The sequence below is a fragment of the Schistocerca americana genome, chromosome 3 (assembly GCF_021461395.2).
Source record: "Schistocerca americana isolate TAMUIC-IGC-003095 chromosome 3, iqSchAmer2.1, whole genome shotgun sequence".
In the NCBI taxonomy this organism is placed as follows: Eukaryota; Metazoa; Arthropoda; class Insecta; order Orthoptera; family Acrididae; genus Schistocerca; species Schistocerca americana.
The window spans coordinates 363,049,801-363,193,979 of record NC_060121.1 but is presented as its reverse complement, the minus strand read 5'-3'; positions in this window follow the sequence as shown (position 1 = coordinate 363,193,979).

The following is a 144,179-nucleotide window of genomic DNA, read 5'->3' as shown; positions in this document are numbered from 1 at the left end:
AACCATTTGCTTCTCCTGTAGCCAGGCTATTTGCTCTCCGCGAGCCGGGCTACTTTTTCACCCCTACCTCCACCTCTTAGAGAGGTAGGTGGTTCTAAACCGCATGGTGATTCTTTTTAGACAGAAAGTTCTATGTGTACCAAGTTTGGTTGAAATCGATCCGCTAGTTTAGGTGAAAACATACATATATCCGCTTCTGTAATATGTATGGATTGCAATATTTTTGAAGTTGCGCTAAAGCAATGTACAAAGCACAGATGTACAGGTAAACATAGAATTAATATTAGTGTACCAACTGTATTATACAGGGTGTTACATAAAGGTACGGCCAAACTTTCAGGAAACATTCCTCACACACAAATAAAGAAAAGATGTTATTTGGACATGTATCCGGAAACGCTTAATTTCCACGTTAGAGGTCATTTTAGTTTCGTCAGTATGTACTGTACTTCCTCGATTATCATGATTTCATTCGGGATACTCTACCTGTGCTGCTAGAACATGTGCCTTTACAAGTACGACACAACATGTGGTTCATGCACGATGGAGCTCCTGCACATTTTAGTCGAAGTGTTCGTACGCTTCTCAACAACAGATTCGGTGATCGATGGATTGGTAGAGGCGGACCAATTCCATGGCCTCCACGCTCTCCTGACCTCAACCCTCTTGACTTTCATTTATGGGGGCATTTGAAAGCTCTTGTCTACGCAACCCCGGTACCAAATGTAGAAGCTCTTCGTGCTCGTATTGTGGACGGCTGTGATACAATACGCCATTCTCCAGGGCTGCATCAGCGGATCAGGGATTCCATGCGACGGAGGGTGGATGCATGTATCCTCGCTAACGGAGGACATTTTGAACATTTCCTGTAACAAAGTGTTTGAAGTCACGCTGGTACGTTGTGTTGCTGTGTGTTTTCCATTCCATGATTAATGTGATTTGAAGAGAAGTAATAAAATAAGCTGTAACATGGAAAGTAAGCGTTTCCGGACACATGTCCACGTAACACATTTTCTTTCATTGTGTGTTTGGAATGTTTCCTGAAAGTTTGGCCGTACCTTTTTGTAACACCCTGTATACGTTATTCTAATTAAACAGTATACAATTATTATGTTAAATATTTCGTATTATTATTATTATTATTGTTATAATCAAGGAAGGAAGATTGAGTCTAACGTTCCGTCATATTATTATATCCCTAGGCGTCTTCAGCACCTTAAATGGTGGTGACGGCATGTTTTATTTTTGGCGGTGTTGAGGAGAGAGGACACAGAAACTGTGACCCACCTCCCCCTTCCCAGAACCGAAGTCTGGATCCTCGACTGACGCTCGAACAATTCCTAGTGGCGGATAGCCATCCAAATTGTCTTCTGTTCCCACTTCATGTGACATTGCGTATTTTGCCACATCATCTGGTGAAGGGGTTATGATGTCTGGAGCTTCACCCCACTCTCCTTTACCAGGGAAACTGCCGTCCCTCTTCCCCCTTTCTCACTTACCCCTCACCCCTGTCCCCCACCCCCTACTTTCCCCTTCTCATCTTTCAGAATCTGCTTCGGAATCGAATACATCCGCGCAGAGAGAGTTTTAGCTACGTCGACCAGCAGAGACTGTAACGTTCGCCATTTCCCGTGAATTTGTTTAAGAGCTATGGACGAATAAACAGTAGAAAATGTGCTGTTTATCTTGAAAACACCTACAGCTCCGAAAACGTTTTTGAAAGTACTCTTCGATACTTAGCGCTATCACATCGAAATGATGAAAGAAGTGAGAATGTGCATAGAAGAGGCGCACACTCCGTGGTCAGGAAAAAATTATGTCAAACACAAACATTTCCATAAATTTTATGTTTCAACGACTAGATGTTTATTTTATGAAAGTCGAGAACAATCTCTCGAAATGTAAATATCTATTTCTGCCGTTAGAGACAATATAACCTTTTTGGTAAATACGAAGGCCCAACAGTAGATAAATGGTGACTCAGTAGTATCACTGGACTTGAGTTACATTCCTGTACATTGAGTGAGTACAAATGGGCTGAAGAAAATGTTCCCTATCAATGCCACACAAGCTAACTAACATCAGTAACGACAGTTAATACAGCAAGAATAAGTGATTCATAGTAGTATATTTTCTCAACCCAATTTCTTTATCGTAGGCGTCCATCGAACTTTATTCTCCACTAGGTACCACAATGTAAACAGCCTAGCGAACGTACTTCACATTATGCAATATACTTGGCAGTTGGGTGAACTCTTTAAGTAAATTTTACGATAGCGATTAACGCACAAAACCCATTTTCACCATGATGCTATAATGTTGTAGCGAGAAGATGAGTGTTGCAGCTAGCGAGTGAGGGGGATACTGATAATTGAATATGCACCATTGGAAGCAGTTGTGACATTCATCGTGGTAGAATAGGTATGATTGCATAAAACTGCATTTCTATAGAATTTAAAACAGATTGATCATTACTTCTGCAGCAAAATTTAGTGCAATGTCTTCACTTTTGTGCCATTTTGTTAGTTCCCTGTTCCCATTGTGTAAAGGGAATGATGTAAATTGCTGTTCTAAAGACGTGTCTTCTACGATGTGAAACTTTCGTGTTGTCTTTATTCTACTCAGACGGGGGAACGCTATAGGCCCCAAAAAGTTGAGAAGCTGGGTATGAAGGAGCGACAAGCAAGTGTGCGAAGAACTGTAGCTGATGCGAGCATAAGCTACACTCTTATGTGGTTAGTTCTGCACGAGCAGCTACTTTATCCGTTTCACTTACAACGTATACAAGCGCCCTGATCGTAAGACCACCGTGTCAGGTTACAGTTCCGTCGATGGCTTCTAAGGCTGAACACTGAAGATCCGCTGTTCACATCTTGCATTTTATTTGCAGATGGTGCGGGTTTCAGAGTGGGATAATAAATTATAGCTATAACCACATCTGGAAGGGTACAAATCCTCTAGCGATCATGGAATCGTGGTATGAGGTTCGCTTTAATATCAACGTGCAGGAAGGAATTATGCATGATACTCACAGGGTCGTACACATTACCGGACAAATCCACCTACACTCTTTATCACCAGTTTCTACACGATGTATTTCATGTCCCATTCGAGAACCTTGTCCTTGCAGAAAGACAGCAGATATGAATGATGCACGACGAGGTGCCATTTCGTTTTCTGCGCGTCTTACGACAACACAAACATTTACTGAGCACTCAGTTGGCCAAGGAAGTACAGAAACATGCCTTCTCCATACATTTCACTTTAACCCCATAGATGAATGATTGTGGAGATACTCAAAGGCACTGATGTTCACACACCAATCAACAACGCGCACAAGTTATCATACCAGCATGTGTCCCCCGCTTCTCACATACCGAAGCATAGCTTTATATAACTTCTAGTAAGCATATGGGACGCTTTCTTTTAAGCATCCTGTCGATGGAGGTGCAGATGAGCAAAATTCAGTGATAAAATTGTGATCAGAGCCCCGAAAAAATCAAGCTGCGGTGTCAGTTGTCCAGTACACATACACCCTTCAATACGACACATTTTCCTGATGATCGCTGACATGACGGAGAGCTTGGTCGTAGTAGTTGGCAATCTGGCTGTTCACGAAACGTTCTACCTCGAAAAAAATCTCGTCATCACTCTTGGAATTTCTGCCACTTAAAGCCTTCTTAATCCAGGAAAAGATGACGAAGTCACTGGTTGGGACGTCGGGAAATATAGAGGGGGATGGGGGAAAATTTGATAGCCCAAACAAGCAGTATATGTGTCTAAGTCTTGCGCAGAGTGAGCTGTGTATTTTCGTGGCGCAAAAACCCCTCTTTTGAAAGCTTCCATCCACTTTTCGTCTTGACTGCACCCAGTAACCTCGTCAGTAGATAGCGGTAGCATGCCCTTTTGACGGTTTGTGTCTTATGAGAATATTGCCTGCTCAGTACCATGGCAGTCCAAAAATACTTTGAGTATCAGTTGACATGATGGCTCCGTCCCCGCCTTTTTCGACAGTGGTGAGTCCAAATGGTTCCACTGCTTGCTTTAATCTTTCCAGTCATAGCCGAGACTGAAGACGTCATCTGGATTGGCCTGACACAGCTGCAGCATTACTGCTGCTGCTTCGGTTTGGCGAGCTATTTTAATGGATGTGAGCAGCCGTGGAACCCTGCGGGCGACGACTTTTGTCATGATCGAAATGTCACACAACACGTGAAACATGTTGAAAGCTGATTCGTGTCTGATTTTCTTTTCTTTCCACTGTCTCCTCGATTGCAATACGCCAGTCTTAGAGCACCAGGGCATCCACGTCCTTTGCGGTTCTTTCTCAATCAGACTCCTGGTTTCACCAAACTGGGAGCGTGTGCACCACCTAAAAATGTCTCATATGATGGTTCATTGTTGCCATACATTCTCACCAGATCAGCCTGGATTATATGAGAGCTATCCCCCTTCTAATGGCCGGCCGGAGTGGCCGAGCGGATCTAGGCGCTACAGTCTGGAACCGCGCGACCGGTACGGTCGCACGTTCGAATCCTGCCTCGGGCATGGATGTGTGTGATGTCCTTAGGTTAGTTAAGTTTAAGTAGTTCTAAGTTCTAGGGGACTGATGACCTCAGAAGTTAAGTCTCATAGTGCTCAGAGCCATTTTTGAACCCCTTCAAATGAAGAAAACTAACCACTTTACAGTACTTGACACTATCAATAGGCTGCACCAGTTTGCTCGGGCTCTTCTATGAAGGACATCATTATGTAATGCAATACATTTTGTTTTCCTCAGCCAATTTCGGTTGAAAAAATGCGCAGTTTGTTTTCGGACATCGTGGAAGAGTCCTGCATCAGCCTCTTTAGTTTCATGAAATTCCTACAGATGACGGCGCTATATGTAGCCTTCAAAATGACGTCTGTAACGAAAGTGTGTTCCAAGCAGAGAACTATCATTGAGTTTCTTTTGTCGGAAAGCGACAGCGTCGCAGATATTCATAGGCACTTGCAGAGTGTCTACGGAGACCTGGTATTGAAGAAAACTATGGTGAGTTGTTGGGCGAGGCGTCTATCATCATAAGATTGCACAAACCCATCCGGTTTCCTGTCTGCCAGCTGGCAGCACATAGCTCTGCCCCCTACGCAGTTGGAACGTGCGGACACGCTTATTCGAGGTGATCGACGGACCAAAATCGGACACCCATGCTCAAATGGACGCCTCCGTTCATAGCACTGACACACTTGTCCACCAGCTGGTGTACTTAAAAGCGTGTGCACAAAGGACCATCAACGTGGAATTTCTTGAGCGTTACGAGCCTGATAGTGACAGATTTCTATCGAGCTTCATCAGACGCGATGAAAGGTGTGTTTATCACACTTCGAATCGGAAACAAAATGGAACACCACCTCTCCTTCGAAGGAAAAGTTCAAAGCCGTGCCCTCAGCCTGTAAGCCCATGACAGCGGTCTTTTCAGACTCTGAAAGGACTATTCTGTTTCGTCCTCCCTCATCGTGGAACGATCAAGTTTGGAGTGTATTGTGCTACGTTCAGGAAACTCAAGAAACGACTTCAGCGTTTTGGTCACCACAAAAATGCAAACGAACTTCTCCTTCTCCACGACAACGCAAGCCTCACACATGACTGCGCACCAGAAAGGAGATCACAAAAATTCTTTGGACTGTCCTTCTTCATCCACCTTACATCCCGAATCTTTCACCTTCCACCTTGTTTGGTCCAATGAAGGATGCACTCCGTGGGAAGCAGAACGCTGATGACTGGGGCGGATTATTGAGACAGCAAGACGTTGGATCCAATGCCGAGCAGTGGAGTGGTATTATAAGCGCCATACAGGCCCTCCCAGTTCAGACCTCTTAAGGCCGTCAAATAGGAGTGAGATTATATGGAAATACAGGGTGGGAAATAATATCACGTATTTGAATCCTGAAAAAACTAACTTGCTTTAAGAAAAAATATGTGTTGCAGTACTTTTTGAATGCCCTTGTAGGTGGCGTGCTATGATACTGTCGTGCGGAGATTTCAGTTCCTACCAGGAATGAAGACATGTAATGGCGTTAAATAAATCTTTTAGGAGTTAACGAAAGCTTATAACAAGGCCTGGTAGATAGTGTTGCTGCTGCTGCTGTAGTTTCCCTCCTTCGTAGCTCTCCTAACATCCGACAGCTACGGCAGAGCAAACAACGCGTCCCCTGGCGCCGTGCAGCGCAGTGCAGACCCCCCCCCCCCCCCCCCCCTTAACAAACTACCCAGCGCCTTCCGTCGCGACTTTCTCCGCCACGACGCCTGTGACGTAGCACCGCCGCCCACGCTGCTTCGTGAGCGCGCCGCCGTCTCCGCCTGTCGAGGCATATTAATTACTCGCCCTCCGCTGAACCCGGCGACGGTTTTCATGCTTTTCCGCGACGGCTATCGTTTAATAGCCCGTCTCCGAGAGACGTCGCATTAAGTAACGGCTTCCGGGTAGTTCTCAGGTCGTATCCAGCTTAGCTCTTACCGCAATGGCACGATCAGCATAAATTACGCCATTTTGTTATTAATTTTCAGAATACTGGAAGTCGTTTCTCCTAAAACTGCATCTATGTGAGATTCATAGTTCACCAACCGCAGTTGAATTGATTCCGTTCGGCGCACAGATGGTACCGAAACTCTGACTTGTGTTAAGGCGTTTGGTCGAGTTCTATGGCTCATGGCTGGTCAGTATTCATACATTTAACATCCTTACGCCTCCTTCTGTTCATAAATGGTATTTACTTTGTCATCCAATATTCTGTAAGGCAGCGACTTACTATGTTGTCATCACTTTTTCGGTTTGCAACAGTCTGTCCATTCTTCCACGTACTAATCTTTCACGTTTGCGAACCTACTACATCCAACATAATGAAAAAAATTTCTACGTATTCTGATATTTGTATGTCCCTATAACATTTATCCTCGACTACACATTTGAGTGCCGTATTCAGTACACACTACCTGATCAAAAGCATATGAACTCCAGTAGGTAACACGGTGTAGATCCCTAGATGTTACGAGAGGCGGACCCACCAATATAAAAGGAGGGAGTACTGTATTGACAGTAGAGAAGCAGCAACTGCACAGTGGCCTGTCAGGAGAGCAAACGTGATTTCGAACACGGACCGGACCTTGGTTCAAATGGCTCTGAGCACTATGCGACTTAACTTCTGAGGTCATCAGTCGCCTAGAACTTAGAACTAATTAAACCTAACTAACCTAAGGACATCACACACATCCATGCCCGAGGCAAGATTCGAACCTGCGACTGTAGCGGAACCGGACCTTGGATTACACTTGAATAACCAATACACCAGGGACATTTTAATTCTTCTAAAGTTGCCCAAGTATGCGAAGTCATCTGAAACCGGGAATTGTAATTCCTCATGTTGTTTTATAAAATATTTAGGATCATCAGTAATTCCATTTTACAAAGTTTTCGTGGTTCTTTCGTTTGCTCAAGTTTAGGTAGCTTCATTTTTCCGCTCACGCAGCACATCCGGTGTTACTTCTTTAAATTTTATAACTTTACAACGTGGTGGACAAACTTCGTCCGTTTTCTGAATCGAACGACTTTACACAAGGTGTTATACTGAATCTCTGGTTCGTATGAGAAAGCGATTCGGTGACGTGAAGCTCGATCATTCAGGTATTACAATTAAGTGCGTCTTCGCTGTTGATGTAATTGTTCTTCCCGTTATTGAGACGACTTTGCTGCTCTTCTTCTTCTCGATTCAACTCGTGGAACTTAAGTTCTTTTATCTTTCTGATTTGTCGATTCTTCTGCCCGAAAATGAGAAGTTCGACACTGACACGTTCATATTCGTCTAAACGTCCTTTGCCAGTGCTATTTGATTTCCTTTAGCGTTCTGCGATTGCGCATCGAGAACGGCGCCTATTTTCGAATGTCAGCGAGGCTTTTTTTTTTGATTCATCAGTCTTCTGACTAGCTTGATGCAGCACGCCACGAATTTCTTACCTGCCAACCTCCTCATTTCAGAATAGCAGTTGCAGCCTACGTCCTCAATTATATGCTGGATGTATTCCAATCTCTGTCTTCTTTTACAGTTTTGCCTTCTACAACTCAAAACTAGCACCATGGAAGTCATTCCCTGATGTCTTAACAGATCTGCTATCATCCGGTGCCTTGTCAGTATTTCCCATCTCTTCCATTCCTCTCCAATTCTGCACAGAACCTTCTCATTCCTCAGCTTACAATGCTGTGCTCCAAACGTACGTTGTCAGAAATTTCTTCCTCAAATTAAGGCCAATGTTTGATACTAATAGACTCCTCCCGCCCAGAAATGCCTTTTTTTGCCATTGCTAGCCTGCTTTTGATGTTCTCCTTGCTCCGTCCGTCATTGGTTATTTTTAGGTAGTAGAATTTCTTAACTTCATCTACATTGTGACTATCAGTCCTGATGTTAAGTCTCTAGGTATTCTCATTTCTGCTACTTCTCATTACTTTCGTTTTTCTTCGATTTACTCTCAGACTATGCTCTGTACTCATTAGATCGTTCATTCCATTCAACTAATCATGTAATTCTTCTTCACTTTCACTAATGATAGCAATGTCATCTGCGAATTGTATCACTGATATATTTTCACCTTGAATTTTAATCCCACTCCCAAATCTTTCTTTTCTTTCCATCATTACTTCTTCCAAGTACAGACTGAACACAAGGGGCGAAAGGCTGCACCCCTGTCTTACACCCTTTTTAATCCGAGCACTTCGTTCTTGGTCGTCCACTCTTATTATTCCGTCTAGTCTCTCGTACAGCGAGACTCACAGGTCAATAAAGAATATGGTACTATGACTTAAGACTAAAGGCTGCCATACTATGACTAAGATGATCAGTAGGAGGGGAACGACAAGAATGAAATCGAATTTCGGAAATAGATAAACGAATCGTATTCGGAATAAAAGATGTGAATTTAACTGAAAGCAACAATGGGAATCAAAGTAACTCAGAATTTGATTTCCTAAAACAGGTAATCAAACCAATTCTCATATTTAAAAGCAGGCGCATTTTCAAATGCAGTGTCGCGTCAAAATTTCAGACAAATGGACAGACTACTTTCTGAGACTTGTAAGCACAAACATAAGCAGGATAACTTTATATGTATAAAGATGTGTTTCTGTTATCTCGTTCACTCTCGCTCATATTTTTTAAGTCTCAACCAATACAACGCTGCCTTGTAGGAAAGCACGATACCCAAAGGCCATATGTCCGTCCCCGATAGCTGAGAGGTAGCCGGCACGGTAGCTCAGCGTGTTCGGTCAGAGGGATAGCTGCCCTCTGTAATAAAAAAAACTGAGTTAATAGATCAACAACGAACTTAAACGAATGTCTTACAACGTCTGCTCCGAGCAGATACAACGAACGAAAGCGAACAAAAAGAAAAAAAAAATTGTGGTCAGCGCGACAGAATCTCAATCCTAAGGGTCTGGGCTCGATTTCCGGCTGGGTCGGAGACTTTCTCCGCTCGGGGACTGGATGTTGTGTTGTCGTAATCATCATTATTTCATCCCCATCGACACGCAAGTCGCCGAAGTGGCGTCAAATCGAAAGACTTGTGCACCGGCCGAACGGTCAACCTGACGGGAGGCTTTGGTCACACGACATTAACGTTTTATCGGACATTATATTCTAAGAATCGCCAGTAAACCCACGACAAGTGTAGTGCGAAAGGCACCGGCGGATATCGCAGGATGGTAGGTGTGCCGCTGCTAGACGTTTTGGTGGCCCCGGAAGGGACGGCGTCGCCTGGGCGGCCCTGGCGGAGGTTGTCGGCCTGTTATCAGGTGGTCAGCGCGTGCCTCGCCGTGCTGCGCTGTTCTCGTGGTGGTGGCGGCGGCGCCCACCGCAGATCTCCCACGCCACGCAACCTCTGCCTGGGTGGTCTCCGGCCTCTGCTTGGCATCATTAGGCCACAACGGGTGCGAGCTCGCTCCGCTACGCGAACTGTTCCGCTTCACTGGACGGCCATGTCTCCGTGGAGTTCCCTCAGGGGGACAACGACATCCCAAGTTAGTTTGGGGAGAAAATTAGCCGCTTTTGGCGATCTAGACGAAATATTAACGCGCAAAGTGTTCCACCAAGCGTGAACACTGTGATCTAATTGTGTTGAATTCTCCACTCTTTTCGTAAATAAATGATCGATTACATCCACCGGATCTACGAGCACTATTTTTAAAGCAGGGTCCTATTGGGCGCGAAATGGAAACCACAGTGAAAATGCAATTAAGCTCTGGACTGATGTGTTGGGCAATACCTCCAGTACGCCTGACAATCGTGTCACGTCGCTCTTTTCAGTTCTGAGTGCACAGCGAATACGTAAAGATGTCATGGAACAATAGCGTCTCAGGGCAAGTAAGAGGGCATGGTGGCAGATTTCATGTAGCCCTTCTTCATGACAATTGTCGGCTGCACTGTACAGAGGCAATGAAGATGCTGCTGCAGCGTTCTCGATAGGAAGCGTCTCATCACCAACAACACAGGCGGTAACCGGCTTCCCTAAGTTCCATCTCTGTTCTTGTGAACCGCTGGCTATGAAGACAACATTTTGGCACAGAAATGAGCTGCAGGCCAGCGTAGACAATTGGCGAAAAGCACAGCTGAATGCCTTCTATGATTAAGGTATTGGAAAGTTGGTATAAATCTACGACAAATGTCTGTTGTAGCGGCGACTATGTAGAGAAGTCTTCGTTGATCCATTATGGATCGTGGGACGACGGCTGGCATTAACTTCTTGATGCAATAATTTACCAACAGCCGTATGTATTGTAGAAATTTATTTTATTTTATGAACTTCTATGTGCTACCAGTTTCGGCATTACATTGATGCCATCTTCAGGTCCGACTAGTCATTGTCGTAAAATCGCTATACACGGAAGGAGCCATATAACTGGATGCCAGATGACGGCATCAATGTAATGCCGAAACTGGTAGCACATAGAAGTTTATAAAATAGATTTCCATAGTACACTCTTTGACATAAAACTTGACCGGCGGCCGGCCGCTTCAGAGGCTAAGTCCGCGCCGATCGCGACATGGGACAATAAAACTGGCCACCTCGCTATTTCTCTAAGTCCGGTAAGCTGCGCAATCTGGCAACACTGTAGACTGCGGCACTTCCTGGAGGAAAACTTGTTCCATGATGGAGAAACTATAGGCTGATTGCACCTGTGGTCTAGCGGTAGCGTGCGTTGTTTCTGTTCATAATGTCAGTGGATCGAGAGCAGCTGGCATAAAATATTTTTATAGCCTCTTCTGCCTGAATACTGAACACGTGAATGTAATAGTAGCGCAGATTCAATCTATTTCGCTTTCTGACACACCGATATCAAAATTTTGTCCAGTAACCATTTTGCGGCAGATTTCCTGCAGACTGTCCTCCTCTGGACGCCGTAATCGGCAAAGCTCCGGGATCCACTTGCTGGCTACCGGCAGTGGCCGTGGCGACAGCTGCGGCGTTGCACTCCCCCGTTCTTTATCGAAAGCGCCTGCTACCGTTCATCGCTTCTGATGATTTAAAACGCTTTATTATTAAATGTTGCTCCACAGATAATTTCTACGATTTCCATTCACACTCAAAAGAACGGAGACAGACGCCGTGATTAGTAAACGGGTATTATATTACATTAATCGGTGAGAGCGGAGCATGGCCCGAAATTAAGTTTATAGACTGGGACGAAATTAAACCACGTCATTACATTCGATCAATTAATAACTGCTTCATACCTCGTTTCTTTTCCTTTCAAAGTCAATTATTTGTGCAACTTTTGGCCAATATTCGGATTTTTTCGTCAAGCCAGAGTGAGCGTCTGTGGTGTAAAGTGTATTACAGTCTTGTTTCATTCCTTATGGTAAGTCTATGTGATAAATTGTGTGAATACCTTGCAACGCATGCTCTGTAGCAGTGCAGGAACTCTGCACATTTGGTGTTCCATATATGGTTTCATGAACTATTTAACGTTGATCGGAAGTGATATATGACGAACAAAGCTCAAATTCGTATCGTTGACAGTCAATTTGAATCTTTTCAGGAACCATTTTACAGTGAAGCATCTTGGCATTTGGAAAGCAGACATCCATGATATTAACATAATTTACTAAGTTGAAATTGCACGAAGATTGATGTGTAAAGGCATTGTTCAGATTTCGTATAAGGAATTTTTACTAGCAGTTTGCAACTCCATTAATTAAAATTGAAAAGTTGTACTCAGCAGCTTTCATCGAGATTGGAACTGCAATCTCATATAGCCCAAGCATCACAGCACACAAGGGAACCATTTTTTTTTTTTTTTTTTCCCCCACTGAGCTAACGACACACTGCCGGCAACAAGCCCACGATAGTCATTGCGATATTGCCTGAGCCTCAAAACGCAACCTTAAACCCACAAACAGGTGTTATGTATGTGAAGAACGCCGTTCTTGGAGTCCAGAAATTAAATACACTTTATAGGTGTCTCATCTTACAGTGAATTATATCGTATGAGTCTTCGATGTGGAAAACGAATGTCAAGTGAATTTAGCGAAGTAATGACGGGCTACACCCGGAAGTAAATGCTCTATCACAGTGTTGACAAATACTTGCTACGACGGTGCCAATTCTCGCCTCTCTTACGAGGCAGCTCTTCAGCGAAATGCTTGCCGTGATTCTCCGATACGGTTCTTCAGAGGGGAGACGCGCGTGCACGTTCGGTTTTCCTGCGGCGTTCTTCCCTGACAGTTTCTGACGTCGCCTTGTGGGCTATGTATACATTTGAGGCTTTCAATCATCATTAATCCAGAATGATACACGTTTCACCCTCCGGCGTGGAAGAAGGCTGTTGACGCTGACATATCATTTCAACGTTGGGAAAGCAAAACGGATGGTTCAGTGTTCCTCATTCAGCGTAAAGCATGTGAGATAATTTTCCGTAACGTTCGTAATCACCTCAAAATTCAATCGAAGTAAAAATACATCGGAAGCGTATTTGAACGGAATATAATGTAAGATATTAAACGCTTTGCTCCTCGATGTCGAATGTATCCACGTGCAATCTTTTGCAGCAACGTATAGAATGTCATGATTACCACGACAATGAAGAAATATGTTGGTAGGGATGGAAGCAAGAAGAGACTCAGTCAACAAATATTCGATTCCTCATGGCATTCATTTCATTTGACACTTAAGAAGAGGTAAAACGGGATATTACTTTCGTTAACGCGAAAGATATACCAGACATATGGATAACGAGAAAGTATGCGTCTTCATACGTTTCCTCCTTGAAATCTGTATGCTCTATTATATACTAAGTAGCTTGATTATTGTTTCCGTAATGTTACGCTCTTGTTTGGCCCTTAAAGATGAACAGGTTCCAAATGCGTGTCTCTGCATGAAAGTAGTTGTTTGAACCCTTCCTGTATTGTTTGTGTTTTTTGCTTGGAATTCATGAAGCAGACCACTGTGCCTTCTCCCCTCGAGGGTTAGGTCTCAAAACTAAACCGTTTTTTATCCAATGGCATAATTTATTCAGACAACATCAGCACAAGACTATCAAACAAAGTCATCCATTTACAGTTGCAACACTCTAACCAGCAGCTGACCGAAGGGTAATCCACGGTCATGGTCCGAAATTAGCAGCTCTCTGCTACTGTGGCAAAGTCCGTACTACATTTTCGATTCCGCAGCACCTGTTTATCTGGTAACGCTGTGTTAAAACAACAGGAATAGTTGCAGAGTTGTGCCAGCATATCTGTCCTCCATTGTCAACTTTATGTATCTCTTTTCTCCTGTAGCGTTGATCACGAGAAGTAGAAGTAAATGAGTGTATTCTGCATAACGTAACATTCAGTATTCCCTTCTTTCATAGCCACTCTTCATGTGCATCGATAGCAAATAGGGATGTGAAAACTCTTGCGAGTGAGAGAATGACAATAATAATCGTAACAAGAACAAGCAAATGATGAATGAAGTTTATTGCAATGCAGAACGAGAATGGCTGTCAAAATAAAAATCTATAAAAATAGGTTGATCATTGAGTTGGCACAATGCAAAATCTTCTTAGCATTTTGTTACTGAATTTAGTTCTGGATGTTTGCAGAAAAAAAGGAAAAGTCGATACTTCTCGCTAGTGTAATATAATGTGAACCTTAGAACACGACTCAAGCAGGTCTCCAAGTAGCTACCAAGGCAGTGCTGCAGTCTGTTCCCTGACACTGCTCTGATGACGGTTAATGCAGATAGTTCCGATTATGAAATACAAAACGTATTGCAGGTTACTTGTTAGGATCGTAACATTAAATTTGCGATGTAGATGGCACATGAACGTGACGACTATCCAGATTACTTATCAATACAAAAAGACAATATTATTTGAATGGAGCAGGATTACTCAACATGAATTTTGAAATTGGGTTACTGACCGCACAGGTGCTAAACGTCGTCAAGAGTATACCAAGTCCCAATCGCACTAACAGTATGAAGCTCGCGGCTTTCACATTGCTATCTGCACCCTACTCCAGAGAGCCCTCGGAGGAGCTGCACTAAGTTGCCGATGTAATGGAAGACCTTCAAACCGATAACAGATCACATATTGAAAAATACAAGCGAATTCTCTTGCAGCTTAAGCTTATTGTAACTAATCTAAAATGATTGGAGAGCAACATTGTCCTATTCAAAAAAAGTAAAATGTTACACACTGTTGACGTCAAACGGACATTATATACGTCCCGTCTTGTGTCCTACTCATCTATAATATCCGGTGTACTATCAAAATGATTATATATAATGGATGCTAATGTAATGCATCGATACCAGATGGTGGGTTCACAACACTATTGATGCGAAAATAAAAAAGCAGTTCGCAAATGCGCAGCTGTACTTTTTCGTACGTTTTCACCTCCAGATCTACCACAGATAATGTATACTGACAAACTTAGTCATTGTCCCTGTAGTTTTTTCCCTCTTGTTTCAGACCAAGTTGATTAAAAAAAGTACAAATTCGTGACTCTTACAGATGCTTCGAATCTGTTCAGTAATTTTGTCAGTAATTTTGATGTGACTTAAGATCAGTTAGGTCTACGATCATGGCAACCTCTGCGAACTTGTTAGGACACACTTTAAAATTTACTGAAAGGAATTGATACATCATTTGCAGCAAACCTGGAACAGCTTTCGGAGGCAACTACCATTTTATAAAGTCACTTCAACTACGCTGCCAAGGAATTCCAGCATAAACACTCTCATTGCCACAATCGCGGCTGCAGTATATAACTGATAAACTCGCAAAATGAAAGATGAGACAAGGGGTAGCTTGTGCATGAAATGACCTTGTATTCACAAAATATTCAGAATATTTCATAGAGAAGACAAGAAAACGTCAGGCGAATTTAGCAGAATAAATCTGTCCCACAGCTGCAAATCATTGTTATGCCTACAGGATTGCCAAGTGATGCCTACAACGTTGCAGTCAGGACCACGCTGACAGCAAGAAGAACGTGTTTTCGTAGCCTGAATATTTCATGATAGGATCCAGACATCCAATCTGTCGCGAGAGATTCTGCTCTCCAAATTTTTGGCCATGTGCCTACAATTTAGTAATAACCCTCTGATGGCTATTCCCATTGATGTGATTCGGATGACGAGAAAGCCCTGCTATGGGTTATCTATATGTTTACTGAAAGCAAGCGACATTACATAATAGCAGGAAGCCTGTCATATACTTTCAGATAATGTTTCCTGAACCTCAGACATATCATTTTAGCATCCTTACCCCATCAAAAAGGATTTCTTGTTATTGCATTTGACATACAAGTTACAACTGAAGGCCTCAGGTGTCTTGCTTCCCACATAGCAAACAGTGGTTACCACTCTCTCTGTCGCATGTCATACCCTAATTCCTTCAGCATCATCTAGTTTAGTTTCGACTACAGTTCGTTATCCTTAGAAATATGTCCATATTTCAAAAAGTATAAGTATCATCTCTATGTAATGTTCACTGCGGGGTTACTCAAGAAGCTTTTCGAATAGAAGCGAAAATCGCTTAGCGGATGAGAACTTTACTTCGTGGTACACCTCAGAACGAAAGAAACAAAATAACAGGAAGAGCAGCAGGCTCTTCATACTGAGCGTGGGCACTGTCAACGCAGCGCCCTTAATTTGGCCATATTCCTCCGAATTTACTTCCCGATAACCCAAAGGCGCTGTCACTACAAAAATATCAGCATATTCACACAGGAATTACTATCCACATGTAATTGCTAGAATACCTTGCTACGTCAGGTATCAGGTATGTGTTATCAGACGCTCGATCTGAGCTGTTAATTTTTATTGAATCAACCTGCTGTGTTAAGGAAATTGATCAGAGTAACTGAATGAGTTTATTATTTTGGTATAATGTATGAAAACCCACTTTTCCCACTTATCGTATCCTAAATATACGTCGACTGGGTTGAGAGGACGGCCGGCGAGGCCGTGCGGTTCTAGGCGCTTCAGTCTGGAACCGCGTGACCGCTACGGTCGCAGGTTCGAATCCTGCCTCGGGCATGGATGTGTGTGATGTCCTTAGGTTAGTTAGGTGTAAGTAGTTCTAGGTTCTAGGGGACTGGTGACCTGAGAAGTTACGTCCCATAGTGCTCAGAGCCATTTGAACCATTTGTGAGTGCTCGGAACCATTAGTTTATAAGTAGGAATGTGTTGATTTACCATAATTTTTTAGTAATGGTCAATTTCAATTCATTATTTTGGTTAGTTTGTATCAAAATCTGATCTGGAAGTGCAGGAACATATTAACTCGTGGCTTCAACTAATCGAGCTGCTACGAGAAATTCATGGTAGAAAGTAATGTTCTTAATTTTGATCTGAAAAAATTAATTTTCAAAGAAGCCATTTGTAGCTTGCATGTGTTTCAATTTGTATTTTGACGGGTTTCTGAAATTCATGGATGAAGGAAAGGTTGCTAATTTAATATGAAAGAATAAGAAGTCACGTTTTGTGAAATGAGTCAGTAGAAATTTACGTGGGATCTGATTTTTAGAACAACAGGATTTGAAAGATACGTGGGAATCAGTGAGACCGGTTTCCTGAATTAAATAAAGGGGAACCAGCATAACAGTAATTCGTGTAGCCATGCTATGCAATCTATACACGAACTGTAAGTATTGTGAAAAGTTCTGTGTGTGTATTTATGTATCTTTTGGAAGGGAGGTTTTGGATGGTATATTATTTAATGGTCTCGAGATATTATTAGGAAATCAGTCTAAGTAACTTGTGGAGGTTTTTTTTTCAGTTGGAATAACGTGCCGCGGACGAATATGAGCGGAACGTAAATTTCAGAATCGCGACCGCGCGAACTTTCCAACCACGCGAGACTTAGTTAACATCGAGGCACATCGATAAGTGAGAGGTGTTTTTCGGATGAGACAGTGATTGAAGAAGTTACAGAATTTTTCTAGAACTAGTCCGCGTTGAGATACGGTCATTGCTTTGTCCAATGGTAATAAGAGTGATAGTGTGTGGCTGTGACATTATGAATCAAGCATTGTGGGCTATCCTTCGTTCCTTCCCGTAGGTGAGACAATGGTTATCTTCGTAAGAAACCATAGGAAGTAGAAATATCTTTATATGAGCTGTTACAAGATCATCTGTTAGGGAATTTAATCCTGTATGTTACTGGTAATACCGTTATTATGTTTTGAGAGATGAAAGTAAGACAGAATGAAACGAAATAGATTGTAGAACGGAGGAGGAGTTGTTATGCAGGTCCAGTTACGATTCCGGTTACTTACGCTTTTTCTTTAAACACCGTCAGGTGATTAACAGTATACCAAATTTGGGGTTAATACTACAAAATCAAACATTTATCCGTTGTGCATACATTTGTTTATTTATTTCCTTGAGTAAAGAATTTAATTAGTAGTTGCTATGTGGAAGAATCACGCAGTGACACATTTAATGAGAATACACAGGGACCATTTAGCTTTAGTAGGTTTCCGGAACACTTTAGGACCACGCAACTGGTTTGACCTTTATTTTTCTTTCAGTACCCTACCCATCCTCCCTCGTTTTCTATAATTGCTCGAAGGCGTCTGGGAAGTGATAAGGCTAAATTCCTCGAGAGGTTGAGATGATCGTTGATCTCCCACCATGTATTCTCTATATTTTCCCACAGAGTTTCCGAATTCCTTGACCCAGGTGGTAACGACCTCGTAACCTCCGCCCACATATTTTCAATGGGGTTGAGGTCTGGTGATTTTGGCACGAAAGGAAGAAGTTTTATTCTCTGCTGATCTTGGAACCAGTTCTGGACTGCTAGGCTATTATGAATCGGGCTATGATCCTGTAAAGAAATGATCATCCATTAATTTCGAAATTCAGTACTTCTAATACTATGAATACTTAATTTCCATACTGTGAAAAAATTCGACAACTGCAATGGCTGTGTAGTCTAAGCTACAGGTCTATAAATCATTCGGAGGATTCCACAGTCCAAAATACTTTGCTGATAGCTGTTGACAAAAACCTATGCTGACAAGGGGAGGGTGCTGGGACGGAGATCAGGATACAGAGCGAATGGTAATACAGTTTAAGGCGCCAGTTATAACACACAGGTAGGCCTTCTTTCGGAATATGGTTCAAATGACTCTGAGCACTATGGGACTTAATATCTGAGGTCATCAGTCCCCTAGAACTTAGAACTACTTAAACCTAATGAACCTAAGGACACCACACACATCCATGCCCGAGGCAGGATTCGAACCTGCGACCGTAGCAGTCGCGCGGTTCCAGACTGAAGCGCCTAGAACCGCGAGACCACTCCTATGCTTTGGTAATGATGAGGTCGAGTGTAGGTTGTTCAATACAGTGCAGCAGTCTGTTGAACTGTTAGACTCGTTGCATGGTTGTAAAGCTAATCTGCTTCGCTTACATCCACTGTCAAAGATATATAGAAGAAACAAATCTGTTTTATCACGAGATATTCTCTACGGACTTTACACGTGCTCGTTCGCTCAATGTGTTGCATTTACGGAAGGCGGCCGTGGCCGCTGACGTCACCTGTTCACACCTCGTGCCAACGCGGCCCCGCGCTCGGAGTAAACGCCTGCAGTTGAGGTAAATGGCTGATTTCAGGAATGTTAATAAAATAATCTTCCCTTCATATTAGTGAGAACTAAATATCACTACGAGTACGTATCTTTATGTAATGCTCATTGCTCAAGAACAATTCGTGTATGCAACGTTGCTGTTATGACTAAGATCAAGAAATCTGCAAATCGTAGCCCAATTCATATATTTGCATGCACCTACGGAATATTAAACATGAAAACAGTTTGTTTCTTTGTCATATAATTTTTAATCAAGGCAATGCGGGCAGTTGCCAGCTGATATCAAAACTGAATGTAAAGGATGAATAATGAAAAAGATATACAAGAAACAAATCTCGAACCCATGAACAACTGTGTACTATCCTGGAAACGTGCTGATCCGGCTATCACACAATTTCAAAGGATGAGAAAACCATCCTGTCCACTTTTCGGGGACGATATTTCCTGACAGAAAGCACACTAGGGTGAGCGGCTTTAGGTTGAGACACAAGGAACCTCAAACTACGTCACCAGTACGTTCACTCTCCGATTCCTAGCCCCGTCACCACGCACTTCCAATGTCAAAGTGGCTGGCAGAAACCAGCGCGAACGACCTGGGATTTGGTGATACAGGCCTCGTCTCTCCTGTTTGACAGATGTGTTATCATTTACCCATGCCAGGAGGTGAGGAAATGCACTTACGAAGACGTTGAACACATTTTAATTTTACATGTGGACTTTACTGCGCAGTTATATTCTAAGTTACGAGAAGTGACCTGGAGAAAAAGAGTGTATACCTTGGGGGAAATGTTATAGATCATGACTGTAATGTTAGTAAAGTACTGTAAAGTATATTTTATCTCATGCTTAACTTTAAGAGAAAAATCAGTCAAGGCAGTCAACAGTGAAAAGTACAGCATGCCTCCAAGAAACGTACGAATATCGTACTATTTTAATAAAAGGAAATATAGATCGGTTTATTGGGGCAGGCCAATTCGGGAACAAAGTAAGAACAACCAAATCAGTTACAGGTTCGTATGTGCTGCTAGTTAAAAGAGAAGAAATGAACCGATAAAGAAATAATGCCTTCATTGATTTAGGAATAGTTCGAAATGGAAGGTATAATTTTACTATTATAAAAAACTGGCCTGGATTGAGTTGATTAGCTCAATAATCAATACAAATGGAATAAAATGGGAATATGACGTCTGGAAATGAGTAAGCGAGGACGTCCTTTGTCTACATATCTGCTTCGAATATAGGGTATTAAAAACAAGAAATCCATATTTCGAGAGCTGATAGGATGGACAGAAATAAGACAAACATATTCAGTAAACAAGAGCAATGAGTCTGAAATGATTATCTTAAGAGCAATGAGCACTTCCTCACCTTTACCACTGTGAAAAACATCTGTCTTTCTACTTAAAACACTTTTCTTGTACAGAAGAAGTGCGTGTAGCTCTTACGATATGCAGTTTGTCTTGTTTTAGTCCATACTACCGACTCGCAAAGTATGGAAAACCACTTTCCTTAACACCGTGTATATATATTACAGAAGCAATACAAACAACGGAACAGTTAACATTAAAAGTTAAATTCAATTGTGAAAAGATACGTTGCATCACATTTGTTAACAATTTCCTAATCATTCCAGATTTAGAAACAAAGTGAACAACATTTTGCAGGTATTACCCGAAAATCGAGAAGATAATAACACTGGAATGTAAGAACAACCACCAATGGTAATGGCAATGAGAAAAAGTAATAAACATAGGAACACAGCAATAAAAACTGATGGCATTAAAAGTATAGCACTTCAGCCACGCCAGGACCAGAACGAGAGAGAAATAGATGCTTAACAAAAGTAAAGCGAATAAAAGTGCTAGCAAACCATTTATGTTTACGAATAATATTCTTTCAAGTAAACATACAAGTGATAGAAACATAGAAACACACTGCAAAATGGACGATGTGGAGTACTCTTTTCTTTGGAAGTGAAAGACTGAATCTGAAAAAATAAAGTATAATCCGCCTACAGGTAACAGGATACTGAATGTTGTGGAAAATGACCAAAACAAGGTAGACGGAGATAGAAACGAATCGCAGAGTCGTGTAAGAAGTAACTGTGGAGAGAAGCCTAAGAAGAGAAAAAGTAAGTAGGAAAATTTATGTATATCAGTTTTTTATACACGGCGTCTTCCTTACACATACAATTATCGAACGAGGCACTAAGAAAGAGACTAAGATGATGCCCGGGAAAGCTATATTTCACGGCCATCAATATCAAAGCAAGGTGGAGATATCAAAATTATACGTCGGACAAAGTAGATTAGTCGCTTCGATAAGAAGTAGAGCCTATCAAAGTAATGAATAAATCGTAGGAGAAACCGGAAATACTCTTAATTGTTCCACACGTCCACTGTTCACACCTGCAGAAGATATATTTCACCGTCTGGGTACAGCATTTCAGCACTCGGCTTCATAATGGCATTCAGTATGTTAATGTAGGCCTCTCCGTTGAGAATTCCTTCTATTCTCCAGAGAGGACCTGCCCCATGAGCCGAAATATAGCCCCATACAGCTACAGAGAACCGTCCACTTCTTTGTCTTTCGTTAATATACATTGGCTGGAAGTGTTGTCCTCGTGGGCGGTATACCTAACGCAAAAAACATTTGCGTGTTAATGCAAATATTCACAAATTCAGGGGTTACAATTACTTATCAGATGAGGGATGAACTACTAAAATCATGATATAGGGAACTGTTTATATTTATTATTTTGTGCTTACTACAAATGTAATGTCACTAACAGCATAAACTAATAACTTTATAGAGAAAATTTCGTGTCTCACCTGAACAGGGGCGTCGCTACAGGAAGAAAATATTTTTTCATCCGAAAAGATGACTCTGCTCCAGTCAAAGTCGATATGTTGTGCGGCAAAAGCCATGCGGTCAATCCTCTGATAGTCGGTCAATGACTGCTTTACAGCAGCTCTCCGACAATATAATCCGGCGTCTTTCAGTCTCCTCGCAACAGTCTTTCCGCTGCCGGGAAACTGAGATAGCTCTTTCAGGCCACGGCAACTGAGGAATGGATTAGCACGTATATTCTCCAAAACACGATGATCATCTGCTGCAGTAGACACACGGCGCCGGCCACTTCCTCTTTTCCGCCCTATATAGCCCCTTTCCTGGTAGTCTTTCCACCAGCGTCTAGCTGTTCTTGCCGGTACTCCACACTTTTCTCCAGCTTCTGATGCCGAGTAGTTGCCATGCTCAATCAGTGCAACCACGCGCACCCTACTCTCTCGATTCCACTGCGACTACATTGCGACTGTCGCCCTTGTGACGTTACCATGCGTTTTATAGAGAGAACCATTTACAATTCAGTGGAGAAACAACGACTGACAAAATAAAAGAATATCTTTTTTCACTTATCTGACACACAAAAATATAAACTTCGTTAAAATGCTTTGTCGTTTCTTTCTTAACAGTGATTCTTGACAATCATTAGGCAAAATATTAAACGATGCTGTTGTTCATTTAAGTCAGCCCACAAATAAGCAATGAAAGATAAATTAAGGTTTCTGTCCCACTTATAATATCCATGTAATCTATTTGACTTATTACTTGAGTAACATGTTGAAAAAACACTGCGCCCTCTTGACACTGCCACTCGCAGCATGTGACGTCATGAGCAGTGGGCCCAGACACGTGGTGTTTGTGTTGACGAAACAGGAACGCTGCTGCAGCTACCGTGGTGTGAAAATAGCAGTCGGTCTTGACCATGATCACATCACTCGACTACCCAGAAACTGACTCCCATTCTGAAATCCAAAGAAACTAGTGAAATCTGCGTTACGCGACTTTTCATCATGACAAAAACACCCTTCCCATACGCTACCAGACTCGAAAGCATTCAGTAAATGAATTTTTCGAAATGTATATAAATCACTTCTGTATCTTGTGACGTAAAACATGGGCATTGATACTGCCCACAGTGCTGCTGCCAGCAGGCCCTTCTTCAGAAGTGGTCTTTTGTATTTTCAAATCGCTGCTCAATTTGATGCTCTAAAGCAAGCCAGAGCTTTATGGGTGTCTAACTTACGGTGTGACTAACACACGATATAACGCTTTAGGAATTATCTGAGGCCGGAAACAATGAAAAAATGTGCGTCATCAAGGAATGGGCTGAAATTAAAATCAGTGATGGTCGCAAGCGAAACGTTACCTAACGTGACCAGGTATTCTATCAATTACACGTCGGAAGGAGCTCCCATATGAGTACACTGATGCTTTTGTATCAAGATCACATTTTGTTCTATCAGGAACTAAATTCGATTGAAACTGGTCCAACTTCACGGCACTACATCAAACCCTCCGGACGCTCGCTATGGTCAACTTGCTCCTCTTAATATTATTTTGTTTCACTCGGTCTGGAGTGTGCTGCAAATTGAAAGGCTCGTTCAGCGGTTCTGAGCACTTTTATAAGCACAATTTTTTGATTGCATCACGGTAAACATTGCATGTAGATGTTATTTCTCTTTCCTTGATGTATAGCCTTTAATAAAAGGGTAATGAGCAGCAGTAAAATTACGTAAGGCTATGCAGAATGTATTAGGTCAGGAAATGAGACGGTGGTAGTCGTAGGCGTGGTTTCCCATGTGGGCAGCAAAATAACTGCTGCGCAGAAGTAAGAAGGATATGAAATGTTGTCTGGAAATAGAAACAATAGCTTTATTGAAAAATAAAATCTGCTACATCCAAAAATGAATTTAAATATCAAGGCGTATACTCCGAAAGTATTTCTCTCCGTTTCTGCTGTTATTTGATGATGTAGGTAAGCACGGACAGTGGTAATACATGGGCTTTAACCATGATACGAGTCACAGACGTGGGAATATTACTCAAAGGGTTAACAATTAGGTTTTCTGCTCTTTTTAGACATGTAAGCATACCGCCATACCTGTCATTCGGACTGCAATGCATCCGCATCCGTTCGTGAAGAATTCCTGCTAAGGAAACGGAATCTTCTTGCCACTAACGTAGTCAAGGACTCACAACGTCGTACACCTTTGTTGGCAACTGTGTTAGTATGAGAATGATTTGCGGTTGTGGGGCTACATTGTATCTGCTACATCCATTTAATATTTTCTTGTCATCTCGAACAAATATTGTCAATAATTATCACAGAAGGAGTGGTTTTGAGTTAGGAAACGTATTTCAGTTCAAAATGGTCGCTTCATGCGAAAGGTGGTCGTACTCTTCAAGTTTCACGTTGGGAGCTGTATACGTCAGCTACGATTATGGTAAGGGCAGTATTTACTACTGTGCGAACAAGGCACTGCTGCAGTAAAGTGCTCAAATTGTGTAACCATAGCTGCTTTTTTTTTTCATTAGTTCCAGTTGTTCTGCAGAAGCTTGATCTTATCAATTCCTTCCGCTAGTGCTCTTTTTTAAGTTCTAATGACTAAAGGACCAAACTGCTAGGGTCAACAGTCCCTAGACGTAGAAACTACTTACACTAACTTTAACTTATTCGAAGGACAACACACACATTCATGCCCGGGGGAGGACCCGAACCTCCGGCAGAAGCGGCCGTGAAATCTGTGACACGTCGCACTCGACCGCGCGGCCACACCGCGCGGCAACTACTATTCTAAAGGTCAAAACTGAGAGACTATTCTTAGCCCTCCGTATCGTATGTATTTCGAAAACCTCTCAGGATTTGCGACAGTAGTATTCTTCGCGAATGCCAATCTACAACAACAACCAAACAAGCCTAAGTCCCTGAAGAGACTAGAATTATCTGTCAGGGACCCGAATTTGTGTTGTTTACATCATCTCGGCGTCAAACAAGACGGTAACAGTCACTGAAGCAATACACGAGGTTATTATTGATGTGCCCGCAGCTCGTGGTCGTGCGGTAGCGTTCTCGCTACCCGCGCCCGGGTTCCCGGGTTCGATTCCCGGCGGGGTCAGGGATTTTCTCTGCCTCGTGATGGCTGGGTGTTGTGTGATGTCCTTAGGTTAGTTAGGTTTAAGTAGTTTTAAGTTCTAGGGGACTGATGACCTTAGAAGTTAAGTCCCATAGTGCTTTGAACCATTTGAACTATTTAACACAAAATGACATTAAAAATTTAAGTTATTCACAAGCAGCTAGTTGAGAATATGTATTAACATTAAATGACACGACGAACCGTCTTGTTCTGCATTTGGATTCAAACCCAGCTCATGCAGACTAAGCAAAGATTTCGTGACTGACGGACACTAACAGTCATTCCTGATTAGGCATACAGAGAGTGATATACCTCGATTTTAGACAGTATCAGTTAGCAAATATCAACTTTAAATTGCATAACGCAAACATTTTTAACAGACGCGAATTCCTACCCAGCATCTATTGTCCCTGTTAACGAACGACGAGAGATGTTAAATATTGCTTCTTCACAAGTAACTTACTTGAAATGCCGTGAGGTAAAGCTGTGTGTTGGACACGGATTCGAACCCGGAACCTAATCGGATTGCTATCGAAGCACAGTCAAATGTGACATATCGGAATTTTGCGGCAGTAGCTAGATGTTTTAACTGAAATGACGAGACGAAACATTAATTTTTTCCTTCCCAGGACTCCAACCCGGCACCTATCGCTGTTATATTCTAGAGAAAACGAACGTTAAATATAGGTTTGTTGCACCAGCAGTGACATGTGAGCATGTTTGAATTGAAATAATATGACGAAGAGTTCAGCGCTCACTGGGAATAGAGCCCCACACATATCGTTGTTGACTACACACAAAGATAAGTCAGCTACCGAATTGTTCTCCACCACCTGCTCAGAATAGCATCTTGAACGTACAGTCATCTCGCAAATAGTTCTGTGTCTCACTGGGAGTTAAAAACGTCAGATATCGTTAGTGTTGACAGCGAATGAAAATACATTAAAAATCAAAATTATTATCCACCAGCAGATAGGTGTTCTCATGATAGAGCTTGATAATACATAATTAAATCTTTAGTGCCGGCCAGGATTCGATCCCATTCACACGTAATATGTGAAGGTGTTGAGGAATCTGCAGTTTTGGACAAACAACAAATTGTAGCCGAGCTGTATTGCCACGAAGGGATCAAATTCCGCGTTAAGGGCGGTCTGAGTTGCATTCCCAGTTCAGAACCAATTTTATCGACATACAGAAGCTCAAATAAAAGATGGAATAAGTGTCCTGTGACCATACATAGCGTTTGTGTCGTCACTTGAAATAAATAACTAGTATAAGAAAGGTTACTGGTGATAGAGTTTCTACATGTCGCCACTCCAGACCTTATTGTGGTTCAACCTACCGTCTACTTGGTAAAGAAGGAATATCATCTTTAATGTGAATTTTCAGACCACGCAGCCATTATATCTCCTTCACTTGGTGTAGCCAGGAGAGAATGGAATCTGTCTCTCCCTATCTAAAATCATTGACAGAAGTGGGAATCGAACCCAGACCATAGGTATAACAACCTACCATCCGTCCAACAGACCACGAAATCCCCTTCTCTGCAAGTCATTTTTCTATCGTAACGCAGTTGCGCCACACTGGATGAGAATTCTGACACACAGGCTCCCTGTAGTAATTTGCAGCATGTTCAGTAAATTCATTTACCTGGTTGACCGAATCACCATGAACTAGCTGCCTCGGCTACCCAGTGCATACATTCGACTATTTTGTAATCACAGAAATAAAATCACGTAACTGCCACCTACACACAACTGCCAACAGTGTAGGATGCAGAAGTTTAAATAGGAAGTGTTCCTTTCCACTTGAGCTATTCTATTGCGCTATCTGTTACTAGAAAACGTCGCTCAGTCCAAAAGAAAAGCTGTAACTGTTTGTCTCTCAGAAGTCAAGACCTGGCCATATGCATAATCTCACAGTGCTGTGGAATCCAAAAGTTCTGGAGGAATAGTTGCCAAGCTCTGGAGCTGTTGTAGCTACGTGTCAGCTTGTAGCATAGATAAGATGTCGCGAGTTCGAATACATTCAGTGCCACATTTAATAAAACGCAATTCTGCTCTCTGCTGAAGTTATCAATCTAATGGAACTTTGAACTTAATTCCCTTCACTTCTCAACCCAAAGTAGTCGCATGTGGAAAAAGGACTAACTACTGTGACATTTTGTTCTGTTCAGGTTTAATAGACAGCAGGCAGCAGATGCATCTCGAAGATGTGTAGGGAGAGCGCATCGTGCCATAATATGTCAGAAAAGTATTTTCTACATTAGCTGTCGTGTGGTAGTGATATTTTATTCTTCTTCAAACTTTGACAGCTTTAACTCAGAACAAGTTTTCTACATGCATGTAATCAATAAACTGCATGTGCATTGTCAGACTGTCATAGGTAACATCAGAGAATTCGCATATATCGTTGATGATTAATTTCTCTCTCATGTTTACTATTGTTTTAACAACACTAAAGGAAACCTTACGAAAATTGTGCACTGTATTATAAGAAATGAAATAAAACTAACCATGATAACCTTACGACGAAAGTATCTGTACACAAGCATGCCTCTATCGACACGAATTAGTAAAATACTACTCACTTAGATTTTGATTGGGTCTGTGTTTAATTGGTATGCTGTGTCATACTCAAGAGGTATGCAAATGTGGCATTTCATAAATATAGTTACGTATTCCTAGAAACCCAAAATTCGCTTGTCAGCAGCGGAAAGAGGCGTTACCTGTTGTGCAGCATTGTAAGTTTTTCAACATAGCACTATGAGCTGAAAGCGTTTTCTTGCGATTTCCTTATTGATGTTTGACCTGACTGCTTGTAGCTCTCTCACAGAAGGGATAAAAACGTTACAGTCAGTGAGACTGGAACTGCGAACCGTAACAGACGCTGTTTCACAGGTCAGCACGTTACCACAGAGCTGGCGAGGAGTTACGGGTCTCAGCTTCCTATTTCGAGGGCAATAGTAACTAGAACTCGTAAACCGCTATTTAAAGGTCGAGATCAGTTGCGATTTCCACCTTCAACGACTTTCCTGGGCTGAAAACCGTAAATTTTCAATCTTTTGTTACCCTTCAAGCGATAATAACTCAGATTATTCAATGGAAATGACAGGTAAAATCAAGTGAACTTTGAGGCTTAATTCCGTGCACACCAGGAAGTAACTCGTCGATCACAGAGTTGCCAAACATACGTTGCCTTGTTGCCAAATCTCAGTTACAGTACCAGCAGGAAGAAGACGAACCGATGTGATCCTACAGCGGTCTGGGAAGTGACCATAGCTGGTGTCTCCAAGTCGCGGCTGCTACGGCCTGGAATACGTAATGCGTCTGATTCGCTTTCTGTAACTAGGTTTAGGGCCTGGAGCGTAGTTACTAATAATACTCAGAACTGACTGCAAACTGAGCATCATAAATCAGTAACTCTCATTGTTGTTTTTATATTTCTTTCGTAAGTGTACTCAAAACTAAGAAAGTCATTCACAGGCGTTTTCGTGCCTCGCCGATAGTCGAGCACAACAAACAAATAATAAAAAAAAAAGAATGTGTGTGTGTGTGTGTGTGTGTGTGTGTGTGTGCGTGTGTGTGTGTGTGTGTGTGTGAGAGAGAGAGAGAGAGAGAGAGAGAGAGAGGGGGAAATAAAAAGCAATGAGAGAGAGTGTAAAAGTTGTTGTAAAGAAATTGAATCATGGTATTTAAAGAAATTTTTCATTAAAATGACACGTTCCACATCATTACGAAATGTCGTATTCATGATCTATTGAACAAGAGGTAATCTAATGTAATGTAATCTAATCTAATCTAATCACATCATATTGATGATTAGCCATGAAGTGTCATTAATTACCGAAAGTTTTGCCAATACCAGTAACCAAATCTAAACTTGAAAATAAAAGACGACAATTTTTGTAATAAACCGTGACTCCTATCAAGACCCTTTCGTCCCTGTTATCTAACCACGAAAGATGTCTGATATACCTCCATTCTGAAGTAACAAAGTGTGCATGCATTTAAAGATGAAGTGCATGATGTGAAGTTCTGTGACGGAGATACGAACCCAACACGTAATCCGATTGTTAACTAAGAAAAATCAAATGTTACGTATCGGTTTTTCTTACGAGCCGCTAGGTGTCTGAATCTAAAATAAGGATACAAACTTTTGTGCCTAAGCGACAATCGAACTGCACACCTACCGTGCATCCACGAATATAGCATAAGTATCAGTTGCTTACTCATGAACAGTAAGATGTGTACGTGTTTGACCAGAAATAACGACACCTGTTGCGATTGTTGGCAACACATGAACAGACATTGAAATTGCGCGTTAATTTTCACTAGCAGGTCGGTGTGCACTTGATAAAGCTAGAAATGAATTTATGAATATTTTTGTACTGGATCAGGTTTCAGACCCACATACTTACCTTTGGAGACCTAGAAAAGATTGCAGTCTTGGGAAAAGGAACGAAATGACTGAACTATACTGTTCCGAGAGATTCAGATCCTCGAAAGAGGAGATACGAATTCGAATCACAGTCCAGCACCAAATTTTTAAACGTCTCTAGTTCAATCAAGTACAAGTAAAATAAGAGCCCTATCCCTTTAAATGGCTATCGGTTCATCAAATAAAATAAAATTTGCTAATGTAAGTAAGCTTACTGGCGACTGTATTTCTGTTTACCATGATTTCCGCTGTGTCATTTCCCAACGTAAACCGGCTCTGCCCAGTCGGTAATGAAGGAACGTGATGTTTAATGCGGATTCTGGATTATAACGTCTTTCTCTTGAGGTTACCAGAGGTAAAATAAATATGTTTGTGCCTCTTAAAAGTAAATGCCTGAACCCACGCATTGCACCTGTGATAGCTCGTTCCACCAGACCATTGTGGTCACATTACCCAGCCCCAGGAGTGTGCTGTAACGGATGATGTGCTTAGCTTACAAAATTAGTCACGGTGGAAAAAATGCGAGTCTATTAAATGGTCAAGTAGAAGCAAGCCTCTGACGCAGAGATTATGCTATTCTCATGTCAGCAGGATGTAAAGACTCTTCTAGGCATCATAGGCTGGATGTGAAGCCATTTTGATTTTTCACAAATTCAGCAAATTTCGTAGTTCTAGAAAATCCACTGTGAAGTGTGAAGTTGCCGGATAATTCGATTATTACTGTTATTATTAATATCATTTTATTCATACCGCTGCTGGAACACGACCGTAGTCTTGAGGTAAAACGCGAGACCAGCTAATATGACGTCTGGCGACCGAAAGCACATATCGACAAAATTTTTATCGCCCCTTTCCTCTCGGTGCTGAAGCTATGAGTGTAATACAAGCGAATCTACAATATCATATTAGCTGGTCTCGCGTTTTACCTCACGACTACGGTCGTAGTCAAGAGTAATGTACTAAGACTGGAGTCAAGACTTCCTCTGGGAAGTGCCGCAGTCTACATGTTGCCAGATCGAGCATATTGCCAGACATAGAATTCTGAGAGGAGCATGACTGTATTGTCCACCTTACGTGAACGACTCGGCGGTCAATTTTTTGGTCTGAGACTGTATCTACAACACATATTGTACGCTTAAGACCCAGAAGAATTTAAAACAAAATGTATTTTTTAAGAGAGCAACGTTAACCATACCGTTCGAAGTATTCATAGTATTGTATACGTCTGTGTAAACGCCTTCCAATGACCACTCAAGAAAGACAAGGATACACAGTCTAGCTTCAATATTATAAATACGCCTCAGTTTGTGGATGGACTCAGACTTAGGTTGATAATAATTTTGAAAATTTAGCAGCCCTGTACCCATTGGTGTTAAACTCGTTTTCAACCAATGATTCCCACAGCTACAGGGATACTACTTGTGATACCTCTTAGACAGAATACTTAAGCAGTGTTATCAGACGAAAAGATCAACCTGACACAAACTGTGGGAAGTTTGTTTTACAACTTTCGTACCTGGATATTCAGCTTTTTCCTATTTGAGATATCTGTGAACGTTGCTGCTTAAGACAATTTAAGCAGAAACTAAATTCCCTCAGCTTCGACAATGTTTAAAGAAATCGTCTTATCGGCACTAAATCGTGGTTTGTGAATTGTTTACCGGCCGTACTCTTCCGTATTTTGCCGGTTGGAAGGCGAAAGCTTACTGACAAATTTCACACAGATATTACTGTTACAGTGTAGTTATGGAGCCAAATGAGTGAATTGCGTATTTTCCGGTGAGAAAGAGCACTGGCAAACAGTCTTCGCTACATTAGGTTATTTAAACTGGTGTCACTCTGAGCTAGACTTTATGGTCAGCGACTAAGTGTAAGGTCAACGTTTCGGATGCGAGTTTGCGACTGCGAAATACTTTCCTACATTATAGAAGCGAATATTAAATTTGAACTAATATTGCGAAAATTTTGTACTTGGACAGCTTAGAATGAAAATACTTCTGTTTATTGCAAAGGGAAACAATAGATTTTCTAAAACACTGTCTGTCATACACTACTTGAAACAGGTCATGTCGACCACATCATGTGGAAGAACTAACAGCAACGTATATCGGAAGGCAGTAAGATCACTTGCCTTTTGGTTTGTCAGTACTCGATAGCCATTTCTAGGCGAAAGTAAATGAAGAAAGGCAGTGCGATTTTGTTACCACGTAACGTCTTCGTCAATTACTTTAGTTTTAATGTAATCTACGACTAATTGCTGGTGTTTGATATTAACATGAAAAGGATTCCGTAGACAGGGAAAGAAACTGTTCATGGGAAACTACTTCTATAGTGACCAAAAGGCATTAATTGATGTTCAAGCACTTGAGTTCCAGCAGCGGTATAATTAAAATGATATTAATAATAACAGTAATAATCGAATTATCCGGCAACTTCACACTTCACAGTGGATTTTCGCGAACTAAGAAATTTGCTGAATTTGTGAAAAATCAAAATGGCTTCACATCCTGCCTATGATGCCTAGAAGAGTCTTTACATCCTGCTGACATGAGAATAGCATAATCTCTGCGTCAGAGGCTTGCTTCTACTTGACCATTTAATAGACTCGCATTTTTTCCACCGTGACTAATTTTGTAAGCTAAGCACATCATCCGTTACAGCACACTCCTGGGGCTGGGTAATGTGACCACAATGGTCTGGTGGAACGAGCTATCACAGGTGCAATGCGTGGGTTCAGGCATTTACTTTTAAGAGGCACAAACATATTTATTTTACCTCTGGTAACCTCAAGAGAAAGACGTTATAATCCAGAATCCGCATTAAACATCACGTTCCTTCATTACCGACGGGGCAGAGCCGGTTTACGTTGGGAAATGACACAGCGGAAATCATGGTAAACAGAAATACAGTCGCCAGTAAGCTTACTTACATTAGCAAATTTTATTTTATTTAATGAACCGATAGCCATTTAAAGGGACAGGGCTCTTATTTTACTTGTACTTGATTGAACTAGAGACGTTTAAAAATTTGGTGCTGGACTGTGATTCGAATTCGTATCTCCTCTTTCGAGGATCTGAATCTCTCGGAACAGTATAGTTCAGTCATTTCGTTCCTTTTCCCAAGACTGCAATCTTCTCTAGGTCTCCTCCAAAGGTAAGTATGTGGGTCTGAAACCTGATCCAGTACAAAAATATTCATAAATTCATTTCTAGCTTTATCAAGTGCACACCGACCTGCTAGTGAAAATTAACGCGCAATTTCAATGTCTGTTCATGTGTTGCCAACAATCGCAACAGGTGTCGTTATTTCTGGTCAAACACGCACACATCTTACTGTTCATGAGTAAGCAACTGATACTTATGCTATATTCGTGGATGCACGGTAGGTGTGCAGTTCGATTGTCACTTAGGCACAAAAGTTTGTATCCTTATTTTAGATTCAGACACCTAGCGGCTCGTAAGAAAAACCGATACGTAACATTTGATTTTTCTTAGTTAACAATCGGATTACGTGTTGGGTTCGTATCTCCGTCACAGAACTTCACATCATGCACTTCATCTTTAAATGCATGCACACTTTGTTACTTCAGAATGGAGGTATATCAGACATCTTTCGTGGTTAGATAACAGGGACGAAAGGGTCTTGATAGGAGTCACGGTTTATTACAAAAATTGTCGTCTTTTATTTTCAAGTTTAGATTTGGTTACTGGTATTGGCAAAACTTTCGGTAATTAATGACACTTCATGGCTAATCATCAATATGATGTGATTAGATTAGATTAGATTACATTACATTAGATTACCTCTTGTTCAATAGATCATGAATACGACATTTCGTAATGATGTGGAACGTGTCATTTTAATGAAAAATTTCTTTAAATACCATGATTCAATTTCTTTACAACAACTTTTACACTCTCTCTCATTGCTTTTTATTTCCCCCTCTCTCTCTCTCTCTCTCTCTCTCTCTCTCACACACACACACACACACACACGCACACACACACACACACACACACACACACACACATTCTTTTTTTTTTATTATTTGTTTGTTGTGCTCGACTATCGGCGAGGCACGAAAACGCCTGTGAATGACTTTCTTAGTTTTGAGTACACTTACGAAAGAAATATAAAAACAACAATGAGAGTTACTGATTTATGATGCTCAGTTTGCAGTCAGTTCTGAGTATTATTAGTAACTACGCTCCAGGCCCTAAACCTAGTTACAGAAAGCGAATCAGACGCATTACGTATTCCAGGCCGTAGCAGCCGCGACTTGGAGACACCAGCTATGGTCACTTCCCAGACCGCTGTAGGATCACATCGGTTCGTCTTCTTCCTGCTGGTACTGTAACTGAGATTTGGCAACAAGGCAACGTATGTTTGGCAACTCTGTGATCGACGAGTTACTTCCTGGTGTGCACGGAATTAAGCCTCAAAGTTCACTTGATTTTACCTGTCATTTCCATTGAATAATCTGAGTTATTATCGCTTGAAGGGTAACAAAAGATTGAAAATTTACGGTTTTCAGCCCAGGAAAGTCGTTGAAGGTGGAAATCGCAACTGATCTCGACCTTTAAATAGCGGTTTACGAGTTCTAGTTACTATTGCCCTCGAAATAGGAAGCTGAGACCCGTAACTCCTCGCCAGCTCTGTGGTAACGTGCTGACCTGTGAAACAGCGTCTGTTACGGTTCGCAGTTCCAGTCTCACTGACTGTAACGTTTTTATCCCTTCTGTGAGAGAGCTACAAGCAGTCAGGTCAAACATCAATAAGGAAATCGCAAGAAAACGCTTTCAGCTCATAGTGCTATGTTGAAAAACTTACAATGCTGCACAACAGGTAACGCCTCTTTCCGCTGCTGACAAGCGAATTTTGGGTTTCTAGGAATACGTAACTATATTTATGAAATGCCACATTTGCATACCTCTTGAGTATGACACAGCATACCAATTAAACACAGACCCAATCAAAATCTAAGTGAGTAGTATTTTACTAATTCGTGTCGATAGAGGCATGCTTGTGTACAGATACTTTCGTCGTAAGGTTATCATGGTTAGTTTTATTTCATTTCTTATAATACAGTGCACAATTTTCGTAAGGTTTCCTTTAGTGTTGTTAAAACAATAGTAAACATGAGAGAGAAATTAATCATCAACGATATATGCGAATTCTCTGATGTTACCTATGACAGTCTGACAATGCACATGCAGTTTATTGATTACATGCATGTAGAAAACTTGTTCTGAGTTAAAGCTGTCAAAGTTTGAAGAAGAATAAAATATCACTACCACACGACAGCTAATGTAGAAAATACTTTTCTGACATATTATGGCACGATGCGCTCTCCCTACACATCTTCGAGATGCATCTGCTGCCTGCTGTCTATTAAACCTGAACAGAACAAAATGTCACAGTAGTTAGTCCTTTTTCCACATGCGACTACTTTGGGTTGAGAAGTGAAGGGAATTAAGTTCAAAGTTCCATTAGATTGATAACTTCAGCAGAGAGCAGAATTGCGTTTTATTAAATGTGGCACTGAATGTATTCGAACTCGCGACATCTTATCTATGCTACAAGCTGACACGTAGCTACAACAGCTCCAGAGCTTGGCAACTATTCCTCCAGAACTTTTGGATTCCACAGCACTGTGAGATTATGCATATGGCCAGGTCTTGACTTCTGAGAGACAAACAGTTACAGCTTTTCTTTTGGACTGAGCGACGTTTTCTAGTAACAGATAGCGCAATAGAATAGCTCAAGTGGAAAGGAACACTTCCTATTTAAACTTCTGCATCCTACACTGTTGGCAGTTGTGTGTAGGTGGCAGTTACGTGATTTTATTTCTGTGATTACAAAATAGTCGAATGTATGCACTGGGTAGCCGAGGCAGCTAGTTCATGGTGATTCGGTCAACCAGGTAAATGAATTTACTGAACATGCTGCAAATTACTACAGGGAGCCTGTGTGTCAGAATTCTCATCCAGTGTGGCGCAACTGCGTTACGATAGAAAAATGACTTGCAGAGAAGGGGATTTCGTGGTCTGTTGGACGGATGGTAGGTTGTTATACCTATGGTCTGGGTTCGATTCCCACTTCTGTCAATGATTTTAGATAGGGAGAGACAGATTCCATTCTCTCCTGGCTACACCAAGTGAAGGAGATATAATGGCTGCGTGGTCTGAAAATTCACATTAAAGATGATATTCCTTCTTTACCAAGTAGACGGTAGGTTGAACCACAATAAAGTCTGGAGTGGCGACATGTAGAAACTCTATCACAAGTAACCTTTCTTATACTAGTTATTTATTTCAAGTGACGACACAAACGCTATGTATGGTCACAGGACACTTATTCCATCTTTTATTTGAGCTTCTGTATGTCGATAAAATTGGTTCTGAACTGGGAATGCAACTCAGACCGCCCTTAACGCGGAATTTGATCCCTTCGTGGCAATACAGCTCGGCTACAATTTGTTGTTTGTCCAAAACTGCAGATTCCTCAACACCTTCACATATTACGTGTGAATGGGATCGAATCCTGGCCGGCACTAAAGATTTAATTATGTATTATCAAGCTCTATCATGAGAACACCTATCTGCTGGTGGATAATAATTTTGATTTTTAATGTATTTTCATTCGCTGTCAACACTAACGATATCTGACGTTTTTAACTCCCAGTGAGACACAGAACTATTTGCGAGATGACTGTACGTTCAAGATGCTATTCTGAGCAGGTGGTGGAGAACAATTCGGTAGCTGACTTATCTTTGTGTGTAGTCAACAACGATATGTGTGGGGCTCTATTCCCAGTGAGCGCTGAACTCTTCGTCATATTATTTCAATTCAAACATGCTCACATGTCACTGCTGGTGCAACAAACCTATATTTAACGTTCGTTTTCTCTAGAATATAACAGCGATAGGTGCCGGGTTGGAGTCCTGGGAAGGAAAAAATTAATGTTTCGTCTCGTCATTTCAGTTAAAACATCTAGCTACTGCCGCAAAATTCCGATAAGTCACATTTGACTGTGCTTCGATAGCAATCCGATTAGGTTCCGGGTTCGAATCCGTGTCCAACACACAGCTTTACCTCACGGCATTTCAAGTAAGTTACTTGTGAAGAAGCAATATTTAACATCTCTCGTCGTTCGTTAACAGGGACAATAGATGCTGGGTAGGAATTCGTGTCTGTTAGAAATGTTTGCGTTATGCAATTTAAAGTTGATATTTGCTAAGGAAACGTATGAAGACGCAGACTTCCTCGTTATCAATATGTGCGGCATGTCTTTCGTGTTAACGAAAGTAAATTCCCGCTTTACCTCTTCTTACGTGTCAAATGAAATGTTTGCCATGAGGAATAGAATATTTGTTGACTGCGTCCTTTCTCGCTTCCATCCTTACCAACATATTTCTTCATTCTCGTGGTAATCATGATATTCTATGTGTATGCTGCAAAAGATTGCAAGTGGACAAATTCGACATCGAGGTGCAAAGCGTTTGGTATCTTACATTATATTCAATTCGAATAAGCTTCCGGTGTATTTTTACTTCGTTTGTATTTTTAGATGATTATGAACGTTACGGAAATTTATCTCACATGCTTTATGTTGAATGAGAAACATTGAATGATCCGTTTTGCTTTCCCTACGTTGAAATGATATGATGTCGGCGTCAACAGCCTTCTTCCACGCCGGAAGCTGAAACTGGTATCATTCTGGATTAATGATAATTGAGTGTCTCATATGTATCCATAGCCCACAAGGCGACGTCAGAAACCATCAGGGGAGAACGCCGCATAAAAACCAAACGTGCGCGCGCGTCTCCACTCTGAAGAACCGTATCGGAGAATCACAGCAAGCATTTCGCTGAAGAGCTGCCTCGTCAGAGAGCCGAGAAATGGCAGCATCGTAGCAAGTATTTGTCAACACTCTGATAGTGCATTTACTTCCGGGTGTAGGTCGGCGTTACCTCGCTAAATTCACTTGACATTCGTTTCCCACATCGAAGACTCGTACGATATAATCCACTGCAAGATGACACAATTAGAAAGTATATTTAATTTCTGGGCTCCAAGAACGGCGTTCTTCACATAAGTAACACCTGTTTGTGTGTGCATTCGGGAGGACGACGGTGCAATCCCGCACCCGGCCATCCTGATTTAGGTTTTCAATGATTTCCCTAAATCGCTTCAGGCAAATGCCGGGATGGTTCCTTAGGAAGGGCACGGCCGATTTCCTTCCCCGTCCTTCCCTAATCCGAGCTTGTGCTCCGTCTCTAATGACATAGTTGTCGACGGGACGTTAAAACAGTAATCTACACCTCCTCTGTGTGTTTAAGGTTGCGTTTTGAGGCTCAGGCAACATCGCAGTGACTATAGTCCGCCTCTGGCCGCCAGTGTGTCGTTAGTTCAGAGGTTCCCTTGTGCTTTGCAGTGCTTGTACTATAAGACATAGCAGTTCGAATCACGGTAGAAGCCGCTGACTACAACCTTTTACTTTCCATTTTAATTAATGGAGTTGCAAACTGCTAGTAAAAATTTCTTATGCGAAATCTGAAGAATGCCTTTAAACATGAACCTTCGTCCGATTTCGACTTAGTAAATTAAGTTAAAATCATGGACTTCTGCTTTGCAAATTCCAAGGTGCTTCACTGTAAAATAGGTCCTGAAAAGATTTAAACCGACTTTCAACGATATAAATTTGAGCTTTGTTCGTCATATAGGTCTAACATGTCAGAAGGTTGTTTATGAAGTGCACATGTTCATTAATATAGTTCCCTTCTTCTAAATTTTTGCAATAGCATTTAACTGTAGACGTTTTCTAACACCGGCGTTAGCAATTCCTTTCCGTTCTCTGAAACCTTCAAAACGACAAATTTTTCTGGTTTAAATCTGATGACCTTAACTATCACTTCCGATCAACAATAAATACTTCATGAACCCATACATGGAACTCCAAATGTGCAGTGTTCCTGCACTGCTACAGAGCATGCATTGCAAGGTATTCACACAGTTTATCGCATAGACTTACCATAAGAAATGAAACAAGAACTGTAATACACTTTACACCACAGACGCTCACTCTGGCTTGACGAAAACATCCAAACATTGACCAACAGTTGCACAAATAATTGAGTTTGAAAGGAAAAGAAACGAGGTATGAAGCATTTATAAATTCATCGAATGTAGTGAGGTGGTTTAATTTCGTCCCAGTCCATAAAATTAATTTCGGGCCATACTCAGCTCTTGCCGATTAATGTAATATAATACCCGCCTACTAATCAGGGCGTCTGTCTCCGTTGCTTTTGAGCGTGAATGGAAATCGTAGAAATTTTCTGTGGAGCAACATTTAATAATAAAGCGTTTTAAATCATCAAAAGCGATGAGCGGTAGCAGGCGCTTTCGATAAAGAACGGGGGAGTGCAGCGCCGCTGCTGTCGCCACGGCCGCTGCCAGTAGCCAGCAAATGGATCCCGGAGCTTTGCCGATTACGGCGTCCAGAGGAGGACAGTCTGCAGGAAATCTGCCGCAAAATGGTTACTGGACAAAATTTTGATATCGGTGTGTCAGAAAGCGAAATAGATTGAATCTGCGCTACTATTACATTCACGTGTTCAGTATTCAGGCAGAAGAGGCTATAAAAATATTTTATGCCAGCTGCTCTCGATCCACTGACATTATGAACAGAAACAACGCACGCTACCGCTAGACCACAGGTGCAATCAGCATGTAGTTTCTCCATCATGGGACAAGTTTTCCTCCAGGAAGTGCCGCAGTCTGCAGTGTTGCCAGATTGTGCAGATGACCGGACTTAGAGAATTAGCGAGTTGGCCAGTTTTATTGTCCCATGTCGCGATCGGCGAGGACTTAGCCTCTGAAGCGGCCGGCCGCCGGTCAAGTTTTATGTCAAAGAGTGTACATACGGCTGTTGGTAAATTAGTGCATCAAGATGTAGAGAAGTAGCTGGAAGGTGTAGTAAACTGTTGCAAATAAAACATTTTTGTTTTTCACAGTGGTTTCCATTTCACGTCGGATCGGACTGTACTTTCCGAATAGCTCTAGCATACCTCGCCGACTGCTACAGATGGAAACCTTCATCTAGGTGCGCATAACAGTCGCTTACTGACGCAACGAATACTTGTTTCAAAGTAGTCACGTACTTTCATGAATTTTTTGTTACATATACAGAGTGAAAATGGTATCAGGGCAGACATTTTTATAGTGATTCTTTAATATTTCTACACATCAAAGTGGAGGTTGTTTTTGCTGTGCGTCGAACAGTCTTCCCACAAGCACAGCACATAATTTGATACCTCATATTTTCTCCACGGTCGTAACTGCACAACAAAGTGTAATACGGCTGCAACTATGGATTAACGATTGTGTGTCCACACTTCAACATATGTCCTGGTACCCAGGGAAATACACACTAATGGCTTGCTCTTGTCACATGTTCTTCGAGGTATTACTCAACCTAAAAACGTAAACTTGGAGTAGTTACAGTTCTTTCTCTGCAAATGACATACACTACTGGCCATTAAAATTGCAACACCAAGAAGAAATGCAGATGATAAACGGGTATTCATTGGACAAATATATTATACAAGAACGACATGTGATTACATTTTCACGCAATATAGGTGCATAGATCCTGAGAAATAAGTGCCCAGAACAACCACCTCTGGCCGTAATAACGGCCTTGATACGCCAGGGCATTGAGTCAAACAGAGCTTGGATGGCGTGTACAGCTACAGCTGCCCATGCAGCTTCAAGACGATACCACAGTTCATCAAGAGTGGTGACTGGCGTATTCTGACGAGCCAGTTGCTCGGCCACCATTGACTAGACGTTTTCAGTTGGTGACAGATCTGGAGATCGTGCTGGCCAGGGCAGCAATCGAACATTTTACTGTATCCAGAAAGGCCAGTACAGGAGCTGCAACATGCGGTCGTGCATTATCCAGCTGAAATGTAGGATTTCGCAGGGATCGAATGAAGGGTAGAGGCACGGGTCGTAACACATCTGAAATGTAACGTCCACTGCTCAAAGCGCCGTCAATGCGAACAAGAGGTGACCAAGACGAGTAACCAATGGCACCCCATACCATCACGCCCAGTGGTACGCCTGTATGGCGATGGCGAATACACGCTTCCAATGTGCGTTCACCGCGATGCCTCCAAACACGGAGGCGACCTTCATGATGCTGTAAACAGAACCTGGATTCATCCGAAAAAATGACGTTTTGCCATTCGTGCACCCAGGTTCGTCGTTGAGTATACCATTGCAAGCGCTCCTGTCTGTGATGCAGCGTCAAGGGTAACCTCAGCCATGGTCTCCGAGCTGATAGTCCATGCTGCTGCAAATGTCGTCGAACTGTTCGTGCAGATGGTTGTTGTCTTGCAAACGTCCCCATCTGTTGATTAAGGGATCGAGACGTGGCTGCACGATCCGTTACAGCCATGCGGATAAGATGCCTGTCATCTCGACTGCTAGTGATACGAGGCCGTTGGGATCCAGCACAGCGTTCCGTATTACGCCCCTGAACCCACTGATTCCATATTCTGCTAACAGTCATTGGATCTCGGCCAACGCGAGCAGCAATGTCGCGATACGATAAACCGCAATCGCAATAAGCTACAATCGGACCCTTATCAAAGTCGGAAACGTGATGGTACGCATTTCTTCTCCTTATACGAGGCATCATAACAACGTTTCACCAGGCAACGCCGCTCAACTGCTTTTTGTGTATGAGAAATCGGTTGGAAACTTCCCTCATGTCAGCACGTTGTAGGTGTCGCCACCGGCGCCAGCCTTGTGTGAATGCTCTGAAAAGTTAATCATTTGCGTATCACTGAATCTTCTTCCTGTCGGTTAACTTTCGCCTCTGTAGCACGTCATCTTCGTGGTGTAGCAATAGAATGGACAGTAGTGTAAATACTCATGTAATATTATTCAGTACACTGTCCTCAGTCACAAATAGTAATATCTGCATTTCTATTCACTACACCTTACGTTTACTTTAAAAGTTAGGGAAACTAAAAGGAAACCCCATGCGAAAACGTGATTCACAAGAAGAAACCGGTTAATCAATCGTTTACATTTGATATCCCTTTTAGAATTTATTTACAGTATTACTGAAATTAATTGGAAAGCAGAACCACCTTTTATTCGCAGAGACATAATAGGCTTTATGGGGATAGCGCCTGGGACAAACCACTCCACATTTGCAGAACACCTGAGAGGAAATGACCACAAACCAACTACTAGAGAGGATGACATGAGAATAATTAGAATCAACAATAAAAAGCACCTTCTGACCATGCAAGAAAATTACCACATACATAAAACCAAAGCAGAGGGGAAAATCCTGTTGAATGACCAAGTACACATGCCAAACAATTCATTATTTACACTAATAGATAAAATAATAGAATAATGTTCGCAAAAAGGATAAATATAGAATCAGTGTTCAATGAAGTAATAATAGAACCCAACATCTTTACACTCACTCATCAATGACCCCGCCACAGCATACTGAAACGGAAAGTCAAAACAACTGTCACCAAAGTTTCAGCCACTCGCTAACAGACCCCCCCCCCCCCCCCCCCCCCCACACACACACACAAAAATCGGCTCGATCCCCCCTCTCTCTCTCATTCATACGCACTCAGACGGTATAAACAGCATAAACAAAAGTTACTAACTAACATACACTTCGTTACGTTGGCGACACATAGGTAAACATACCAAAGACGATGAAACACGTAATGGAGTCGCAATATTTACGCTGTGGAAAGAAGTGCACGACGAAATAAATGTATCGAGTGACAGAAGAACGATAGTCCACCACAAAAAAGAGTGACAAACATGCTGAACAGTGTGTAGATGGCGAAAACACGAAGAGGTGAATATAGAACAGTGATAAAAGTGGTATTGCGACCTCCAGACCAGATGTGAGGAAACGCAAATCAACAATTCGTAAGTAGTTACATTTTTTACAAAACAATCGCGAAGTGAACTGTTTGATAACCTGTAACTAACAAAACTGCATCATTATAGATCCCACTGATGATGCCTTAAAACAGTAGAAGGCGAAACGCGTATGGATTAAATAAAATAAATAGCAGCAGGAAAAGGCAGTTTGATTTGCAAAACAAGTATTTATATGCTTCCTGCGGAAGATGGCATCACAAACAAACGAGTGTACATTTCCTTTGGAGTGACCCTCGTAAAGATAGACGAATATGTAGATGCACCTTCGTGACAATACTGCTTGCGTATCTACATCTACATCCATACTCCGCAAGCCACCTGACGGTGTGTGGCGGAGGGTACCTTGAGTACCTGTATCGGTTCTCCCTTCTGTTCCAGTCTCGTATTGTTCGTGGAAAGAAGGATTGTCGGTATGCCTCTATGTGGGGTCTAATCTCTCTGATTTTATCCTCATGGTTTCTTCGCGAGATATACGTAGCAGGGAGCAATATACTGCTTGACTCTTCGGTGAAGGTATGTTCTCGAAACTTCAACAAAAGGCCGTACCGAGCTACTGAGCGTCTCTCCTGCAGAGTCTTCCACTGGAGTTTATCTATCATCTCCGTAACGCTTTCGCGATTTCTAAATGATCCTGTAACGAAGCGTGCTGCTCTCCGTTGGATCTTCACTATCTCTTCTATCAACCCTATCTGGTACGGATCCCACACTGCTGAGCAGTATTCAAGCAGCGGGCGAACAAGCGTACTGTAACCTACGTCCTTTGTTTTCGGATTACATTTCCTTAGGATTCTTCCAATGAATCTCAGTCTGGCATCTGCTTTACCGACTATCAACTTTATATGATCAATCCATTTTAAATCACTCCTAATGCGTACTCCCACATAATTTATGGCATTAACTGCTTCCAGTTGCTGACCTGCTATATTGTAGCTAAATGATAATGGATCTTTCTTTCTATGTATTCGCAGCACATTACACTTGTCTACATTGAGATTCAATTGCCATTCCCTGCACCATGCGTCAATTCGCTGCAGATCCTCCTGCATTTCAGTACAATTTTCCATTGTTCCAACCTCTCGATATACCACAGCATTATCCGCAAAAAAGCCTCAGTGACCTTCCGATGTCATCCACAAGGTCATTTATGTATATTGTGAATAGCAACGGTCCTACAACACTCCCCTACGCCCACTGAAATCACTCTTACTTCGGAAGACTTCTCTCCATTGAGAATGACATGCTGCGTTCTGTTATCTAGGAACTCTTCAATCCAATCACACAATTGGTCTGATAGTCCATATGCTCTTACTTTGTTTATTAAGCGACTGTGGGGAGCAAAATCCGGTTTCATTCTTGAGACTGACACAGGTTACAGGTAGGTGGACAGGTGCGTTGGTGCACCACGAGTCCGAACTACGGTGCTGGCTGGCGAGTGCTGGGGTCCGGCGTCCGACGGCCTCCGTGCGCGGCTTGGAACGGGGCTCACCCTCCTCGGCGTTTCTCCGGAGGAATGCACGCGGCTCCCCGCGCGGCGCGGCTTGCGCCTCCGCGGGCCACTAATTACGGCGCGAGGCGACCGAAATACTAGCCGCGTCATCAACGGACCTCACTCTGCCATCAGCTAAATTACGGCTTCCTCCTCACACACACACACACACACACACATACACAGGCGAAAAGAGAGAGTCGCGGCCTTGAATTACGTTCCGAGTGCGCAGAGTCGCGTGATGTTCATTGTACAGCTTCAACTCAAATCTTTCAGTAGCAGGTGTTGGTCTGCTCGTTTGCAGACTGTATTTTTTTATATCGAAATATGCTGATGGAAAAGAAATCGCAACACCAAGAAAGAGATGTACGACATAAACGAAAGCTGGTAGGCGTGTTTCTACATCTGAAGGACGACGTCTGTTCAGATTTCGCCCTAGTCGCATAAGAGTGGCGTTAGTAGTGCTACTGTGAAGGTGCAGATCAGGTATTCCTTAAACATACGTTGAAGCCGTGGTTAGCGTTAGTGACCTTTGAGTTTGGACGTGGTGTGTTGATTTTACTTAATTTTCTTTAAGGGGGGGGGGGGGGGGGGGGGTAGGACGTCAAACGGGCGGACTTGGAGCAGGAGAGTCACCACAGGACATTTTGATTTCTGCTGTCTATACTTTTACAAATAAATTCATAAAACTTTGTCACCATGACCAGGAAGGATTGAGGACTCACACTCATCGCAGTGGAATTTCAAAAACATAGCAAAATACCTTTTTTTTACATGTGAAGTTTTTTACTTATTACTGGCTGCATTTGTTGCTATAGTTACACTTTTCTTCCTAAGTAAGAGAGATTCTTCGATTAATTTTTCATAGCATAAAAGCAGTAGTTACAGGTGTATGAAACTCTAGAATTTTCCAAATCTATTAAAAAACTGTGGAAAAAATTGAGATAATTAACTATAAAACTTGAATTTTTTCTAAACATGAAGTTTAAAATGTAACAGTTCATTCATTTTTTCATAAATTAAATAACTTCTAGAGTTTCATACACCTGTAACTATGGTTTGTATGCTGTGCAAAAGCCATCGAAGAATCTCTCTTACTTAGGAAGAAAAGTGTACCTATAGCAACAAATGCAGCCAGTAATAAGTAAACAAATGATGAAATTTCACATGTAAAAAAAGTGTTTTGTTACGTTTTTGAGCTTCCACTGCTATGAGTATGAATCCTGAATCCTTCCTGGTCATGCTATTAAAGTTTTATGAATTTATTTGTAAAAGTATAGACAGTGGAAATTAAAATGTCCCGTGGTGCCTCTCCTGCTCCAAGTCGTCCCGTTTGACGTCCTACCCCCCTTAAGGTCACAAAAATAGCATTATCAAGGCCTCAGTGAGTTTGAACGTGGTCGAGTAACAAGGCTACGAGAGGCTGGATGTTTCTTCTGCAATACTCCGCACACACTTGGCAGGAATGTAGCCGCTGTACATGATTGCTAGCAACAATGAACAATGGACACGGTAATGTACGGCCACAAGAAGATCGGACTCCTGACGGACACGTGGCACTACCGACAGGAAAGACCATCGTATTCGACTGTGGTGCATCACACTGCACCTGTAGCAGCAATCTGAGCAGCAGTTGCCACCACAGTGACACAACGAACTGTTACAAATCGGTTGGTTAGGAGAGGCCAGTTGAGGACCTGCAACCAACTCGTCTTCGTGCTAGACACTCTGAACCTACGCCTGAAGTTATGGTCTGGGGTGCCATTTAGTACAACAGGGGCGCTTTAGTGGTTATCCCACGCACTCTGAACGCAAATTTTTGCTTCAATACTCTGATCCGATCTGTTGTGCTGCCATTCATGAAAAGCAGTCCTAGGAGTATTTTCCCACAGTGTAACGCTCACCCACATGCCGCTGTTGTAATTGAACATGCTGTTCGATCACCAGGTCTATCTCCAGCCGAGCACATATGGGATATCATCGTACGACAGCTCCAGTCTCATCCACAACCAGCATTATTCGTCCATGTATTGACCGACCAAGTGAAACTAGCATGGAACTCCATTCCACAAACTGACATCTGGCACCTATACAATACAACAAATGCACCTTCGCATGCTTGTATTCAACATTCTGGCGGTTACATCGATTATCAAAGTATCAGCATTCCAAATTTGCAATGGCTTATCTCGCCCTTACATTAACCTGTAATGTTGCAATGTTAATCAGTTAAATACATTACATACACAAATGTATTTCTGAAATTTCGTTACTCTACATTAATTAAATTTTGATGTTGCTGTTTTTGTTTCAGTCACTGTAACTCGAGCTCCACACTGCTCATTTGCATAGAGACGATCACAAAAAGTTCTGTTGCTACCGTTCAGAAAAAGTTTGTTTTGTATCGGGGGTCAAGATTTCCGGGAAGAATAACGGAAATGGGCGGGGAGGGGGGGGGGAGGGTGCGGCCATGGAAGTCCATAGAAGTCTGCGGCGGCAATGTGGATGGCTAGTCGAGTCACCGGAGCCCGACTCTGGAATAGTATATTAGTGAAATCAAGAACATCTCCAGCTTCATAGGGCAGTTAATGATATATCTACTAAAGCACCAACAATGATTCCCATAGTCACTGTACACTTGCCGGCTACTGTGGCCGAGCGGTTCGAGGCACTTCAGTCCGGAACCGAACTGCTGCTACGGTCGCAGGTTCGAATCCTGCCTCGGGCATGGATGTGTGTGATGTCTTTAGGTTAGTTACGTTTAACTAGTTCTAAGTCTACGGGACTGATGCCCTCAGATGTTAAGTCCCATAGTGCTTAGAGCCATTTGAACCATCTGAACCTGTACACACTCGTTATACGTGTATATTGTTCTTTCCAACCAGATCTCCCACATTTCTCGGTATTCTTAGCTGCAGCAGTATCCTTAAATTTTCTTTCACCAGAACTCACCAAATCGAAAAATATTTATTTTGTACAGGTGTCAATTCTTTTCATATCCACCATTATCATTATTGATATTATTGACATTATTATTATTATTACTGTTACCACTACTAGTGGCAGCAGCAGCAGTAGTACAAGTACTGCCAGCATTAACTTTATTGCTTCCATATTCTTACTAGAAATACTGGTATTATTTCAATAGTTGCGAGTTATTGCGGAAGTTCGTAGAGTTTTCAGTAACTTTAATGAACACAACTTATAAACATAACAGAGGCTTTAGTCATCAATGGTACAAAGTATATTCGCCTTCACTATTTATAACATTCTGTCTCCTCCGGGGAAACTTTTCGATTCCGCAACTGTAGAAATCACGTAGATTTGAGGCGAAGAACTCGTCGAGTAATGTGCGGAGCGCATTGTCATCCGGAAAGGAAGTTTCTCGAAGGTTGTTCACTAAGCGTTCCAAAGGATTGGAAAAGGGTACAGGTTACCCCGTTTTCAAGAAGGGACGTCGAACAGATGTGCAGAACTATAGACCCATATCTCTAACGTCGATCAGTTGTAGAATTTTGGAACACGTATTATGTTCGAGCATAATGACTCTTCTGGAGACTAGAAATCTACTTTCAAGGAATCAGCATGGGTTTCGACAAAGACGGTCGTGTGAAACCCAGCTCGCGCTATTCGTCCACGAGACTCAGAGGGCCATAGACACGGGTTCACAGGTAGATGCCGTGTTTCTTGACTTCCACAAGGCGTTCGACACAGTTCCCCACAGCCGTTTAATGATCAAAGTAAGAGCATATGGACTATCAGACCAATTGTGTGATTGGATTGAAGAGTTCCTAGATAACAGAACGCAGCATGTCATTCTCAATGGAGAGAAGTCTTCCAAAGTAAGAGTGATTTCAGGTGTGCCGCAGGGGAGTGTCGTAGGACCGTTGCTATTCACAATATACATAAATGACCTTGTGGATAACATCGGAAGTTCACTGAGGCTTTTTGCGGATGATGCTGTAGTATATCGAGAGGTTGTAACATTGGAAAATTGTACTGAAATGCAGGAGGATCTGCAGCGAATTGACGCATGGTGCAGGGAATAGCAATTGAATCTCAATGTAGACAAGTGTAATGTGCTGCGAATACATAGAAAGATAGATCCCTTATCATTTAGCTACAAAATAGCAGGTCAGCAACTGGAAGCAGTTACTTCCATAAATTATCTGGGAGTACGCATTAGGAGTGATTTAAAATGGAATGATCATATAATGTTGATCGTCGGTAAAGCAGATGCCAGACTGAGATTCATTGGAAGAATCCTAAGGAAATGCAATCCGAAAACAAAGGAAGTAGGCTACAGTACGCTTGTTCACCCACCTCGGGGAAGCAATTCGCGGTTCACCATACCGTCGCTGTTCAACCAGATGCATAGCATTATCTTTTGTGGGTACGCATAGGTTCAAATGGCTCTGAGCACTATGGGACTTAACATCTATGGTCATCAGTCCCCTAGAACTTAGAACTACTTAACCCTAACTAACCTAAGGACAGCACACAACACCCAGCCATCACGAGGCAGAGAAAATCCCTGACCCCGCCTGGAATCGAAACCGGGAACCCGGGCGCGGGAAGCGAGAACGCTACCGCACGACCACGAGATGCGGGCTACGCATAGGTCTTTCTGCAGGGAGTTGCGGCTTTTTTGGGTCCAACTATTCCTTCCTTTTCCTTTTGTTAACACGAAGACACTATTTCTCGTCAGGAATAACGTTACTGAATAGGAATGGTCGGTGTTGCTCACGAGCCAGTTGATTTAGAGAAAGTAGAGATGCACAAATGGCCACCCGCTGGATTTAGTGATTTTGGCTTAGAGCATGCTATACCCATACATCCGATTTCTGAACCTTCACCACCGCATGAAAATGTCGCACGATAGTGGCATGGCAGTTGATCACATTTACCACATCTCGAGTTCACTGACATGGATCACTGTGGATTAATGCGTTTAAACGACCTTCATGAAACCTCAAAGATCTTCCTGAACTTGGAGAGTCTTTAATATCAAAGTTATCTCCCTTGAAACGAGAAAGCCATTTTCCTGCCGCGCTCTGTCAAATGGAATTATTCCCATACACAGTGCAAATGTTTCTGACTACCTACACAGCCGTCATCCTTCCACTGAATTCAAGCGAATAATATATGGGAAATGTTCCGACCTCACCACTTGGGACTCCATTTTGTAGCGTCCACAGCTCCACTCGTCCGCAGCTCGTGGTCTAGTGGCTACCGTAGCATCCTATGGATCATGGGATCCCGGGTTCGATTCCCGACCGGGTTGGGGATTTTCTCTGTCCGGGGACTGGGTGTTTGTGTTGTTCCCATCATTTCATCATCATTGGTGAAAGTTGCTAGATTGGACTGCGTCAAGTCCGGGACTTCTTACGGGCACTGATGACCGCGCAGTTGAGCGTCCCCCAAACCAAACATCATCATCATCATCATCACAGCTCCGCTCACTATCTCCAGATGACAAAATGACGGTATGCAAACTCAAATAGCAACAGTGAACTACAAATAAAAATTGACAGCCGATAAATAAACCCATAGCAACCGGAATATCAACATACAAAACAAAAACGCTACGAATTTATGCGCTAACCTAATACTTGTAATATTAAAATTATTTCTTGGGTAACATGTTAAAAAGGTTCTGTATGTGTGAAATCTTGGTCCGGTGTAAGAGAGGACCTGATGGCGCTAAGCATATCAGTTTGAGTAAATACATATACAAATAAAAATAAAATAGTTTTATTGTAGGATTTATGCTGCAAACAGCCACAGTTCGTGCATGACTGTAAGGCTATGTCGATAGTGGGTACGTTATGGTTGTTGCTGGACACATACGATGAATCCTGGGCTAGCTGCTGCGTCCTCATTCCTATGACGCGCCAAGCTCATCATCAGAGAAGTTAGTTTGGTCACAAAATGGGCCGCTCAGTGTAGAATATGGCGTGGGATTTGTTTGAGTTTGTGTTGAAAGTAGCTTGTGACAATGACACTTTTCAGGACCGTTCTTTCTTCCGGTTACTCTAGATCGCAAGCAAGCGCAAAAATGTTGTGTACCAAGTGATCGATTGCTGAAAGTATCACAGACTTTGACTATTTGAGGAGGAATATCTGAAGTGAGACACTTTGGAGAGTTGTTGTGATAACCAATAGGAGGTGAGCGTTGGCATGTGTTTCTCAGCGTCCAGGCTGTTTCAAACAGATGGAGCAGCCGAGTCTTGTGTGGTTTTCTGGGTGCTGCCATAGACGATTACCGTGCTAAATAGCTATGAGTTTGCTTTCTGTTTTTCGTTCTCACAACACGAGTTGCAAATGTAAGGTGTGATTCCCGCTAGCAACGCACTGGTTGGCGTATTTATTGTTTTCAGCATTTTCAGATCTTTCATGTGCATTTAATTATGTTTAGATGTAATGTTCGTTGTTCAGTGAGGTCCATAGTTTTGAGATACATTCAAATAACAGGTTTGTTGAATCCATCATACTTCCTTTTAGTTGAATGTTTCCAACATTATCTAATGCATATATATTTCATAGCCGCTCAATTCTTTTTTGCGCCGGTGTAGTATGCCACTCCTTTCACGCCATTGTGTGCAGACATGCATGAATATGTTCAATAGAATGATTGCCAATTACTTTGCCGCTTTTGACATTTATTCATATTCACGTGCCCCTGATAAATTCATATTAAAGGATTCGATTACTTTCGTTCTGCATGTAACAGCAGCATGAAGTATTACACCTTCTATGTCTTCAGCAAGACCACTGGTGGAAGCCAGGAGCTATTGCAGTCAGTAAACACATTTTAAGAGCTGCAGTCAAGAGAACACATTATTCATTTTCCCGGCGGGGTCAGGGATTTTCTCTGCCTCGTGATGGCTGGGTGTTGTGTGATGTCCTTAGGTTAGTTAGGTTTAAGTAGTTCTAAGTTCTAGGGGACTGATGACCATAGATGTTAAGTCCCATAGTGCTCAGAGCCACATTATTCATTCCTTGCACGCCATACACATAAGAAGATAGGTGACGGCGTGTAGATACCGAGAGGAGGAGGAGATTAGTGTTTAACGTCCCGTCGACAACGAGGTCATTAGAGACGGAGCGCAAGCTCGGGTTAAAAAAAAAAAAAAAAAAAAAAAAAAAAAAAAAAAGCAGAACACCTCGAACGACTAGAGACAGGACGTTCACATTCACAGGACAGGTACATTAGTATGCTCTGCAGAGATGTTAGTAATTGAACTACGTCAGGACGCATGTTCAAGCTCAACATCGATATCGCGGTGCTACACTACCTGCCGGCAAAATGTGTCTGCGGCTCTGGTAGTCACTATAAACCGAAGGCAATGGATCAGTGTGACTCGAGCAGACGTCCAGGATGCCTCGCAGACGTATGCCCGAACCGTGCCGTCAGATCAGTGAGTCTGAAACAGAGTGCGTTATTGGCGTGAGAGAATGTGATGCATCTATCCGGGAAATGGCTACTCGTGTGGGACGAAGTGTTTCGGGAGTACAAAGGGTGTGTGCAGAATGGTTCACGGAAGGCCGTAGAACACGAAGAGATGGGTCAGGTCGCACCACCCATACCCTCCTCCCCCTCCCCCCCCCCCCCCCCCCCCCCCCGTCCCCGAGCGACATCGTCCAAATGGAATTGCAGGACAGATCTGCGAACTCTTCGGCTCTGGTGCAGAAGTGGAACAGTGTAACACATCGTACACTATTAGGGGCGACAATCCAACGCTGTTTATTACATGCACATAGTCCACTTCTCCACCTACCTATGACGAATATGCCGAAACATGCTTGACGGCAATGATATATGAAACGACATCACTCGGGCAGGAATGACATCACATAGAGTTTTCCGACGAATCCAGGTCCTGTTTGTTTGAATATGATTGCCGCATTTTGGTTCGCCGCAGACAGGGGAAGCGGCATCACAGTGACTGCATTCGCACAAGACAAGTAGGGCCAGCTCAAAGCCTTATGGTGTGGGGTGCTATTGAGTACAACCACAAATCATAGTTGGTGCGTATCCAGGGCACTGTGAGCAATGTGATTTACGTGAATGACATTCTGCGACCCGTAGTCATACGCTGTCTGCACAACTCATTAGACGCTTCTTTTCAGCAAGACAATCCCAGGACTCCTGAAGACATACGTTGACTGTGATTATTGTATCACAGACCCAGTCCCTTTGACTGTTCAGAGATGTCACTAAACCGCCCCAAAGATGTAAACAACCATGCATGGGCAGCACCTATTAGACGGAGGGGGACCGACAGGCGATCAGTTCCAGTCATTCCATCAGGAAGGAGATATAGGACTCATGTTGTCTATAGTTCAACCATGCCTCGACAGTCAATACCGCGATTAGATCGCGTCCGCATTGTTACTTTGTGCCAGGAAGGGCTCTCAACAAGGGAAGTGTCCAGGTGTCTCGAAGTGAACCAAAGCGATGTTGTTCGGTCATGGACGAGATGCAGATAGACAGGAACTGTCGATGACATGCCTCTCTCAGGCCGCGCTAGGTCTACTACTGCAGTGGATGACCGCTACCTACGGATTACAGCTCGAAGGAATCCTGACAGCCGGCCGGGGTGGCCGAGCGGTTCTAGGCGCTACAGTCTGGAACTCACGCGACTGCTACGGTCATAGGTTCGAATCCTGCCTCGGGCATGGATGTGTGTGATGTCCTTAGGCTAGTTAAGTTTAAGCAGTTCTAAGTTCTAGGGGACTGATGACCTCAGAAGTTCCATAGTGCTCAGAGCCATTTGCACCATTTTTTGAATCCTGACAGCAACGCCACCATGTTGAACAAGTCTTTTCGTGCAGCCACAGGACTTCATGCACTCAAACTGTGCGCAATAGGCTGCATGATGAACTTCACTCCCGATGTCCATGGCGAGGTCCATCTTTGCACCCACGACACCATGCAGCGCCGTACGGATGGGCCCAACAACTTGCCGAATGGACCACTCAGGACTGGCAGCACGTTCTCTTCACCGCATATGCCTTTAGCCAGACAATCGTTGGAGACGTGTTTGGTGGCATCCTGATTAGGCAGAACGATTTAGACACACTGTCCAGCTAGTGCAGCAAGGTGGAGGTTCCCTGCTGTGCCCTAGGGTAGAATAATGTGGGACCACCGTACACCGCTGGTGGTCATGGAAGGCGCCGTCGGTTCTAGGCGCTGCAGTCTGGAACCGCGAGACCGCTACGGTCGCAGGTTCGAATCCTGCCTCAGGCATGGATGTGTGTGATGTCCTTAGGTTTCTTAGGTTTAAGCAGTTCTAAGTTCTAGCGGACTAATGACCCCAGAAGTTGAGCCGCATAGTGCTCAGAGCCATTTGAACCATTTTTGAAGGCGCCGTAATGGCTGTACGACACGTGAATGCCATCCTCCGACCTATAGTGCAACCATACCGGCAGCATATTGGCGAGGCATTCGTCTTCATGGACAATTCGTGCCCCCATCGTGCACATCTTGTGAATGACTTCCTTCAGAATGACGAATAGAGTAGCCAGCATGTTCTCCAGACATGAACCCTATAGAACATGCCTGAGATAGATTGAAAACGGCTGTTTATGGACGACGTGATCCACCAACCACTCTGAGGGATATACGCCGAATCGCCGTTGAGGTGTGACACAGTCTGGACCAACAGTGCCTTCATGAACTTGTGGATAGTATGCCACGACAAATACAGGCATGTATCAATGCAAGAGGACCTGCTACTGGGTATTAGAGGTACCGATGTGTACAGCAGTCTGGACCACGACATCTGAGGGTCTTGCTGCATTGTGGTACAACATGTAATATTTGGTTTCCATGAGCAATAAAAAGGGCGGAAATGATGTTTATGTTGATCTCTATTCCAATTTTATGTACATGTTCGGGAACTCTAGGAACCAAGGTGATGCAAAATGTTTTATGATATACAGGCTGTTAGAAAAAGGTTGTAACGCCGGAAATGCATATCCTCCTATTTCCATCTATTGTACTATAATTTGTTTTCCTTATTTTTGTTACCTGAATATATGACATTTCTGTGTCTTTACATATTGTAATTGTTTTACTATTTGTATATATATATTTATGCATTTATGTCGATGTATAATTGGTTTGTTTCGTAAATATTATTTGTATTTTTACGCTGGGTCTTGCCTAGGGAAAACTGCTATCGAACGATTACATCGATAGGTCGTGTGAAGACTCAAAGTGTGTAGGATCTTTGGTAGTGTTAACTCTGCCACGTGGAGCGTGGGCAGAGCTGTCGGGGTCTGGCTGGAGTAGCGAGTGGAGTAGATGTGTTGTGTGAAGCTCCCGCGAGTTGCCGCGCTTTCGGGGTTTGGCAGCATGTAATTGCGCTCGACTTGCGATGGTAGTTTCTGACATGGTGTCGCGGACGGGAAGCATTAGCTGGCGCACATCAAGAGCCCGTTTCGTCTGATGACCGTGTCGAGAAGAAGGCGCGCCAACATCCAGCTTCTGCAACAGCGACGGCCGACAATGAGTGACTTGTCGCCACCTCCTCGATCGACGGCTTCAAACCTTCAATCAACCAACAAGGAAGACTAAAAGCACGTAAAGTTTCATAACTGTATGGCAGACCTCAGCTTTTCAAATTGTTCCATTTGCCTCGCAAAATTACAGCAACTTAGCATGAACCTTTGTTGCTCATTGTCCCAATTGCATTGCCAAGCAGCGACCCTTCCTTTTCCGAAATGAATCCGAGTGTCGTTGAAATTCAAACGCCAGCATAATTCCATTTCACTGCTTTAATTTCAAAGTTCAATTTAAGTATTCATAGCTGGCTACAATAGTTAGATTACACTAGCACATATTAAGAGTACGAGTTTTGTTACCGTATTTTAGCTTACCTGTGACTACAGCTCAGCTTGGTACGTACTAAATTTTACTATTGTTAATTGTTCAGAATCGTTTAATTCAAGTTCAAAGTTAAATCTCTTCTTTCTAAATTGCGTAGATTCAAGTAGCTTTAGAAATGATTGTTGAGGTAGTCCAAGACTAACTGTATTTCGATGTGCTTCAGAAAGAAAGCTCACTATTAACTTCAGTCACTAAATTAACTTTCGATTTTCCGGTTTCATTAATTCTTTTGCTAAATTAAGTGTAGCGAAATTTATTACTTCTGACAAACTTTCAGTTTTCACACTACACGTGTCAACCTTCAGTTGCCACGCTTCTAGTGCTAATTATATGTGTAATAACCTTTCTTTTTCAGTTATTATAGTAATTGTCCATAGGACTGGCGACCGTAATTTCCCCAAAATCTCAAATATCTAATTACCGCTAGTTGATTGTTAACGTAACGGCCGCACATTTACTTTCTTTATTAACTTTATCCCTATTTCAAAGTTAATTTCCACCAGTTTCACTTGCATTTTTCCTTTCATTAAGATGTAACCCTTTCCTCCCTCTTTACCGACAGGTTAACTTCGGTGACGATTGCTTTTCCAAAATTCCCATTAGGTACACGTGGTTTCATTTTTCGCTGTCATTAAGGTCGATAAGAGAGGGGGAGATTACAAGGTACGGCCAAACTTTCAGGAAACAATCCTCACACACAAAGAAAAAAAATATGTTATGTGGACATGTGTCCAGAAACGCTTACTTTCCATGTTAGAGCTCATTTTATTACTTCCCTTCAAATCACATTAATCATGGAATGGAAACACACAGCAACAGAACGTACCAGCGTGACTTCAAACACTTTGTTACAGGAAATGTTCAAAATGTCCTCCGTTAGCGAAGATACATGCATCCACCCTCCGTCGCATGGAATCCCTGATGCGCTTATGCAGCCCTGGAGAATGGCGTATTGTATCACAGCCGCCCCACAATACGAGCACGAAGAGTCTCTACATTTGGTACCGGGGTTGCGTAGACAAGAGCTTCCAAATGCTCCCATAAATGAAAGTCAAGAGGGTTGATGTCAGGAGAGCGCGGAGACCATGGAATTGGTCCGCCTCTACCAATCCATCGGTCACCGAATCTGTTGTTGAGAAGCGTACGAACTCTTCGACTGAAATGTGCAGGAGCTCCATCGTGCATGAACCACATGTTGTGTCGTACTTTTAAAGGCACATATTCTACCAGCACAGGTAGAGTATCCCTTATGAAATCATGATAACGTGCTCCATTGAGAGTAGGTGGAAGGAACATGGGGCCCAATCAAGACATCACCAACAATGCGTGCCCTAGCGTTCACAGAATATCTGTGTTGATGACGTGATTGCACAACTGCGTGGGGATTCTCGTCAGCCCACACTTGTTGATTGTGAAAATTTACAATTTGATCACGTTGGAATGAAGCCTCATCCGTAAAGAGAACATTTGCACTGAAATGGGGATTGACACATTGTTGGATGAACCATTCGCAGAAGTGTATTCGTGGAGGCCAATCAGCTGCTGATAGTGCCTGCACACGCTGTGCATGGTACGGAAACAACTGGTTCTCCAGTAGAACTCTCCATACAGTGACGTGGTCAACGTTACCTTGTACAGCAGCAACTTCTCTGACGCTGACAATAGGGTTATCGTCAACTGCACGAAGAATTGCCCTGTCCATTGCAGGTGTCCTCGTCGTTCTAGGTCTTTCCCAGGCGCGAGTCATAGGCTGGAATGCTCCGTGATCCATTAGTCGCCGATCAATTGCTTCGAACGTGTCCCTGTCGGGACACCTTCGTTCTGGAAATCTGTCTCGATACAAACGTACCGCGCCACGGCTATTGCCCCTTGCTAATCCATACATCAAATGGGCATCTGCCAACTCCGCATTTGTAAACATTGCACTGACTGCAAAACCACGTTCGTGATGAACACTACCTGTTGATGCTACGTACTGATGTGCTTGATGCTAGTACTGTAGAGCAATGAGTCGCATGTCAACACAAGCACCGAAGTCAACATTACCTTCCTTGAATTGGGTCAACTGGCGGTGAATCGAGGAAGTACAGTACATACTGACGAAACTAAAATGAGCCTAACATAGAAATTAAGCGTTTCTGGACACATGTCCACATAACATCTTTTCCTTATTTTTATGTGAGGAATGTTTCCTGAAAGTTTGGCCGTACCTTTTTGTAACACCCTGAATATGTAATTGTTTGCATGACAGGTGTACCTATTATAGCTGTTGTGTACTACTTCATACGCAACAGTAAGGAGAGGTGTGCTACAGAGTGGTGCAGCAAGTGTCGTCATAGGCAAGCTGGACAGGAGCAGATATGATTACTTAGCTTACAGCTTTCTCCAAGCATTGGGAAGAAACTTCACAAAAGACCAACTGCAGTAAAGTCCAGCTACTGCAAGAAGCAAACTAAAGAGCGTTCTGCAGTGGGAGGATGCCACTACTTATGCATGAGTGAACTGTCGGAGGTGACAAAGACAAAAGACTGTCGAGCACGGCGACTGAGACTGTGCCGCCGGCCATCCTATATCGCGGTGGCAGAGGGCGCACGTTGTCGGAACTCCTGAAAGCGGGTGGGAGTGGTATTGATCTATGATGCCACAGTATCCAGTAATATACCACCTGGCTGGAAACACTCCACGGATAGCTCAGCGGGAGGCAACTTCCCATAAAGAGAGAATCAAGTCCTCTACGTTCGAACACCCACTACACTGCATTCGACTGATTACCTAAAGACTAAAATCAGGGAGCAACTTCTTCACAACATGCGAGATCTACGAATACCAAACCCAGCCTAAAATAAAGAGATGGTGAATTTCAGTAGACTGTCGCCGAATAGAACCACCAGTACAACTAGTCATTGGCCATCTCGAAAACTAAGAAGTCTTGAAAACCTTTAAGAGACTACGGTCAGAAACAACAAGACCCAAAGCAAATCTCCTAAATAGCGATTCCCATTGACGTTTGACCTCTGCATTCACAGTGAGCTACAGACAATCCAGTACACCCTGTGCAGCTTCCAGAACCAGCAGATTCTTATGGAACTAACGTTGTCCGCTTCTGGGAGAAATTTACGTAATTAATCTGATCTGTTTTGCACATATTTACTAGTCCGTTTTTCTGTTGTTTGCTACAAGAATTATAAGCGATGTAAGAAGACTTACTGCTATATTCCCACATTTTACAATTTGTAATAAAGTGGTTCTGACCCAAGTCGCTTGGTGGATTTCATGGCTGATACAAACTGCGGCACTTCGCCCTGTGGAGTAGAAAGAGCAGTTTTCAGGGTGGTTGGTAGCTGGCAGCTGGCAGCTCGACCGAGACCTCCCAAAATCGGCTACTATCTCGTAACTTAAAGGATTCAACTCCCCTCCTTCTACCCCTTTTAGCACCAACACTAAAATTAACTAAATTTTCTCTACGTCTAGAGACAAATCTATAGAGGCGGGTGCATAAAGACAGATTTATGTAATCACTGCTGGAATTGCATTCTTCATATTTTACTCGATGTTCAGTTTTCATTGTTTTCTTCTTTATATTTACCTGCTGGCATAGGCATAGGAGCGAAATGCACTAGATCCGCCACTGCTCTGAACTATTTTGTTGTACTGAGGCTACACAATTGGATCGGGAGCAGAAGCATCGATGTAAATAAGCGTGATGTATGGAGTACCACATCCAATAAAGTATAGATAAGACGAATTATATTTCTTATGGTATTCATTTCTATCTATTTAATAACTGAATGCACTCATCATACTCGTCTATTTATATGTTAAAGATGCAAATGCTACGTAATTATGAAATGATACGATATGATTCAAGAGATATTTTCAACTCTCAGACATGTGTGATGTATATATGCAGACTGAAACGACGACTGGAAGATGTGTAAAGCCAAAATTCGATCCTGGATCTCCTGCTCGCTAGGCTGATACGCTAACCACTACGCCACCCTGGTACAGTGGTTTTTCACAAGTCCAAATTCCCCTTCGTGCTTCAGCTCACTTGGTATTTCTTCCTGAACTTGAACAGAATTGCACAGGCTCTCTAACTATATCTACATCTACATCCATACTCCGCAAGCCACCTGACGGTGTGTGGCATCTCAGCATCGAACGAAACAGTGCATCCTGCCTGAAAAGGAATGTGTACTGAGAAGGCAGGGAATGTATTTATGAAAAGCCGTTGTGTTAGGCTGGCGTATTGGTTATCGCATCTGCCTTGTGAGCAGCAGATCGAGGTTCGAATCCCATCTTGAGCAAAAATTTTGGAAATTTGTGGTACGTTCCTATGGGTCCAAACTGCTGAGGTCTTCGGTCCCTAGGCTTACACACTACGTAATCTAACTTAAACTAACTTACGCTAAGGACAGCACACACACCCATGCCAGAGGGAGGACTCGAACCTCCGACGGGGGGAGGGGCGCGAACCGTTACAAGACGCCCCTGACTGTCCGGCTACCCCGCGCGGCTCCAGTCTTAGCACAAATTTTCAGTTGTCGCTACGTATTTATAGTTATGTGGTACTCCGATTATGATTCTGCTGTGGAAGATAGAGATGGAGAAACATAGCAGCCTCACAAAACATATGTCCATGAAATCACTTGTTATTATTATTGTACAGACGGAGTTGATAGCAGTTTTCCGTGAAATTTATGTAAAATATCAATACACCAATTTCAAACGTATGAATCACTAGCTCCAATCATGTCAGCTTAATGGAGCATTTATTACCATACCATCGCCAGCTGCGCCTATTGTTGAAATAACTTTATTTTAATTATTCTGCCCTTACTTACATTTTATTTTTTTGGATGCTACATCCACTCCCCCGCCTTTCGCAATCCTCATTCTCAAGTTTAAGTTCCTCAGTACTGGCAATTCCTACTTACCTTTAGAATCACGCTTTTACTCTTCTCTCTGTAAATTCGGCGTATGGGTTCGCAAAGTCACCGCATATTTCCTACTTGTTTGGGAATTTTCACATCCTCTGACTTCCGCGTTGTCTGTAGACTAGGTAGGCTTTCCCAGCACTGAAGCGCCGGGCTGCAGGCGGCTGTGACTGCGTGACGGAACTCGGATCATTTGTCACCCTCTAAGTTGAGGAAAACTTAAACAACACACTGCGCACCACGAATCTCCATCTGTAATCAAGATACACACTACGACAAACAAAATCAGGATATCTTCAAGATTTTCCACTTTTCCAGGGCCAACATACAGACGACATTTGAGACGGTTTTTTTTTTTTTTTTTTTTTTTTTTTTTTTTTTTTTTTTTTTTTTTTTTTTTTTTTTTGAGTCATCAGCCTTCTGACTGGTTTGATGCAGCCCGCCACGAATTCCTCTCCTGTGCCAACTTCTTCACCTCAGAACAGCACTTACAACTTACATCCTCAAGTGTTTGCTACACGTATTCCAACCTCTGTCTTCCTCTACGGTTTTTGCCCTTCCTTAACTTCATCTATTTCGTAACGATCAACCCTTATGTTAAGCTTCTCGCTGTTCTCATTTCTGCTACATCTTATTACTTTCGTCTTACGTCGACATAGTCTCAATCCATATTCTGTACTCATTAGAGTGTTCATTCCATTCAGGGAATCATGTAATCTTTCTTCACTTTCACTGAGAATGTCACCTTGAATTTTGATTCCACTAGTGAACAATTCTTTTATTTAAGTCTTAATAAAAGAATTATGACGTCTAAGTGTAGGGTATCACACACATTCACTTGTAATCTGTTTCTCTTACAGTGTGAAGTGGAGCGGTGGATATGACAGTGGACTCGAACTCCGGAAAACGGGGATTCAGATCTGGGCCCGCCATCAAGATTCACGTTCTTCCCTGGTCTGGTTAAGCCAAATACAGGGATGATCCCTTTGAAAAAGCTTATGGAGAGAATAAATCTCAATAAAAACCGAACAATTATGTTGACTAACAATCCTGACTAAAATTACAGGCAGGACCACGGAAAGCAATGTCGTTTCTTTCGCATTACATTTAAACAGACAAATTGTTAAAAATCTCGTTATCAACAACCTTTTGTCAGCTAGTATGCAAATTTTCAATACCACATCGGTAAAAACTGGTTTTTGAACAGAATATTAGTTGACGGCATTTTGGGCATCATCTACAAGCACAATTTTTCAGCCACTTAGAAAATGTTGTAGCGATCTGAACAAATGAAAATTCGACGGCGCATTAAGGGCAATACCTCTCACCTCAACTCATTAATTTTTTCCAGGGTTCATCTTGCACACTGCGATCTCGCATTATCGTGTAGCAGAATAACGGAATTTCTATTGACAATCGCTGGGCACTGTTTAATTAAGGATTGATTTACTCGATCGAGCTGTTCACTCTAAAGATCTGCATTGCAAGTCTTTCTAGGTTCCAGCACTTCAAAACGAACGACCTCGCAGATATCCCTCCATGAACGCAAAAGTGCATTTGGGGTGTTAGCGTGGCTTAGTTGTATTTCGTGGCGATTCATTCGGAGACAACCACTGTCTTTTACGTTTTGGATTGTTATAAAGAAACCATTTTTCATTTCCAGCAATTAGGCGATCAAAAAACGCTTCTGTGTTGTGCTGCTGAAGCAACAGGTGGATCGGGTAGCTTTGTTTGTCTTCCTCGATCTACTGAAAATGTTCTTGGATGGTTCAAAATGGTTCAAAAGGCTCTGAGCATTATGGGATTTAACTTCTGATGTCATCAGTCCCCTAGAACTTAGAAAAACCTAACTGACCTAAGGACATCACATACATCCATGCCCGAGGCAGGATTCGAACCTGCGATCGTAGCGGTCACGCGGTTCCAGACTGTAGCGCCTAAAACCGCTCGGCTACTCCGGCCGGCTCTTGGATGGCCAAACAAGTTGTATGACATGGATATGCTCCCATTGCCGCCCCTAACATGTAATTGCCTAAAGTTGCTCTTCCCGCTCGATATTAGTCGGAAAGATCAAAATTACAAAATCTGAACTTAGAAAAATACCTTTGGCATTTACGAACGTCGAATGCCCATAGATAAATATCACAAATGCTTTTGTTAGGAACTGATGCATTGCTATCCTTTCGAAACTCAAAAAGGATACGATGCCGAACATGTACCTGTTCTAGTATTTGGGTGGCCATTGCACCATAAATTGACGAGTAAACAAGTCACTCCAACCTTAAAATGTCATTGGTACGACACTGAAAAATGTTCAAATGTGTGTGAGTTCTTAAGGGACCAAAGCGCAGAGGTCATCGCTCCCTAGACTTGCACATGTACCTGTTCTAGTATTTGGGTGGCCATTGCACCATAAATTGACGAGTAAACAAGTCACTCCAACCTTAAAATGTCATTGGTACGACACTGAAAAATGTTCAAATGTGTGTGAGTTCTTAAGGGACCAAAGCGCAGAGGTCATCGCTCCCTAGACTTGCACATTACTTAAACTAACTTAAACTAAGCTATGCAAAGAACAACACACACACCGATGCCCGAGGGAGGACTCGAACCTCCGGCGAGAGGAGCTGCGCAGTCAGTGACATGGTACCTCTAACCGCTTGGCCACTCCGCGCGGCCTACTACTCTGAAGTACGTAATGAGCAGATAAATGACAAACGAATATGAGAAACCATGCGCAGAAAAGATATTACTCTCCGGCTCACGTTATAAAAGACAAGGTTGCAGCACCCACCACGTAACTACCGCAGACGGGGAGTGATAATTCCACACTGGAGAGATCTCTTTCACATGCTCACAACCGTGACGAGGTAAAGACAACGACAAAGACACTATTTTATTTATTTTACTTTATTTTTTCTTTGGATATTCGTTTGAACAAACTCCATCCTGGGCAACGGAGTATTTCAGAAGTTCGTTTTGAACAACTATATGAGGACCGTAATTTCCCCGCTTTGTAGATAATCTAAACTTAGCAGGGCGCCAATTGAAGCTACGCGCCATCGCTAACGAAGAGTGCAGACATACAACTTTTTCTGCGAGTGCGTGTTGACCCCCGAAACAAAAGAGCACTTTATGAAGCGATCTCTGCGCCCTGTGCTGAGCTGATACATTGGAGGAGGAGAGAAATGGAGGCGCAAAAAGGCCCGGCACTCATCAGCAGGGGCGCCTTGCAGATTGCGCCGCCGGCCGAGGCCAACGAGACTTTGAACCCTGCGCGGCGCCCAGCTCGCAGCCGTCCTTGGAGCTGTTTTAAGCCCCTGCCCGACCGCCGTAAACACACACACACACACACACACACACAACACCCACACACACACACACAACACCCACACACACACACACTCGGGCTCAGAGCCGCGTCCTTCACCGAGGCTGCGCACGCGCCGCGACCGGAAGCGCGCGCCGCTGCTGCACCGAGCCGCACCGGACGTGACGTCACTCGCGACAGGCGCCTCACAAGACGCCGACCGGAGGAAAGCCGGAAACGGAAGCGCGCGGCCCGGGTGACGACGGGCGCACGCGCGACTTTCCGGCGCCGCCCTGCCGCCCGCACCTGCGTGCTCCGCTCGGTTCACAGTGCGGCATCCGTGCAAGCGGTCGCCAACACGCGGAGCAGGTCGCAACTTTGTCCAGACGTCAGCATACCACACTTTTCCTCGTTTATTTTCATTCTCCGCGTGTACTTATTTAAACAATGTCTCCAAAAGTCACAGGATGATACACTACTGGCCATTAAAATTGCCACACCAACAAGAAATGCAGATGATAAACGGGCTTTCATTGGACAAATATATTATACCAGAACTGACATGTGATTACATTTTCACGCAATTTGGGTGCATAGATCCTGAGAAATCAGTACCCAAAACACCCACCTCTAGCCGTAATAATGGCCTTGATACGCCTGGGCATTGAGTCAAACAGAGATTGGATGGCGTGTACAGGTACAGCTGCCCATGCAGCTTCAACACGATACCACAGTTCATCAACAGTAGCGACTGGCGTATTCTGTCGAGCCAGTTGCTCGGCCACCATTGACCAGACATTCCCAATTGGTGAGAGATCTGGTTAATGTGCTGGCCAGGGCAGCAGTCGAACATTTTCTGTATCCAGAAAGGCCCGCACAGGACCTGCAACATGCAGTCGTGCATTATCCTGCTGAAATGTAGGGTTTCGCAGAGATCGAATGAAGGGTAGAGCCACGGGTCGTAACACATCTGAAATGTAACGTCCACTGTTCAAAGTGCCGTCAATGCGAACAAGAGGTGAGCAAGACGTGTAACCAATGGCACCCCATACCATCACGCCGGGTGATACGCCAGTATGGCGATGACGAATACACGCTTCCAATGTGCGTTCACCGCGATGCCTCCAAACACAGATGCGACCATCAATATGATGATGCAAACAGATCCTCGATTCAACCGTAAAAATGACGTTTTGCCATTCGTGCACCCAGGTTCGTCGTTGAGTACACCATCGCAGGCGCTCCTGTCTGTGATGCAGCGTCAAGGATAACTGCAGACATGATCTCCGACCTGATAGTCCATGCTGCTGCAAACTTCGTCGAACTGTTCGTGCAGATGGTTGTTGTCTTGCAAACGTCCCCATCTATTGACTCAGGGATCGAGACGCGGCTGCACGATCCGTTACAGCCATGCGGATAAGATGCCTGACATCTCGACTGCTAGTGATACGAGGCCATTGGGATCCAGCACGGCGTTCCGTATTACCCTCCTGAACCCACCGATTCCATATTCTGCTAACAGTCATTGGATCTCGACCAACTCGAGCAGCAATGTCGCGATACGATAAACCGCAATCGCGATAGGCTACAATCCGACTTTTATCAAAGTCGGAAACGGTATGGTACGCATTTCTGCTCCCTGCACGAGGCATCAGAACAACGTTTCACCAGGCAACGCCGGTCAACTGCTGTTTGTGTATGAGAAATCGGTTGGAAACGTTCCTCATGTCAGCACGTTGTAAGTGTCGCCACCGGCGCCAACGTTGTGTGAATGCTCTGAAAAGCTGATCGTTTGCATATCACTGCACTTTCTTCCTGTCGGTTAAATTTCGCGTCTGTAGCACGTCATCTTCGTGGTGTAGCAATTTTAATGGCCAGTAGTGTATTTCCTGTTTGGAGATGTGTCGCCTACAACGTCCCACTGTTGCGGCTTGATGCGGCACGTGACACGAGAGTACACACGGTATCTCATAGTGGTGTTATTTGCTGTAAAACGGTATCTGCTTCTGCCAGTCACGATTTTCTTGTAGAGAGAGCTTTTGATATGACATATTTGTGCGGTATGAGCTGCTGCTTTCTTCTCATGTATACAGAGTGATTCAAAATAAAAAAAAAAAAAAAAACTAACTGACATGGCATATAGGGCACACAACAAGGATCCGTTATCACATAGGAAACGGGGGTCGCAAACGCCACGAGAAGGTACTAAGGTCATGTGGCGGCTGGCATTATCGGAGACTGTTTAATTGAGCCGTACATTCTTCCGGACCGACTCGATGGTCACACGTATCTCATAGCCCTGTGAGGGGTCGTGCAGGTTCTGCTGGACATGCTGGACGATGTTCTCATGCCCATTCGCAGCCACTTTCGATTTCAGGACGATGGAGCTCACTCGCATTTCAGCAGACAAGTAGCGGCGCATCTGCAGGCAACCTTCCTCGGCCTCTGGATTGTTCGCGGTGGGCCAGTCGCATGGCCATCACGACACACGATCTGCCCCAATAGATTGTTTTCTATAGGGATATCTGAAGGGCCTTATGTATGAAACACCTGTTACAGCACCGGTGGACCTAGTGGACAGGATTGTTGCGCCAGCAGGATGTCTTCGAGATACACCAGGTATCTTTGTGAAGGTGCACCGTTAAATGGAGCGTCAACGCATCTCGGCTAAATCTTGAACATGTCCTATAGTGGGCGTCCATTTGTAGGATGTGACTAAACAACAAACGTTTCAAATGGCTCTGAGCACTATGGGACATAACATCTGAGGTCACCAGTCAGCTAGAACTTAGAACTGCTTTCACCTAACTAATCTAAGGACGTCACACACATCTATGCCCGAGGCAGGATTCGAACCTGCGACCGTAGCGGTCGCTATTTAGTAGCCCTGTATGTCCTGTGCAGCCCCAGGTTACTATGTGATTACTGAACCCTGTTGTATGTCCAATGTGCCATGTCAATTCGAAAAAGTTTTTTTGAATCACCCTGAATACAGTAATGTAAACTCTCACAGTTTTGTAATTTCTGATTTATCTCTCTCTATAATAGGCAATGGCCTTGCCGCAGTGGATACACCGGTTCCCGTCAGATCACCGAAGTTAAGCGCTGTCGGGCGTGGCTGGTTCAAATGGCTCTGAGCACTATGGGACTTAACATCTATGGTCATCAGTCCCCTAGAACTTAGAACTACTTAAACCTAACCAACCTAAAGACAGCACACAACACCCAGCCATCACGAGGCAGAGAAAATCCCTGACCCCGCCGGGAATCGAACCCGGGAACCCGGCGGGCGAGGCTGGCACTTGGGTGGATGAGCATTTGGGCTGCCATGCGCTGTTGCCATTTGTCGAGGTGCACTCAGCCTTTGGATACCAATTGAGGAGCTATTCACAGAATAGTAGCGGCTCCGGTCTCAGAAAACCATTATAACGACTGGGAGAGCGGTGTGCTGACCACATGCCCCTCCTACCGGCATCCTCATCTGAGGATGACACGGCGGTCGGATGGTCCCGATGGGCCACTTGTGGCCTGAAGACGGAGTGCTTTCTCTCTATAATAATGACGAATTTGGAAGTAGCATAAATTTAGAGATTTCTTGTAGACCTCTTTTATGTTTCAGGCATTCTTCTCTACCTTCACAACCGGGCTGAAAAAGGGACAGCTTTTGGTGGCGCTCGACCCTTAGGTAGCGATTCTGAAATTCTCCCCACCAATAAGATCCGAATCAACAAAGGAATTATCAAAGGTAACACTGTCTCTCCGAATCTACTCAGCCTAGAATTCAATGACTCATTCTTATCACTAAACTGAAGCAGCAGAGGAGCAAAAATAAATGGCTATTGTGAGAACCATCTGCGCTTTGCCAATTATACTGTGCTCACGAGTGAAGATCTGGAAGAACTGAAAAAAGAACTGAAACGTGTCTGTTCAAAGATTGCCTTGGAAATGGAAAAGCAAAAGTACCAAGCCCAGACAACCAACACCCTATAGTTGGAAACTAACTCATAGAAGCTTTTGAAAGTAAATTACGTTGCCCACAACATCAAACTATGGAAAAACAATTAAAAATCACCAGTTTCTCGCTGAATAGGACTGAGCTACGCTCTATGCTGCGTTCTAGAAACGAAGTTTCATTGTGCCAAACAAGGATGTCCCAAATAGCGTAATGGCTAAAGTTTGTACAACCTGCGGCCTGGGAACTGTGTCTTTGTTTAAGGCAAGTTCTCGCAAAATACAGAACGCACAACGAGCCATGGAGCGGTGGAGTTAGTCTCAGGGATGTGGTTCGATCAGAGGACAGTAGGAGGAGAACAATAGTAACAGACGCCCTAGAGAGAATTGCAAGAATGAAATGATAATGGGTCGGACACGTAGCTCTAAAGGATTGCAGCAGATGGACCGCTGGAATTGTTCAGTGGATATGATTGGACCACAAAGAGGCCACTGGAACACCACAAAAGACATAGCTTGATGACGCGAAGCTGCTGGCTGGAACACGGTGGGATCAGGTGGCTCAAAATCAATGACAGTGGAAACATACGGAAGAGGCCTATGTCCAAGAGTGGAATGAGATAGACTCAAGAAGAAGAAGTATTTCGCCGGTTTGGGGAGGGCAGATGGTGGCATAAAGTCCCTGGTCACCGAACTTTGCGCCAGTGCCCTGCTTAATTTCCAAATTTTTTGCACTGTTTTTCACGAAGTGAGGAGATGTGCCACGGATGATGATCATCCGTGCACAGGATGGGGACGTTAAGCTCCGTGCCCTCTCTGGTGCTACTCCAGGAGAGTAGGCTATATGTCGGCAATGGGTTTCTATCACCATCATACAATACAAATGTCTTATCGCTCTATACACACACCCATTACTTTCACCTACACTCAACAGAAACACCCAAGGGGCAACTCTCATACATCGCTACTAAAGGGGCTATTGCGGGCAACTGAACAATCCTTTGAGTCTCCCAGCCAACCGAGTCATACAACACTTTGTTTTTCTTTCAATTACTTTTTAGGAAGAGTAGTTTGGTACGACACGTTTCAGCAGAACACTCTCATCCTTATGTGCAAATTCTCCATCGAAAACAAATTTTGACACTCTTGGCAGTAACATATGCAGAGACCGACATATTACACAGTTATTTGTATCCAATATTGATGTGCGACGTGTGGAGGCTGTTATGTAGGCAGCCACGTTCATGAAAGCTTCAGAAGGCTCTAAAAAGCGACTGCTGGCTAATTGTTCAGCGCGTCTGAAGAGAAGCCAACAATTTGCTTCTGGGGCGGGTGTACTCTTAGCTTTCATGATCTCGGAGCGACTGCCCTCTAGTGAGCTACTGACCTCAAAAAAATAGAGCTAGTACCAACTGCTGAAAGAGGCAGTGAGCAAGGACCAGCCGCTGGGACACAGAGAACTGACAACATCTTCTGTCGACGGAGGTTGCACATCGTATTCGCTCCAACATTCGGAGCACGGTTGTCAAATGTTTTTTTATTCCAGTCTTTAATGACAATAGTAAGTCCTTGGACAAATGCCGCTTTCAGTCAATAATGACCTTCTTCAGATCTGTTCTACAACATGTCCTAATGTGATAAAGCCGTAACGGCGTCGTCAAAAAGTCTTTGAATCACTCACTGTGCCTCTTTGAGGAAGACGAAGATCCTTGGAATTTATATCTTAATTCACCAATTGCTCCTATCTTCTTCTCAAAACGATAGCATTCGCAGGCAGGTTCAGGGATACTGTTCCTCAGTATGTCATATATCTATTAGGGTATCTTCCCGCTCTGCGTTTCTAATAAGAGGCTAATCTGCATTTAAAGTTTAGGGAACCTCGAAATAGTGTAGATAACTCAGTAATAAGTTCAGCAGCGTGTTATCCATTAAGAATTGGTGCGAAATCTTCATTCCTATGAATTGATTATTATTTTTTCGGGTTTTTTTCTTTGTTAGTGACATCTTGCGAACGCACGTGTGCGCATACCGACGCGTGGTGAGTCTGCCTGGGGTCGTTGCTTTATGGGAGTCTAGTGCTGTGAGATCGATAATGTTCACCGTACCAAGGCCCACTTAATGGGAAAAAGAATCTGCGAGACAAGCGTGTGTGATTACCGAAGGCGATTCTGAGACGATTCACGTGGGAGTGAATATGAATGTGAATATATTACGCTGGTGCATCAGCTCTCAGCTATTCCATAAGTTGAATAAACACAACAGATACATATATCAGAGACTTTAGTCATCAATAGTATATTCTCCTTCACTACTTACAACAGTCTGCCAAACGTGGGGGGGAGAGGGTAGCTTTTCGATTCCGCCACTGTAGAAAGCATGTGGTTTCGAGACGAAAAGCTCGTCGAACCATCTTCGGAGCGCATTATCATTCGAAAACGAATTTCTTTGAAGGTTGCCGTCTATGATAAAATCCACCAGTCACAAAAATTATTTATTTCTAAAAAAACAAAAGTACTGAACGGTTTCAGGACATATGTCCATCAATGTGAGCCCACAAGGATGGATAACTAAGGCTAAAATAGGTTAAAATAGTGCATCCCTGGTACATGACATGGATGCAGTATTTTAACACATTTTGCCCTATTTTGACCTTAGATATGCGTACTTGTGGACTCACATTTTAATATGCAGCTGAAGACAGGACATATGTCCTGAAATCTTGCATTGCTTTCCTTTTTAGAAATAAATAATTTTACAGCTGTAGAGGATTTTATCATTGAGACTGAATAACAGTTGTGCGTGTCCCGTGAAGAGAAACGTATGTTCTTGAAGGCTGTTCGACAGAGGGCGGAAAGTGTGAAAATGCGAGGGCGCAAGATCAGGTGAATAAGGTAAGCGCGAGACGACTTCCCAACCCAACTACTGTATCGTGTTTTTTGTCAGTCTAGCAGAATGCGAGCTAGCGTTATCGTGGAGTACCTTAACACAGACTTCCGTTGTCGTTGTTCTTGGATTGCGTCTGCAAGAAATCTCGTATGTTGACAGTAAATGTCAGTAGTGATGCTTACACCTCGGGGAAGCAATTAGTAGTACACCATACCGTTGCTTTTGCAGCAGATGCATAACATTTTCATTTGTGTATGCTCGCAGGTCTTTTTACGGGCAGTTGCTGCTTTGTCCGGACCCACCAATTCTTATTTTCCCGCTTATAGTATGTTAGCATAAAGATACCATTTCTCGTCACCGTAGCAATACTGGATAGGAATGATCGGTGTTCTTCATGAGCCAATTGATGAGAAGCAAGCTGGGATGCACATATGACCCCCTGCTGATTTTTTGTGATTTTGGTCTTGAACATGCAGTACATACACGTCCGATAAATGAACCTTCGCCAATGCATGTGAACGTCGCATGATGGTGAAATGATCACAGTTCATCACTTTTGCCAGCTTCCGAGTTCTCTGACATAGATCATTGTGGCTTAATGCGTTTAAACGATTTTCATCAAACCCCGAGTCTTCCTGAACGTGGAAAGTCACTAACGTCAAAACGATCCTCCTTAAAACTAGAATTCATTTTCTTGCCTTTCTCTATCAACGACATTATTCCCATACTCAGTGCAAATGTTTCTGTATGTGTCCACTGCTGTCACCTCTATTGAACTCAAATAGAAAAATATGTCGGAAATTTTCTGATTTCTCCACTTGGCACTCCATTTTCTAGCGTCCACAGCGCCACTCATTATCTCTAAATGACGAAATGTAAACTCAAACGGCAACTGTGAACTACAAATAAAATAAAAAATGATAATCGGTAAATAAACCCAAAGCAATCGGAATACCAAAGCAAAATCGTTGCTAACTTACGCACCAACCTAATAGTTAGTTCGATAACTGTCTACAAAATTAAGGAAAAAAAGAGAAATCTAAGTGAACAGAGATACGCTGAAAGTGATGAAATGTAGTTTTTTAATGACTGCTGGGTGCACGTATATGATGAGCTATCGGGGAGGTATGTGGTTGGATTGAGTGCCGGCACGGTAGCTCAGCGTCTTTGGTCAGAGAGCTGGTTGGTCTCTGTAATAAAAAAACTGAGTGGAAGGATCAACAAACGAAATTTAACTGATGTCATGTGACGTCCGCAAAGACCTAACAACGATCAGCAAAAAAGCAAAATGCTAAAAAAGAATACTTGGCGTAAACCGTACTAGCAACTTTCATTATTAGAGGAGCTCAATAAAAAAAATGTGTCATTTTAAAAATATTTTAACGAAGCAGCGTAAATCAATAAAGGTAACGCCTCCGGTCCAGATTCTATACCAGTCAGTTTCCTCTCAGAGTCCATATTTAGCAATTGTATACAACCACTCGCTCACAGAAAGATACGTTCCTAAAGACTGGAAAATTGCTCAAGCCACACCAATACCCAAAAAGGGAAGTAGGAGTAATACGCTGAATTACGGATCACTAACGTCGATTTCCAGTAGGGTTTTGGAACATATACTGTATTCGAAAATTATGAAGTACCTCCAAGAAAACGATTTATTGACACATAGTTAGCATGGTTTCAGAAAATATCGTTCTCGTGAAACACAACTAGCTCTTTATACTCATGAAGTAATAAGTACTATCGACAGGGGATGTCAAATTGATTCCATATTTTTAGATTTATAGAAGGCTTTCGACACCGTTCCTCACAAGCGTCTTCTAACCAAACTGCGTGCCTACGGAATATCGCTTCAGTTGTGCCACTGGATTCGTGATTTCCTGTCAGAAAGGTCACAGATCGTAGTAATAGACGGAAAGTCATCGAGTAAAACAGAAATAATATCTAGCATTCCCCAAGGAAGTGTTATAGGCCCTCTATTGTTCCTGATCTATATTAACGACTTAGAAGACAATCTGAGCAGCCGTCTTAGATCGTTTGCAGGTGATGCTGTCATTTACCGTCATGTAAAATCATCAGATGATCAAAATGACTTGCAAAATGATTTAGATAAGATATCTGTATGGTGCAAAAAGTGGCAATTGACCCTGAAAGAGGAAAAGTGTGAAGTTATTCACATGAGTACTAAAAGAAATCAGCTAAATTTAGATTAGGCGATAAGTCACACAAATCTGAGGGCTGTAAATTCAACTACATACTTAGGGATTACAATTACAAATAACCTAAATTGGAACGATCACATAGATAATATTGTGGGTAGAAGAAACCAAAGACTGTGATTCATTATATGATGTATCATGCAGCGTGGCTTGCTGTGACAGTGCGAGAGCGAGACAAAGATATTGTTTATTACTCTGTGGCGGTCAGCGCTCACATAATTATTCTTAGGATATAGAGTTTTTTGTTCTTGTTAAGAGTAATTTTAGGAGAGGAGAGCCATTCTTGTGATGTAAAAAATCGACGCCATTGCGAGTTTTGATTCAAATTGTAAGATATAAGTGCATATGGAAGGAAATCAGTTAATAGAACAATAAAATATTGTTCATTACAAAAAGGCACGTCTTATTATACACCCAGCGATATACTGCTATTGTGATTTACTAATAAACACCAGCTGAGAACAGTTCCGACGGGAGCATTCAGTTCTAGTGAAATACACTCCTGGAAATGGAAAAAAGAACACATTGACATCGGTGTGTCAGACCCACCATACTTGCTCCGGACACTGCGAGAGGGCTGTACAAGCAATGATCACACGCACGGCACAGCGGACACACCAGGAACCGCGGTGTTGGCCGTCGAATGGCGCTAGCTGCGCAGCATTTGTGCACCGCCGCCGTCAGTGTCAGCCAGTTTGCCGTGGCATACGGAGCTCCATCGCAGTCTTTAACACTGGTAGCATGCCGCGACAGCGTGGACGTGAACCGTATGTGCAGTTGACGGACTTTGAGCGAGGGCGTATAGTGGGCATGCGGGAGGCCGGGTGGACGTACCGCCGAATTGCTCAACACGTGGGACGTGAGGTCTCCACAGTACATCGATGTTGTCGCCAGTGGTCGGCGGAAGGTGCACGTGCCCGTCGACCTGGGACCGGACCGCAGCGACGCACGGATGCACGCCAAGACCGTAGGATCCTACGCAGTGCCGCAGGGGACCGCACCGCCACTTCCCAGCAAATTAGGGACACTGTTGCTCCTGGGGTATCGGCGAGGACCATTCGCAACCGTCTCCATGAAGCTGGGCTACGGTCCCGCACACCGTGAGGCCGTCTTCCGCTCACGCCCCAACATCGTGCAGCCCGCCTCCAGTGGTGTCGCGACAGGCGTGAATGGAGGGACGAATGGAGACGTGTCGTCTTCAGCGATGAGAGTCGCTTCTGCCTTGGTGCCAATGATGGTCGTATGCGTGTTTGGCGCCGTGCAGGTGAGCGCCACAATCAGGACTACATACGACCGAGGCACACAGGGTCAACACCCGGCATCATGGTGTGGGGAGCAATCTCCTACACTGGCCGGGCACCACTGGTGATCGTCGAGGGGACACTGAATAGTGCACGGTACATCCAAACCGTCATCGAACCCATCGTTCTACCATTCCTAGACCGGCAAGGGAACTTGCTGTTCCAACAGGACAATGCACGTCCGCATGTATCCCGTGCCACCCAACGTGCTCAAGAAGGTGTAAGTCAACTACCCTGGCCAGCAAGATCTCCGGATCTGTCCCCCATCGAGCATGTTTGGGACTGGATGAAGCGTCGTCTCACGCGGTCTGCACGTCCAGCACGAACGCTGGTCCAACTGAGGCGCCAGGTGGAAATGGCATGGCAAGCCGTTCCACAGGACTACATCCAGCATCTCTACGATCGTCTCCATGGGAGAATAGCAGCCTGCATTGCTGCGAAAGGTGGATATACACTGTACTAGTGCCGACATTGTGCATGCTCTGTTGCCTGTGTCTATGTGCCTGTGGTTCTGTCAGTGTGATCATGTGATGTATCTGACCCCAGGAATGTGTCAATAAAGTTTCCCCGTTCTGGGACAATGAATTCACGGTGTTCTTATTTCAATTTCCAGGAGTGTAGTTCGATGTTTTCTTCGGAAAAGAAGTCACTCCATGGATCATTCAAATCCACAATAGTAACTGGACATTTCTCAGAACTGAAAGCAATCTGATTGCTATGCAACAGAGCCTCGAAGATTATTTCTCCGTACTTTGGTTACCACTTTCAGCTCAACACGGTATCTGCAGCATCTGGAGCAGATTTCTACAACAGCGGAAGCGTGTAGTCGCTATCAGTTTCACACACCGCCCTGTGTACGCTGTATGTATTTACCCACAACAGTGAACATACAGTTACTCACACACATAGAAAGACAATACTAGGTGGTGTGGGGAAACATTTCAGTATAAAGGCCCTGTAGAGCTAAATAGTAATTAGCCTAGTAAGAAATGGAGTCTTTATATATGTCTACCGTTAGACAGGACACGATCCTGATACAACACTCATAGTGAACTTGAAATATAACCATGTTAGTAATTTAGTAATTAATGTTTCATTGTGTGTATATATGTCTAGGTTTATAGAGTAACTACATTATGGTCCTTTGTATGTTTCATGCTAACTGAACGTGCGGGAGTATCTTGTGAAGAGAACGAGTACGCCGTCCCAGCAGCCGAGCAGAAACTTGAAAAAGGCCAGAACATTTGAGTTACTAGCTTTCTGGAGCATTTATGCATTTAGTGATCTTTCATCTATTAATTTTCTAAGTATAAATAGTGTTGCTATATTTTTTTACTAGAATTCCAGTATTTCAGTAGATATAGTAAGACAATATTTTATGTGTTATCTATGTACTGTGCTTGTGTCACATTGTAAGGTGTACATTAACAGCATTAGGATATTAACGTTTTTTGCGTGTGTAAAAGTTCAATAGTCACTTTTGTAGGACTTATTTAGAGGAGAAACTGTCAATTGCTCATTTACATGGTGATAACTAGATCTATGTTCAAAGCCAGTAAGCAAGCACGCATCACAATGCCACAAAATGAATTAAATAGTGTGAATGCATCGTCAACTAGAGCCACAGAATTTAATACCGCCGTAGTTAGCGATATGTCGATTACGGCTGAGCAACCAGCAATAATTAATGCGCTCACGCCGTCGACACAAACGGTTGCTAGTTCCGACATTCATATGTCGAAAGAAGTCCAGAGGAATATGCAGCAGCCAACAAACAACATGAATTTCATCTCTGACACAGACGCGTGCGAAAACGAAATGACTGTACCGAAAATTGTGTCGGTACAATCCTCATTAAGCCCAGTGCAATCGCCAATTGCTGAGAATACCGATTTGTTATCCCAGCTGATGTCAGGTTTGACTGTCATAACACAAGGGATTAAGGCATTGGAAACATCGCAATCTAATCTTGCAACGGCACAGTCCACGTTTGCAAACGATATGAATCGTAGATTCCAGGCATTGGAAACTACGCAATCCACTTTTGCAAATGACATGAATCGTAGATTCCAAGTATTGGAGAGTGCGCAATTTAATTTGGCTCAGGAGCAATCTAATAAACTAAAAGAAATAAATGATAAGATTACTGAAAAATTCCAGAGTTTGGAAACAAAGCAGAGTCACTTGATTACCAGTCAGGCACAACTCATAGTTACACAAGAACAACAGTATCAGGAATTAACAAACAAATACAAAGACATCTTATGCTGTCAAGATACACTAAATCATCAAGTGCAGGAAGTTATTCATGTACAGAACACTATTGCGCAAGACGTGAATACAATTAAGCACGATAACGAGCAAGCTGTCATTGAGCTTACTCGGAGGATAGACATTCTCAGTCTCGAAGGCGAGAAACACATAGAGAAATTTTTCAATGAACATAAGATCGCATTCTCTAAGGACACTGAAGATTGGGCGAAAGAGCAAACCGAGACAGTGCGAAATTATGTTGACAAAACCTTGAAAGAAACGGTTTCTAACGTGCAAGTTAACAACGAAGCTGCACAAGAACAACTTAAAGCAGAAGTTAAAGAGATTAAGGAGAATATAGGAGATGAATTTCCTGCTTGGAAAGCAAAGATAGAAAATATATTAAAAGCATGCCAGCAAGGTCTAGTTAATACTAGAGGGGCACATACTACTTGCAGTTTATCAAAAGCAGACATTATTCCTGATGAAACCAGTGAAACCGAATCCATGCAACAATATCCATGTATTGGTGCATATTTACGTAATCAACCAGAAACAAATTATCGAGATTATCATTCGCCTCGAAGTAGCCACCAGAATACACCTGTGACTATGAATGAAGAAAAAATGCTTAAATATCGTCAATTCCAGATATTTATTCCCGAAAGGAAGTCGATCAATCCCGTGGTATTTATCAAGCAATTTAAAGGGATATTGCCGCGAATGTGGACTGAGCAACAAAAAATTATATACGTTGGAGGATTCATACATGGAGATGGATCGATGTGGGCGTCAGAAGCATCCGATTGGTGTCAAGATTATGACCAATTTGAACGCGCTTTCTTGCACAAATACTGGAATAAGGGAGTACAAGAAAGACTACGTAAGGAAGTTTCTGACCCACAACCTTTTTGTTTCAAAAATGGATCTTTAAGAAAGTATTTCGAGAAGTATATAAATAAAAGCAAATACTGGTATGAACCAATCCCGACGCAGGATATCATTCGAATATTAAAGGGCAAACTTCCACTTGAAGTTAAGGAAAAACTTCTACATGTGCCTGAGCAACATGTGGAAGATTTTCTAGCCACATTGGATTCAGTAGACATTCTGTTTGAAGAATCACGTGTGCGCTATAACCAACCAAGTTACCAACCTAACAAATACAATAGTAACAACAAACAGTATGGAAACAAACCTTTCGCACACAATTCACCAAACCCACAGGTGAATTATTTCCAGAAAAACGTGAAATTTGGTAACGAAAATCCCGACCAGTGTAATCATGACCAACAATGTGAACAAACATACAAACGGAAATGGAGGAAGAATAATAATAAGAAGAAAGGATACTATAAAGAAGGGAATTATCAGCAAAAACGCCGATATCAGCAACCAACCCAAGAATATCACAACCAACCACAAACTTCAGGTTGGGTACCAAATGATAATGCAAATGAATGGAGAAATCAACCACCAATAATAACCGACGTAACGGAGCAAACATCTACTAATAATGGACAATCGTCAAACTAAACTCGACTGTCAGAAGCCCCGACGGTGCAGTCGAGGAAGTTTTCAGGGGCGAAAATTCAAGCGTCAATTTATTTCGGTACAATGATGGCAAATTATTAATAGAAGAACTTCAGCAGGATATGATGCCTTGTCAAGAGGAACATATCACTGAACCTGTTGCGAAAATTCAGGCGGCAATTGAAGGCATTACTGTGCAAGTTACTTTAGATACAGGAGCAGCAGTAAACGTCGTTTCTGAGAAGTTATTTCAAAGAATACTTCAGAAAGCAAATCCACCAATTTTTCCTGTTCAGTGTTGTAGAATTGTAGGTCCTACTGGTCATAAGTCTTCTCAGGTTAAAGTGCAGACTCAACTCCAGTTAGATATAGGAAATGTAGCTATAAATTGCACGTTCCTTGTAATAGAAAAATTGGTTGAGGACTGTATCCTGGGTATAGATGAATTTAGAGAGAGAAATTGGCATATCGATTTTTCTCTAGGCCGTGCCAGTTTTACAATAATGGATCAGAAAAATCAAGTGAATCTTCTCAGGGAAGATAGTACGCATGGAAAGTATTGTCAGGGACGAAAGCTGCAAATAAAGTGGATACATAGCAAACCTGTACGGTATTACCAAATTAATTACTTGCAACCAGTTTTAAACCCTGAAGATATGGTATACGAAAAGGTACAAGAACCTGAATATTTGCAACAACTCCAAAGAAAGCAATTATATGATCTTCTACAGGAATATCATGAAGTCTTTCAAGAAAGACCTGATGTAATCAAGGGATACACATGCCATTTAGATGTGATACCACACCAAGTTTTCTGCCGTATTTTTTATCCAGTACCGTGGCACCAACGAAAGGCAGTTGATGCGGAAATCCACCAGATGCTTGAACGGGATCTGATCGAACCTTCGACGAGTCCATACTGTAGTCCGCTTCATGTTGTCTCGAAAAAGGGAGGAAACGTTCGTCTCGTGCTAGACGCTCCGCAGATAAATAAGATTATCGTGCCCATGCGAACTCACCCGGCAAATATCGATGAGCTAATTCAAAAGTTCGAGGGGATGAAATACTTAACAAATATTGATTTGAGAAGTTCATTTTGGCAGGTGGCTCTAGACGAACCATCAAAAAAAGTACACCGCATTTGTACATGCAGGTAGAAGCTATCAATTTAAGGTTTTACCTTTCGGGCTAAGCGTGAGCTCAGGAGTTTTTATAAATGCTCTAGATTATGCATTGGGACCTGCACTTCGAAGCAATTTAACTTTATTTGTGGACGACATGCTCATAGCTACGACCACATGGGAGGAGCACGTTGATTTATTGAGAAGAGTGTTAGAACGTTTCAAGGAAGCAGGCATAACCGCACTGCAAAAGTCCCATTTTGCTTGAGATAAAATCAAATTTTTGGGTCATCTTATAAATGGAAAAGGCATCTTACCGGACTCCGAGAAACTAAAGGCAATCAAAAACTTTGCAATTCCAACGACAAAAAGACAGTTAAAGGGCTTCCTCGGAGTTGTCTCTTTTTTTCAGGCGTTTCGTTCACGACCACTCTATTAATGCAGAACCGTTGTACAGCTTGTTGCGCAAAATACTCCGTGGGTGTGGACGCAACAATGTCAGAATGCATTTGAAGCAATAAAACATGCCTTAGTCAATTCACAAATATTATATCATCCATATATGAGCCAAGAATTCGGTTTAATGGCAGATGCTTCGGAAATTGGAATAGGTTCATGCCTCTTCCGAGTAAAGATGATAGATAGGAAATCAACTTTCTGTCCAATAGCTTTTGCTAGCTGACTCTTAACTGCTTGTGAAAGAACATATACGACTACAGAAAGGGAAGCATTGGCCGTAGTCTGGTCATTTAATAAATTTTACTATTACTTATTTGGAGCGAAGACAACAGTATACTGTGACCACAAAGCGTTAAGTTTTTTGCAAACATGTAAATTATTACATCCAAGATTAGCAAGATGGACGCTCTCACTCCAAGAGTTTCAATTTGAAATTAAATACCTAAGCGGACAGGATAATTTCATCGCTGATGCACTGTCTATAATGCCAGATGGAGATTTGTCAACTATCAACATCACAGACAATCCGTCTGAATTTAATGTTCTTATAATGACTGATAGAATATATAAGAAACATTTTCTTGACATGTGTAAGAACATGGAAAAACTTCAGAATGAAGATCCTCGTTGGCATTCAATAAAGGAAACTTTGGCAAAGCCTGGAAACGATGATCTGAAGAGATTGTACAAAGTTGAGGACGACGTCTTATTTTTCAAAGGGCATCTTGATTCAGATAGTTGGAAGGTGTGTATTCCCGAGAAGAATGAGAATGACTTCATTTTGCACACGCACATCACTTGGGGACATTTTGGAGTATTAAAGTGTGCTCGGAAGATTCAAGCATATTGCTACTTCCCAAACATTCGCAGGAAAGTGCACAGACAGTTAAGGAAATGTAAAATTTGTCAGCTAGCCAAACCAGGAAATTTTTGTGTGAAAGATTTCCTACATCCTATTATACCCACTAAACCGCTGTCAATCATTTCGGTCGACGTCTATGGTCCTCTACCATCATCAAGGGGAGGATGCAAATATATTGTAGCTTTTCTTGATATATTCACTAAGTATGTCAAACTTTATCCATTAAAATCAGCTACTGCTGCATCCATAGCCAAGAAGCTGGTCAAGGATTATACAGTCAAGGTAGGCAAACCAGAGGCTATTCTTTCTGACAATGGGTCAATGTTCACTGGATTTCGTTGGAGGCAAACATTAGCCAGTTGTGGTATAAAACAAATTCTAACATCAGTGTACCACCCTTCGGCGAATCCCGTGGAACGAATTTTTCGTGAATTAAACCGGTTCATGAGAACATATTGCCACAACCAGCAACCCAAATGGATCGATTATCTTCACGATTTTCAGGAAATTGTAAACAATATGCCACATACAACGACAGAATACACCCCATACGAACTAATGTTTGGAAAACAGGAACAGAATGACTGGATTCGGCCAATTCCTAAAGTAGCTATTAACAAAATAGACCTACAAAATAAAGTACGACAATCCTTACTCAATATAATGGACAAGGCAAGAAAAAGGAAAATATATTTTGACAATCGACTTGGAAAAATAAAAACATATAAAGTGAAAGACCAAGTTTTAGTAAAAACTCATCCTAAGGCTTCACTTATACAGAGGAAGAACACAAAATGGCAATTATTGTATCAAGGACCATTTGTGATTACCAAAATACTCCATCCAGGAACTTATGTTTTGAAGGATGTGAAGAATGGAAAGGTGAAAGGAATGTATCCTCATCACTTGTTAAAGCAATTTCATAATGACTGAAGATTGAAAATACTATTCTTATCAAATAATATTGATTAGAGAATTTTCATTAAACCTATGAATCATACTTAGGATAGTTTCTTTATTTTTGCAATTTAGTAGTTTATGCAGACATTATGTATTGGTTTTCCACTGTAAAGATAAGTTTTCTTTTCAGTATGCAGAGAATTTAGCTATGGTATGAATGATTTCTTTTAAAAATTTTTTTATTTAGTAGATAGTAACTTCAATCAGGTTTCACAATGCATAATGACCATGGGTTAGTGACTCAAATGAATCTGGTCTATGGCAAGATATTTTTTCTTCTGTCAATTTAACAATTTCAATGTATGTTTGTATTTGCTTTTTTACTCGCTGAGCTGAAGTCATGCTGTTCGGAAGGGGTAACCCGTTCTCAGTTTTAAAAGGACGCCTATCACTTTGTTTCAATCTTTTGTGATGAACATTGTCTTTAGAATTGTACTATTGTTGTAACATACCTGTGTATGTAAATTGTGTTATATCAATTGTTGCTCGCGAAGTTAACCAACTGAGCTAATGCCTTTCAGTTATAAGCACATCAACAAGTGTTAAAGTCCATCTGAAAGATGACGAGCATAAGTTGACACGGCAGCACCAGTTGGATTTGTGTATAGTGCATTCTAGGGTTGTTGATAGAAATGAAGAACGCCTTACGACTTCCGAATATTTCGAATTCAGGACAGAGAATTAGAAAGAACTTTAGATTAGATTCTGTTTCAGCTCAGCATAGATCAAACACCTTTTCCACGTAACTTACACTGACTCTTATTTTCATGTTAACCATATGCGGAAAAACATAATACCCACGAGGAGACGGTGAAATGGGAATAGAATTCAATCAGTTACCCGAAGATGACTGATAGAAGGGAATCGTAGATGGACGTAAACCAACGCGTCGACGGTTCACCTCAAGACACAGAAGATTAACAGTGTTGTGTTTCTTTTGTGAACAGTGTTTAAATTCATTAAAAAAATCCATATTGTAAATATTTTTTTTATTATTCTCCATTGTAATTCAATTAATTTTCTTTGCAAATGAGAAATACGAGGATGGTAAATCTACCCCGAGGTTTTCCTTGGTTTTCCTTTGTGGGGCTTGGCCGAATGGCTAGATTATCCGTTTGAGACATCCCAAGGCGAGTGACAGAAGCTTTGAATGATGATGAAAAAGGTTTCTGATCACATCTCATGCCATCCTCGACATATGAATAAAAGCAAGCATGTAAGCTATGCATATAAGCTGCATCAGGAATTCAGCAGAGGCTTTGTCAGCAGTATATGCACCCAAATCTATAAATTACGTTTAGATAGTCATTCACCAACACCAAAATATCATAAGAAATACAGTGGACATTAATACTCTAGTGGACTTTAATACAGCGTCATAAACAATCACCGATATAGTGTTGTGTGAACGCTCGTGTTTGTTTTTGCCCAAAAACGTTCGTCCACAAGAGGGGCATATATGATGTATCATGCAGCGTGGCTTGCTGTGACAGTGCGAGAGAGAGACAAAGATATTGTTTATTACTCTGTGGCGGTCAGCGCTCACATAATTATTCTTAGGATATAGAGTTTTTTGTTCTTGTTAAGAGTAATTTTAGGAGAGGAGAGCCATTCTTGTGATGTAAAAAATCGACGCCATTGCGAGTTTTGATTCAAATTGTAAAATATAAGTGCATATGGAAGGAAATCAGTTAATAGAACAATAAAATATTGTTCATTTCAAGAAGGTACGTCTTATTATACACCCAGCGATATACTGCTATTGTGATTTACTAATAAACACCAGCTGAGAACAGTTCCGACGGGAGCATTCAGTTCTAGTGAAATAGTTCGATGTTTTCTTCGGAAAAGAAGTCACTTCATGGATCATTCAAATCCACAATAGTAACTGGACATTTCTCAGAACTGAAAGCAATCTGATTGCTATGCAACAGAGCCCCGAAGATTATTTCTCCGTACTTTGGTTACCACTTTCAGCTCAACACGGTATCTGCAGCATCTGGAGCAGATTTCTACAACAGCGGAAGCGTGTAATCGCTATCAGTTTCACACACCGCCCTGTGTACGCTGTATGTATTTACCCACAACAGTGAACATACAGTTACTCACACACATAGAAAGACAATACTAGGTGGTGTGGGGAAACATTTCAGTATAAAGGCCCTGTAGAGCTAAACAGTAATTAGCCTAGTAAGAAATGGAGTCTTTATAATTGGCAGAACACTTAGAAGGTGCAACAGGTCTCCTAAGAGACTGCTTACACCACGCTTGTCCGCCCTATTCTGGAGTATTGGTGTGCGGTGTGGGATCCGCATCAGGTGGGACTGACGGATGACATCGAAAAGCCGGCCGGTGTGGCCGAGCGGTTTTAGGCCCTTCAGTCTGGAACCGCGCGACCCCCTACGGTCGCAGGTTCGATTCCTGCCTCGGGCATGGATGTGTGTGATGTCCTTACGTTAGTTAGGTTTAAAAACATGGTTCAAATGGCTCTGAGTACTATGGGACTTAATATCTGAGGTCATCAGTCCCCTAGAACTTAGAACTACTTAACCTAACTAACCTAAGGACATCACACACATCCATGCCCGAGACAGGATTCGGACCTCCGACCGTAGTAGTCGAGCGGTTCCGGAATGAAGCGCCTAGAACCGTTCGGCCGGCAGTTAGGTTTAAGTAGTTCTAGGGGACTGATGACCTCAGATGTTAAGTCACATAGAGCTCAGGGCCATTTTGAACGTCGAAAAAGTACAAAGAAGGGCAGCTCGTTTTGTATTATCGAAGTGTTATGTTTTTAAAAAGAAATAAAAAAAAATCTTCTTTCGACGCATTTAGAAGTGGCAACCACAGGGAACCTGATTTGCGGCCTGCTTTTGGCGTGCCAGAATTAATAATGTTACTTCAACAGTTGTCCTTTATTCCCGTTCGACAACATTCGTGACCATTTCAGTCTTCCTCTTTCAGACCTTTCTTCCTCGTCATTTCAATTATTCCCACACACCATCCCATTCTCGCCCGTTCGCGCTTCCTCGTTCCCGGTGTTGACCACTCCAGGATTCTTTTTGATCATCGTACTTGCTCCATTTGCAGCAGTAGCCATTCAGTTGAAGATCTCTTTTCTCAGTTCTTTGCACGACTGGTTGTTCCGCACCCACCGTCTCCCCAAAATTCTTCGTTTCATCCCCTCGCTGTTCTGGGTGTACTGGCTGTCCTTATTCCATCTATCTGTGCTGCCTTTAGCCTACTCTACTTGTCTGCCAGTCTTCTGGGGTCCAACCTTCCGCATCAGTACACTATCAACCACTATTAGCAGTGTCCTCTTCTTTGTTTCTTTTAATATTGCCCAGCTCCTCAGAACTCTGTTTAGCATTTTGGATCCTACCTCCCACATCTGCTTCACAGCTTTTCGAGGAAAGGATAACCGATCTTGAATATTTTAACTGCTTTAATAATTCCTTGGGGCAGTACTGTATCGCTTACATTCCTCCCACTACCAGATATTTTGCTTTGCTCATATTTATTCTAAGCCCCTCTTCGTTCGAATGCTTCCTCTAACTTCTTTATCATTAATTAAACATCTTCCCTACTTTGTTCTGTCAATACTTTACCATCGGAAAATAATTATGAATAGACAGTTCCATACTGGAGAGGAATTCCGAGACATCAACATGACTGAAACTTCCTGGCAGATTAAAACTGTGTGCCGGACCGAGACTCGAACTCGGTACCTTTGCTTTCGCGGGCAAGTGCTCTACCAAGCACGACCCACGCCCCGTCCTCATAGCTTTACTTCTGCCAGTACCTCGTCGCCTGCCTTCCAAACTATGCAGAAGCTTCATATCAGCTCACACTCCGCTGCAGAGTGGAAATCTCATTCTGGATCAACATGACTGCTTCCAAAACTCAAGACACAAACTCCTCATCAAGACGCCTCAAAAGGCCTAACGATACAGACCGACCGCCGTGTTATCCTCAGCCGATAGGCGTCACTGGATGCGGATACGGAGGGTCATGTGGTCAACGCACTGCTGTCCCGTCTGTTGTTAGTTTTCGTTGCTGGAGCCGCTAATTCCCAGTTAAGTAACTTCTCGATCGGCCTCACGAGGGTCTGTGCACTCCGACTGCCAACAGCTCTCGGCGGACCTCGACGGTCACCCGTCGAAGTGCTAGCATGGACCAACAGCGCGTAACTTTCGTGATATGATGGGAGCTCGCGTTACCACTGCTGCGAGGTCGTAGGCACGATTGATTCTACCGTTCCAGTATACTCAACATACGTATTTTAAACAATGCCGGCGACATACTGCAATCCCGCCTAAGTCCTTTCGATGTTTGGAAACGGCTATTACATGGGTACAGAACGACGTACACCAAATTCTAAATCTATTCAAGTAGATATCTCACTCATCTTTCTCCGTGATACAGTGTACGAATGCTGTTATGTTCCCTGAAACAGAGATATTTGCTGTCTTTCGATTTCCCTATACTCCATCGCTTCCCGTAGCACGTTGACGGGTACAGACTCAACGCTTTGTCTAACTCCACAAATATTAGGTTTACAGGTACTTCCTGGACCTTAGAATACGATTTCTCATTTATTTGTATAAGGCTAAAAATATGATTAATACAAGATCATCCAAATGTAAAACCTTTCTGGTCCGCTCGCATCTTTCCTGCAATCTTATTCTCAAAGCTGTTTTCATTGTAGCGCTAAAATGTCTGCTGACAGATGTCATAAAACTAATCCCCGTATAATTGCTAGGGAGCTTTATGTTTCTTTGTTTATACATAGCAAACATGTATGATGAGCACCACTGTTTTGGTATTTTCTCTCCCTCCAGAATTTACATTTCAGTCCCACTATTTGAGGAGACCTATATTTCCACCATGGGAGTATTTCTTAGAATCGGACTGCTGTAAAAATTCAGTATGGTAACGTAATTAATGTAAATTAGTTTTAATGTGATTTCTCTCTTCGATGATGCGTTGTTACAATGGCCTAAGAATTGTAGGCAACGAGCTAAACCCACATATAAGGTTACGTAGGATATTTTATTTTTCAACTCAAAAGAGTGTATTCAGTAGAACGTGAGACATATAAGAACATCCTCATGTGTTTATTTCTTGTGTGTGATTACTATCCTTATGTTTCTCTTTCTACATAGCTCCCTATACTTTTGTGTATTTTAGTGATGATCATATCTACTTGAATAGATTTATAATTTTGCGTACGTCAATCTGTACACAAATAATAATCGTTTTTTATCATGCCTACTACTGTACACTGTTTCACATGATTTATTTGTCTGATGTTTCTGTAATTCATTACTATAAATCCATGATACCATTTTTTTCATGCTTTCTTATAAATATAAAATCCGTTGTTACCGTTACACTGCATGAGCAGTCCATATTTACAAATATGTAGAATCTTATTACTCCTGTCTTAATATAATTGAAAATTATAAATTTAAAAATTTTTAGGTGGTGACCATTCACCATAAATGATGGAGACTTGTCAGGGCAGGAGAAATATTTCTACTGATTATATACTGAAATATTCTCTGCCAAATGTTGGCATACTTCACCGATACACGCTACAACTGGCTTACAAGAAACTCTTCGATACTACAAGATGATTTTCGAATTATCAATGGATCTATGAATGATTCAGGCAGACACTACTACATATATTTTACTGTTTGTGCGTGTGTGAGGCTGTCAACTGAGAAATGTGCTTAGTCTCACTGAGACTGCTTCCACATAACTTCCGGCAACAGTGACATAATTGCAACGAGCTGGAGAAAGCCTGGTCGTTTGTTACAAGGACACTCTTCTACCTACTTTCATCGTCCAAATAAGTTCTGCTATGTGACAACGCTTCATAAATGTTGGCCTTGTGTAATACAGACACGTGTAAGATAGTCTCTAACCTACTTCCTGTGTGATACAAGAATAGTGCAAGCCACCAATACTGCTTACTACAATACAAATTGTGATATATGAACTTTCGAAAGAGTCCTGTGCGGAACGTTGTCATAGACATTATGCAACATGGTAACCTACCTGTGGTGATTTCTATTGATTACTTCATTCACGTGTTCTTGAATTTTGTAATTCCTTTTTACTTATAGTTCGCTAACTCATGTTCTTGTAAAGTTATTTTTCTCTTTGTATTTGTAACATGTTTTGTATGTTCCTATTCATAGTGTCGAGAATTTTTTCCTCGTCCCATTCCTGTCTGAAATGACCTTCGTATAGAATTCTACTCGCGGAAGGTGGAGGATATGTAATTAGGCACGTCATTTTGGTTTTTGTAAGTTATCGATGCGTACGTCAGAGAGAGAGAGAGAGAGAGAGAGAGAGAGAGAGAGAGAGAGAGAGAGAGAGAGAGAGCAAGTTATGTTACTATTAAACAGTCTTTAGCCTTGTTGTGGCACAGTGTGATGCATCCTTAGTTGAAATGTGTTAGGTGATGGATGGTAGTGCTGTGTAGACTTGTGACTCTGTTAGATGATGAAAGATTTGTAGTATAGGGCATCAAGGATGAATATGATGTGTGTATTGGAAGGCAAAAAGACTATAAGTTTTGAATAAGGTTTTTTCCTTTTTTTAAGTGTAGTTTGAGACAACAGTGGAGCACTGCGCAGCTAATTTCTCGGAATGGTTGTTGACGGCTAGTTAACTTTACTCACTTGCTAAGAGCTAAGAGAAGGACCACCCCACTTCCTTGACTCATGCATTAGCATATCAACTGTTTGGTGTTTATTGAAACTCTCTGGTTATATTGTACCCTTTTTAAATCGTTGTGCACTTTGTTAAGCATAGTATTGTTCAGACCAGTATCATGTGTTAAGATCACGCGAAGATTCTGTCTGCGTTTTTTAATACACATTTCATTCTAAAATCGTTGTCTCGGAATATCATTTCATGGGAATAGTTACTCTCTCCATCGTAACGCATTACCACATGCAAGAGCCTGAATACTGCTTAGAAGTAGAAATCTAGCTTAGCCGTCACTTGCTTCCTTTTTCTGTTGAGCTTTCAGAAATCTGCGACAATGTTGTCAAGAAAATTTAAATTAGGGCCAGATAGTTGTTTTTCTTCAGTTTCGCATTTAATACAAAGATAAGTTGTATTGAGGCCAGTTACAGTTCAGTTCAAATTAAGGTTAGCATACGAGTTTAAGTTGAATAACAGTTTGTGGCTAAATAGTCTTGGTAATATGTAGACTTTCTATAGAGTGGACAGTAAATTTTGGGTAAATTTTATACAGCAACACATAGTGGGGAACTTATACCGTTATCATCTTCTACATCCCCATTCTCCCCCCCCCCCCCCCCCCCCCCATGGACCTAAAACCTCATCATTTGACTTTTTCGCAGTTCGTCCTTTATGTACTCCATAATTAGCAATTCACGTCCTTCTGGTCATTCGCCAACCACTCCCTGTCGGCCATCGAAGGGTCGTACACCCCAATTAATTCTGGTTCTATTCCACGAACTTTTATTGTTACATTGATTACTCTTTCATTAGTCTCCTCACAGTTAATTATTGGCTTGTTTCCCTGGTTTTGCTCATACAGTTTTTTCCACTCCGAAACGGAATATAGTCTCCATTTATTTCTTGTCCACGTCCTTTCGTTGTCGTATCTGTAATTACCAGGATGCCCATTTTCAGTACTTCCATGATGATATAACAGAATTAAAATAAAAAAAAGTCTGATTAACCCTTCATGTCACCAGTTAACTTGGAACAACTTTCGAGCAAAACAGCACACGTCATGTACGTACAGTTATGAAGTAAATATTAAACTGTTGTTAGAAAATTACTAACTCAGATTGTCAAATGTTGCAAACGGCTTACTGTGTGGCTACCGGAACTCATTAGTATATGTCAGGCAAAGAAACGCACAGTATGTAACACACAGTGTCAGTATACATACTTGATCTGTAAATCAATACTACCTTCTGGTGAATGTTCTAACATAATAACAAATGTCTTCGTGTAACTAAAACATAAAAAGGTACAATCGAAGATGTCATTATATAACTAATACCAACCAGAGTCATTGCTGAAACGAACATTTTCAAAAACACACTAACGCAGCCACAATTATGATTACGATATTGCAGTGCCTATATTATTTTGATTACGATACAGAGTTCCTTTGAACATGAATGCAAGTTCAAAGGAACAGGGATTGCGGCGACTACAGACGTTATGGAATACATAAAATGAATTGCCAATTTCGAATATGGACAACCATTAGCTGAAGAGCTGAATGACGACCATGAAAATTTGGTCCAGGCCGAGACTCGAACCCGGATTTCCCGCTTATCGCGAGCGGTCGCCTTATCCTTCGGCTATCCGTGCACGACTCACGGCCAGACCCAAACTTCCAAATGTCGTCAACCACGTGTCTACGACCTGTACTCGTACATAGTGTATATTCCCGTAAAGGTCAGACGTTGTATTTGAAAGTCGCTTGCCCGGTATCGGCAGATAAATACGATATTGCAGTGTCTGTGTTATTCTGATTACGATGTAAAATTCCTTTTGACCAACCAACCCTCTATGACCTGCATGCAAACTATGCATGCACTGATTCTGTTGGAAAGTGCGTCATAAAGCGTTGCATGCTCTCCTGAGGAAAGCTGGCCCACAATTGTTGTAACTTGTCTTTAATATCTTGGGTACTGGCACTGGGACTGAGTTGACGTCCAACCTGGTGCCATGTGTGTTCTGTTGGGGACAGATCTGGGCATCTTGCTGTCCACGGGAGTAACTCAACACCACACAGAAAGTTCATAGAGATAGTGTAGACGAGCGTACTCCAGTTGAAAAATTACACCACGATACTGTCGCATCAGAGGTACGCATTATGGAGCATGATGTCTGCGACGTACCATTGCTCCTTCAGAGTTACCTGAACCACTACCGTATCCGATGGCTCGCCACACCATGCCAGCAGGAGTGCTGTGTCCCTCCAAAGGATTGGAAGAATGGGACCTCTCGTTTCTATAGTCGCCAACGCTCGTCATACATGGTAGAAAAGAACTACGATTCATCGCTGAACACAATGCGACGCCGTTCATCAGCAGTCGATTCATCCTCGTCACCACAGCAGTCACACGAATCCTTTGTGTTGTGGTGTCAACGGCAGGCCACACCCGTCACGGAAATTCTCTACTCCGGCTGCTGCTAGCCTCCTACCAGTCGTGCAGGTTGACTCAGAACATTACAGGGCGGTCACACTTCCATGCAGCAAGTAATGTCATACCACAGCCCTTCACAAATGTGGATACTGCACGATTCGACCAGCCTGCCAAAGGGAGACCAACAACGAGGCCGCTTCCAAAACCTGTCAGATGCTGATAACACTTTCTTACAGGGGTATATGGCATCTTCGAACCTTGAAAATGATTGTTCAACATCAGGAGTCGTTCACGCCCCTTTATACCCCTACCAGGCCAGGTAACAACAAAACATACGAACAGTTGTAACGCACTCTGATGAGCATTCTACCTGACGCAGGGAATTGCAACTCTAATCACTTACATACCTCCCTATGGTGTGTACTTACGTGTACGAACTTGCGTTGACATCAGGACATGCCTTCTAAGTGATTCACATATTTTTGTCAAAGCAGTGTAGTTTTTATCCTGTTACTCGAGAGTTTTTTCATTTATTTGAAAATGCATGGAGTACTAACACGCAAGATAGCCATTGGTTCAGATTCCCAGACGTCCAGACTTAGATCAGTTAAGGCGATATATTTCCATTTCAAATTTCTTTACTTTTTAAGTCCACTGCTCGTGGTCTCGCGGTAGCTTTTTCGCTTCCCGAGCACGGGGTCCCGGGTTCGATTCCCGGCGGGGTCAGGGATTTTTACCTGCCCCGAGATGAGTGGGTGTTGTGTCGTCTTCATCATCATCATTCATCCCCATTACGGTCGGAGGAAGCCAACGGCACACAACCTCCTTAATGAACATTTTGTCAACAAGCATGGGACTTCATTTCCATTATTTCTCTACTTCCTTTATTTCTAGCTTTCGGGAGCCAGGGAGCACCCTGATCGTCGTGGGACCTGATGCTTTGTCTCAATTTCCCCATCTTAGTTAAGCCACTGGCATCCAGCCATTAAACCTTTCACCACCTATTCTTTTTTCTCTGGAGTGAAAACCGTTAATACATAGTTATTTTAACTAATGACCCACCAGAAATAACAACTAAACAAATTCCTGCCATGTCGTTTTCCAACTTTGGGAGCGAAAGTTTGGAGCACACAGAGCTACTCATAATGCTATCCGGGTTTCAAAATGGTCCAAATGGCTGCAAGCACCATGAGACTTAACATCTGAGGTCATCAGTTCCATAGACTTAGAACTACCTAAACCTAACTAACCTAAGGACATCTCACACATCCATGCCCGAGGCAGGAATCGAACTTGCGACCGTAGCAGCACCGCGGTTCTGGACTGAAACGCCTTGAACCGCTCGGCCACAGCTATCCGAGTTTCAGAAGACACCTGCCCTTAGTGTCGGAAGTGCCATGCGGCTTTCCGCGGATGATGCTGTAGTATACAGAGAAATTGCAGCATTAGAAAATTGCAGCGAAATGCAGGAAGATCTGCAGCGGATAGGCACTTGGTGCAGGGAGTGGTAACCGACCCTTAACATAGACAAATGTAATGTATTGCGAATACGTAGAAAGAAGGATCCTTTATTGTATGATTATATGATAGCGGAACAAACACTGGTAGCAATTACTTCTGTAAAATATCTGGGAGTATGCGTACGGAACGATTTGAAGTGGAATGATCATATAAAATTAATTGTTGGTGAGGCGGGTGCCAGGTTGAGATTCATTGGGAGAGTACTTAGAAAATGCAGTCCATCAACAAAGGAGGTGGTTTACAAAAACACTCGTTCGACCTATACTTGAGTTTTGCTGATCAGTGTGGGATCCGTACCAGGTCGGGTTGACGGAGGAGATAGAGAAGATCCAAAGAAGAGCGGCGCGTTTCGACACAGGGTTATTTGGTAAGCTTGATAGCGTTACAGAGATGTTTAGCAAACTCAAGTGGCAGACTCTGCAAGAGAGGCGCTCTGTATAGCGGTGTAGCTTGCTGTCCAGGTTTCGAGAGGGTGCGTTTCTGGATGAGGTATCGAATATATTGCTTCCCCTACTTATAACTCCCGAGGAGATCACGAATGTAAAATTAGAGAGATTCGAGCGCGCACGGAGGCTTTCCGGCAGTCGCTCTTCCCGCGAACTACGCGACTGGAACAGGAAAGGGAGGTAATGACAGTGGTACGTTAAGTGCCCTCCGCCACACACCGTTGGGCGGCATGTTTAGTATAAATGTAGATGTGGATGTATAAAACAATGATAAAATGGACACGTGTCAGTGGACAGACTATGTCTTCAAATGTTTGACTCATATTACAGGTGCTCAAACGGACACAAAAAAAAAAAAGGTTCAAATGGCTCTGAGCACTATCCGACTTAACTTTTGAGGTCATCTCGGTCTAGGTTCTAGGTTCTAGATTTAGAACTTAGAACTACTTAAACCTAACTAACCTAAAGACATCACACACATCCATGCCCGAGGCAGGATTCGAACCTGCGACCGTAGCGGTTTGTGATGCAACAAATGTCAGAACGTTCGTGCAATTACTTAAAACGAACTGTTATTAGTTTGCCTATCTACTGGCATGAACTGATTCAATGCAACAGTCTGGAGTGGAGCGGAGCAGAGAGTTAACAATGAAACTTGGAGACAGCACAATCTACAGCTGAAAGCGGCAGTTACAAGGATTCTGAATACCGTTAACAGGCTTCTCTTCACCAGTGGTACATTGATACATTCCAGTAACGTGTACCAAATTCCCACTGGTTCTCTAGTAACCTAACATGAGATACATAACTGAGGTCACGAAAGTCATGGGATACCTCATAATATCGTGTGGATCTCCTTTTACCGGCGTTGTGCAGCAGCTCCACCTGGCGTGGACTCAACGAGTCGTTCGAAGTCCCTTGCAGAATTATTTAGCCACGCCGCCTCGATAGCCGTCCGTAACAGCGAAGGTGTTGCCGCTGTAGGGTTCTGTGCAGGAACCGACCTCCTATTACGTTCCATAAATGTTCGATGGGAGTCACGTCGGGTGATCTGGATGGCCGAATCACTCGCTCGAACTGTCTAGTATGTTCTTCAAACAAGTTGCGGAAAATTGTGGCCCGGTGACGTGGTTCATTGTTATCCATCAATATTTCATCGTTGTTCGGGCACAGGAGGTCCGTGAAAGGTCGCCAGGTAGCCGAACATAAGCATTTCCAGTCAATTATCAGCTCGGTTGGACCAGAGGGCTCAGTCCTTTTCATGTAAAAATGCCCCATGCCATACCACCACCACCTTGCACAGCGCCTTGTTGACAAATTGGGACCATGCATTTGTGAGGTCTGCGGTATACTCGAACTCTACAATCAGCTCTTACCAACGAAATCGGGACTCGTTGACTAGGCGACGTTTTTCCAGTTGTTCTAGGGTGCAAAAAATATGGCCATGAGCGATGGAAGGTGCTGCAGGCGACGACGTGCTGTCAGCAGAGGCATTCACGTCGGCCATCTGCTGCCATTGTCCATGAACACAAATTTCGCCCCACCGTCCTAACAGATACGTTCGTCGTACGTCCCATATCGATTTCTGCGGTTATTTCACGCAGCGTTGCTTGTCTGTTAGCACAGACAAGTCTACGCAAACCCCATTGCACTCCTCATTAGGTGGAGGTCGTCGGCCACTGCGTTGCCCGTGGTGAGAGGTAATACCTGAAATTTGGTATTCTCGGCACAGCCTTTACACTGTGGCTCTCGGAATATTGAGTTCCGTAACGATTTCAGAAATGGAAAGTCCTATGAGTCTAGCTCCAACTACAATTTCGCGTTCATAGTCTGTTAATTGCCGTCGTGCGGCTATAATCACGTCGCAAACATTTTCACATGAATCATCTGCATTATCTACATTTCTCATAGGAGCGCTACGCCGCCGCCTTGTAGCGTGGCTGAATGATTGATTGAAAATGACTTTTGTTTTTGGTATCCTAAAGATAGTTAGCATGCATGACTGTGTGTCTGTATTTGTCGTGCCATATATTGTCTGGTTAGTGTAGAGATTGACCTTTTATCTGAAGTGTCGGAGTATTTTGCGCCTAACTGAAGGATAACACGATGCGTCGAGGTTCTAGTCTGCTCATAGTGTGTGACTTTCTTATCAATGTATGTGAGGATCGATGGGTCGCCCAGTATGTGAGGATCGATGTTTCTCTTAAAGTCTTTAATGTGCGTTGGGCGTGTATAAGTCTGCGTCAGCTGTGGTACAAAGGATCCTGTATTTCACTGCCTGAAGTTTGTGCAGTGCCATTTATGTAAACTCAGACACCGTGTACACTACTGGCCATTAAAATTGCTACACCATGAAGATGACATGCTACATGCGCGAAATTTAACCGACAGGACGAAGATGCTGTGATATGCAAATGATTAGCTTTTCAGAGCACTCACACAAGGTTGGCGCCGGTGGCGACACCTACAAGTGCTGACATGAGGAAAGTTTCCAACCGATTTCTCATATGCAAACAGCAGTTGACCGGCGTTGCCTGGTGAAACGTTGTTGTGATGCCTCGTGTAAGGAGGAGAAATGCGTACCATCACGTTTCCGACTTTGATAAAGGTCGAATTGTAGCCTATCGCGATTGCGGTTTACCATATCGCGACGCTGCTGCTCGCATAGGTCGAGATCCAATGACTGTTAGCAAAATATGGCATCGGTGGATTCAGAAGGGTAATACGGAACACCGTGCTTGGTCCCAACGGCCTCGTATCACCAGCAATCGAAATGACAGGCGTCTTATCCGCATGGCTGTAACGGATCGTGCAGCCACGTCTCGATCCCTGAGTCAACAGATGGGGACGTTTGCAAGACAACAACCATTTGCACGAACAGTTCGACGGCGTTTACAGCAGCATGGACTATCAGCTCGGAGACCATGGCAGCGGTTACCCTTGACGCTGCGTCACAGACAGGAGCGCCTGCGATGGTGTACTCAACGACGAACCTGGGTGCACGAATGGCAAAACGTCATTTTTTCGGATGAATCCAGGTTCTGTTTACAGCATCATGATGGTCGCATCCGTGTTTGGCGACGTCGCAGTGAACGCACATTGGAAGCGTGTATTCGTCATCGCCATACTGGCGTATGACCCGGCGTGATGGTATGGGGTGCCATTGGTTACACGTCTCGGTCACCTCTTGCTCGCATTGATGGCACTTTGAACGGTGGACGTTACATTTCAGATGTGTTACGACCTGTGGCTCTATCCTTCATTCGACCCCTGCGAAACCCTACATTTCAGCAGGATAATGCACGACCGTATGTTGCAGTTCCTGTACGGGCCTATCTGGATACAGAAAATGTTCAACTGTTGCCGTGGCCAGCACATTCTCAAGATCTCTCACCAATTGAAAACGTCTGAGCAATGGTGACCGAGTAACTGGCTCGTCACAATACGCCAGTCACTATACTTGATGAACTGTGGTATCGTGTTGAAGCTGCATGGGCAGCTGTACCTGTACACTGAAAGGTGGCTACACTGAGTCACAGCACCAGAGATCGCGCCAAAGAGTAATTATTCAGCCGCCTCCACTGGCAGTGCTTGTTCTGAGGTTGCCGTGGTCAGTGCTTGTTGAGAGGATGTCGCTAGCAGTACTAGTTGTGAGCATGTCGTGTGCAGTTGTTTTGATGGGCTAGACAGCCGATGCTGTTCTATTGGGGATGTTGTAATGATCAGGGTGTATTTTTCGTCAATATATATGAGATAATAAAAACAATTTTTGTACTTGAAATTTCCTAAATAACAATGCCTCTTGGTCACAGGTTCAGTCAACAAAGCATCTGGCTTGTGTTCATGTATTAGAGTGTAATTCTGTTTCTATGTGCAATCATAGTATTTCTGTTTTTTTTTAATTACTTCATTGTAAATGGCGTTTAAAGCATCTTGTCGTATTGAGGAAGAACCGTGCCAGATGTGTACGTTGAATCACACTTCCACACACAGAACAGTTACACTTGTGCTTTGTTGTTTCGTAGCTTTTATAGTTGCTGGGGACTTAATTAATTGATTGTGTTAACGCAAATTTCCTTTCATTCTTTGTTGTTATTCTACGCAGTCAGATTGCGGAGTAATACTAGTCAGGGCCAACCGGTTACGAGACTGCGTAACCGGACAGTCAGCTACTAAAATTAAAATTATTTGCATTGTATTTAATTAAGCCCCCATGCAACACGCCATAGAAGCTCTCTTTGACTTAATGCCCAGGCGTATCAAGGCCATTATTACGGCCAGAGGTGGTTGTTCTGGGTATTGATTTCTCAGGATCTATGCACCCAAATTGCGTGAAAATGTAATGACATGTCAGTTCTAGTATAATACATTTGTCCAATGAATACCCGTTTATCATCTGCATTTCTTCTTGGTGTAGCAATTGTAAAGGCCAGTTGTGTAATAACGTAGGGAGGATGACAACTCTGTATAATCTTAGGGTTGTTTCAGTTGTCGACCCCACATACAGGAGTGGATATAACTGAATCTAGCCGCGCGGGGTAGCCGCGCGATCTCGGGCGTCTTGTCACGGTCCGCGCGGCTCCTCGCGTCGGAGGTTCGAGTCCTCCCTCGGTCATGGGTGTGTGTGTTGTCCTTAGCGTGAGTTAGTTTATGTTAGATTAAATTGTGTGTAAGCCGAGGGACCGATGACATCAGCAGTTTGTTCCCATAGGAACTTACCACAAATTTCCAAATTTCAAACTGATTGTATGCAGCGCAGCCTGTTGTACGTGCCCAGTTTATCTGTTTAGCGAAAGTCAGTCGTTTGTCTAGCCTGTTTCTCCGTTCACGTGTTGTCTTCGCGGTCCTACTTTGCGGTTACTTATGCGAGTACCGCGACAGTCTGTTGTTGAGGATTCCCTTGAAACATTAGTCGTAGCCCTGATATTCGCCTGTGGTGCCTTCTTGGGATACTGGTTGATGCTGACAGCTCCGCCAAAACAGTGCCGTTTAATACATTGCGAACTCGATACTACCGACATCTGTATGTGTACGTATCGCTATCCCTCTCCTTTGTCACCTCAGTGCACATTTCAATGGTGGTGAAAGGGTTAAGTTGAAATATAATATATTTTCTAAACTATGAAAAACAGGGGATCCTCTACGACGTGATAAGTGATAGGAAAGAAAGTTGCGCCCACTCTATTGACACCGAACTGGAGTCAGTTGTTATGCTACAAACGTGGCAGCTGCTCGTGTGATTGAGCGCCGACCGCTGTCGACGTGTTTAGCAGCAGGCGAGGCGGCTGCAGCGGCGTATCTGTGCAGAGGAATGCGGCCGCGATAAGAGAAGGCGCAGCGGCAGTGGGGACGGCAGGTGCTGGGCAAGTAGCTGCAGCTGCTGCACACACACACACACACACACACACACACACACACACACAGCGCCAGCGACAGTACGCCTACTTTGTCGACTAGCGGCACAAATATTTACGCCGCTGTGCCAGCCGCCTCGCTAAGTGGCTTGTCAAAAATTTATGGCACAGCTCATCCTAACAAACACGTCTCCTTCCTCGAGTTTCTGCATCCTCACGATATCCCAAAAGGAGAACGGAAAGTCTACATCCAGGAGACGGTGAAAGACGAGAAGCAGATTGTACCGGTGACGAGAAACAGGCGTTTCCTTTGTTTAGTGTGCGTAAAAAAGAAACATTTGCATCTGAGGCCAGTCTTTACGATTCTGACGAATACGCATCTGACAATGCCCTCATCGTCATGCGAATCAATCTACGACCCTGCACAGCGTGTGAAAGGTGACGCCAAACGCTAGTATAAAGCAGATGATGCATGATTTAATGATGATGTTGTCTGAGAGGGGTAGTCATACAGAGTTAATTATCACCTCCGAAAAGATACAGATACGGAAATAATTTTTTGCTGATTATTAGGTGCATTGAAACTCCGCGCCACCGTCGCGCGCCACAGGAGGAGGCAGAACGAAACAGCGTACCTCCATTTTATCAGTGGTCAGCGCCATCATTCACGTGACTGTGGAAAGTCTCCAGAAACCACACTGGGCAAATCTGTTTCGTGGTAATCCGTCCTGTTATTGACTAGGTGGTACGAAAATACTGGAAAATTCTATTTCTTTATTCACTCGTTAGCATTTACAAAGGCATTCGTTACGTAATGTATTTACTGAAATATTGTGCGAGCTCTATACTGACTTAAAATATTCTTCACAGATTTTCTTACAATACTACACAATATTACAAATACTCTTGGGCCACTGTATGGCTGAGTCGGAGAGTATGTGTATGCCCTTCAGTTCGTCCTCATAGCCATGCACCTCAATCACAAGTAAATGGTCCTCTGGTTGAATGTCCCCAAAACTCACATTCAGGACTGTCCGATAGGCCTCATTTGTTCATTGGTTGCTTGCATTTTCCAACACTCGTCGTGACGCTGTTAAAAGTTGTCCACAATTTCCTCAGTAGGATGAAACCATCGGTCGTCGGTTGTGGTCGTCCATCAAGTTTCGATCCTTGTGTCCTCTTACAGCTCGTAGTTCATTCCAAACTGTTTTCGATTCTGTCTCGCAGTTCTTCGCCAATTTTCCATAAAGGTGGCCTGGCTTTAGACGGGTTTAGAGTGCTAAGTCTTGATTAGGGTTGCCATATCTAGCTGGGACGATATCGGGAAACTATGAAATGAAGTAAAAAAAATTATTTAATTTATTTAGTTTTTATGCAGAACACAATTACATGGAACTTGTTGCGGCAGTAGTTGTCACGCCATGTTTTTCGGAATATTTCATCTTTTCCAACAAGTCTTTTTTCCATTTTACGCATTTATAAAACTCTTTGCAAGTTAGCTTGTGTTTAAAGTGGCACTGTAACACTGATTACACAGTCAATTTCTTTCACCAGTTCACTGAGCCGACATCACCGAAAATACTCTTTTCCAAGCGGCTTTCTGTGTGGAAATAGAAAAGAAATACTCGCATAATTTTAGTATTTGTATTCAGGATTTTCGGTTTCCTTGAGAAAATAAATCCATCTTTTTTCCACGGAATGTTTAGATTTTCATTTTCCGAGCCACGCTTAGTTTCTAAAAAGCTCTTCAAATAAATATATTCCTGAAAACAATTGTCTCCTGGAATCTTCACACCACTTTTAGTCAGGTATATAAAGGTCTTTTCAATCACCACCCAGGCTGGGGTTTCATATAGCGTCATCCAATCAAATACTTGATATTTGTTAAATGCCCCTTTTCTTCAAATAATCGAGTGCTATGGTGTGGAAAGTCATAGTTCCTTCATCACATTTAAATCTTACGTTACCGAGTAACGTGGCGCAATGGTTGGCACACTGGACTAGCATTCGGGAGGACGATGGTTCAAACCCGCGTCCGGCCATCTTGATTTAGGTTTTTTTTCCCTAAATCGTTTCAGGCATATGCCGGGATGGTTCCTTGAAAGGGTACGGCCGATTTCCTTCCCCTTCCTTCTCTAATTCGAGCTTGTGCTCCGTCTCTAATAACCTCCTCCTCCTTCATGTTGCGCTAACAGATGGCGTTGCTTCAGTACTTGAACCAAGCCCGTAACAGAATTTTCAAAATCGGGACATAATTGGGTGTTGCCGAGATGTCGGGAGGAGAAGATCCGTAACAGAGACCGTCCCGAAATATTGGACGGATGGCAACCGTAATCTTGGTGTATAGGGAGTTCTGCGTTGTTAGGACTTCCCGTATGATCTCGTGCCTAATTGTGACCGCCTAATATCAGGGGGCTTTACGTTTGCTAGAACAGGGAGCCAATAACAGTAGGTGACCCTGAGTGTTCCAGAAATTACCCACAGTGTCTCCTTGAATTGGGCGTCAGTTATAGCTACTTGCGTACTTCTCATTTACGCTGGAGAACAGTATTCAGCCACGCTATATACAGGGGCTAGTGCTGGAGTCCTCCGTTTCCTCGATCCACAACCCTAGGTCGTTCCAGATAGTTTCTATTTTGCACATTAAGTAGGTCAGCTACGAAATTCCTTTTGTAGGCGTTGCTGTACGGCTTCAATATTCATGCATCTAAAGGGAAGCACTATAGAACCACCGGAAGCCATTCTGTTCATGCCAATTAGGTTCGGAAGACAGACCACCTTCAAGTCACGCATTAATACCAAGTGACGTATAAGAAAAGCTTCTTGCCATCAAACGAGAGCAGGCATTGCGCTTGCAGGGGAATAGCGACCGTTGAAAATTAAAACTGTGAAACAACCACAAGTCGAGTGTAATTTCTTTTTGTAAATTTTTCAAAAGAAAACATTGATGAGATTTGTGACTACTCTACAAATTTAAATAACTGTTTTTGTTGCAGAATCAGTAACCTACACGTATTGGAATATAATCTAGAACATGAAGATTGTCCCTTGAAGGAAACGTCTATGAGCAAGTATTTCTAAACCAGTTTTCATCTTTCTAAGACGCTGTTCCTTATGGACCACGAAACTAATCACGGAGAATAACGAAAATTTCTCGTATATTCAACTGTGTGCTGACGGGACCTCGAACCATAAAGTTTACCTTTGCAGCCATCGTCTTACCACCTGAGTTATCTAGGTGTACCTCACGCCGAAACTACGAGCTTCAGTCCGCCAGTATATCATTCCTGTAGTGCCGCCGAACAAAAGCAAAACAAACAAGGTTTACGTTTATTAGAGAAATAGCTCAGTAGAGCAGGGATGGAGTGGGAATGTCATCCTAGTCTCATCTTCTCTAGAGAATCTAAACTTTATTTGCTATTAACGCTTTGGAAATGCTTTTCGCACTGACTTCGTATCGAAATCAAGACTGTGCGTCAGATAACGGCTAAGGTGGCGGGCGAGTGCACCTGCTAGGCCAGCGCCCGCTAGAGAACGGGAGCGAACGTGTTTAGTCTGGTCGCCAGCTGCCTAGCAGTGAAGTCACCTGCTGTGCAGTGTGCCCTACTTTCGGAATTATATGCCGCGCATTAGCATGCAGCATCGCCGTCTTCCTCCTCCACAAGTTCATACCACCACTCCCCTACATAACGCCTGATAGCTGATACCTCTGAACCTAAAGTCATTATTTACACGCAGAGAGTATGAAATACAAAAGACAGCCATCCAGAAACCAAAGGCGCAGAACACAGATACTGTTTCTGAAGCACTGTACATTCCAACATAAATAAAACGTGAACGAACGATTAAAGATATCGAAAAGAGACTTGATACGTGATAGCGATTTCAGATGAATGTATCGTAAACATTGAAACACTGTGTGTTGTAAATACACTGTACACACACTGCGACCAACCACAAAATTACGCGAAGAGATCAATTATAAAAGAAAACGACGCTATACAAAGGAATTATCCGAATGGGATGGAAACAATGTTACAGTTTCAGAAATACTGGGTGATTAATTAAGACATAGAGCTCCAAAAACTGAGCAAGTCAATGACGCTTTGGTCCACCTGTGGCCCTTCTGCAAGCATTTATTCCGCTTGGGATTGACTGATAAAGTTGTTGGATGTTGTCCTGAAGGGTATCGTGTTAAATTCTGTCCAATTGGCGCGTTAGATGGTCAAATACGCGAGATGATGCTCATAACGCTCCAAAAGTTCTCAATTGGGGGGAGATCCGGCGACCTTGCCAGCCATGGTAGGGTTTGCCAATTACTAAGACAAGTAATAGAAATTCTTGCCGTGTGTCTGCGGTCATTATTTTGCAGAAATATAACCACAGTATGGCTTACATTCCCACAAGGACAACAAAACAGAGCTCTGCTGCCAGTATATCGCGGATGACAGCTTAAGGGGTCCACCTATGGAAAGAAATGGCACCTCAGACAATCACTCCTGTATGTCGGGCCGTATGGCGGGCGAAATAAGTAAGTTACATAAAACTGCAACAAGTCACTTTTTTGAATAATCATGTTTTATTCCATGAACCGGTTTCCGAACCTTCTCAGCTTCATCTTCGGATGGTTTTTGGAAGTTACATCATTATTTCTACCATAATGTTGGGTGCTGGCTCTGTGATAAGAAGATGGAACATGCTTTAATGTATCGCCTTGACTATTGTTTATCTATCGATATGGATGTAAATTCAGTTTTTTTCTTACTGCGACAGTAAGGACGGCATTTCTCTGTTAGTGTCCATCTGTCTGCCTCCATTTTGATGGGCTGTTGGTATACCATTTCACACACTTTTACACAATCTATATTAATTTACACTCTGACAGCGAAACTTTGCCAGCATCCAGCATGTGCTATACAACTGTTGCTTGTAACAAAGATCTTGACAAAAAGATATGACATAGGCCTACTTTTCACAGAGATGTAATTAGATCATTTTTACATGTATTAAAGTCAATATCAGAGCAAATATTTTAATCAGACTGTCGATAACATTAGAGTAAAAAATAAATAAATAAATTACTACAAGAACAAACTTCAAGTGATCTGACGTCTTATTTCTATTTGCATATTAATGTATAGTGTATAAACTGAACGACAGAAATTATTAAATCAATTGCCTCCACTAGTTCAAAACAAGTAACCACTCAACTAACTCTACACCGCCTCCACATTTCTCCCCTCTCCCTCCCTAACACCTCACCTCCATCCCTCACCTTACCTCCTAATTATAATGGTGTCAATATAAATATCCTACCACCGAATAAAACCTGTACTATATTTCTAAATCGTAAAGTCCTCTGCTGTTAACGTAAATCAGCACTTTTATACACATTACTTCTAGCTGGAACAAACAGAAGCTGCCTTTACCAATATTCCAGATCACTTTAATGTAAGAACAAAAATAAGTTAACAGTGCACTTAAACTTTTGTTCTTGGTTTTTAAATATAAAGTGTGCTGTCATACAAACAGCTTTAGTCCATTACAAACATTGTAACTTTTATACATGCACCTTTACCTAAAATAAACAGAATCTATTCTTACTATTATTCCAGATTATGTTAACGTAACAACAGAAATAAGTCAACAGTTAATTTGAAGGTTTGTTATTATTTAAAATTTAAATATAAAGGTCCTAGGCATACAAACAGCTAATCTCACTGGAAATACAATGTTATTTATTCTTGGGCATTCACGTTAATGCCAATCTTGATTAATATATTTGCTATAAAATTATTGTATTATACTTTAATATACAAACAGAAATAAGACATCAGATCAGTTGAAGTTTGTTCTTGTAGTGATTTATTTATTTATTTATTTTGTGCACTAATGTTATTGCCAGTCTGATTAAAATATTTACCCTTTGTATCAACTTTAATACATGTAAAAAAGAATAAATTACAGCTCTGTGTAAATTAGGCCTATGTCATATCTTTTTGTTAAGATCTTCGCTACGAGCAACAGTTGTATATTACAAGCTGGATGCTGGAAAAGTTTCGCTGTCAGAGTGTAAATTAATATAGATTGTGTAAAAGTGTGTGAAATGATATACCAGCTGCCCATCAAACTGGAGGCAGACAGATGGACACTAACGGAAAAAGCCGCCCATACTGTCGCAGTAAGTAAAAAAAATAAATTTACATCCATATCAAATGTTCAAATGTGTGTGAAATTTTATGGGACTTAACTGCTAAGGTCATCAGTCCCTAAGCTTACACACTACTTAACCTAAAGTATCCTAAGGACAAATACACACACCCATGCCCGAGGGAGGACTCGAACCTCCGCCGGGATCAGCCGCACAGTCCATGACTGCAGCGCCCCGGACCGCTAAGCTAATACAGCGCGGCCATCCATATCGACAGATAAACAATAGTCATGGCGATACATTAAAGCGTGTTCCATCTTCTTGACACAGAGCCAGCACCCAGCATCATGGTAGGAATAATGATGTAACTTCCAGAGACCATCTGAAGATGAACTTGACAAGGTTCGAAAACCGGTTCATTGAATAAAACGTAATTATTCAAAAAAAGTGACTGGTTGCAGTTTTATGTAACTTATTTACATTCAATTAACAGTCACGGGTTCTAAAATATCCGTAATGGATAAGCGTAATTCAGGTTAGTGTCACACTGCTGTCCAAGGCATCTCCTGACACGTCTTCTCTGGTCGTCGGCGCTCAGCTCGAAGCGGGACCCACCACTTGACAATCCTACTTCAGTCAATGAGATTTCAAATCGAAGACGTGTCTGGAGACGCATCGCACAGTAGTGGGATACCAGCCAAACTGTCGCCCGCCATGCGATCCGACAACTACGAGCGATTGCCTGGGGTGCCATTCCTTTTCATAGCAGGAACACTTTGGCTGTCATCCACAGCACACTGATAGCACAGCGCTACGTCGACGATATTCTGCGGCCTGTTTTGTTGACCTCCCTGGCTTTATATTTCAGCAAAATAATGCCCGTCCGCAAACGGTAAGAATCTCTACTGCTTATCTTCGTTCTTGGCATACACTACCTTGGCCAGCAAGGTCACCGGATCTCTCCCGCATTGACGTTTGGAGCACTATGGGCAGCATCTCATGATTTTGACGACATAATGCGCCAATTGGACAGACTTTGGCACGATATCCCTCAGAAGGACATCCACAACTCGCCCAATCAGTGCCAAGACTGCTTTCATAATGGCCAGACGTAGAGCAACGCGTTATTGACCTGCTCACTTAGTGAAGCTTTTTCATTTGTATAAATCTTACAATTTTTCTGCAATTCTAATCGCTTGTTTGTCTTTACATGTACGTCATATCTGCTGATTTCCGTCCCATTCGGATTATTCTTCCGTGGTGTATCTATTTTTCTTTTTGTTTTGGTGCAGCTTACACAATACTTGTTCGAGCCATTCTTGAATATTGTTCATCAGTTTGGGACTCTTACCAAGGAGGATTGATTGAAGAGACGTAGAGCCAAAGAGTAGCGACACTTCTCATCACGCATTCGCTTAGGTAAGTGCGAGAGCTTTGGGGAGATGCTCAAAAAAATCTCTGAAGACGATAATACGGGATCACACGGCGCCCAGATCATTGTCTCCTGCCTCCATGAGTCAAGAATCAACCAAATGGAATGTTCTGCCGTGTCTGTGAATCCGAACCCCAGGAAGGCTCCTCACATAGTGGATGATCTTAGGAAGGCCGCCACGAAGAGCAGGGCCGGCCGGCTTGAATTGAAGCGCTCTATGGACAGCGCACCAAGGAGTGGGGCAAACTTTTTTAAAATGGACAGGGCGCATCAACACGGTATTGAATATTACTCAACAGCAGATTGTGATTTTACAGATGTCAAAAGAAGTGCACTTTTCAAACGACTGCCTTTATTTTGGCTATATTTTTCTATTTCACAGTAAAGTTAATCTGTATACACGGCCCAAACATTTAGGAATATTAGATCCAAATATGCAGAACATCTCATATTGCCAACCCAACATTTGATGATCACTTAATAGAACAGAATAACCACCAAACCAACATAGAAACTGATTTAAAAACAGTTGCTGACTGCCGCAACCAGCCACAAATACTTTTTAAATGTTTTATTTCAGTGCCATAAGCGGTTTCGGGCTGCCATACCCATTTCAGATGGCTAAGATTTTTCGTTACACTGGTGTTTTGACGAACAGGGTGTTGCCTCCTCCACAGTGCACAAGAATATTTGAATATTCAGTCGCATTTTAACAGCAGTTTCACTGATAAAAATACTCTAAAGTGATTGCATTTTTGTATATGATGCACGATGACTGTGTTCACTTTCGTAAGTTCCAGTAGATGGGGATTTGTCTTGTTGTCGTCTATGTGGTTTTCTAGCTCGATACATATGTTGTTGAATTCCACACAGCACACATATTAATAATAAACCACTGTGGCACACTTAATAATATTCCTAAAATGGGTGTTGAGCATCACACATGTGCTATGCACTTGATGTTTTTGTTTATCATACCCTGCAAAGAGTATCATTAAGCAAAGAAACAAAGATATCATTCATTGAATGGTGACCAAGATGTAAACAGAGCAAAGATGATGTGTGGGATATGCAAAATGTATCATACTAAAAACGGTAAAATGTTTGCAGTCTAAGAGTAAACTCATTATTACTTGATAATACGACAAATTATTTTTAGTAGGGTCTTTTTTTTACTGTCAGTGGAAATTGTTGACGAAATACTTTAAAGCCAACTGACTGCATATTATAAAGTCGACATTTATGTACACACATTTACATATACAGATATTTGATTATCATTACAATTTATAAGTGAGCTGTGGGAAAAACAGAATTAAAATGTTGGAGGGTGGGATGAGAACAGCATATTAATCCTTCAAGGTAGTTTATATTTAAACAATTTTATGCTGGTATTTTAAATATCAGTGGTGTGGCTGTTAGCTGTGCAATTTGTGTTTGGTTTCTGTGAACAGCCCAAGGAAAATTATTTAGATAATGTTTATTGGCTCCAGCTGCTCATTTAGAATGCATTGGAGTAAGCTGAAGATGTGGGATAGGTATTTCTGGTTTCTATAAGAGGTTCATTTCCTTTTTCGGCCTGTCAAACATAAAAGCTTTGACAATTGTTACAAATGATCTTGTAAATTGCTGATTTTTCTAGGCCTAAGGTGGTGGTTCTGGTGCTATGGTTAATCGTATATTCCACAGTGTTCCATACAAACGAATACGTATCCATATTATTATCATATTTATTTTGAGACCACACTGTCCAAGCAAAGCGTAAATATACAACTTATAGTGCTTCAGTTCAGTGACATATGACTTAACTGTGTACTATGTGAAAGCTAACGTACCATATTTAATAACTAATAATTACTCCTTTTTCAAATTTAACTAATTTTCAGCCGAAAATTCATATGACTTACAGAAGAGGTTAACATGTAACCATCATTTCCGGAAAGAAAATGTGCAAAAATACCCCTGAACATAGCACATAAATGGTTGCAACATATCTGGCTAATATCAAACGTATTAAATGGTGTCTTGCGTAACGCAGAATTCCTCTCCAGCGTTTTCTTAGTAAGTAAGGCAATAGGAGGAGCTACAACATCTAAAAGATGATTATTAAATTTTTCAGTCTCATAAGTCGTTTCTTCCATTTTCTGCTACCCTAGAAACAAAGCCCACACACGTTCTCAAACATTCAGCTTGTGTAAATATTCTTTTTTTTTTCTTGGGGCCAATTTATTACTACAGCAGCAATTTTCTGCTGTCATCTTCAGAGCTTCTTCAGAGGTGCATTTATCTGAGTCGTGCTTGTACAAGAGTAAGGAAGATGCCTGGAATTTAACGTGTCTTTCATATCGCAGATATTATCACAGCACTAGCAAAACTCGACAAATATGAGGAGGGAGCCAGGTGCGCCCTAGTCGAGGGAACCATTCTGGCATCTGCCTGCTGTAAAAGGCGAAAGAGAACCAGAGTGCCCTACATAACTCAAGAAAATCGAGCTAAATGTAACTCAGAGTCAATGAATCCTCCTGATCCAAAATAAGAGTCAAATAGGTTTGCCATTGCACCATGTCAGTCAGTGAATTAAATCTATGAGACTCCACTGCGCCTCCGTCTGGTGGGTTTCGTACTGGCGGCTGAATGCTTTACGATCCACGATGTACTACTATTCCAGAAAGTGATTCTAATAGGCAATTCATCTAATTGTCCACCCTGCTAGGCCCTCTAAAATTCCTAACAGAAGCGATAACGTACAATACGAAACTGTAACTTTCATCTCACTCTTCCACCAAGTTACTCCGCAGCAAGATAAAAAGGAATTGCATACAGCAATAACTATTTAGTCCTCAGTAGCAGTGCACGCTTTAAGATAGAAATCTATGGAATCTTGCAAACATGATCTCCAGGATGGTAAATAATTCATCAACAAAAAGGAAACGATGCGAAATTAACTGTAGTAATTGATTCTAGGGATGTGTTTAATTTTCAGCAAATCACGTTTCAAAAGTAAAAAATTAAATTAATGAATGTTTAAAAATTTTAGGCTAACAGATGCATTTTAATTTTTGCCATTTTTAAATTTTGTCAGGAGTTTTCTCCGTTTAACATCGTTTTTCTTCTGTCCTGGGGCAACGTCTTCATCTACGTATTTTGTACCCCCCAGTGAACAGTCATTAAAATCTATACTATACTTACCGGTACTAAACTTGGTAACGAACATAATATTTGATGAGTGGAAATGTCAAACGTTCTAAGTGTCACGTTTTGACAAAACGTGTTTACAATGCTTTTGTGTTCTCGCCTCACTGTTGTCTACCTAGACATGTTCCAAGTGCCAAATCAATGTTTCAAACATTCATTACAAGATGGCGCATGGGTTTTGTGCCAAGTAGTGCTTAACTCTAGAGGTCCAAAGACCATAAGTCGAAGTCTCCTCTATTTAGTTAATGTACCGTTCGGGTGGTAAGGAGAGTGCATTTAAACTTGTGCTTGTAAAGAGAGGAGATAATTTCGGTTTCAAAAACAGTCAAGAAATTTGGAGAAGTGAGCATACAAAACAAGGTGCGTCTATAAAAATGTTATGAAAAGCCATTTCTTCCTAAATGTCACATGGGGCTCTATAGTAAATCTTGCAACATCTGATCCCAAGAATGGAGGTGTAGGAAACGGAAGTCAACACAAGATGTTTTTAATTTAATTTTATTATTCTTTTGTAAAATTTAGAAGATATGAGAAATGGTTCTTCTTGAATGCACTTGTAATATGCCGTATTTATGTACTTGTATTGCCACAAATATAACGTAATGCTTCAGTATTAATAGTGCTGAAACAAAAACTTTATTGGCACTGAGAACCAGTCAATTCCTTGTTGTGGTACACAGAACATCCTTTATAAATTTTTTGTAATTAGTTTTATAGTTTTTGAAGTGTTGAGGGGAGTAGCATAATGCTGTGGTATCAGAATACCTTCTCAGTTTTTTGAATATAAAAAAGTTATATAGCAAAAGAGATACGTTATTCTCTTAACAGGTGTCAGGTTTTTCACTTAGAATGTTTGACATTTCCATTCCTCATTTATGGGTCCCCTTATTTTGGAATCGTGGATACCTTTCCACGTTCCACACCAACCTATTTGATTTGCGTAAGCAGCGAGTTAAGACGACGTAGTTTTACGCAGCCGGGCATGCCGCCTAGGGGAAATACAGTACTATCCTATGACGAAGATTTTAATTGTATTTCAGTTCGACTCATACAGAAATTGCATGACCCAAGGGTTAAAGAAAAAATAAAATAATGTCTTACTCTTGTCTCCGGGTGTATTTATAAACAGTAAATGCGAACTTGTACTCAGTTGCTTTTCATATCGTATGTAACTGGGGAAGTATATCAAATTTTATTCAGATTATTGTACGACTTTAATGCATTAAGACAGTTATCAGTTTGAAGACGGGTTCTATGCTCGGTTAGTATATCTCTGCATAAATGTCAGAGCCTACATCCATCTGAACCTGGTTACTGTGTTCAATCTATGGTCTCCCGTACAATTTTTACCTCTCACACAGTTCTCTCCGTTGTTAAATTAACTGTCATTTGACATCTCACTGTGCATCTTAACATATTCCTTCGTTTAGTCAAACTGTGGGATAAAACTCTTTTCTCTCCGATTCGATTTATTACGTTCTCATTAGTTGTTAGGTCTAGTCATTTAGTTTTCAGCATTTTCTGTACCACTACATTCCCGCTGTTTCCTTTCTCTTCTTGCCTCTGTTGCTTATCGTCCACGTTTCACTTCGATATAATAGTGCACTGCTGAGAAATACTCCAAGCAAAGCTCTTTTAACACTTAAATTTAAATTTCATATTAACCCGTTTCTCTTTTTAAGAAACACTGTTAGTACTATTGCCAGGCTACATATTACATCGTCTTTACATCTGCTCTTTTCATCATCTTATCACCTAATCTAAATCGTGCAACATCAACTGACTTAATTCAAGATCATTTCATTACCAGAATTTTACATTTTATGATGGTCGTTGCGTAATATGTTTTCGTCCACTGATCTTCCAAGTCCTTTGCGTCTCTAGTAGGTTTGCAACATCTTCGGCAAGCTTTAAACTTTTTACTTCTTCTCTATGAATTTTAACGTTCTTCCCAAATGGCTTCTTAATTTTCTTTATAGCTTACTCTAAGTGCAGCTTGAATTCTGGGTGAAACAGGCTGCACAAATATCTCGTTCTCATTTCAGCTACATGAAGAGAATTAACAACATTGCTTGTGCAGTTACTACTTCATATCTTTTCTGCTCAAAATTTCAACAGCTAGGTTCGATGATTTACTCCCTTTCTTCCTCTAAGCTTTGTTGCCCTTTCCAACTAACGTGACACTTTCAGCAAAATGACGCACGGTTCTTCTGAGCAGATCGTTCACAGCTGTGTTAACGTAGGTTAGAAGAGAAACGGTACACTTAAATTGACAGAACAAAAGAGTCGTTAAGTTTGACAAGCTGTCGCGCAGTGCGGTACTTCCAGGAAGGATGCTGTAAAGTCAGCCGTGTGGCGGTGCTGTAACGTGTTGACTGCAGAAGGTCAGCCATGCAAGCCACTAGGCGAATCGTGTAACAACACCAACGAGCTGGAGCGACGTACGTTAGAAGGGAAAATAAACTGATGAGGAAGTAGCTATGGAAATGTCGACTAGAGGCCGGTTGTGAGGCACAGCAGGCGAGAGCTGGACTTGAGAGGCGAACATTAATCGGGGCAGCGTGCAGCGGGGTCGCGGAAACTGGTTCACACCTCTGGTGGGACGCAGACCGCACCTAGTGCTCGCAATGTACTGCGTCCAACGACAGAATACAGTTAGGATCAACTCCGACCAACAGATTCGTGTACCACCTCTTGCCGATAATAATATTGCTGGAATGAGTACGAAATGTCTTAATAATGAAGTGGTGTGCCAAGGGAATTGAGAGGTCAGTGAAGTGCTAGTCCGACAATTGAACGCAAAAGAAAAATTCTGGGCCTCCTAGTTACGAACAGACCCGGCTTTTTCGAGAGCTTTGCACAGAGATTAGCGACTATGATGCTGTCTCAGGATCAATGGGAAGGTTGCAGAGAAAAGTAGGAGAATATTTGTGTTTGATCGAAGTGATAGACAGTTACTATCAAGTTATTTAAAAGGACTGAGAACACATAGTTCAGATCTGACAAACGCAGAAGATTTGTGGTTTAAATTGAAGGTGTTATAAACCATGGTGTGGCATAAACGCGTTCCAACAAGTGCTAAACGAATAAATATTAAGTCAAACTACGTTTGATTCAACTGATCAATTCTAGCAGGATTGTATCCTTTACGTAAAGATGTACAAGGTAAGTCTACATATTGACCACCTGTAAATAAATTAGTCTTTGCAAACATACTGTACTGTTCGCTGCAGATCTCAAATACGTTCACATTTTCGAAAAATAGAATGAAGTCTTCTCTGTAAACCTCTATGGCACGCAGTACCCTTGCTCATGAACGGACGACTGTAGAAGGCAGGAGAGTTGAGAAAGAATTCCAAGTTGCACCACTACAGATTACAAAACGCCATCAGAAGTGATATGTAAATCTGCTAATGTGTCATGTTGATACTTCAGATATATGTCGTTTCTACTGCATAAGAAACATGTTGGCTCTCACACGGAATAGTATTACTGACCGTCACAATTCGTTTATAGTTTGTGAATGCCGCCTGCGCTATTTTCGTTCCCCGTAGAGAGTAGACCCACATGTAGCTGACTCTGCAAAGTTTAAACCAGTTACCAGTATACTGTGTACTGGCAAAAATGAGTTTGTAAAATTTACTAAGTATTTTGACAAACTGGTGCTGTCTTTTATAATTTATGCTCATACATAATGGTTATTGAAACCAGCTGCTGGTTCCAGTTGTAGTACTAACTCTGGTTAATATTCCGATCAGGTACTTTTGCATAAACCATTCAGCATTGCTTACTGCACACACTGTAGCTATGACAAGGGATATTCTGAGTTTAAATTGTACAGTGGCAGCGATTGAATGGAATGGTAATCTGACCAGGTCTATGAAATCTCTGGGTCTATGAATTCCTTTTTATTACCAAACTAAAAGATGGTATCAAACCCCAAGGAAAAATCAGCGTTTCGATCAGCAGAGACTTGCCGTATTTGCAGCAAACCATTTGACGAACGTGGTTTAAAACACAGACACCACTGTCATTTTACCACTGTATACCGAGGAACAGCACATCCCAGCTGTTTTGTGAACTACAGGCCTCACTATACAGTTTCCATCGTATTCCTTACTCTAAGCAATTGTGAAAGGTATTTCTTGATACAAACATTTGTGAACAAAAGATAACAGATGTTGATGAACAAAATAAAATTAATTCCATATTGTATTTCTATTCTGTCATCTGATACGGAAAAAGTATTGCTGTAAAGGTACATTACCACTAATTTCCGATTTATCAGTTCGCTAAATTTAAGTAATGAGAACATATTTTTCCAAGTGATCGGGAGTTTAATCTCGTTAATCAGAAGGGATATTTTCTATAAGAGTATGTGAGCAACCAATCGATTCTGCTGGAAGATTGCGTACCATCAGTGGAAGAGTTCAAAATTTTACTAACAGGTGAAACGCTAACACTGGCCATGTGCAAAGCCCTTGCAATGTACGGAATGTATTCAAGTTTAAAACACTGAGAGAATGTTTCAATTTGTACTTGAAAATTCATGCACTACTACTTTCCAACGTGTTCGAAGACTGTCGTGATCTTTGCCTTAAGGCTCGTGATTGGATGAAGCACATCGTATTGCTTCATCTGGCTTTGCGCGGGGTGCTTTGCTGAATAAAAACAAAATTGCATCTTCATACTGGACCCGAACAACTCTGGTTTGTTAAGCGTTGCATCAAAGCTGTAAACCTCCACTGTTCTTGTAGACATGCACCTGCCAACAATAGAGTCATGGTGGATTATGATGATAAAATTAATAACCCTTATATCACATATCTCGATGCATAATCTGTATATCCAGGTAGTCTTTCAGCATCTTTCAGTGTCCAATTTTGATTGGTATTCCCCCAGAGAGCGTCGAAACTTTTGACATGAAAAACATGTTAGATGATTCGAACATAGGGTACATATTAGAACCAGAACTTGACTCCGAGAGTACTAGAAATTTCCATTGGGGACTCCCATACGTCTGGAAATAAAGACGCCACCATCCGATAGTAAGATACCTAGGAAATTATTTCTGATTGTCTATAACAAGAAAAACTATGTCATTCACAACCAGAACGTGAAACAATGTTTGAAACGTAAATTGGTTTTAAAAAAGATTCATCAAATTTTATCATTTTGGCTAGCTCCCTGAGTGGGGCCATACATTTAGATTAACACACAAAAAAGGGGCTAGTACAAGAAAAGAGTTCGAGAAGAACTTTTTCAACCTGATGAGTAATTGTATGTTTGTAAAACCATCCATAACGTGTGAAAGATGCTGGACGTAAGACTAGTAACATCCTGGGAAGCCAGATTTCGGGCAGCTGCATTTATTTCCAAACCAAATTTTCGAAGGACCTTTATTTTTTTACGAAATAGTCGCCATTGAGCTGAGCAGACGTAATGTAGTCTTTGCTAATCCAATTACAGTAGTAATGGCCCTTCTCGATATTTAGAGTTCAGCTATGGATGTATATTACAAAAATTTCCACCAAATCGTGTAAAACTGCGCTACACAGATACTGATAGACCAGTATACCACACTAAAACATAATGATGATAACTAATTTTATTGTAAATACCTGTAAAAACATAAATAATGTATATGCCTGTAAAAAATGTAAATATCTGAAAAAAATATACATTATATACTTTTAGATTGAAATTTAGTGATCGATTGTAACTGCTCAGATAGTAAAAAAAAAACATTGTATGCAAAAACATTATTACAAAAATTTCCACCAAATCGTGTAAAACTGCGCTACACAGATACTGATAGACCAGTATACCACATTAAATCATAATGATGATAACTAATTTTATTGTAAATACTTGTAAAAACATAAATAATGTAAGTGCCTGTAAAAAATGTAAATATCTGAAAAAAATATAAATTATATACTTTTAGATTGCAATTTAGTGATCGATTGTAACTGCTCAAATAGTAAAAAAGCATTGTATGTAAAAACATTGACTGTGAATACATTGTATGTAAGGACACTGAATGTAGATAAACTGTATGTAAAAACATTGCATGAAAAAATTGTAATAAATTTTATTTGCAGATTATTTTTTGGTTAAGTTTTTTCCTTCTCGTTTGCTCTGTAATTTCTTCTCTACATGCAACATAACGTTACGTTATGGAGTCTCTCGCTCTCGCTCTCTCTCTCTCTTTCTCTCTTTCTCTCTCCCTCTCTCTCATAGGTAGGTGGCTGTGTGTTTCATAAAGATAGCTGAGATGTGGAAAGGCAACTTCCCGCTTGGAGCTCTATCTCGCCGGAAGTTATCATACATAGACACTTAAATCGTCTGTGTGTGATGAGAAAACTCGAGATCTCATCTATTCATAGTTTTTCTGAGTATGGCAAGATAGGTTACAGTATGATTTTAATGACAGGTAAAAGGTCCAAATATATGAAATTTACTGTGGGAATGTTTTGTACTCACTCACTCTCTCTCTCTCTCTCTCTCTCACACACACACACACACACACACACACACTCTCTCTCTCTCTCTCTCTCTCTCTCTCTCTCACACACACACACACACACACACACACACACACACGCACACACATAAATATGTGAGATGAAATTTAATGAAAAGGCAGAAATATAGGAAAAATTTCGTATTTTATATGACGAGACAATTCGGAGGACAATTAGTTACAATATCATTGAAAATTTTGCTACAGTTTTGAGGTAGTTCGTTACCAATTTCAAGCAATTCCAATTTCAAGCAATTTCTAACAATATCGGGGAAATCCGTTACAGTTTGGAGGCAGTAACAGTTTTACCATTCAGCTATTAACCGTTTTCCATTTGCCGATTATCACTTACCACTTGCCGGCCGGCGTGGCCGAGCGGTTCTGAGTGCTACAGTCCGGAACCGCGCGCCCGCTACGGTCGCAGGTTCGAATCCTGCCTCGGGCATGGATGTGTGTGATGTCCTTAGGTTAGATTTAAGTACACTAGAGCGTCGATTTTCCGAAGTAATTGGGGGACATGGGTGTTCGGAAAACTGGTTTGTTCGGATAATCGAACTGTACATGTTTATTTGCCAAAAAGAAGTACTGTACAGTAAATTTATTCATAAAAACAGGCATCTCTTTTAGTATTACAAAGTAACATACAAAGGCAACTTCAGTATGAATATATAGTACGTGGCACAGTTTATTAAACAAAAATATATACATATTACATACGCATTCTGCATGAACAATACAAACAGTATACAAAATTAACTTTTAAAAAAATCCTTTATTTTGGTCTGTCTAAGCAAGCCTACACGCTTACGAGCAGCTAAGTCACGTACCTTTTTCATTACAGATATCTGAAACTGGTCACTTTCATCTTGGGCTTCAAACCATGTGGTCGTAACAGAGAACAGAAGGTGACTGTTTGCACCGTGAGAAGCTCTTCTTGGGGGCGCGCAATCCTTCAAACTGCGCGGAGAGGCACACCTCAACTCTCAGCTGGTGCAGCTGTTGCTTTGAACAGCTTTGATACTGCCGCTACTTCTACTGCCAGTGCCAAGCCGACAGAGGTGTGCTGATTGTTGAAACACAGCGACTGGCGGCTTGGCCGGTCAGCAGCGCCTTGTGAAGGCCCCATTAGAAGCAATGTTCCGCCAGCGGTGGCCCAGTGCGGCGACTACTATGGGAAACTTGGTTTGGGAGTGAGGGGGCTGATGGACGGTAGGGTGAGAGCGTAACAGGTGTGAGCGAGTACACAGTTCGGTTAAGCGATCGTTCGGTTGACCGACGTTCGGATAATCGACGCTCTACTGTAGTTCTAAGTTCTAGGGGACTGATGACCTCAGAAGTTAAGTCCCATAGTGCTCAGAGCGATTTGAACCATTTCAACTATCCACTTATTTAGCGTTTACCATTCACCGTTCATCGTTAATTGTCCACCATTTACGATTCACTATTTGCCATTCACCATCCACTGCTCATCATTCATCATTTACCGTTTAGCATTTACCGTTTACCATTTAGCATTTGCTGTTCCCATTTATTGTTTACTGTTCATTGTTTACCATTTGCCATTGACCTATTACCATCACCGTTCACCATTTACTATTCATCATTTACTGTTCACCATTTACAGCTCACCGTTAACCGTTCACCCTTTACCATTTCTCGTTTATCGTTCACGGTTTGCTGTTCACCGTTGGCTGCTGACCATTCAGCATTTACCATTACTGTTTACTGTTAACTGTTATAATTCTGTGTGTGTGTGTGTGTGTGTGTGTGTGTGTGTGTGTGTGTGTGTGTACAACCTGGTAGCAGTTTTACACATCACTTTAATATTACGCAAGAGGTGTGTAAATATCTGTCTGTCTGTGACTTTACAGAAATAATGTAACATGATTCCATTTTTATGCATCACTTTAATATTACACCAGAGGTATATATATGTACGAAATTTTACGTAACTATTACTGAAGCAGTGCATATCTTTGACTTTGAACTCATTTTAATCCTATATTTTGATTGGCTGGAGAGGAGGGCAATGGGTATTGGAGTCACAAACCATAAGTAGGCTATTTACACATTTTTGTATTTTTGAACTTTTCCCAATAGCAAAATTGTGCTAGTTTTGCTGACTTCATTATTAATGTTGCTCCGTGGTTGGCTATAAAGAGGGGAGGGGAAATGGGTCATGGCTCGATGACTTCAAAGATGAGAATATTAGCTCACTGATAACGACGGGGGGCTTGTAACGTCAGTGGTAGCCCAATGACGTCAGTCGCTAGATGTTACAAATGTGAACAAAGTGCGAAGCAATGGCCATAGATATAATAACGTATTACGACAGTGCAGAAAGGTATCCAATGCCTCCCGGAAATCGAGAAACACTGAATGAACCTGAGCACCTTTGTCTACGGCGTTATGGATCTGATGATTGTACAGAGAGAGCTGATTTTTATAGAGCAGATTTTTGCTTTCTAACCACGTCATAATGCGCGAGTATGTGAACAGCAGACTTTTCTAGCTCTTAAGCACTTGAAGCGGTCCCAGTAACTATTTCGTCCAGCACTTATGATAAGGAGTTAGAAATATTTAATTAATATTGAATCCAAGTTCAGATTACAACTGCAGAAGCTATCAAAAACCAAATGATATAGTCATAAATTGGTTGCTTGCATAATTCATGATCTGGAAAATTTGATAGGCAAATTTCGCTTCGCTGCCTTACTTCCAGGGAAGGCGACTCTTTTCATTGCTGGAGTGCTGAATTGACCTACCTAAAAGCTGAGGAGTTTCCCCTGCTAACTTACCTAAACGCTGCGGAGATGTTATCAGCACAGCCTCCCTGGTAAAATTTTTCTGTGTAGAACAACATTTTCCCCGTGTAGTTACATAATGCCTCCACCAAGATCTCACTCTGAAGCAGTTGTCGTGGTCGGTTGGTTTTGGTGCCCCATACAAATTGATGTGCAAGTTTGCCGCCATCTGAGTTGAAGCATGTGGTGGACTGCATTATCTTGAAGTTAAATGTCTATGAGAAACTCACGATAGCGATGGAGTCGTATCTCTAGAAGATGCACACGTTTCCTGCGATCGTTATAGCAACATGTACTCTCATCGGTTCTGCAAGCAGCCTACCACCAGCACATCGGCAAATCAGTGGTAAGGTAAGCGCTCATGCATCTACGTCCTCATTTTCATCTTTATTAATCTTCTGAGTCAGTAACTACGTGTTTTTTTTCTTGTGATTAGCTTTCTTCATACATCTAGCAATTTTCCTAACGGTTGGAACGAATTCCCATCGTTATTTTCTATTGTGTCTTAAGTGTTCTTTTTCATGGACAGTTTGCTTGTGTCAGTAGTAGTCCAGAGTTGTGGATTAATGGTCATTGCCGCATTGTGAAGGCTGCCGTGACATTGCCCATGTGTCTGAGATCATTATACGTATTTTGAATTCCACAGCTGCATTTGATTCTCGTCTGTAGCCCTAACCCAAGAAACTCAAATAAGCTAATGTTGGAACACCTGCCTCTGATCCTGAACAATCAAGGTCATACGCAGTTATTGCACGATAGCCACTTCGTACACAGCCACGGCCTCAAAATTTCGACAAAATAGTAGCCATAAATTATCTATAAAATTGCAGGAAGGAGTGGTGCAGTTGTAGGTACACTTATTAAAACCGATAGTAATCAAATATCCCACATCCGTATATTATTATTAAGAGCTCAGTTGGATTAAACTACATGGCCAATACTTTTGCTGACTTCCTTGCTGCCCCAACTTCCCTCATTCGCTCGCTGTGTTTCTGTTTCCGGTCCTCTGTCCATGCTTCTTGTCGGCTTAGTGTCTTCGGCTTCATCTTGATTGCCTTTTTGGTTGCCCATATTTCTTTCATCTTCCGGGTGTGATCTTGCTTGCGTTCTTCGGTCCATTTTACCCCTGTTCGTTTGTCACAGCGTATCCCATGTAGTTTACTTTTCTTAATGATGTTTCTGAATTTTATTCTGTCGTTTATTGCGTCTGCTGTGATGATGAGTTAGTTCAGGTCGTTTTTTACCTCTGCCACCCATTTGCTGTTTCTAGTGGTTACCCAGTCAAAGATCTGTTTGGTCAGTCTGTGTGATGGCATTTTTTATATGTGTCCATAGAACTGTAGTCTGCGTTTTATAATTTTTTCTTTGGTTGTCTCCGTATGTTTATGTAGTTCCTCTACAGTTTCTTGATTCATATTCTATTGTTGTTAGTTGCGCCAAATATTTTCCTAACAAGGGAACCTCCCCATCGCATTCCCCTCAGATTTAGTTATAAGTTGCTACAGTGGATACGCCTTGAAAAACTGAACGCAGATCAATCGACAAAACAGGAAGAAGTTGTGTGGAACTATGAAAAAATAAGCAAAATATACAAACTGAGTAGTTCATGTGCAACATCAAGGTTAACATGCGCTCAGGTTAGCGTGAGCTGCTGCGGAACTAGAGGTCCTTGGTTCAAGTCTTCCTTCGAGCAAAAAGTTTATTTTTTTATTTTCAGACAATTATCAAAGTTCAGGCACCCACACATAACCAACTTCGCTCTCCAAAATTCCAGGACATGTTCAGATTTGCTTGGACTTATGCAGTATTTGACGGTCTACGCACGGAAAAACTTGAAAACATAAAAAACATATGTTTTGACAGAGCACAGGGAAAAATGTGCGAGTGTGAGACTTTTGGATTCATTTGTTGCAGTTTATGTGACAAACTCTTATATTTTCATCACTTTTTTGGGAGTAATTATCACATCCACAAGAAAACCTAAATCGGGCAACGTAGAAGAATCTTTTTACCCATTCACCAAGTGTACAAGTTAGGTGGGTCGACAACATATTCCTGTCATGTGACGCACATGCCGTCACCAGTGTCGTATAGAATATATCAGACGTGTTTTCCTGTGGAGGAATCGGTTGACCTATGACCTTGCGATCAAAAGTTTTCGGTTCTCATTGGAGAGGCACGACCTTTCGTCTACTAATCGCACGGTTTTGCGGTGCGGCCGCAAAACACAGACACTAAACTTATTACAGTGAACAGAGACGTCAATGAACGAATGGATATATCATAACTTTGCTAATATAAAGAAAAATTTTTCGCTTGAGGGGAGACTCGAACCAAGGACCTCTCGTTCCGCAGCTGCACACGCTAACCACGTGACCACGGCGCTCCTCATCTAGGAATGTCCATGATGTTGCTTATCTTCGCGTGGAGTACTCAGTTTGTATATTTTGCTTATTTTTTTATAGTTCCACACAACTTCTTCCTGTTTTCTCGATTGATCTGTGTTCGGTTTTTCAAGGCCTATCCACTGTGCCAACTTATAACTAAATCTGAGGGAGGTACGATGGGGAGGTTCCCTTGTAAGTAATTTCCGTTCTACTTTTTCCAGTTGTCTAATATGTGTATGTCCTAGGATTAGTGTGGTTTCTGCTACATAATGTGCCTGGGGGGCACGCACCACTGCGTCTTAGTGTTGTAATTTGGCTTTTTGTGAGATCGTCTTCTTGTTGTAATGATTCCACACTACTTTGGATGCCTTGTCCAGTTTAGTTTTTCTTTCTACGTTTGAGTCGCTGTTATGTCCGCTCATTTTTAGTGTTTCACTGAGGTATATGAAGTTTGCCATTTTTTGTAAATCGTGCCGTACTTTGTGTTCAGAGATGAGAGTTTCTTTGTGCGCATAAACTGTGTCTTTTCGTAAGAGATCTGTAGTCCAGTTTTGGAAGCGATTTCGTCTAGTTTTTCAATAGCGTCTTTTGTTTCGTTTATACCTTTCGTGACAATGGCCAAATCGTCTGCAAAAGCCAGGCATTTAATCTGTAGGTTTCCCAATGTTATCCCCTGCTGTGATATTTCCCATTCTTTTATTACCTTATCTAACACTGGATTGAAAAGGAGAGGTGAGAGGCCATCGCCTTGTCGGACACCTGCGCGTATTTCAAAGGGCTCTGATAGTTCGCCACAGAATTTTACTTTGGAGGTCGTGTTGGTCAAAGTTTGCTCTATGATAGTCCGCGTTTTGTTGTCTACTTTGTATTCAGGTAGAATTTTGAAGAGAGTTTTCTGGTCGATAGAGTCGTACGCCTTTTTGAAGTCGACAAAGGTAATGATCAGGTTCTGTTTGTGTTGTAAAATCATTTTCAGGTTCCAAATTTGTTCCGCACATGACCGTCCTTTACGGAAGCCTGCTTGGTATTCCTCAATCAATTGGGCGGTGTGGCATTCTAGTCTGTTTAGTAAAGCTTTAGAGATAATCTTGTATGTGACCGGTAGTAGACATATTCGTCTGTAGTTGTTCGGGTCAGTCTTTTCACCTTTTTAGTGTAGTGGGTGTATCAGGACAGTTTTCCAGTCGTTAGGAATTTTCATGGTCTCCCATATATCTTCCAAGATCCTGTGGATGTCTTTGATGAGTTCTGGGTCTTGTAATTTCCAGATTTCCGCGATGATGCCGTCTTCTCCTGGTGCTCTACGATTCTTGAGTGACTTGATTATTTCCTTGATTTCTTATAGAGTTGGAAGTTCACTATCTGGATTGTATGTGCTCGTTTCTATCATCATTTCTATCATAGGGGGGACCGTTTTGAGGAGTTTTTCAAAGTACTTTGCCAGAATGTCATAATTGTTTTTGGTATAGGTTTCTAGGGTTCCATCCGGTCTTCTTAAGCACAAGTTGGGTGGTTGATATCCAGTCATATTTTCTCTGAACGTTATGTAGAAGCTTGGTTTCTTGAATTTTGTTGACATAATGGCGAGGTCGTGGCTTTTGCAAAAGTCTATCAGGTGTTTTCCATTTTTGTTTGTGTCCTTGTGTGGAGTATGTTTTCCTGTGGTATGTCTTCATATCTTTTGTTTTCCGAGTTTACCGTTGAAGTCTCCCAGTATTATTTTGACTCTATGTGCAGGAATTTTCCTGATAGTTTCTTCCATTGTCGTCCAGAAGTCATCAATTTCGTCCGGGTTTTTCCTGTTCTAGTCATTAGTCGGTGCATGTGCGTTGATTATTGCGTAGGATATGTTGGATGTTTTCACTGTGATGGTGCTGATTCTTTCGTTTGGTGACGAAAAGTCGATTATGCTGTCCGTGATGGACCTGTGTACTGTAAATGCTGTGCCAAAAAGCTGCAGATTTTTCAGTTGTCTCGATGGTTTTCCTTTCTATGTTCTAAAGTTCTCCGTGTTGAAATGGTATTCGTCTGCGAATCGTGCACATATTTTGATTTGAAATTTTTCGAGAGTGTCTGTGAGTTGTTTCATCTTTCCTGTCTTCATCTGTGTGTTCACGTTGAGTGTACCGATGTAGTGTTTGCGTTTGGTCTTGAGGGAGTTTGAAAAGCTCCGATTCTTTTCATGATGTCGGTGAGCCCCCGGAATCCGATGCTCACAACGATCCCAGTCTATTGACTTGGGTACGGGGTAATGAGATTTTTCTCGTTGTACCATCACGATGTTTAGTAGTTGGATATATGGCATGCTGCCGAATACAACTTGACTTTCCAGATCAGGAGGTTGGTTGAGGCCGCCACTGACATGTCGAGCAGACGCCTTTTGTAGCCACCCGCTGTGGGAACAGACGCTACTATTAGTTTTGGTCCGCCCCGAGTATTTCATTTCCTGGGTAGCACCTATATCTAGGAGGCATTCCCCTATCCGCCACCTGGGGAGGCGCTCGGTTGCCGGTCTACTAACTTCAGTATCACTTTTACGGCCGCATTTGACCAGTTTAATCATTTCCTGGCCCTGTTCTTCAGTAAGCGCATGTTTCGTTCTTTCTAAACTGCCCAGTATCTTTTCATTCGTTCTGATCTTTCCTGTCATTCCTCATCTGTAAATACCCTTTTCATTGTGTCGTTTGTCTACTTTCGGTTTAAATCTCATTTTCTTGTCTTTCAGTGTCTTGAGATTTTCTGTCTTGTTTCACAGATGATCCAAAGTTATATCTAGTTCTCCCATATCCTCTTGAATTTTCTTGATCCATCCTACTTATTGATTCAGATTCCACGGTTTCTGCATAATTTTTCTTGCTAATCTGGTTTATGGTGTCCTCATTATGTGGCCAAAGAAAGAAACCCTCTTTTTACGTATAGTGTCTGTGATGGGCTCTAGTTACCTGTACACTACTTTATTCGGCACTATCTACCATTGTCCTTCCTTCTGGTATTTTTTATTTATACATGTTCTAGCTATTCTTCTCTCTGCTTTTAGTATATCGTCGACTGTGTTCCTCTGAGTGACTTAAAAAAGTGTCTCGCTTGCGTATGTTACCTCTGGCTGAACCACCGTCTTGTAGTGTTTTAATTTTGAAACTTCGTGGGAGATTAAAACTGTGTGCCGAACCGAGACTCGAACTCGGGACCTTTGCCTTTCGCGGGCAAGTGCTCTACCATCCGAGATACCCAAGCACGACTCACGCCCCGTCCTCACAGCTTTACTTCTGCCAGTACCTCGTCTCCTACCTTCCAGCCTTAACAGAAGCTCTCCTGCGAACCTGTGTCCATTTTGGTAGTGAACCTAAGTCAGTATCGATAGCTGTCTGGAAGTCATCTGCATACATGTGGCATCTGCAGTGGGAAAAAACTGACGACACATCATTGAATACAATGAAAAGAGTATAAGACCTAATACTGAAACCTGAGGGGTGCCTAACACTACCTGTGTCTGACTTCATGATTCCGGACGGGACGTATTACTGGAGAGACGTCAGATATGAACGAAACCACGGCTGGGCACTTGGCGAGAAATTTAGGTTGCTAATTTTGGCAACTAATATGTCAAAGTCAACAGTGTCAAAGGGTGTGCTGAAGTCTAAGATGCACATGGTAGTCGCCTATTGCACCTCCATGGCAAGCTTCAGGTCACTTGTTGCTTTGCTGCGATGTTTACGGACACCTGCTTTGTATTTGTCGAATATATTGTTTGTAGTAAAGTGGACGGTTACCTGGTCTGTACCACATATTTTAAGGCCTTGGACAGCGCAGGAAGAATGCAAATAGACCGGTGATCACAGGCTGCTGTGGTGACGTCATTGCTAGTGGCTTAATTAGTCTCTTTTTCGCAGGCCTCAGGGAAAACACTTGTGGTTAATGATTGGTTCAAGATATTTAGCGGAGAGTAGTGGGTCAATAATAGGCATTTTTATTTATTTCCGTAATACGATTTTCCTGCTTGCGAGAATGAAAATGTCGGGGTCCGTGTTTATGGGCACGTGCTTAGCGGTCCAGGTGCCACGCGTTCCTCTCCATGCCTGTAGCGCAGGATTCTGCTAGCAGTCACGTGGCAGGAGGCCTTGCAGGCGACCGTGAGAGGAACCAGGAGAAGACTGAGTGGGGCAGCGAGGATCAAGTCTGACTGGTGGCCTCGGTGCATTTTGCAGGGGCGACTGAATGTATACATTAATCACTGTGAAAATCGTGTGGGTGACATGTAGCGTAGGCTGTAAGCAATGGAAACGGGCCATCTCACACTCGCAGCATCGGACTGCGGAATGTAGATGCTTCGTATAGACGTTTGAAGCGAAAGCAAGTAACTGGTTGAAACAGCAAGAGCGTCGAAGAGAGGGATGGGCTATGAGACGATTGATGTTCAAGATGAGATATATTTCTTTTGTCAAAAACACAATAAAAGGCCTTTTACCACATCGATAACGAGAGGAAGAGCGTGAGTGAGTGAGTGAGAGAGAGGGAGGGAGAAAGAGAGAGAGAGAGAGGGAAAGAGAGAGAGAGAGAGAGAGAGAGATAGAGAGAGAGAGAGAGAGAGAGAGAGAGAGAGAGAGAGAAAGGGGTGAACTTTTCACTCATAGTGTTGCCGATATTTATCAGTAGTGATCTGGTGTCAGTTTCCACTTGAAACGCGCTACCACACTCCTCGCTTTTTGTGTTCTGGAGAACTGCTGGCGCTCATGATCCCATGATCCCTGATCGAAAATGAAAAAGGGAAGATAAGGGTTTAACGTACCGATGTTCGGCGACAAGGTCGCTAGAGGCGGAATACAAGTTTGCAGCGGTGTAGGAGAGGGAATGAACGGCCCCTGTCCTTTTTAGTGGAACCATTGAGGCATTTGCATTAAGCGGCTTACGGAAATCCATGGAAATGACTAGAGCTGGACTGCCCTACTGGGAACTGATCCGCTGTCCTCCCCCCTAACCACTGCGCAATTTCGCTCGGTATCAGCTTACCTGTCCCATTAAATACCCTACACTGTGGGGAGGCGTCTAATGATAGCCTCGAAATTTACGTGACCCTCTGTTGATTTTTATATGGCCCGTTCTTGAGACTTTTGTCGATACGCAAAGACCTATTCGAAGTACTGACTCGGTGCTTTCATTTCGTCGTCAGGAAGTGATGCCTCTAGCGTGCAGCTTGACCTTTACGCAGCAACAGTACTCCACTGAAACCAACGAGTATGTTGGTGTGGACAACGCAATGCTTTCCTAGGCATGGCCCCACTGGAAATGGATGACCTCCGCCTTTCGCAGATCTGAAAAAGATTCTGAGCTACACTGCCACTTGATTTTATTTTCACATATACAGAGCAGTTATAGAGATGAAACTCAGCTCAACTGACGGGGAAAAAAGAAACCCTAGGACTATTTCACGACACATTTCAACCATTCTTCCGCCGAATAATGGAAGACGGGAAGGATGAGTATTCTTGTTGAGAGACACAAGTCAGGAATTATTAGTCACAGCGCTAGGTTACACTTTGAGCAAGTGGATAGAGGGATCACTCCTCTTGGGGGTAGCATCTAAGAATAGCATCTATGATCCTCACTATGCCCTTGGCAGGTGTCTTCAAAAGCACTGAAGTGAAACAGTCCGAGGGAGAGACGATTATCCACAGGCTCCTGCAGTCTTCATCCAAAGAGTCTGACACATAACCGGAGTGATGTTCTGTAACAGAAGCTTCATCTACCGACGAACAAGTGGATGCACATGATCAGTCTGTGCCTCGAAGGATGACGGTAGGCATAGGAGGGCTCTTGCTGTTGGGTCTTTAGTTCGATGACAGATTTGGTGCAGCTCTTCATTCTAGTTTGTTCTGTGGATGTCTCTTCATCTCTGCATAAGTACCGCAACCTACTCCCGTTTCAACCTGTTAACTGCCCTCAAGCCTTGATCTCCCTCTCCTATATTTGCCGTCCCTCCCCATCCCCCCCCCCCCCCCCTACACACTGATGCACATTTCCCTCCCTATCCCTCCAGTTTGATTAAGACCCATCAACCTTTTCTTTCTTTAATCAAGTATGGTGGCTCTTTTTTAATCATAAAAAGCTACTGTCGAAACTTACGAAAGTAGCAAGCACAATTTGGAAACGTGTTGTATAATTCGTAGAAGTTACAGACAACTCAAGCGCTGTTAGGAAACGGAAGCTCAATGAAAAGAGCTTATGCAAGAGAAATAAGAGTAGGCTACTAGCCCTCGGAACCGAGCGCATTATCGACACACACGAAGAAAGTAAAAACAGTGGTAATAATTGGGATAGATAAAGGCAAATAATTAGGCGGAGGCAAACTTAGTAATTCAGTGATTAACGTCAGGACTGGAACGTTGTAGCAAATAACAAGTCACTACCGGGATCGCTTCGAACACAAATTGCGGCTGTAGAAATGAACAACTGTGTACATAAGATAACGAAAGCTAGATGCACGAAGTGACTTCCGATTGAATTGGTACACTGGGGCCACCAGCCAATTGTTCCAGCTGCTCCCGGCCGGCGGTGACTGCTCTCATCGGTAAGCTGATGTGATTTATCCAAATAAACTTCATTTTCTTTCACGGGAAGCCATTTCTTCCTCGATTTCAGAGATAGGAGTAACCACGCCCTTGGCGTCTGTTGTCCGGGTTCATAAATGAGCGATGATATCGTACTATGTCCAGTTAGTGCTCTGTTTTTTTCGGACAACCTTAAAATGCCAGCATGGTCAGTTCCAAGGCGAATTCTACCTTGTGCCACAGTGAGTGGAGATATGTCTCTTTATAATAATAAAGTATTGTAATTATTCATCACGCTGGCCGTATTAAGTTGAGACCAGTTACGTAAAATCGAAGGATAGAGTCCGTATCAGTATTCGGCAATGTGTGAGTAATATAGCCAATATGATACACTAATCGCAGTAATTCACAGTTAACCTGTTCGTATTGTATATTGTGTACTAAACTGGGGACCTCGAAACAACGGAGGGACTTCGTCCCGCCGTAGTCCTCCGTGATTCACAACACGCCACAGCAGTCCATCCACGCCACCGCCACCCCACACCGAACCCAGGGTTACTGTGCGGTTCAGCCCCCAGTGGACACCCCAACCCTCCCGCGAACGTCTCATACCGGACTATTGGTATCCCCAAATGTTTCCGTGGCAGAGTAATGATGGTGTACGCGTACGTTTGCGCAGCAATTGCCGACATAGTGTAACTGAGGCGGAATAACGGGAACCAGCCCGCATTCGCGTGAGGCAGATCGAAAACCGCCTTAAAAACCATCCACAGGCTGGCCGGCACGCCGGACCTCGACACTAATCCGCCGGGCAGAGTCCTGTCGGGGACCGGCAAGTCTTCCCTCTCGGAAAGCAGCGCGTTAGACAGCGTTGCCCTGCGCGGTAGCTAGACCCAGATAGTATCCGCTTACTGGATTAACGATCGTGACTGGTGCACTAGACAGCCTGAATGTGATATTTGGGCGGTTTCCCACACCCGTTTAGACAAATGCTGGGTTGGTCACCAATTTCTGCCTTATAAATTACAATACACAACAGTTAAAATGTGATCACACATACAACACGAACATCTCACAATTGACAGACAGATGGCGCAGACGACTTCTCTCCTGCGGCGGCAGGGAGAGCATTCGGCCGCAAAATTAACTGCAAGTAAAATTGCCAAACCTTGAGTATAACAAAGACTGCATTAAACAAAATTATCGTTAATCAAAAGAAGCAGATAGGTAACAGCTGAAAGTTCGTACTGCGTTAGTGAGTCGTGCTCGTTTCAGCGCACTAGACTGATTGATATATTAGAGCACGTTTTGCGTTTTTCGTGACAAGTGGAGGGGAGTGTTGATAATATTTAAAAACCATACAACATACTAATGCCGGTGATGTTAGAGATGTGAGGAAATTGTCTACTCGGTCAAGACAGCATTAGGTCAATTTAAAGACCTCAAATCTCCATCCGGCATTCGTCTCATATACACTGAAAAACCAAAGAAACTGGTACACCTGCCTAAGATCGTGTAGGGCCACCGCGAGAACGCAGAACTGCCGCAACACGACGTGCCATGGACTCGACTAATGTCTGACGTAGTGCTGGAGGAAACTGAAACGATGATTCCTGCCATAAATCCGTAAGAGTACGAGGGTTTGCAGACTTCTTCTGAACAACAAGGCATCCCAGATATGCTCGATAATGTTCATGTCTGGGGAGTTCGGTGGCCACCGGAAGTGTTTAACCTCAGAAGAGTGTTCCTGCAGCCACTCTGTAACAATTCTTGGCGTGTGTGGTGTCGCATTGTCCTGCTGGAATTGCTCAAGTCCGTCGGAATGCACAATGGACACGAATCGATGCAGGTGATCAGACAGAATACTTACGCACGTGTCACTGTCAGAGTCGTATCTAGACGTATCAAGACTTATCAGGGGTTTCATATCATTCCAACTGCACACACCCCACACCGTTACAGATCCTTCTCCAACTTGAACAGTTACCTACTGACATGCAGGGTCCATGGATCGATGAGGTTGTTTCCATACCTGTACACGTCCATCCGCTCGATCCAATCTGAAACGAGACTTGTCCGACCAGGCAACATGTTTCCAGTCATCAACAGTCCAATGTCGGTGTTGACGGGCCCACGCGAGGCGTAAAGCTTTGTGTCGTGCAGTCATCAAGGGCACATGAGTGGGCCTTCGGCTCCGAATGCCCGTATCGATGATGTTTCGTTGAATGGTTCGCACGCTGCCACTTGTTGATGGTCCAGCATTGAGATCTACAGCAATTTGCGGAAGGGTTGTACTTCCGTCACGTTGAACGATTCTCTTCTGTCGTCGTTGGTCCCGTTCTTGTAGGATCTTTATGCGGCCACAGCGACGTCGGAGATTTAATGTTTTACAGGCTTCATGATATTAAAGGTACAATCGTGAAATGATCGTACGAGAAAATCTCAATTTCATCGCTACCTCGGAGATGCTGAGTGTTCGTGCACTGACTATAAGACCCAGTTCAAACTCGCTTAAAACTTGATAACCCGCCATTGTAGCATCAGTAACCAAACTGTGCCAGACACTAGTTGTCTTATATAGGTGTTGTCGACCGCAGCACCGTATTCTTCCTGTAAACATATCTCCCGCTTCATTACGCGAGCCTATACCAGTTTCTTTAGGGCTTCAGTTGGGTTGGGGTTGGGTTGTTTGGGGAAGGAGACCAGACAGCGAGGTCATCGGTCTCATCGGATTAGGGATGGATGGAGAAGGAAGTCGGCCGTGCCCTTTCAGAGGAACCATCCCGGCATTTGCCTGGAGCGATTTAGGGAAATCACGGAAAACGTAAATCAGGATGGCCGGACGCGGGATTGAACCGTCGTCCTCCCGAATGCGAGTCCAGTGTCTAACCACTGCGCCACCTCGTTCGGTATAGGGCTTCAGTGTGAAATATTTTATTACTGTTCGTGACACTGCGAGGAGGTTTCGCACATTTCGTAGGTTTTTTGTATCCAATTTTCGTCTTGTAAGTCGAAGCTCTAACTGGCGGCAATACACATAACCTTAAGCGACAGGTGATACACCCGATCACCAGTAACAGGGTGCCCGAGCAATACTGCGACAGTCTTCGATGGGTTGTAGAGGTTGTCTTGAGGATAGGAAGCTGTTCGTCTAAGTTAATGGAGCCGACGACCGGCGCTAGGCCACCCCTTCGACAGCAAACCTGCCTAGGTACGCTGGCGGACCGTAGGTAGAACATCTCACAATGCTGTTTGTTATTCATTGATCGTGACTGATTGCCATAATCTCCAGTGGAGATCTTCTACACTGCTCTGTAGACTAGCCTGCCTCCTATGAATGCGACGCTCTGTCGCCTCGATGGATGACGGTTTCGGACCTGGGTTTCCATCTGTAGTTTATTTTTGTCTTTTACATCGAGAAACACTGGAAACATTAGAGGGTTCCACGAGAAAAATAAACTACAGATGGAAACCCGTGTCCTAAGCCATCATCCAGCGAGGGCACGGAGTATCTCATTCAAACGATGCAAGGCATTCCTGCGCTGCAGTTTGCTCCGTATTCTCCACTGGCGATCGTGGCAATCAATCGAAATCACCGAATAACGAACAATATTGTGAGACGTTCCGCCTACGTTCCGTCAGTGTACCTAGGCAGGTTTTCTATTGAAGGGGTGACCTAGTGGCAGTCACCGGTGCCTTTAACTTCGGCAATAGGATTCCTATTCTCGATTTGTTCCTCAAGACACCTTCTACAACCCCTCGAATTTTGTCGCAACATTTCTGGGACACTTTGTATAACGAGATATTACATTTTGCAATGTTTACATTTGGGTTTTACAAATGGTTCAAATGGCTCTGAGCACTATGGGACTCAACTGCTGAGGTCATTAGTCCCCTAGAACTTAGAACTAGTTAAACCTAACTAACCTAAGGACATCACAAACATCCATGCCCGAGGCAGGATTCGAACCTGCGACCGAAGCGGTCTCGCGGTTCCAGACTGCAGCGCCTTTAACTGCACGGCCACTTCGGCCGGCTTGGGTTTTACAAAATGTTACAATTTCTTAGTTTCTAAAGTATGCAACAGAGCCCTCTTTTGTCACAGGGAGTTCTTCGTATGCCAAGTGAATGTTTGCATTGAACATATTTGGATACTTTGTCGCTCAATAGCGGAATCACAGCTGAGTGAAGGCGTTTCCACAGTGAGTCTGCGCATCTTTCGTAGTACGTCCGCATTCAGTTCGGAGCATTGTTCCTCAGACCCTGGAGTAATGCTTGAAATACGTGCCACACTGTGTCGTTAGACTGCCATAAATTCTTCTATAACTCGTACTGGAATTATCCCTGGGGATGTTGCTAAATGAGTGAAAATTCTATTTGTATTCCTGAGATTTGGTGACTAATTATTCTAAAGACCGGTCATTATCATTTAGTTTTTAAGTGAGTTTCACAAATGCAACTAAATGATAGAATGGCTTCTTACAGGAATCCATAGGACACTTTCGATAGGTCGATACCCAGATTAGTTAGCGCTCCATCTTGAACTGCATTTACGAGAGGACTTCAAAAAGGAACTTATACATTATTAAGGCGGCCAAGTAACTTTCATTGAATGCTGGAAGACCTGAAAGTGATACAGATACATGAAACTAGTTTTGAACATAGTCACCAAGTCTCCACAACTACGGTCGGAATGTTCTACCAGTCTTTCAATTCCTGGACTATAGAAATCCACTCTTTGCTCACGGAGCAATTCGGGAAGCGCTGTGTCATCGTTGGGAAATCCCCCCCCCCCCCTCCCCCAGCCCTCGAAACGATCTTTCTCGATTGCCTGGACGTTGTCCTCTGTGGCCCGGTATCGATGGCCTTTCTTCCCCACCAGCATCATTCACGTTGTGTGGCCTTGGTGAAACTGTTGGCACCATTTCCATACGGCTGGACACGACGTTGAATGTGGTAAATATAAAGATAGAATTTGAGGTGTATCTGTGCCCAATTTAGACTTTTGCTCTCAACAATTGTACTGCCCGCGCATGTGAACTTTGGCGTACGTTCCCAGTTGCCGCGACATTTCGCTCCAACACAATGATGAGGCTGTTATCCGTACCGTAGCAGAACCTGTCTACAGGAAACGCAGCACATATACTCTCTTCTGACAATGCACCACTCTTGTTACACGATGGTCATATTGTGGAACAGGCAAGCGTAACTACTTTTTTGAATTCCCCTCGCAAGTTTGATTCTACAGGGTGTTCTCAAATGTTATGGTGATTTCAAATTTCAAAATCAAACAAACTAAGCGTGAAACGAAGTTTAAAATTTTACTCAATGTACAACATTCGTTCAAGTTTACTTATGAAATACTACATCGGACTAATGACAGCCATTCGCGACTACATAATACTCGAGGCATTTCACCCGGTTTTTGAGCACATATTTCGTAACATGTTCTCAAAAATTACTAGTTCATTACCAAGTCAGGTATTTGGAGGTTCTAAGAAATTTAGAGGGATTATATTTTAAAATAATGAAACTGAATACTAAAATCCTTTTCAACAAACACTGCTTTGTAAGTCATGCTATTCCTAAATATGCTAGGGTTAGTATTAATTCAAATTCTCATGTTATTACAATTGTTCAATAGAAGAGCAGCATTCTGTGCGTGAAGTCTGAAATTAAGAATGCCTTTTAGCAAAAAGATGAGCAAACTTATAAAATGCATAAGTTGCATTTGATTTCAAGTAAGCAGGTATCTCCTTTGATCTTTTCTATGCTTATCAATATTAAGTTAAATCAGGCCAGAGAGGCTTCCGACTCAATGCACTGGCAGTTATACGTAAGTTTCTTAGCCAATTAAATATTGTCGCACGAGCAGGAACCGGATATGGCGGCAGAATCTTGAAACGTTTACGAAAGGCACGTTGCACATGCACGACAGACTCGCTGTAGCAAATATAGCAGACACTTCGAAGAGTACTACATGATTGCTGACCTGTATATAGGAGGAAAATTAACACTCTGCACTACTAACAGACGGCGCCACCGTCGCTGTATCTTGGTCAAATTTGAAGTCGTCAAAAGATTGTGAAACATCCCATATCGCCCTATCTGCTTTCATTCCAGTAATACGTCCAGGTACTTTGCGGTATTGTGTCTCGTATTTTTCGTTTTGCAAACTACCATTCTACAACCCGCAGCAGTAGTGAAAAGAAATAATATGTAAATCGGAGGTGAGGGGAAAAACCCATTCTTCTTTTCCTCTCCTTCCCCTTTTTCCCCTCATTGGTCCGGGTCCTCCCTCCCCCCCTCCCCCCACATCTGCCGCCGTGTCACCTGTATAGTGCTGTTATAAGTGAGGGTTCAGTGTTGTGCGTCCCCTGTCAGTGTTGCGAACAGCCGCCATACTGTCGCTATTTGTGTTTTTTTCTCGTGCGAACAGAAACCAGACTGTCGCCGTGTTTTTTAATTGTGTCTGTCTGCTTCTTGTGTGTCTTCATCCGCATCGTCACCGCAGTGTTTTTATATTTTAAATTCCACAGCTTACCGCCATTTTACAGTTTTTTACAATGTCACCATTTTATCCCCTGTTTTTCTTGTTTGTTTCTATTCGCATATGTTTTTTAACTTTTCTGTAGGCTGTAGAGCAGCATATTACGCTGTTGCCAGCCCGCCATACTGTCGCCCCCTCCAGAGGGGGGGGGGGGAAGGGGGAGGGGGGGGGGAAATTGAAATCCAATAAAGAAAAAAGAAGGGGGAGGGGGGGGAGAAAGGAACTGTTGATGTGACTGCATCGAGACTTTATGCGAACTCAGTGTCGCCGAGTGAAAGTGTGTGACGGATGAGGACTGAAACCACGGTTCTCCTGCTTACTGGGCAGGTGCGTTAACCGCTATGCCACTCGGAGACAGTGTTTACCGCAACTTCACGATCTATTTCGCCACACTTCCCGGCCGACCCACACTCCCACCTAGACCCAACTATCCTCCGTCCCTGTTCATGTACTCCATGATCGCTACTTTAGATTCCGGCGGCAGTCGAACGTAATTCTGCATCCGCGCTTAAGGTGGTGGGGTTGATTGCTCATCGAGGTGAATCAGTTGTATGAGTGTTTGGTGTCTGTTCTTTCGGCCATGTCCGCATTCATACACTACTGGCCATTAAAATTGCTACACAACGAAGATTACGTCGTACAGACGCGAAATTTAACCGACAGGAAGAAGATGCTGTGATATGCAAATGATTAGCTTTTCAGAGCATTCACACAAGGTTGGCGCCGGTGGCGACACCTACAACGTGCTAAGTTTCCAACCAATGTCTCATACACAAACAGCAGTCGACCGCTATTGCCTGGTGAAATGTTGTGATGCCTCGTGTAAGGAGCGGAAATGCGTACCATCACGTTTGCGACTTTGATAAAGGTCGGATTGTAGCCCATCGCGATTGCGGTTTATCGTATCGCGACATTGCTGCTCGCGTTGGTCGAGATCCATTGACTCTTAGCAGAATATGGAATAGGTGGGTTCAGGAGGGTAATACGGAACGCCGTGCTGGATCCCAACGGCCTCGTATCACTAGCAGTCAAGATGACAGGCATCTTATCCGCATGGCTGTAACGGATCGTCCAGGCACGTCTCGATCCCTGGGTCAACAGATGGGGACGTTTGCAAGACAACAACCATGTGCAAGAACAGTTCGACGACGTTTGCAGCAGCGTGGACTATCAGCTTGGAGACCATGGCTGCAGTTACCCTTGACGCTGCATCACAGACAGGAGCGCCTGCGATGGTGTACTCAACGACGAACCTCGGTGCACGAATGGCAAAATGTAATTTTTTGGATGAATCCAGGATCTGTTTACAGCATCACGATGGTCGCATCCGTGTTTGGCGACATCGCGGTGAACGCACATTGGAAGCGTGTATTTGTCATCGCCATACTGGCGTATCACCCGGCGTGATGGTATGGGGTGCCATTGGTTACACGTCTCGGTCACCTCTTGTTCGTATTGACGGCACTTTGAACAGTGGATGTTACAGTTCAGATGTGTTACGACCCGTGGCTCTACCCTTCATTCGATCCCTGCGAAACCCTACATTTCAACAGGATAATGCACGACTGCATGTTGCACGTCCTGTACGTGCCTTTCTGGATACAGAAAATGTTCGACTGCTGCCCTGGGCAGCACATTCTCCAGATCTCTCACCAATTAAAAACGTCTGGTCAATGGTGGCCGAGCAACTGGCTCGTCACAATACGCCAGTCACTACTCTTGATGAACCGTGGTAGCGTGTTGAAGCTGCACGGGCAGCTGTACCTGTACACGCCATCCAAGCTCTGTTCGACTCAATTCCCAGGCGTATCAAGGCCGTTATTACGGCTAGAGGTGGAAGTTCTTTGTACTGATTTCTCAGGATCTATGCACTCAAAATACATGAAAATGTAATCACATGTCAGTTATAGTATAATATATTTGTCTAATGAATACCCGTTTATCATCTGCATTTCTTATTGGTGTAGCAATTTTAATGGACAGTAGTGTACAATATAAGCGAAATAACCCGCTTTCGCATAGATTCGGCAGTTGCCCGTACCGCAGTGGTATGCAGTGGGCGGCCTTCGCCACGACAGCGCAGCTTCCGCCGGGAGCACCCGGGTGGGCTGGTCCGGCCGTAAGTGATCCGCTGGGAACGGCTGTCTCGAGTGTCGGCCAGCACCGTCCGTCCGTCTCGTCGAGGCTCCGCTTGCAGCCCTGCTGAATATTCATCAGCCGAGAGGCGCACGGCGCCGCCGGAATTCCCCCCGACACCTCCGTTCTGCACGAGAATCGCTCTGTGCCAACAATACGTACGGCGTGTACTCGCTTTTTCGGAAAGGGAAATTCCCAGGAGGTGGCGCATTCCTGCGCGCGTCCTTTCCGCACAGCTGATGGAGGTTGCGGCTGAGCGTGAGATTGCGGCTGGACCGTCAGTGGCCGCTGGAGCGGCTCCAGGAAGTTGCCGCGCGTTACGGTCGCGCCCGCCGCCTGCCGCGGCTGCCAACAATGCAGGACCGAGCTGGCAGCGCGCCGCCGGCCGCACCACTGTGCCTGGCTAGCCCCGTGCCTTCACCGTCTCCTTGTTTCACAACAGCCACTGGATCTCGCAACATTCTTGCTTGTTAAGACATGACTCTGGTAGCTGTAACTGTAACGGGACGGAGGCGTTGGCAGTAGCACCCCCTTACTGATCGCTAAAGGCCAGTGGTTCCCTACGTTTCTAAGACCATTAACTCTGAGTGCCATCAGACATTAGCTAGTATCACACTTCATTCCCATGTCACTAATTATCATCAACATTACCTCAACTAAACTTTAGAATTAAAAAAAAGAATTTTTTGTACACATTTACACAGACGAAATAAAAAAAATCGTGATCCTAACACCAAGAAGGACCTCTGTGGCATAAATTAAAGTTGATAGGCTTGTTTCTACATGTTGTGACGTATATCTATATAGTCTGATGTAGTACAAACTGAAAAAATAAATTCCTTTTAAAGCACAGTTTCGTATATAATTTATATTCAAAACCTTACACCTGTGTCACAGAATAAATCCTACATCGAGAATACGTTACACAAGTTTAAGGGAAGAAATGCTTCCGATAATTATTACAGTATTTAAAGAACATCAAAATATGAACAGACTGAAATGAACAAACAGTACATGAGACTATGTTAATCAATTTAACTGTAAAAAGCTAAGGAGCATATTATTAGCAAAAGGAGAAAAATGCAAAAGTGAAATGCCAAAATCAGCACTTCTCAATTGGGAGTAAATCAAAACAATCAGAATGGCTGAAAGAGAGCACAATAACATGAGCCATAAACGAATAAGAGCTAAGCAACTAAGCAAATAAGAGAAGAGGCAAAAATGAGATGCCAACAAAATGAAAGCTGGCTCAACTCCGTCGGCACTTATATACGGTTGCGCTCGTGGCGGCACCTCGCGGCCCGTATGCAACACGCGCGCCTACGATCGCAATGCACTCTTTGCGCACGCGGCGGCGTCTAGCGGCCCGTACGCAAGTTGTGCGATTGCTGTCGCAGGTCGACCCTTAATCTATTATGTTACAATGTGAAAGACGATGTCCATCCCAATTTTGCGCCACTCGCTTGACAATGGCGTTAGTAGCGCCACTACTAGAATGCACAACCAGTTTGCTTTATATACACTCTGTAACGGTCGTGAGCGTTAGTTACCTTTGAGATTGGATGTAGTGAGTTGACGTTACTGAAGAACGTCTTTGAGGCGACGAAAACGCTGTTGCCAACGAGTCACTGTGTTTCAACGATGACGTGTTATAGGGCTACGAGAAGCTGGATGTTCCTTCCGCGATATTACAGCAAGACTTGGAAGGCATGTAGCCATTGTACATGACTGCTGGCAGCGATGGTCGCAAGTAGGTACAGTCACAAGGAGACCGGTCTCCGGACGGCCGTGTGGCACTGCCGAGGGAGAAGACCATCGTGTTCGATGTATGGCTGTGGCGCATCGTGCTGCATCTACAGCAGCAATTTGAGCAGCAGTCGGCACCACAGTGACACAACGAACTGTTACACATCGGTTACTTCAACGGCTGCTCCGAGCCAGACGGCCTGTAACGTGCAATCCACTGGCCGCAAATGACCTCCATTTGCAACTTCAGTGGTGTTAAGTGACAGCTCATGGAGCGCATGGTGGAAGTCTCTTGTGTTCTGATGAAAGCTGGTTCTGTCTAGGTGGCAGTGATGGCCGTGTATTGCTTAAGACGAAGCCAGCTGAGCGTATGCAACCAACCCGTCTGCGTGTTCGACATAGTGGACCTACACGTGCATTAAAAGTCTGAGATGTAATTTCGTTTGACAGCAGGAGCACTCTCGTGGTTATCCCATGCACCTTGACTGCAAACTGCACGTAAAAAAAAAAAAAATATATATATATATATATATATATATATATATATATATATATATCGAATTAAATTCAATCTTCTAAATTTCCCGTTATTTTATTTGAGCAACCATTTCCAGCACTACGTTGCGCCACCTTCAAGTTACCTGACAGACGTGTAGGAACATGTTTTTGATTCGACATTTTATACCGAACAGCCGAGGTCCCAACAACTGTCTATATAAAGATGGACTTACAAGTACGTCAGTGTGGTGATTCGATCCGTTGCGCTGTCATTCATGAACAGCGTTCCAGGGGGTGTTTTCCAATAGGACAACGCTAGCCCACATACCGCTGTTGTAACCCAACATACTCTACAGAGTGTCGACAAGCGCCTTAACCTGCTCTATCACCAAATATATCTGTGGACCATCATCGGACGACAAAAAAATGGCACTGAGCACTATGGGACTCAACTGCTGAGGTCATTAGTCCCCTAGAACTTAGAACTAGTTAAATCTAACTAACCTAAGGACATCACACACATCCATGCCCGAGGCAGGATTCGAACCTGCGACCGTCGCGGTCTTGCGGTTCCAGACTGCAGCGCCTTTAACCGCACGGCCACTTCGGCCGGCCATCGGACGACAACTCCAGTGTCATCCACAACCAGCATTAACCGTCCCTGCACTGACCGACCAAGTGCAATAGGCGTGGGACTCCATCCCACAAACTATCCGGCACCTGTGCAACACAATGCATGCACGTTAACATGCTTATACGCAACAATCTGTCAGTTACACCGGTTATTAATGTGCCAGCGTTCCACATTCGCAATGGCTTATCTGCCGCTTGCATTAATCTATGACCTTGCAATTAATCACTTACATATATTATCTAGACAAATGTTTCCACAACTTTCGTTACCATGAATTAATTATTTTTGTTGTTGCGTTTTTCTTCGTCAGTCTATTTTTTAAAATGACGAAATATTAATGATATTTAACTTTTCTAATTGTTTTGTTAAACCACAATCTAATGAGTCAATGACATAATTGGTATTGCTCGTTTCTAACAACTTTTATCATACAATGATGAAGCGGTATGCCAGTGCATCGAGAGTGCTACATACAGCTTCTTCACAGAAAAGGAGACTAGTTATCCATATCGAGGGTGGTCACTTACTACAAAACGTACTTCCTCTGTACCACTCCTCTCCCTAGCGACAGTTGTTCCAGACACTCCATGCACCTCCATTTGAAATCAACTAAGTTAAAATGCGTGTGCTATACTTACTGTGCGCAAATCACTTGACTGCTGTGCCCGCTGCGCTGCTAACTTCTGAACTGGCGGTAAGTGAAAGACATTAGGCTGACAGTGCTTTGTGTCTGATCTCTGCCACCATCAACAACAACAATATTAATAATAATCTGTAGGCCCTGAAGCAGTGTCGTTGCCTTTAAATAGTTGCTGTTGCATTATGCTGTGAGTTAGTTCATTATTAAAGAAATATTTTATAGAGGTGTTGTTTTACAAATTTATGATTGTTCAAAGACACGTGGTTTAGGGTAAAGAAAAAGAAGGGCAGCGTCTTTGATTAGCAATCATAACGTCCTCGGTCTCAGGTTCGAACACCGCTACCGCCAAAATTTTGAATAAAAATCATCAGTTTTGACGACGGAGGACTTCCGGTATAAGAAGCCACACTCATTCTGTCAAGATCCTTGTAAAGAGGGCCGCCGAGCAGGCAGAGGTTTAGGGTACTATCTTGCCTTCGGGGTGGGTAACTGCCGCTAAGGAGGAAGAATCAGCAATGATCAATGGCTTGAGGATGCAGAAGGCAATGGAAACCACTGCATTAAAGACACGTAACGTGTATCCACAGGACATGTGGCCTGTAGCTGAAAAAGTGTCATGATGATCTCTCCACTGGCAAAATATTCCGAATTAGACCTCTATGCGGATCTCCGGGACGGGTCTGCAAGGGGAGAGGAGACCATGAGAAAAAGACTGAACACCCAACGGAAGGATAATGACAACGAGTCGGGGCGTGGAGTGCCAGAAGTTCGAACGTGGTAGGGAAGGTAGAGAATCTGAAAAGGGAACTGCAAACTAGGTATAATGGGGGTCAGTGAAGTGAAACGGAAAGTAGACAAGGATTTCTGGTCAGATGAATATAGGGTAATATCAACAGCAGCATAAAATTTTATAACGGAAATAAGATTCGTTATGAACAGGAAGGTAGGACAGATAGTGTGTTACTGTGAACAGTTCACTGACATTGTTGTTCCCATCAGAATCTACAGAAAGCCAACATCGACGGCGATAGTTCAGGTATACATGCCGACGTGGCGAGCTGAAGATGAAGAGATAGAGAAGGTATATAAGGATACTGAACGGTTAAAGGGATATGAAAATCAAATAGTTCTGAGGGACTGGAATGCGGTTGTAGGAGAAAGAGTACAAGAAAGTGTTTTGGGAGAATGAGGGCTTGGTACTAGGTATCACAAAGGACGAAGACTAATTGACTTCTGTAATAAATTTCAGATAGTAATAGCGAATACTCTGTTGAAGAATCACAAGAGGAGAAGGTATACATGGAAACGCCAGGTAATATGGGAAGATTTCAATTAGACTACATCAAGGTCATACAGAAATTCCGAAATCAGATACTGGATTGTAAGGCGTAGCCAGGAGCGGATATAGACTCACATCACAAGTTAGTAGTGATGAGGAGTGGGCTAAAGGTTAAGACAATAGTTAGGAAGAATCAGTGCACAAAGAAGCGGAATACGGAGGTACTGAGGAATGGAGAAATACGCTTGAACTTCTCCACGGCTATAGACACTGCGATTAGGAATAGCTCAGTAGGCAGTTCGATTGAAGATAAATGGACATCCATAAAATGGGTGATCACAGAAGTTGGAGAGAAAAACGTAGGTACAAGGCAGGTAACTGCGATGAAACTATGGGAAACGGGGGGTATACTTCAGTTGATCGATGAAAGAAGGCAGTACAAAAGTGTTTCGGGAAATTCAGAAATAGAAAAATACAAGTCACTTAGGAATGAAATATATAGAAAGGGCAGGGAAACTAAGACTAAATGGCTACAGGAAAAATGGGAAGATATCGAAAAAAAGTGATTGTCGGAAGGATTGACTCAACATATGGGAAGGTAAAATCAGCTTTTGGTAAAATTAAAAGCAAGAGTGGTAACATTAAGAGAACGATGGGAATTCCATTATTAAATGCAGAGGGGAGAGAGGATAGTTGGGAAGAGCATAATGAAGGCCTATATGAGGGGAAAGATTTGTCTGATGTGATAGAAAAAGAAACAAGATTCGATGTAGAAAATATAGAGGATCCAGTATCAGAATTTAAAAGAACTCTGGGAGATCGAATAAGGTAGAAGAGATATATAAAATTACATCAGAATTTCTAAAATCATTGTGAAAGTGGCAACAAAACGATTATTCAGGATTGTCTGTAGAATGTATGAGTTTGGCTATATGCCGTCTGACTTTCGAAAAAATATCACCCACACAATTTCGAAGTCTATAAGAGCTGACAAATGCGAAAATTATCACACTATCATATTAACAGCTCATGCATCCAAATTGCTGACAAGAACAATATACAGAAGGTGGAAAAGAATATTGAAGATGTGTTAGATGACAATCAGTTTGGCTATAGGAAGGGTAAAGGGACAAGAAAGGCAATTCTGACGTTAACGGTTGATAACGAAAGCAAGATTAAATAAAAATCAAGACACGTTCGTAGGCTTCGTCGACCAAGAGAAAACGTTCTACAACGTCAAATGGTGCAAGATATTCGAAGTTCTAAGTCAAGTAGGGCTAAACTACAGGGAGAGACGGAGTAATACACAACATGTAAAAGAGCCACTGGGGAGTAATAGGAGTGGAAGACCAAGAAAGAAGTGCTCGGATTCAATAGCGTGTAAGACAGGGATGAAGTCTTTCACTCCTACTGTTCAAGCTACACATAGAAGAAGCGATGATGGAAATAAAAAGAAGGTTGAAGAGTGGAATTAAAATTCAGGGTGAAAGGATATCAATGAAAGATTCACTGACGACATTGCTATCCCTAGTGAAAGTGAAGAAGAATCTGCTGAGTGAAATGGACAGTCCTAGAGTGGATAATATGGATTGACAGTAAATCGAAGAAAGATGAATGTAATGAGCAGTAGCTGAAATGAGAACAGCGAGAAACATAACATCGTAATTGGTGACCACGAAGTAAATGAAGTTAAAGAATTCTGTTAGCTAGACAGCAGATGGAGCAAGAAGAACATCAAAAGCACTGCTGGCTAAGAGAAATCTACTTGTATCAAACATAGGCCTTGATCTGAGAATGTACGTTTGGAGCACAGCATTGTATGGTAGTGAAACATGGACAGTGTGGAAACCGGAACAGAAGAGAATCGAAGCATTTTAGGTGTAGTGCTGCAGAAGGATGATGAAAATTAGGTGGTCTGATAAGGTAAGGAATTAGGTGGTTCTGCGCAGAATCGGAAAGGAATGGAATGTTTGGGAAACACTGAGAAGAACAACGGACTGGTAGGTAGGACGTCTGCTAAGACGTCGTGGAATAACTTTCATGGTACTAGAGGGAGCTGTAGAGGGTAAAAACTGTAGTGGAAGACAGAGATTGGAATAAATTCAGCATATAACTGAGTACGTAGGCCGAAAGTGCTGAGATGAAGAGGTTGGCACAGGAGAGGAAGTCGTCGCTGTTAGCATCAAATAATCATTCAGAAGGCTGGTGACAAAAGAAAAAAAAACTGCATAATGCAATACGCAGCTGTAATAGTATATTTTATTAAATACAGTCGATTTCGATCTAGTATCGGATGGTCTGATCCTAAACCCAAATCGATCTTTTCTCATAAAATATACTGTTACCGCTGTGTGTTGCGTAACATAGTTATTGACATTGGTGTATTTACTGTTGCGAAGTGAAGAATCGAGTAATTTCTGGCCTATTGTGGAACTACCTACAACTCGCACAAGACATCTGAATGAGATATTTAAGCATATATGGCGTACATGTCTCAATTTCACTGTGATGTATGCGTGATGCAAACTACAAAGTACTACTGAAGTGGATGGACTATGTGAGGTAGATGGTGTTCGTACACTCCTTTCATAAGTTGTAACCACCATGAGATTGTGTCGGTGTAGTATCTGCAGAAAAGTTTAATTATTAGTCATTTTTATTATCACTATTACAGGGTTAAGAAATAATCATTACATTAAGGACCTTGAAAAAATGATTTGGATTAGTGACCGAAACACAACTTCTTTAATTTCACCTCTCGTAGAGTATTTAGCACCAGTTTGCGAACCACGGCCCTACACCAAAATCTCAGGTTTCCGCTATCGCATTAAAATCCCTGTGTGCATACTGCCGCATTACTTTATAAAATGCTTAAAATGCTAAAATATTTAAATAACTAACTTTTCGGCCGCGCTGCAGCGACTTTCCCACGGCAGGTTTTCGTTGAGGTTCGGTGTCATTCTGTGAAGATACGTGATTCAGTTGATGGCGATCTGTCCGCAGGGATGGGGATATCAAGTCCGGCGGCCACCTAGATGTTATTCGAGATGAGGAGGCTGACTGTCCAGAGGCGGTTTAACGTCACGTGGAGTGAGTAGTGCTGATGTACTTCGGGGCCCCTATTAAGCAATATCGCAAGACCCTACCCAAGACCTGTGCTACGGAGAAGGGAGGAGGGGAATGGAATTTGTTGCAATTAGTGAATATCCATTAGATATTACACATTCTGACTGATACGTCTCTCTCCGTTTAGTGAGACAGGATGCGAGGCACATTTTCTTTTCTTTTTTGCAACTCACTTTAAAAAGTAAAATGCTTCGTGTTATTAACTTGCCAACTAAAATACATAGTGGCATGACAGTATATCAATAACTGATTATTGGGCGAACTTTCTTATCAATAGAAAACAAATAATGCACTATGTGATCAAAAGTATCCGTACACCTGGATGAAAATGACTTACAAGTTCGTGGTGCCCTCCATCGGTAATGCTGGAATTCAGTATGGTGTTGGCCGTAGCCTTGATGGCAGCTTCCACTGTCGCAGGCATACGTTCAATCAGGTGCTGGAAGGTTTCTTGGGGAATGGCGATCCATTCTTCACGGAGTACTGCACTGAGGAAAGGTATCGATGTCGATCGGTGAGGCCTGGCACTAAACAGGCGTTCCAAAACATGCCATTATAGGGATGTTATTGTCATGTAACCACTCCTCCACAGGCCGTGCATTATGAACAGGTGCTCGATCATGTTGAAAGATACAATCGCCATCCCCGAATTGCTCTTCAACAGTGGGAAGGAAGAAGGTCCTTAAGTGTAGGCCTGTGCTGTGATAGAGCCACCCAAAACAACAAGGGGTGCAAGCCCCCTCCCTTAAAAACACGACCACACCATAACACCACCGCCTCCGAATTTTACTGTTGGTACTACACACTGGCAGATGACGTTCACCGGGCATTCGCCATACCCACACCCTGCCATCGGATCGCCACATTGTGTACCGTGATTCGTCACTCCACACAACGATTTTCCACTGTTCAATCGTCCAATGTTTACGCTCCTTACACCAAGCGAAGCGTCGTTTGACATTTACCGGCGTGATGTGCGGCTTGTGAGCAGCCGCTCGTCCATGAAATCCAAGTTTTCACACCTCCCGCCTAACTGTCATAGTACTTGCAACGGATCTTGATGCAGTTTGGAATTCCTGTGTGATGGTCTGGATAGATGTCTGCCTACTACCCATTACGACCCTCTTCAACTGTCGGCGGTCCCTGTCAGTCAACAGACGCTGTCGGCCTGTACGCTTTTGTGCTATACGTGTCCCTTTACGTTTCCACTTCACTATCACTTAGGAAACAGTGGACCTAGGGATGTTTAGAAGCGTGGAAATCTCGCGTACAGACGTATGACACAAGTGACACTCAATCACCTGACCACGTTCGAAGTCCGTGAGTTCCGCGGAGCGCCCCATTCTGCTCGCCCACGA